This window comes from Pleurodeles waltl, chromosome 1_2 (genome assembly GCF_031143425.1).
Source record: "Pleurodeles waltl isolate 20211129_DDA chromosome 1_2, aPleWal1.hap1.20221129, whole genome shotgun sequence".
NCBI classification, from domain to species: Eukaryota; Metazoa; Chordata; class Amphibia; order Caudata; family Salamandridae; genus Pleurodeles; species Pleurodeles waltl.
The window spans coordinates 806,621,003-806,765,181 of record NC_090437.1 but is presented as its reverse complement, the minus strand read 5'-3'; positions in this window follow the sequence as shown (position 1 = coordinate 806,765,181).

Genomic DNA, 144,179 nt, shown 5'->3' with positions numbered 1-144,179 from the left:
TCAACTATAAATATTTAAGTTACATACTGAAAGGTGATCTTACTCTTTTTAATTGACAAAAATATTTTAGTTTTCAACTTATCCGGAAATATCTCATTCTAAGTACGTCATTCATCAAAGGCTAAATTGCCCTTTCTCTAACAAACTCCAGCTCTCTCTCTCTCTCTCTGTCTCAGGGTTGGTTAGTTAGGAGGGTTGGTCGAAGGGCATGGCAGGCAGTCAGGATCTGAGGCCAACCGAAACCACCATGTGCAGCAGGGGTTCAATTAACGTGTAATAATGAAAATTACGAATATATATATATCTATATATAGATATATATATTCAATTAAAAAACAAAGGTTACAGGGAAGTTATAGTTAGGCTTACAATTTAAACATTCAAAACTTTAGAAATTCACCTGTTATAGTTAGTGTTATCTGTACTGTAAGTCATGCCCTAACTAAAACTCGTGCCCCTACCATGCACAGTTACCTGATCAATAATGTTACTGAACATGTTACAGTGACATTATCAATGATGTTATCAAATATGTCATGAGTGCTGTAATTTGTGAGGTAATTAGCAGTGCATGGCTAGGGTAAGTTAAAGTTTCCTTAGGACACGATTTATTGTTACCAGAGATAACTATAACTATAACAGGTGAATTTCTATGATTTAGTACGTTTAAAATGTGAGCCTAACTATAACCTCCTTGTAACCTTTGTTTTTTTAAGTTAATTTCTATGGTTTTCTAAGTTCTACTTCCTTACTATAAAGTTCCTGTAACCTTTGGTTTTTCAGTGTATTTCTATTTTTTTACGTAAAGTAATTTTCATAACTATACTTTAATCCAACCACCAACGCGCATGGCCTTTGGTTGTGTGCAGTGGAGGTTAGTCGCATGGCCTGACCAGTAGCCAGACCCTGCAGCCAACCCCCTAACCACCTATCCCGATACTGTGCATGGCCCTTTGGCAGTGGGAGCCAGGAATTGGCCATGGCCTGTCTCTCTGTGTGTGAGAGGGTGTATCTAGGGGTGAGTGTGGCTGTGACAGTGTCTGTCTGGGTGTGAGAGTGGGTGCATCAGTGTCTTAGTGGGTTCATCAGTTTCTGTGTGGGTCTGTGTGTGGGTGTGTGAGGGTTTCAGTGGGTCTTTGAGTGGGTGTGTGAGAATCTGAGTGGGTCTGTGAGTGGGTGCCTGAGGGTCTGAGTAGGACTGCCAATAGGTGCACAGGGGTCTGATTGGGTCTGTGAGTGGGTGTGTAAGGATCCGAGTGGGTAAAAGAGATTAAAAAAGAGAAATTGAGAGAGAGAACGAGAGTGAGCGGGAGAGAGATAGAGAGTTTTTTAGACTTTGTTGAATTATTTACTTAGAATAAGATATTTCTGGACAAATTGAAAAGAGAAATGTATTTGTCAATTAAAATGAGTGAGATCGCCTTTAGCTATGAACCTTAACCTTTTTAAGTTGAAAACAATCTAAAGTAGGGAAATGACCACGGACACAACTGGACTAGAACCCCCAACTTTGAATGTGAGGGTTTATGACATTAACCATTAACCACAGGTGACTCCTAACAAGACTTTTTAGTCATTGCATGGATAGACCATTGCAATGACTATGGGGGTCATTCGATGGACCGCCAGGGCCGGGGACCGTGGAAGCACCTCCAACAGGCTGGCGGTGCTTCCTGGGCTATTCTGACCGCGGCGGTAAAGCCACGGTCAGAAAAGGGGAACCGGCGGTTTCCCGCCGGTTTTCCCCTGGCCCAGGGAATCCTCCATGGCGGCGCTGCTTGCAACGCCGCCATTGAGATTCCGACCCCCTTCCCGCCACCCTGTTCCTGGCGGTTCTTACCGCCAGAAACAGGATGGCGGGAACGGTTGTCGTGGGGCCCCTGGGGGCCCCTGCACTGCCCATGCCATTGGCATGGGCAGTGCAGGGGCCCCCTAACAGGGCCCCACAAAGATTTTCACTGTCTGCTTAGCAGACAGTGAAAATCGCGACGGGTGTCACTGCACCCGTCGCACCCCTGCAACTCCGCCGGCTCCATTCGGAGCCGGCTTCCTCGTTGCAGGGGCTTTCCCGCTGGGCTGGCGGGTGGCCTTTTGGCAGTCGCCCGCCGGCCCAGCGGGAAAGTTGGAATGGCCGCCGCGGTCTCCTGACCGCTGAGCGGTCATTCGGCGGTGACCGCCTATATCTCTTTCTAGTGACAGGACCATGGGGGGAGCCACAAGGCCCACCGTGGGCCTAGCCAGCTATCCATGTCCTGTGGGAGCTGGCATTGCTCACACAAGCAAGGAGCTGCTTTAAATAGCAGCTCCCTGCATGTGGAAGCAATGTTTTCCTCATCTTTCTTCTCCGCACACATATTTGCATACAAGAAAGACAGATGAAAACTCTGCTTTCTGCAATGGAAAGCTGTTTTACAGTGCTCTCTTGCAGAAAGTGGAGTTTGCTTGCTTTTGCTTGATGGGAGTTTTCAACTGTCAAAAGCAAACAGCTATGTTGGTGCTGTAGGAGGGCTGAGTGGCACACCCACATTTGATTTGATTATTTGCCCTGGGGAGGTGGTGGTCCCTTGGGCTGTGGGGAGCGGCACATGGCCCCCCACATTGAAGTAAAATGTGCCCTGTGGAGGTGGTGGTCGCCGGGGCTGCAGTGGCAGCATGCAGACCCACCATATTTGATTTGAATATGTGGCCGGGGGAGGTGGCATTTGATTTACAATAAGTGGTGGGAGGTGGTGGTCCCCAGAGCTGTGGGGGGCAGATTGTCCCCCTGCGTTCAATTTGTTATAAGTGTCCGATGGGTTTGTGGTCCCCAGGACTGCAGGTAGAACAGACAGCCCCCCCAAATTCAAAATATAATTCCCCCCAAGACATGGTCCACCCGGGGCTGCAGTTAAAGTACGCACGAGAGCACACACTTGTTTTATTTTATTTTTGGCAGATCTACTGTGACTACCACTGAATTTTTTTTTTAATGCTGTTTTGCTCTGGATGGGGTAATTGTTCAATCCATGAGGTGATTTACTGTGTAACTGTATGTTGTCTCTACTTTCAAATCTATGCAGTTTAAGAGTTCTGTCTCCCCCATGTTTGTCCTTGTTCACCAGAGCTACACCAAAGTAACGCATATTTTTCCAATTGTTCTCATGCTGTTTGATACAATATATTGCCACAACATAGCTCTGGTCTTGGTGTGCTCTCGAATTATTTTATTTTCTTTAGTTGGCAGGTGGCATTCCCTATATCATAGGCCATGTTCACACTCAGTTAGGTAGACTACATATTTGCATGTAATTATCTCCATGATGTTAATATCTCTACGTCTATAGTACTTCAAAGTCTTGACATTTGGAAATTTTGTGCCACCTGACATGCTTTACAGTTGTTACGAATATGAAAACCCTTGTTTTCTCTAACCAACTAGTTCTGTGCAGATTGTGCCATGTAGGTTCTAGAAGGTTCTAGGCAACCAGATGCTTGGATGTTACTATATATGAAATGTCTGGAATGCTCCTCAAAATATTCCAATGTTTCTTTAAAGTCTTTTCAACTTCTTTACTTTCCTTGGTATATGTGAGAATTAGCCATAGATTATTGTTTTCTTCCTTAGTGACAGTTAATATTTTGTCTACCAAAGTTTCTTGTCGGGTCATTGACCTTGCCCTTGTGGAACCTAACTCGTATGAGCTTTTGGATACTCTCTACTAATGAACCTCTGATTCATATCAGCAAAGTGTGCTTCCAATTCTTTGCTGGTTGAACAATTGTGCCTGGTACGCAAAAATTCCCCAAAGGGGATGCCTTTATGGAAGGGTATAGAATGAAAACTGGAACCATGTAAAATATTGTTTGCTGCTGTTTCTTTCCTGAACATGGTTGTTTGTATTTGATTATTCTCAATATACACCTGGATATCCAAAAAGTCAAACTACGTGGAAATTATGTTATAGGTGAATTGTAGTCCACAATCATTCTGATTCAATGTATTGAAATATGAAATTAATTCCTCTTACGTTCCATCACAGATCCCAAACAAATCATGTATATATCACAGCCATAAAACAATCTTGGGAAGTCTTTCTCCATACTTTTCTTACCAGGCCATCTCCCTATCCCACCAGCCCATGGTAAGATTTGCATAGCTGGGGGAGAAGGAAATCCCATTGGCAGTCCAGCGGACTTGGTAAAAATCTGATGGTTGAACAGAAAGACTTGGTTTTGAAGGCACAGCTCAATCATTTCCAAAAGCATTTCAGAATGTTTGTTTCTCAGATTTTCCTTTGTTGGAGGAAATATCACACTACATGGAGGACTACTTCAGGGCAAATTGAAGTATAGCGTGATACTACATCAATGGTAACCAAACGGTACCCCTGTTGCCATATGATGCAAGCAATATGTTGCACAAACTTACCAGTGTCCTTAATGTAGGAGACCAAAGAAGTCACCATTGCAGCAATATAAATAATCTACATATCTAGATATAGGCCCTCATTACAACATTGGCGGTATTGACCGAATACCGCCACGGCGACGGCCGCCAACACACCGCCGCTGTGGCTACCAGCCGGCAACGCGTATTATGACCGCCAACGGTATTTCTCCAGAAATCTGGTGGAACACCGCCTCTGGTCATGGCGGCGGACGGCAGTAAGGCGGCGCTGCTGACAGCAGCACCACCACACCAGCAAAACACCGTCGACCGTATCATGAGCAATGATACGGCCTGGCGGTGTTTTGCTGGTGGACGCTGCTGCTGACAGCAGCGCCGTGGACTATCTCCAGCTTTAGGACCCCCTGCAAGCAGGGAAGTTGGGTTCTCCGACCGGAGAGGGGGGTGGGGGTGTTGTGTATATGTGGGGGGGGAGTTTGTATGTTTTGGGATGCGTGCATGCGGGTGTGAGTCACGTTGAATGCATGCATGAATGAGTGATTGTGAGTGTTGTGTGTTGTGGATGCATGTGTGTGACAAGGTATGTTGGTGTGTGTTGTGGTGTGTGGGTATGTATGTGTGCATGCGTGGGTGGAGGTGGATATGCCTGTGTGCATGTGTGTATATGTGCGGGGGCATGAGCGGGTTGGGGAGCGGGGTGGACTCTGGGGATGGGGTTGGGGTTGGGAGAGACCCCTATCAGTGACAGGGAAGGGATTCCCTGGCACTGATTGTGCCTACCGCCATGGCTTTCGTAGTGGTACAAAAACCACAGAAACCATGGTGGTAGGCCGGGCCGTAATCCTGAGGGTGGGAATGTGACAGCCACCAGGCTGGAGACCAAAATCTCCAGCCCAGCAGCTGTTACCACCCTGGCGGGCCGTGTGTTAAAGTGGCGGTGTTGGATGGCGGTTATCCCCAGGGTCCAAATCCCATTTTTTTTACCGCCAGCCTGTTGGCGGTATTACCGCCGCTTTAACACCGACCGCCAGGGTTGTAATGAGAGCCATAGTCTCAAATATGGATTGGCAACCAGAAACAGTAGGCCTCTCAGGAGGATCTTTGAGAGTTTTATGAATTTTGGGAAATAAATATTTGCACAGCATCCTGGGATGGCTGTCTCTCAAATAATGTTATTCATCATCATTAATCAATAACTCCTGGTGCCAGGCTTTTAACTTGATGTTTTCAGTTTGAAGTATCTTATTCACAAGATTACTATCCAATCTTTGGAAACTGTTCTTATCCTGTAACTGATGCATTGCTTCCATCACATAATACTGGCGATTAAGGATCACAATATTACCACCTTTGTCCACTGTCTTAATTATTATGGTATCATTGTTCATGAGTTGTTGTAGCACTTCTCTTTCTCTCAGTGTCAAGTTCTCCTTATGATGTTGATATTTAATCTTTAAGTTTTCCGTTACCAAATGATAGAACAGATCACCTTGGTTTCCTGGTGTTAACATGGGGCAGAATTTGGACTTATGTTTAAAATGGCTATAAGTGTGATAATTTGTTGAAATTTCCAGTTGTTCCATCACTTACGAAGCTGTATACTAATCATCACTTAGATCAAACATTAGATCATGGCATGTTTTTAAATCCTGTATCTTTTTTGATAGTGAGTCTAGTATCCATCCGTGATCTAATGCCATCATGTGGTTTCGAAACCTGCTTGCCAAAATACTTAGCTAGTTTGAGCTTTGTAATACATTTATAAGCGTGTATTTGGTCTCCACTTTGTCAAAATGATGTTCTGGGCAAAATTGAAGCCTTTATTCAAGATTGTACTTTTCTCCTTTATTAGTACATAATCGGATACATTTATCACCAGATTTTTTTCCACTGTCCCCAGGTTGTTCATTTCCGTTGTCACTCTGAAGAGGGTAATTTATTTTTCCCATACCCTCTTCTGATCTTTCTCTGTTTTGTTCTGTGTTTTTCAATTGGCCTCTGGCTTGGCTGCATTCCCGGCCCCTGTGTTTTGAGGTTTGTTTATCAAGGTACATCAGCTGCATTTCTTCTAGCAGCATGTGTTAGGTCTGAGTTCACTCATCTCCTCGTTCTCAATTAATTTAACATCTGATTCATTCACCGATTCAGATACAGCTGGAAGGTTAATTTTTGATTCTGATGAATACTGTTGTTTCTTCACGGCTTCAAATCGTGTGGCACATTTAGGCATAGTGCTATTTTACTAATCCTGTTCTTCCAGTAAACATTTCCAATGTTTTTGTGCCTCAATTTTCGGATTCATGTTTATCTAATCTTTCCTCCATGTTTTTCCTCAGTTTTGCAATTTTGTCCTTATCCTACAGTGTAGTTATCCTTTCCTTCATCTCTTGTACTGACCAAGTTACCCCTTTAGCTTTTTTTTCCGCATATTTAATAGGGATGAGCATCATATTACGCAAACAAATCATGTTGTTTTCTCCCCATTCCACCAATAATTCCAGTATGATATCTGGGTGATTTGGTAGTGTGAAGATACGTAGACCCCTTGGCACTCTCCCTACTTCTATATATTTGTTAATGTCAAAATCTCCCATCTTTTTGTTATCTCTTTGCAATATACTTTTTTCAACTGAAAAATAGAGATTCTGCCTTGTTAATGTTCCCTCTAGTTTTATTAGAAGGCTGCTGTAGTTGCATGGAGAATAAAGCCTCTGCTTTTTGGACTCATTTTGCTGCCCTGGCCTCCATCACTGTTATGTTCAAAACACCCCTTTTGTGAACTGACAAAGGGGTGCTATGTCAAAATATTAATTAACTGGGAACTGAGCCCCAAAAAGGCTGCCAACACTTCTTGGTTGAAGTGTTGGTGGCCAATCAGAGCTGTGCATTTCCCTACACACACACACATTTATATAGATATATATATTTATATATATGTATATATATATATATGTACACACACACACACACACACATATATATATATGTATACATATATATATATATCAATATCACAAAAAAAAACAAAGGTTACAGGGACGTTATAGTAGGGTTCAGATTTTACACACACAATTTTACACACAGAGTTTACAGACACAAAACCATGGAAATTAGGCCTTAGGGCATTCCTGATAGTTACTTGAAATAACCTGAACACTATAACTGCTGCGGTTTTGTGTGTGTAAAATCTGAACCTAACTATAATGTCCCTGTAACCTTTGTTTATTTTGTGAATTTCTAGGGTTGATTTAATTATATTTCCTAACCGTAATGTCCCTTTAACCTTTGTTTTTTCCTGTGATTTTCCATGTTTTTTTAATGAATTTTCCTGCTATAACGTCCCTTTAACCTTTGTACTTTTCAGTGATTTTCTTGGGTTTTTAACATGAAGTAACATTTAACTACCATATGTTAATCCAACTGCCACCTCCCATGGCCCTTGGCCAATCCCCCCCCCCTACATGGAGCCAATCTCTCGCTGTGCACAGCCCCTGGCCGTGCTTGATGGGGTGTTGGCAGAAGGGCCTGCTGCTGAGCCCCCACATGCAGCCAAATTCCTAAAGGCAGCCAACTCCTGGGCCCCCTCCCCAGGCAACTTTTGGCCATGGGGGGACCCCATAGACTAGGGCCAGGTGCATTTTATAGTTGATGGGGCATGGATCCCCTCCCTGGGATGCTTTTGGCCCCAGGCACCCCAACCTCTGGGGCCTGGCAAAATATTTAAAGGGGAGGGAGGAATGCATTCCTCCTCCTCAGGCCAATTTCAGCCCTGGGGACCCAATTCTCTGGGGCTCAACATTATTTGATAGGAAGGGAGTCTGCAGCCCCCTCCCTCAGCCAATTTCAGCCCCAGAAATCCCATCCACCATGGCCCAGAATGTTTTGTGTGGGAGGGGGGAACACATCCCCTTCCCAAGGCCAAGTTCAACCCTAGGGACTCCATCACCATGGCCTGGTGCATTCTTTTAGGGTAGGGGGTACATGGTCCCCTTCCCTGGACTGTTTCTAGCCACAAGGACCTCATCTCCCGGGGCCCAGACATATTCCAAAAGGGGAGGTGGGCAACCAGCCCCCCTCTGTGGTCTGGTTTCAGCCCCAGAGGTGCCATCCTCTTGGGCCCGGCCAATATCCAAAGTGGGAGGGGGGCCACACAGCCCCTCCTTCCTGATTCAATTTTGCCTCATCCCACAGGACCCGGCCAACAAAAGGTGGCTGCCCTGGTACCAAGGCACCAACTATATCTTCAATGGGCGCAATGGGGAAAGACCTCAGGATCTGGCTGTTCCAGCCAGCTTCCTGCATCCAGGGAAAGTCAGCAGTACTCCTGCCTTGCAGGCAGGAGCAATATTCAGATCTGTTTCACTGCCCACATCACTGTGGGTAGCGAAACAGATCTGAAATCTTCTGCCAGCTGGCAGGAACATTTTTAAAGCTCCCACCAGCTGGGAGCGGACTTTTGTTTTTTTCTTGTTTGGTGAGAGCTTTAAAATTACTCCTGCCAAGAAAGAGCAAACAGAGGTTTCCCAGCCTGCTCCAGTGCAGGCATGGAAACTTCTGTGTCCTGAGGGTGGCAAACAGATACATACCTGGAGCCAGCCCTGAGGGATGTGTCCCCAGGGCCATTGATGGCTCCCAGAGCGAGGCTGTGCAGCCACTTCTTTTTTAAATTGAGGCTGGGCTCCTGGGGATGAGGACCCTCTGCCTGAAATTGGTCCAGGGAGGAGGGCTGCATGCCCCTCTCCCTTTTTAAACTACAGCTGGGGCCATGTCGATGGTGTCCCCAGGGCAAAATTCAGCTCGGGGGGGGGGTGACTGACCATTCCTAATTTATTTACAAGGCCAGGGGCTGGGAATTTTGTCCACAGGTCCACAGTCAGCCTGAGGAGGGGGCTAAAGTTGTCACAGTTTCGGGTAGGTCCAGTCAGGACTCTGGTTGGAGAACCCCTTGAGGTCATAGAATATATCCCAATGAGGTAGTGTAACAAAGCAGAAGGTCAGCTAAAGGCATCCACGGAAAGGATGGCTATGGCAAGGCAGAGAAAACAGGAAAGTGAAGGCAGAGCAACCTTAGTGTAAACAAACAAGGACTAAAACGCTGGGGTTATCACTAAGGTTGTACACAGGGTAGGGCTCTGAACCTCCCACAGCAACAGGGAACGTCAATGCCTCTGTGCAGATTACTCTTACAGATAGTCACCCCGCAAGCCCCATAGAAAGGAGGCAGCAGAAGTGATTCTGTCTCTGGACCCTTAGGGCACAAACAAGGATTAAACTTACATACACAAGACTAGCCCTTGTGGGTCCAGCTGGAAATGCAGTTGCCATTCCTGGAAAACAGCAACAGCACACTGTCACTGTTAGGCACTAAAGACTACATACAACACTAAACAAAGGATGGGGGCTGGAAACCAGTAGCCAACCCCAGTACAAAGGAAAATACTTATATACAGGTGAGGACTGATAGTACACTTACCAGACACGATAACCCCAGAGGAAACAGAAACAGAAGGAACAAACTAGGAGGCAAAGGCAGGAACGGGGAACAAACTCAGGCTGAAGCAAAGGCCTGGAAATACAGGGAGCAGGCTCTGGCTGGAAAAAGCAGAAACAAGACTGGGAAACAGATAGCAGGCTCTGGCTGGAACAAGCAAGAACCGGAATGGAATACAGAGAGCTGGAACAAGCAGGAACAGGACTGGAAAACAGAGAGCAGGTTCAGGCTGAAACAAGGCAGGAACATGACTGGAAAATAGGGAGTAGGCTCTGCCTGAAACAAGCAGGAACAGGGCTGAGAAACAGGGAGCAGACTCTGGCTGAGACAAGCAGGAACAGGGGTGACAAACAGAGAGCAGGTTCAGGCTGAAGCAGAACAGGAACAGGAATGGAACACAATCCAACAAGGGGTCTGGTACACAAAGGAATTGAACTCCAATGCACGATGAGGAGCTTCAAGGAATGGCAGCTTATGAGCAGTTCCAGGCTGCAGCAAACCCAGGGTTGAGTAACATGGCTGGGCTGCACAAGATAGGTCACACGTGTGTGCAGTTTCAGTCTATCACAAGTCCTGGAGGAGAGAATCCAGTATAAAGGAACAACTGGACTTTTCCCATAGGAAGCAATGGACAGAAGATTGCAGGTCTTACTGACTACCACACAGTGCATTATGGGACCTGAAGTTCATGGGAGCAAATGTAGTTCTTCTATAGCATGCCATATCGAAAAGGGAAACAAACAGGAGTCAGAAAGGGACTCTGGATGAGTGTTAATGATGATTCCTAGGCTACAGATAACCTGTTTACAGTGCCCCCCTAGAAATGGGACAGCAGAGTAGTAATAAAAGGACCCCTTCCTCATAAATATAGCAGTGGGCCCCTGGGTATATGTCCCTGTTGCCAAAAACGGCGCATGGATGGGGCCCACATACCCACTCCCCTAAATAAATGGCGTCTCTTGGGCCAAAATCAGACTAGGGAGAGGGGCACATGTCCCGCTCCCCACAAAATGTTTTGGGCTCTGGGGGATAGGGTCCTTGGGGCCAAAATTGACCTCAGAGGGGGGATGCATGCCACCCTCCCCATTAAATATAGTGCCAGGCCCTAGGGAATGGGGCCCCCATGGTCTCCATGACCGAAATCAGCCTGTAAAGAGGGGTCATTTGCCCCCTCCCCTGAAATATGTTGCTGTCCCCCTGGGGATGAGGTCCCTGGGGCTGAAATAGGCCAGTGGAGGGGGGCATACCTCACTTTCTCCAAAACTATTATAAATCCATCTGGGACCTAGCCTACCCACAGGACATAACAAAACAAGTAATAGAGATTGCTCTTGTTGTTTTTTTTGAAGTTTTAAGTTTTGCCGCAGATCCTCTGCAAATATGTGACCAGGACATTATAGCTAGGCTGACATATCAAACATACAAAACCATAGAAATTCAGCAGGCATAGTTACCTAACCAAACTATGACTTATGCCCTAGCAATGCACTGATTATGACCTCACATATTGTCACTCTTGACATAGTCAGTGACATCACTGATGATATCTCAAATGACATCACTGATGACATCATCCTCAAAACCACTCATACAGGCTCTCAGATAACCATTTATCTACTCCCGCACCGAGTGAAACTCCTATACAACCAATTATATAGATCCTTATGTTTTAAATAATGGCATAAGGGTGAAAATTTGTGCAAGTATATATATGACACCCTTGATTAGATTTTTTAAGAAGTTTGCCATTTTACAAGTACAGTGATTTCCCAAATCTACTGACCTGATTCATGAATTCACTCGATGACACAGGGAAAATTTGCCTTTTGATTGGGTATATTTATATCACACCCATGTGGATTCAAGCCACACCCAAAAGCAGTTATTTCTTTGCTGAAGTGTCTTAATCTTTAGCCATAGGACAAGCAGTATGTGAAAACATTTAAAGTCCATGGGGTAGATTTATGGAAAGTGGCGCTGCACCAAGAGCAGCACCACTTTCCCTGCACATCTTACCACCCCTTACTGCCCCCCTACTGCCACTATGTGTGCACCGTATTTAAAATACGGTGCACCATGGCACAAGGTAGGGGGCAATAGCATCATTTCTCATGATGCTATTGATGTACTCTGCAGGAAAAGCAGCACAATATTGGAGCTTCTCCTGCAGAGTACAAAGGGCCCCATTTTAAGGAATGTAAGCCCTTTTTTAACACCTGCTCTTGAGCAGGTGTTAAACATGCCAAAAAAAATGGTGCAAAGAAATATCATAGATTTCCTTACACCATTTTTCCGGCTCCCCTAACGGGAGAACGCCTCCTTTGCATACATTATGCTGGCGCAGCAATAAGGTAGCACAAAGGGTTACAGACTAGCGCAATGCACGCATTGCCCTACTCTGTAAACACGCACGTGGATTTCTGCCTTGTTGGCCCACATTAACATAAAACATTATGACATTAATGTGGTGCAAAGTAGCTCTAGGGCATTAGAAATATGCCCCTATGTGTACAACCACATGGTGCAGGAGAGAGAAAGCACATCAGGGGATTTGAGCTGTGCTTCAACTTATGGAGGAAAATCATCTACTCCAGAAGTGACTATACCTGCCATCTGTCCAGAGTTCCAAGGGATACTCACACACTGTGTGAAGTGTCACAGGCTTGTGTCACTAAAGATTTCTGGTGTAGCAGACTTTAGTGATGCAGTGAAAAAGCATTGCAGCGCACAATGAGTGAAAACAGGTGGGGGAAATTAATGGGGAACTGGGTTCACCAACCTCTTTCATTAATCGCAGGCTCCCCTGCAAGGAGCAAATACTAGTAAATGAAAACTTAAGGAAATACAAAACTGGGGAAAAGTGAAAACATAAAAGGAATAAAAAGGGACTAGTCATCTGTTAAGATGGCGCCTGTGTAGGAAGAAGCCAGGCAACTCCAAAACAGCAACATTGTGCCTACAAGAAACCAAAAGTCTGGGCAGGACCAATCTTGTCACAAGCTGTGCAGATGTGCTATGTGATTCCCTAAATAGTTTGTCATACAGAGAGGTGTTTCCGAGGACAAACCTGAGCACAGTGCTTTGCAGCGCACGATGAGTGAAAAAGGAGGGTCCAGCAACCCCTTTCATTATTCGCAGGCTACCCTGCAAAGACCGTTGGAAAGTGGATTGTTGGTAAGGGCAGGTAAGTACCTACACTTAGCAATAGAGCACTACCCTTCACTTAGTTTCATTTAGGTCTCAATAAATTAAACCCTGCTCAATCCTTGGTAGTTTGGCAACAAGCGACAAGGCTAAACTTAGCAGACAAGTGTGTAAAGGATTTAAAAATCACAAAAGAATAAGTGAGTGAAACACAAAATACAATAAAAATCTAACACAACTAATAAAAATAGATTATATATTTTTGTTTTTAAATGACACCAAAATTATAAAAATGGGATAAGGGGAACCGGAGATATTAATTTTTTAAAAGCGCCAATCTGGTTGCACTAGACTGGTGCAAAATCAAATTTTGAGGCCAACCACGATGGAGCCATGCTTGGCTACAGAAAGCGGGAGGCCTCAGTCAAAAGTTTAACTTTGTTACTTTATTATTTTCTTTAAGATTTTCTTCAGCGGGCCAAAGTCACCAAACCGATCTGACCTCCATGGAGCCCCCTTCAGAAACGCGTCACAGGAGACCTCCCTGAAGAATTCTACATTAGGAGTTTGATGATTTTTTTGTACGAAGATGCTCATCTGGGCCAAAGCTGAAGCTTGATCTGACGTCCGTGGAGCCCTCCTCGGATACGATGCGTGGGGAGCGCCGGTCAACTTTTTACCTTCAGACTTAATCACTTTTCTGGAGCTTTTTCTCTCTCACCTTGGACGACCTTCCACAGCAAGCCAATTTTGAGTCAAGGACATCAGATTGCCTTTCCAGAAGCCCCGATAAAATCCTGTCTGAGGCTCCAGTGCTTTTTAGCAGGATGAAAATGCAAGTCAGGCTGGATCGCAGTCGACGTAAGCCAGCTTGACTCTCGACGACGGGTCGGTCCCTTTGTGGAGCTATGGAGCTTTTTGCCAAAAGTTCTCCAATCTTCTCCAAACTTCTGGATCTTCTTCCAGAAGGTCTTTGAAGGTATGTTCGGAGTCCACCACTCACCCCAATGTTCCAGAAGCTCTGAGTTGCTCCTTGAGGGCCAGGACTCCAACTCCCAGAATGCACCTGGCGCAAATCCAAAAATGACCACTAGCTGCTGGTTAGCTGGTCAGTTCCTTCGGGTTTTGATGCAGGGGACTCTGGTTAGCTATGTTTCACCTGTAGCAAGCAGGCACTCCCTTCTTGAACCAGTTGAAGACAGGCAAAGTCCTTTTAGTGGTGAAGCCCAAGTGTGCAGCTAGTGCAGTCCTTCAGAGTGCAGTGTCCAGCGTCAGGTTAGGGGTTCATTACATACAAAAATGCCCTAACGGGGAAAGATCGACAAATTATTTATACATCATAAGGCAACATAGGTGAAAGCAAAAAAACTATTTATTCATATAAATATATATATTCATTTATTTACTTCTACATAAATATCAATTTAATATATTCATCCTATATGGACAGCCCATCCACTTTCTTGGATATTACATTTTCTTGTGGCTCTTTGTATCCTTTGGGATCCAGATTTTTGCCCTGGCTGGCTGTTGTTTTCTTGTGATCCTGCATCTTCCAGTATGCATATATATATATATATATATATAGACATATCTATGTAGATTATATATATCTTTATATATATAGTGATCACTTTTGTCAACGCGTATGTGATTTCTCTGGGGGCTGCGATCAGCCCCCAGGAAAACCACACCCACATATAAACGGGATCTCTTTACATATATATACATGTATATATATATATATATATATATATATGTATATATATATATATATATATAAATTTGCCACCAGTTCTCTTGCAGTTGCAGCTTGAATCTTCAAAGCAATGCACGTACTTCAACTGACGCATTTCAACTGTAGCTTTTAGGCAGCACTAAAAAAGTCAAGTAACTCTTGTGATGATGTTTCTGCTAGAAAAGGATCTGACTTTTGTCTAGTGGCAGTTTTGATGCCATAAAGTAGTGCAGAAGGTTTATATGTCTAATGCAAGGATCAAAACTGTATGATATGTGAATAGCTGAGTGGATAAGTAAAGCCAGCCATTACCTCTGCTATAATACAAATGAAATGTATGTGCGAGGGGGACCAAGGAGAGATGAAGGGCACTTTTGCTGGGTGGTAGTGAAGGAATATGTAGAGGAGGTCATGGGAGTGGGAAAACCAATAATGATTGTTGGACTGGGTGCTTGAGGCGCTAAAGACTGTGACGACTGCTATGTGACAAGGTGAAGTAATAGTCTTTTTTATTTTTTGGAACGTCTTGAGAGTGCATGCTGATTGAGGGATGAACCAAATCTGATGTAGGATCAGAGACTGAGACAGCAGATACTGAGACAGCATCTGAGGGATAGGACAACGGTGCAGACTCTGGGAGTGATTTTTCAGTCATCGGAGTCGCATTAGTTAACACCTCTTCCAGTGATTATGAGGGAGGTGATGAGGACAGTCCTGCTGACCCTTCACAAGCGCAGTCTGTGCAGGTGGACAATAGCGGGTTAGCCGAACCCAGAAAGCAGGTGCATGCGGCGGCAAGCACAGAGAGAGTGCTCTCTTGGGAACTCCACAATTTAGTTCAGCCCCAAATTCCACCGCCCAAATTATATTGTGGAGACATCAAAATTCTCTATGACTGACAACCTTGTTTTGTAAGGCAGGCAACTGCATTTTTGGTCCTGGGCTCGGTGGCCATATTGGGAAACCTACCAAACCCAGACATTTCTAGAAACTAGACATCCGAGAGAGTCGACATATGTGTGACTTGTTTGGATTTCCCAAAGTTTTCTTACCCAGAATATCCTGCAAAGCTGAAATGTTGAATAAAAACTCTATGTTTTCTTGCATTACTGACACACAAAATACAGGAATGTGCTGGGATCGACAAAAATACTCCAACCTAGTGTTCCCACCTATTCTTCTAAAAACACTACACCCCCCTGGAGTGCCTGTTCCTAGTGTATGTGTCAGGAATGGATCATCCCAGGGTCAACAGTAGCCCTCATGTAAGGACCAACATTGACCGTTGTGTGATCTATTCTTGACATGGGCACTAGGCCTACCCACACAAGAGAGGTACCATTTCTATCAGGAGACTTGAAGGAATACTGGGTGGAAGGAATTTCTGTCTCCTCTCAGATTCGAGAACTTTCTATCAACGAAATATGAGGAAAATGTGTTTTTTTGCCAAATATTGAGGTTTGCAAAGGATTCTGGGTAACAGAACCTGGTGAGAGCCCCACAAGTCACCCCATTCTGAATTTCCCTAGATGTCTTGTTTTAAAAAATGTCTAGGTTTGTTAGGTTTCCCTAGGTGCCGGCTGAGATAGAGGCCAATGACCACATCTGGGCACTTTGCAGAAAACAGGTTAGTCTTCTTTCAGAAAATGTGATGTGTCCATGTTGTGTTTTGGGGCATTTCCTGTCACGGGCTCTAGGCCTACCCACACAAGTGAGGTACCATTTTTATCGGGAGACTTGGGGGAATGCTGGGTGGAAGGAAGTTTGTGGCTTCTCTCAGATTCCAGAACTTTGCAGTACCTAAATGTAAGGGAAAAGTGTTTAATTTGACAAATTTTGAGGTTTGCAAAGGATTCTGGGCAACAGAACATGGTGAGAGCCCCACAAGTCACTCCATCCTAGATTCCCCTAGAGGTCTAGTTTTAAAAGATGCACAGGTTTGGTAGGTTTCCCTAGGTACCGGCTGAGCTAAAGGCCAAAATCCACAGCTAGGCACCTTGCAAAAAACACATCAGATTTCAATGTAAAAATGTGATGTGTCCATGTTGCATTTCCTGTAACGGGCAGTAGGTCTACCCACACAAGTGAGGTACCATTTGTATCGTGAGACTTGGGGGAACACAGAATAGCAGTACAAGTGTTATTGCCCCTTGTCTTTCTCTACATTTTCTAATTCCAAATGTAAGACAGTGTGTAAAAAAGAAGTCTATTTGAGGAATGCCCTGTAATTTACATGCTAGTATGAGGACTTCAGAATTCAGAGATGTGTAAATAATCACAGCTTATCAACACCTTATCTTGTGCCCCTTTTGTAAATACAGATTTTCCTTGACACCTAATTTTCAGTCTTTATATTTCACCAAATGAGTTGCTGTATAACCAGTACATAATGAAAACCCATTGCAAGGGGCAGATCATTTACTGGCTCTAGGTACCTAGGGGTCTTGATTAAAATCGCCAAGCCCTATATATCCCCGGAATCAGAAGAGTCCAGTAGATGAAATGGTATATTGCTTTAAAAAAACTGCCATAGATGGAAAAAGTTATAGAAGAAAACATGGCTGGAAAAGCTCTTTGATTCACCTCAATTTCAATATATTTTTATTTTAGATGTTACTTTCTGTAGGAAAACCTTTAAGGATCTACACAAATGACCACTTGCTGGATTCAGAATTTTGTCTACTTTTCAGAAATATTTAGCAGCCTGGGATCCAGCAAAGCTTTCACACCTATTTCTTTCACTAACTGGAAGGAGATTGAAAGAACAAAAAATAGTAAAAATGGGGCATGTCCCCGAAAAATGCCAAAATTGTGTTAAAAAATGTGGTTTTCTGATTCAAGTCTGCCTGTTCCCGAAAGCTGGGAAGATGGTGATTTTAGCACCACAAACCCTTTTGTTGATGCTGTTTTCAGGGGAAAAAAACGCCATGCTTTCTTCACTGGCCCTTTTTTCCCATTTGTCTGAAAAAATGAAATGTAGCTGTATTTTGGCTAATATCTTGCCCTCCTCCAGGGGAATCCACAAACTCTCTGAACCTTTAGAATCTCTAGGATGTTGGGAAAAAAGGACAGAAATTTAGCATGGATAGCTTATGTGGACAAAAAGTTATGAAGGCCTAACCACGAACTACCCCAAATAGCCAAGAAAGGGCTCAGCACTGGGGCAGAAAGGCCCAGCAGCTAAGGGGTTAAAATGACACTGGGCACCTCAGCTGTGCACCTATGGGTGCACCACGTATACTGGGGTCTATAAACCTACATGCCCTACCATATACTAGGGTCTTATAGGCAGGTTAACATAGTCAATTATAATTAGTGTAATTTGCATACTCATTTTATACAGAGCACATGCCCTGGGACTGGTTAGCAGTACTCAGGGTACCATCAGAATCAGGAAAATACCAGCAAAAAGTGAAAAGTGGGGGCAAAAAGCCCTGTTTTCTCACAAAGAGTAAATACTAGTAAACACAAACTTGAGGAAACACAAAATTGCAGAAAAATCAAAACATAAAAGGAATAAAAAAGTGACTAGTCCCCTGTTAACATGGTGTCTGAATAAGAAGAAGCCAGGCAACTCCAAAAAAGCACCAGTGTACCTACAATGAAACAAATGTGTGGGCAACACCTACCTTGTCACAAGCTGAGCGGACACGCTATGTGATTCCCTAAATAGCCTGTCATGAAGAGGGATGTGTCTGGAGGCGTGCCTGAGCACAGCGCTTTGCAGATTAGACAAATGGTTCCAAAGATATAGGCAAAATAAAATAACACTGTTCCTATGGAAAGCAGGTCCTACTATAACCTACTGACCACCACCATGTTACCTAATGGTAGTGGAACAATTAGGGCCTGAGTTATATGTTTTTAGGCCCTAATTGTTCCTACGAATCTTGTTGCACATGGGAAGTTTCATGGTGATCTATCAAGCAGGGGCTAAGAAAAAGAGCATTTCCCATTATAATTTTTATAGGGATTTTGAGGACGACTACAGTCTGAACTGCTAGGCAGAATTACCCTAAATTTGGCAAAAAAATAGCTTTTGGTCCAGAAACAAGCCTTTTTGTTGTTTGGTGTAAATCCATATAGTATTGAGATATTAAAAGAAAAAGAAATATAGATACCTAGAGGCACGAAGGCTTTCAGAATACTCATTATCTTGTACTGATATCTGATTGGCTGCCAGTACTTCAACTATAAAGTGTTGACAGCCATCAAAGACTCAGCTTCAGTCCTTCAAAAGGTAAAAAAAAGAAAATGGGGCAGGGTAGTGAACTCCTGACCCTTTAGCTCTGAACTGGGGTCAGGAAAAAAACAAATTTTCACTGAAAATCATGATGGATCTGCAAATTTTGCAAAAAACCCCACTTGTTTTGAATAGAGCCCCCAGAGGGGCCAGTTCCTGGGGGCATTTTGTAAAAAAAGGAGGAGGATTCACAGGGCCCTCTCCTAAGACTCTTTGTGCCCCAGTGACTACCACCTCCCTGGGGCTTTTAATAAATAAGTATGTGGGGGGCTCTGTGGCCCCCATGCCCTGGGACTACCACCTTCCCACAGCTGAAAAGTTATTTTAATGGGGAGGCCCATACAGCATCCCCCACAGTACTGGGGACCCCCACCTCTCAAGGGCTGAATGTTACATTTAGGCAGAGGGGCCCGCATGGCCCTCCAATGCCCGGGGACTGCCACCTCCCTAGGCTGAAAGAAAATTATGAAGGGGGTCCATTGTGAACCCCAGCCCTGGAGACCACCAGCTCCCCGGGGTAATTTATTACAAATAACGGGGCACATGGCCCCCCTGCAGCTCTGGAGACTGCCACATCACCGGGGCTGAAATAACATGATGTAGGGGGTTCATTGCAGACCCCTGGCCCTGGGGACCTCCACCTCCCTGTGGCAAGTCAGTGCAAATAAGAGGTGGCAGGGCAGCCTCCCTGCAGCCCTGGGGACCGCCACCTCCCCAGGGCTGAAATAAAATGATGTAAGGGGCCATCATGAACTCCTGACCTCAGGGACTACCACCTCCCTGGGCTAAGCTAAAATGCTAGAGGAGAGCTAAGACCATGAGTGGTGGAGTTTGGATTAACATATAGTAATTAGGACTGGGCCAAGGAATGCACTCCTCCAACAGAGTTTGTGGAATTAAGGCACTTTGCACTATGAGAAGTAGCTTGGAGTTCGTGTACTCTGCAATGCGGCATGGAGCGGAGTACATTGGCTCATGCGAGGTTGGGATTTGGTGTTCTCTCATGAGTGCCACAATACTCCGAGGATACTAGTGAGCATGTGCAAGACTTTGGCGGTCATTACAACATTGGCGGTAAAAGCCACTTACCGCCGTGCAGAAGACCGCCAACACACCGCCGCTGCCCGGAATTCCGCCACAGCTATTATGACCCACAGCTCGGAATCTGCCAAAATTCAGACACCCACACAAGTCCGCCACACCAAAGGTCAGTGATAAACTGGTGAAAACAAAACCTCCACCGTCACGCCAACAGATTTACGCCCACACCATCACGACCCACAAATCCACGCGTCGGTCTTTCAACCGCGGTATTCCATTGGCAGTACACACCGCCGCGCTCAAAATACACACACACTTACAAAACACAACCACATTGGACAATTCCAAATACACACACCTGATACACAGACACACACCACTCCCACACACCCAATACAATATAAAACAGACACCCACATCACCCACAAACCCTTACGACCAAAATTCACGAATGAAAGCCAGAGAGAGACACCACCATCAACAACACTAGCATGCACAGGCACACAACACCATCACCCACATAACTTCCATGCACCTCACACTACACCCCACTACATATCAGCACACTTATCACCCCACACACCACCCCACACATCACTTACACCACCCGATGGCACGGCAAAGACACCCCAGGTTCTCGGAGGAGGAGCTCAGGGTCATGGTGGAGGAAATCGTCCGGGTAGAGCCACAGCTATTCGGAGCACAGGTGCAGCACACCTCCATTGCAAGGAAGATGGAGCTATGGCGAAGAATAGTGGACAGGGTCAACGCAGTGGGACAGCACCCAAGAAATCGGGAGGACATCAGGAAGAGGTGGAACTACCTACGGGGGAAGGTGCATTCCGTGCTCTCAAGACACCACCTGGCGGTTCAGCGGACTGGCGGCGGACCCCTACCTCCTCCCCCACAACTAACAACATGGGAGGAGCAGGTCTTGGCGATTCTGCATCCTGAGGGCCTCGCAGGAGTAGGTGAAGGAATGGACTCTGGTAAGTCAAATCTTAACTATTACATCCCCCACCCTACCTGCATGCCACCACATACTCCCCCCTCACCCTCACCCCATCACTCCAACTCCTCACAAATGTCCCAACATCACAAACCACACATCCCAACACCAAGCCCTGCATGCAACAACAAAGCATGGACACCCACCACTAAAGCATGCCCACTGCTCATACCCATACACCCCCCTAAACCATCATCACACAAGGTCCCACACAGGAATGCTAGCACTGGGGTACACGGTCACCCACCCATTGCACACCATGACACACACAAATGCAATAATCATGCTTTTATACCCCTGCAGGACCCCTACCCAATGTCTCCGGACAGGAGGGTCCACACATGTCCACACCACCAACAGAAGAGGCCCACAGTGATGACAGCAGCTCTGTCCAACTGGATCTAGATGACCAGCCCGGCCCATCGGGGACCTCGGGACAGTCGGTTCCCCTCACACAGTCACTGGCCACCACAGAGCTTCCCCCCTCTGGAAACACCAGCACAGCACCCACCCAGCGGGCCCATACCTCCGTCCCCAGGACACGTCAATCAGGTGTGTGTCCACCACTACAGGGAACCCAGGCTAACCCACCACCCCAACAACAACAGGGACCTGGGGGCAGTGGTAGTGGGCACACGGTCCAGGGGACGAAGGCCCAGGAACACAGGGGAACAGGGAGGGCTGCTGTGCGACACGGGGCGGACACGCCCAGGGAACCCACTCTCCACAAGGCCCTTTCCTCCATCATGGGAGCCTACCACCACTCCCAGGAGACGATGGCAACGGTACTGGCCAAGTTTCAGGAGACCCAGCGCCTGCAGGAGGAACAGTATATTGGCTTCAGGGAGGAACTCATCAATTCCACCCTGGGCACCATCATAGGGGTGCTGAAGGAAGTACTCAACACCAGGAGGGACACTGTGGCACTACAAGGGGCCCCTGACACTAGCATGGACGATGAACTGCCCACTACCTCCGCCGGCGCTGGTGGACAGGAGGCACCGCCACAGGGCCACCACACCAGCACCCCATCCCCTGCAGAGGGAGAACCACCTCGCAAACGGTCCCTGAGATCCAGGACAAAGACAGAGAACGATGCCAAGACCCCCGCCAAGAAATGAGACCACCCTGATTGTCATCCTACTGTCCCACTTTGTCACCCTGTCCATCCTTAAACTGCCCCAGCTCCACTTCCTATGCCCATATGGGCAATGCACCCGTGAGACTAATAGACTGGACTCTGCCATGGACATTCCTCCACCATCACCCCTCACCATTTTCCAACCCCCTCCACTAATTTGCACTTAAATAAACAACCTTAAATCACAAAACAATCTGGAGTCTGTCTGTGATTTCGGAATACTGTATTAGCAATAACTGTGTCAAAAAGCATTTTCATTGGTAATGTCAACATACCTATGTCACACAGCTCTAGTCCATGAGGAATTAAAGCAGATGACACACAGTGGGATCCACATCTGTGAAATGGTCAGGGAAAGTGACAGCTCAGTGACCATACACTGGGTGAAAACGACAGACAGTAAAGAGGTAGTAGTGTTTAAGTCCATGTAGTAGGCAGGTTTGTATTCTTACCTGTGTCTCACTGGAAATATTGCTGGATCACTGAGTCCCTGTTGTCCATGTCTTATTCCTCTGCTTCCTCGTCTTCACTGTCCACAGGCTCCACAGCTGCAACAACACCGCCATCTGGACCATCCTCCTGCAGAAAAGGCACCTGTCGTCGCAAGCCAAGCTGTGAAGCATACAGCAGGCCACGATGATCTGGGACACCTTCTTTGGTGAGTAGAATAGGGATCCACCTGTTATATGGAGGCACCGGAACCTAGCCTTCAGGAGGCCGAAGGTCCGCTCGATCACCCTCCTAGTTCGCCCAATGGCCTAATTGTAGCGTTCCTCTGCCCTTGTCCTGGGATTCCTCACTGGGGTCAGTAGCCATGACAGGTTGGGGTAACCAGAGTCACCTGCAAATTGCGAGGGACAACTGTTAGACACACACTAACCTGGAGGGATATCCCTAGACCCAGACAACCATTCCCACTGACTAGCTTCCAGGTGCTCACCTAATAGCCACACACGGTGCCTCTGGAGTTGACCCATCACATAAGGGATGCTGCTATTCCGCAGGATGTAGGCGTCATGCACTGAGCCAGGGAACATGGCATTCACATGGGAGATGTACTGGTCTGCCAAACATACCTGTGGTGGGCTGTATTACGAGCGGATCAAGTAGAGTCAAAAGGTTGGGATATTTTTATAATTGAATTTTATTCTCTGTTCATTCACAGGCTATTTCTTTTAATCGTTGCTTTTAGGGTTTTAAGTCTTTGGAGTTTCTGCTTTCCTTGGCTTCTTTCTTGCTCCTAGGTTTTCCCCTTTTTCCGGTCGCCTTTGGTCTGGGGAGGATGGCCGTCTCTCTCTCGGGTTTCGGCCGAAAATGGAAGAAACAAAAATAAAGGAATCGGTAAGTACTTCTGGGATACTGGGTGGGGTACGGTGCTCGTGAGGTTTAAGGCAGTATGCGGGCAAGTTCGTGAGGGGGTGGTCAGGGTTGGGCTTTAGGGTAGCTGGGGTCCATAGTGCGCTTATATCCCTTCTTGCCCCTTCCCTTGTCTCTCCTTCACCCTCCCCGTCCTTCCTCCCACTTCCCTGGTGCCTTTCCCCGTAACTGAACCTCCCCGTGATACTCCCGTCCCTAGGAGGGACCGTACCTTGTCAAGCCACGACCATCCTGGGTCGTGGCGGCTTTCTCGCTTCTCCGACGTCTCTTCCTTCTCCGGCTCCCGCGTTACGTTGTTTCCTCTGAGGGCTTTTCCCTGGATCCTCGCTGGGATGGCTATCGGGTCTGTCCTCCTCTCTCCGATCGGGGTTTCCTTTCCGCCCGTCTCCTCCCCGTCTCGCGTTCCAGTCGCTCTCCGCTCTTCTCCTCCCTGGTGCTCCGTCGCTCGCTTCCCTTCCGGATCCGCCTCCCTCTTCACTCCGTGTATCCGGAAGTCGTCGACGCTGTAACGACGTGGCGTCTCCCCGTTGCCAGGGGAACGCCGCGCCGATTCCATGTAGCCGGCCGAAAGATGGCGGACTCGAGGTGAGTGAGACGGGGCCCCCTGGACCCGTCTACAATACCATCTGTACATTCATGGAATGATAACTCTTCCGGTTTCTGTACACCTGTTCACTCCTGTGGGGGGGTACCAAAGCCACATGTGTCCCATCAATGGCACCTAGGATGTTGGGGATATGTCCCAGGGCATAGAAATCACCTTTCACTGTAAGCAAATCCTCCACCTGAGGGAAAACGATTTAGCTCCGCATGTGTTTCAGCAGGGCAGACAACACTCTGGACAACACGTTGGAAAACATAGGCTGGGACATCCCTGATGCTATGGCTGCTGTTGTTTGAAATTACCCACTTGCAAGGAAACGGAGCACTGACAGCACCTGCACTTGAGGGGGGATTCCTGTGGGATGACGGGATCCCCGCTGTCCAGGAGGCCACCGCCAGCCCCAGCCCAGCTGCCCAGGAAGCCAGCCCCAGCCCAGCTGCCCAGAAGGCCACCGCCAGCCCCAGCCCAGCTGCCCAGGAGGCCACCGCCAGCACAAGCCCAGCTGCCCGGGAGGGCACCGTCAGCACAAGGCCAGCTGCCCAGGAGGGCACCGCCAGCACAAGCCCAGCTGCCCAGGAGGCCACCGCCAGCAGAAGCCAGCTGCCCAGGAGGCCACCACCAGCACAAGCCCAGCTGCCCAGGAGGCCACCGCCAGCACAAGCCCAGCTGCCCAGGAGGCCACCACCAGCACAAGCCCCACTGGGCCACGAAGGACCGCCAGCACAAGCCCCGCTGGGCCATGAAGGACCGCCAGCAAAAGCCCCACTGGGCCATGAAGGACCGCCAGCAAAATCCCCGCTGGGCCATAAAGGACCGCCAGCAAAAGCCCCGCTGGGCCATGAAGGACCGCCAGCAAAAGCCCCCTGGGCCATGAAGGTCCGCCAGCAGCTGAGTCACTGCAATGGAGACCGAGGTCTCAAGCACCGCTGAACAGGGCACTGCCGTCTCAAGCACCGCTGAACAGGGCACCGCCATCTCAAGCACTGCTGAACAGGGCACCGCCAACTCAAGCACCGCTGAACAGGGCACCGCCAACTCAAGCACCGCTAGCCCATGAGCGGCATGGGCACTGACGCAACTGGGTCCGTCACGGGGTGAGTGATGCACTCTGGGCATCAGTCCCCCTCCAGAACCAGTGGAGACATCCATCCACTACCTCTGTCCTTCAAAGGATGAAGCACTCTGGGCACCAGTCCCCCCCCAGAACCAGTGGAGAGATCCATCCACTACCTCTGTCCTTCACAGGATGAAGCACTCTGGGCACAGTCCCCCTCCAGAACCAGTGGAGACATCCATCCACTACCTTTGTCCTTCACAGGATGAAGCACTCTGGGCACCAGCCCCCCTCCGGAACCAGTGGAGACATCCATCCACTACCTCTGTCCTTCACAGGATGAAGCACTCTGGGCACCAGTCCCCCTCCAGAACCAGTGGAGACTGTTATCCACTTGAGAGACTGTGGCTTTGCACTCCCCAGGATTGAACAGTGGGCAAATCACCCACTGCAGAGACTTGAGAGACTGTGGCTTTGCACTCCCCAGGATTGAACAGTGGCCAAACCACCCACTGTAGAGACTTGAGAGACTGTGGCTTTGCACTCCCCAGGATTGAACAGTGGCCAAACCACCCACTGTATAGACTTGAGAGACTGTGGCTTTGCACTCCCTAGGATTGAACAGTGGGCAAACCACCCACTATAGAGACTTGAGAGTCTGTGGCTTTGCACTCCCCAGGATTGAACAGTGGGCAAACCACCCACTGTATAGACTTGAGAGACTGTGGCTTTGCACTCCCCAGGATACATCAGTGGGCATTGAGCCCCCTCGTGGATCTGGCTTCGTGCACTCATCCGGCTGAGGTACCCCCTTCCCTTCCCCCTGAGGTGCCTGTTGTATTTCTATCTGATGCCCCTGCAGTGTTCTCTCTGTTTTGATCGGGTATCGAGTGTGGGCCTCGCCCATGCATTTTGGGCCCAGTGGTCCACGGACTTTAAATGGTGCAATACCTGGACCTGTATTATTGGTGTACATATTTGTTTATAGTGTATATATATTTTGGAGTACTGGATTTTAATAGATTACAATTGTTACAATCATTTCCTTTTGTCTTTGCATTCTTCCGGGGGGCTTGGGGGTGTAACTGTAATGTATCAACATGTATTAGTATGTGTGTTGTAGTGGGTGAGGGTGGGAGTGGGGGTGTTGCTTGTGTGTGTCCCTGTTTTTTGCCTCCCCCTCCCCTGTGTCGTAGGTGCAGTACTCACCGTTGTCTTCGCTGCCGGCATTCGTGCTCCTGGTAGAGGAGCAGGAAGACTATCGCAGGTAGAATTTGGAGTTCCGGTTCCATGATGTCCTCGTTCCTCGTGGGGTGTGTAGAGGTGAGCGTTTTCCCTTCGTAATTCCTGTTTCCGCCGTGTTTTTATCTGCGGTGAATCCGCCCCGGAAAAGGTGGCGGATTGGCCTGTCATAATAGTGTGGGCGGTACATTGTCTCCCGCCTGTCTGTTACCGGTGACCGCCGCGCTGTTTGTTTGCACTGCAGTGGCGGTCTGAGTGTTAAAGTGGCTGTCTTTGTTGGCGGTTTCCGCCACAGTCGTAATTGCAATATTTTTACTGCCGGCCTGTTGGCGGTCTTACCGCCGCTTTAACACCATCCGCCAGGGTTGTAATGACCACCTTAATGTCCCACTCTGCAGTTCTGGGGTGCTGTCTTCAACTTCCAGTGAGGGCAGTCTTGTCTCAGAGCAGCTAATATCGGCAATCACAGCATCAGAAAAATCAGACCCAACCTGTGCATTGGCTTGGTTTCAAGTGGCAGGTCTTAACTCCAGTGCAGAGATGAAGGCAAAAGAGGTCCAGCAAGTGGCAGCACCAATGACACTTGAAACGGTGTCCCAGGAGTATCTGGAGAACCCACAAACGATGTATGTGAATCAAAACCCATTGGTGTATTGGTATGGGAAGATGTGCCAACGGCCACAGATTAGCAGGCAGGCGATTAAGTACCTGGCTTGTCCTGAAGCCAGTGTGTCTTCTGAACATGTGTTCAGTGGAGCTGGTGCAGTTGTAACAATGAGAAGGGCCAGTATTTCATCCCAAAACATGGATTAACCATGATAAAAATTAATCAGCTTTTTATAACACCTGATTATACTGTTCCTGAAACTCCACAGGAGGAGGAAGAGGGTGATTGCTAAAAAATCTAGTGTGTTTGCTGACCAACTTCTGGATGAACCACCTGAGGGTAAGGATGAATTCTACATCCCAGACTGAGTATGTCAGTGCCACCATCAAACTTTTTAATTCTTTCTCGCAGAACTTCTTTCTTTCTTCCTTTGCAAAAATACAAAAATGCTATTGGAACATTATTTTTGTGTCAGGTTTATGATGCTCCACCATTTTTTAGTAACATATCATGTGGTCAGAATGGACATGGACCTTTGTGCAGTGAAGAAGCGCCCCCATTCCCTTCTGGACTTTGGAGGCAATGTCTGCCTCCCTCACATGTCATTGTCTATCTTTTTTTTACATCACCTATCAGGGCTGTCCAAGAAGTTCATTGTTTGAAAGACTGCCAATGCCAGTGCCAAATTCCTATGTGTTTCTAGTTCAACCTCTGTGCTTGCATTGGAAGAGGTAAATACTAACTATTGTACCAACAAGCGGTGATATGATATTTATTGATGGTGAGTGATGATTGATGATGCATGTGGTGGCTGACAGTGAGAGAGGGAGTTTAACACATTTATAAACTTGATTCTGATGTTTTGCAATGTTTGGGGGTTGATGGGTGATCATTTTTTCCTGAAAGTGATTGGTCTTTCAAACTCAGTGAATTTTACCTCCAGGGTTCACTCCTTTTTTCTAGTTTCTCAGACCAGACTTGTCACTTTAGTTACCAAACACAAATTTACCAAAAATAATCCAGTTCTGTTTCTCTATTTGTGCTTTGAAAGCAGTGCACCCTCACTACACAGATCTACCTTGCTCAGTTTGGGACTGGGGCGGAGTTCCTCAGAATCCGGAGGAGGAGGATGGAAGGACTCAGGGTTCGACTACCTCAACAGCTAGAACAAGAAAGTTATCGACTTCAAGGAGAAACCATGATGATGGCGAAGATTTTGAGGCCTAGTATTCACTGAGCTCCGTGGAATGAAGAGAGGTGTGTTGTTGGGAAATGGTGCTGAGTATGTCTTTGCTGCATTGCTGGCCCAAACGCCAAACTCCTCTTATGTTCTTGCTCTGCCTTTGAGTTTTCTAGGTATACTCCCGACTTCTCAAGAAAGTTTACCTTACTTCCTTTTGTCCTTCTCCTTTAGTCTACATTACAGTTAATGTTTTTTTTCAATATGCATGCCTTCTCCTAGTCCTCTCCTGCATGAAGCTCAAGACTCCATCTTCCCTACTGGACAGGTTTAGTCAGCAGGCACCTAAGAGTGACAGACATTTCAAGAAGAATGGAGATGCACTGCTCAATTTGGCAATACAGTATTGCTTTCCTTCTAAAAATCATAATTTTTAGAACTGGGTGGGTTAATTTCAACCTCCATCATTTGTATTTTTCAAACCTGGAAGACATAATGTTAGACTTGGCATTCTTGGAGTGGTCTCCCCTAATTTTTTGCCTCTGCTTCCCAGGTTGTTGATGTGTGCTGGAGTCTGTTTTTTGCTGTTTTTGATACTCTAGGCACTTTGCCACTGCCAACCAGAGCTAAAGTGCAAGTGATCCTATGCAAAATGTATGTGTAATTGGCTGATCCATGATTGGCATATTTGATGTACTAGTAAGTCCCTAGTAAAGTGCAATAGAGGTGCCCAGGGCCTGTATATCAAATGCTACTAATGGGCCTGCAACACTGGTTGTGCCACCCACATTAGCAGTCCTGTAAACATGGCTCAGACCTGCCACTGTAGTGTCTGTAGGTGAAGTTTTACATTGCCAATTCTACTTGGCATGTTTACCCACTTCCCATCACATCACAGCTGGAGAAACGATGCGCAACACCCGCTTGCAGCTGCTGATTACGATGAAAACCCCACGCAGCACGGTTTTCTAACACCATGCAACTGGATATTTCATGCATCGTCCCTGGGCGTCAAAGTCATCCCAACACTGTGCGGATCAGAGGTGCCCCTTCCGGAAATTGACGCATACCTCTCTTGCCGAGGGAGAAAAACTACGTATCGCCGACCCTACTGGAAAAGAAACAACACACGGCCTCCCTTGCAAGGAAGGAATCAATGCGTCACTGACTTTTTCGATGCACGCTACCCCTGCAGCTTTATTTTTATTGCAAACCAGGTATTGTGTGCAAAATCATCATTTCCATTGTTTTCGATGGAGTAGGACTCTTATCTTTTTGAAGATTCATATTTTAACTTGTGTATGTTGGATTTTTGTTATTTTGTTCTTGTTTGATTTAGATAAATATTGTCTAATTTCCTACACATGTGTGGTGTCCATTTTGTAGTGTTTTCACTGTATTACTGTGTGTGTTGGTACAAATATTGTACTTTGCACATTGCTTCTGAGTTAAGCCTGCCTGCTCATGTCAAGCTACCAAGGGGGTGAGTGGGGGTTAACCAGGTATGTTTCTCCTTTGCACTGACTAGAGTGACTGTTCTTGCTTGGACAGAGGGTAACCTGCCTGCCAACCAAAGACCCCATCTCAAACACATAACATTTAGAGATACACTGGCCCGTATTTATACTTTTTGACGCTAAACTGCGCTAACGCAGTTTAGCATCAAAAAGTTTAGCGCCGGCTAACGCCATTCTGAAGCGCCATGCGGGCGCCGTATTTATTGAATGGCGTTAGCCGGCGCTAGCAGACCGGCGCTGCCTGGTGTGCGTGGAAAAAAACCACGTACACCAGGCAGCGCCGGCGTAGGGAAAAATGGCGTTAGGGCATCTTAAAATGGTGCAAGTCAGGTTGACGCAAAAAAATCGCCTCCACCCGATTTGCGCCATTTTTAACGACGCCCAGATGCCATTTACATGACTCCTGTCTTAATAAAGACAGGAGTCATGCCCCCTTGCCCAAAGGCCATGCCCAGGGGACTTCTGTCCCCTGGGCATGGTCATTGGGCATTGTGGCATGTAGGGGGGCACAAATCAGGCCCCCCTATGCCCAAAAAAATTATTTAAAAAAAAAATTATGTACTTAGCTGAACTTACCTGAATATCCCTGGGATGGGTCCCTCCATCCTTGGGTGTCCTCCTGGGGTGGGCAAGGGTAGCAGCGGGGGTCCCTGGGGGCATGGGAGGGCAGCTGTGGGCTCATTTTGAGCCCACAGGTCCCTTAACGCCTGCCCTGACCCAGGCGTTAAAAAGAGGCGCAAATGCGGGTTTTTTTGCCCCGCCCACTCCCGGGGGTGATTTTTGCCCGGGAGTATAAATACGACGCATTTGCGTCGCAGTCATTTTTTTAGACGGGAACGCCTACCTTGCATCTCATTAACGCAAGGAAGGCGTTCACGCAAGAAAATGACGCTCTTTCCTCCTACTTTGGCGCTAGACGCGTCTAACGCCAAAGTATAAATATGGCGTTAGTTTTGCGCAGATTTTGCATCGAAAAAAACGACGCAAATTTGGCGCAAACAGAGTATAAATATGCCCCACTATCTTTTGTCTTTCCTGGGCAGAAGGACTATTTCCAATGCATTTAAATGAACTGTGTCATACTTATTGCTTCACTGTTTCCTTCCACAACAGATTGATGATAGTGTGCTGCACAGCATCCCAATGAATAGTGTTGTGGTTTCTTTTTGTACAGTGTTTGTCTTTGTTATACCTTTCCAAAAATCCCCTTCCCCATCCATTCATTAAGCCGCTAACCCTCTTCCACCAGACTGTGTGATTTATTGAGGTGTGATTTAATTTTACACCATAATTGGATCACACACTTGCTGGGGCGGATATGGTGACACCAACTCACTGCAAGACCTTTTATTACCTGAGCAATATTCCACACAACATCATAATTCATGCCTTATGTTGTGTGTTGCATTAACGCTTAACTTTGTCCAATCCCTCTTGACTCTGAACTCACTGCTCCTGACTCCATGATTTCATTACCTAAGTTTACTTTTTAAATTCTAGCTCCCCGTCATTGCTCAGAAGAAGTTGATCTTGCTAGTTTTTATTATTGTATCAAGTCTTCTTTGCTGTGTGTCAAATACCACCATTTTGGTAACCTGGCCCCAGTCTTCCTACAGTTATGACTTAATAGGACCCATTAACTCTCTGTTTTCTTTCAATCTAGTTGACAGTGATGGATAACCCTTTGATTAATTATGCAGTTGAAGTTTGCATAGGGGAAAGTGGCACCTTCTGTCTTTCCTGTTAGCATGCTAGCATGCTAGCCTGCTACTTCTACTTCCACCCTATTAAAATGCCACCATGGGGAAAACCCTGCAGTAATAAGCCTCCCTTGCTTCATCTATTCAGGAAAGAGAATAACTATGGATTGAAGTGGACTTGTTAAGTTAGTAATTAACTCCTACTGAAGAAGATGGCTATGTGTATCTAGGTTTTTGTAGCCAAAATAGGCCCTGGCAATCATCCCCTAGTCTCAATATAGGTGCAGATGGCAGTAGTGCAAGGGTATAAGTAAATTACATATACTGCTTTTAGTAGATTTAGAAAACAGGCTAAACTAAAAGACAGCAGTGCAAACTAAAACACACAAAAAAATAATTTGAGGCATAAATGGCGTAAAATAAATTACCCCTTTTTTAATTTTAACAAATACAGGAAGTCACCCTTTCCACCCACAACAGATCCACCCCTTCCCCAACAAATAGCCCATTCCCTGAAAAGTCCATCTAAAGTCCAAAGTGAAGCCCGGTCCCAACTCCCTCTACACCCCCTCTACCTACAACAAGTCCCACCCACCAAAACAATATATTTTTTTTAAAGGGCTCAGAAGAAGGCATTGTTCATATGGGTCTGGAGCTAATCCATGCTCTGCTCTATGCTCGCTAGCAGGCGTTGAATGCAGGACACAAACCTGGAGTTGCCTGTCCAAGCAGGCGGGGGTGGCAGTCATGAACTCTGATAGCTGGTGGCAGCACTGGTGATGTAGTAGCCAGGAGGCTGGAGGCTGGTGCTGGTGTGCTGCTGAGCTGGGTCCTGGGTCCGAGGCAGCTATTTCACCCTCTTCCTCCTGCAGGACCACCAGGTACCTGTATTTGGCCTGGATGTTCTCCAGCCTCTGACGCTGCATACTGGCTGCTCTCTCCTGCCTTGTTAGTGTTCGTCTAGCAGAAGCAACTATATTGAGAAAACAAAAATAAAAAACAAAGATACTGCAGTGCTAACCGAACTATTGCAAACAATGCTCTGAACAATCACTTCAAAAATAGGTAGTGGGTGGCACAGTAGCACTACATTGCTGGTGCCCTAGGAACATTGGAATTTGATGTGATTATGATTAGAAGAATCACAGGGCCAATTTTTTGTTTACCAACATAAAAAGCACTGAGGGTCTGGTGGAAAAGAATTAAGTTAAAATAACCCCCAATTAAAAAAACTGTGATTTTATTTTTTTGCTTAAAGGCTCTTCTAGTTAAACATACACTTTTAGTGGAAAAATAAAAATGAATTACCTCTCAGTTCTGAGTAAGGCATTATGCACTATGGACTACAGGTTGTTGTTTCATATTAATGAAAGCATGCTAGCCAGTGCATTGAGTAGCTAGGCAGCTGTAGTTGACAATCATCTGTCTTTAATTCCAATGGCCCTGCTCTTTCCCAAATGCCTTTCACTTAGTTTCTACCCTGACTCCAAAGAGACAGATGAATATTTAAGATATCACACATGTCATGTATAAAATGCAGATATATTATTTTTCTTATCTTCTGTAAGTAGACGGTGGGGAAAAAGATGCACTGCACTACAGGGAGAGGAACGGGGTACATAGATTGAATTTGGCCACACTTCCCCCTCCCCCCAATAAAACATATTAATGCTTGGCCCTGGGGGATTGGGTCCCCGTGGCTGAAATCAGCCAGGGGAAGGGGGACATGTGGCCCTCTCCCCCCCAGAAAGGACATTATAGATGGCCAGGCATTGGGGAATGAGGTCCTCGGGCCCAAGATCAGCCAGCGAAGAGGGCTGCATGGTCCACATGCCCCGAAAAAATTTAGAAGTCCTGGCCACGGGAATGGGGTCCCTGGGGCTAGAACCAGCCAATTGAGGGGGGGCCATGTGGCCTCCATCTTCAAATAATAAATATATAAATGCCAAGCCCTGGGGGATGGGGTTCCCAAAGATGAAATTAGCTGAAGAAGGGAAGGCTTTGTGGCCTCCCTCCCCCCAAAAGAATTTTGGAAGGCTGGGCCCTGGGGGATGGGGTCCCAGGGGCCGATATCAGCTGGGGGAGGGAGGGCACACAGGCCCATGACCAACTCCTGCTGAGCATGGGCAAAGGCCACATACAGCATGGGGTTGGGTGATTGGAGGGGTGGGCCACAGGGCTTGGCAACCGGCCAGGCACTGTGGCCAACCACCACTGCACACACCTGAAGGCCATGCTCAGAAGTTGTTGGAATAAAATATAGTAATGACAACACAGAAATTCACTGAAAAAAACAAAGGTTAGTGGGACGTTATAGTTGGTAAATAGATCTTGTTTTAAAGCATAGAAATTCACTTAAAAAACAAAGGTTACAGGGATGTTATAGTTAGGCCACATCTTAAACTCTCAAAACCATAGAATTTCACCTGTTAGGGTTGTCTCACGTTACTATAACTTGTGCTTTAAGGTAACTTTAACGAGCGCCCTTTCCATGCACTGCTAATTATCCCAAAAATTATGGCACTCATGCCATTGTTGATAACATCAGTGATAATATTAATGAAATATTTGCAATAACATTTTTGACAAAAAACTGTGCATGGCAGGGTTGGCAGGGTAAATTACAGTTACCTTAGGGCACGAGCTACAGTTACTTGAGATACTAACTATAATAGGCGATCTATGGTTTTGCATGTTTAAAGTATGTGTGTAACAGTAATGTCCATGTAACCTTTGTTTCTTTTTAAGTGACTATAGATAGATAGATAGATAGATAGATAGATAGATAGATAGATAGATAGATAGATAGATAGATAGATAGATAGATAGATAGATAGATAGATAGATAGACAGATAGAACTTACTGGTGGTCGCCAGCAGATAGTTATAGTTAGGAACATGTTGCCATAGAAAAAGTGGTTTTTGACCTGCACAGTTTGACTAATCCTCACGAAATTAAAAAAAATAAAGTGTGCCAATAATTATTGTTGCACATAGAAAGTTTTGGGGTGATCCCTTAAGCGGGGGCTGAGAAAATGCGGGGTGCAAACAAGTGTGTTTCCCATGATAATTCCCATGGGACCTTTGCACACAACTACAGCCCGAACTGCTGGATGGAATGACACAAAATTTGGCGGAAAGGTAGGTTTCAGTATGCAGATTATACTTTTGCATATTTGGTGTAAATCCATTCAGTAATTTATGAGAAATCAAAGAAAATCCAAAGAAAATCCAAATTTGTGTATTTGAGGTTGCAAATAATTTGTGAACATTTGTGAATATTCACAAATGTGCATGAATAGAAGCGCTATAATTAACCAGTTACAATCTGAAATGAAAGTTTTGGCTGCCATTTTAAGGTCTCCGGACACAGTCCCTGGGACTGGAAAGAAAAAGAAAAAGTACTGTAAGTGGTCAGGGTGGAGGTACCCCGACCCCAGGAGTGTGATATAGGGCTATTTAAGTGTCAAATTATGGGTATGAAATTATTTTTGTGCTCCACATGTGATATTCAAGATTAATCAAGATTAATTGTGGATAAGCAAAAAAAAAATTAACAAAATCACACTCATTCTTACAGTAATTAATTCACTCATACATGCATTCAGAGACTCATGCACCCACTTACAGACCAACTCTGACACCGATGCACCCTCTGGCAGACCCACTCAGACTCTCATGCATCCACTCACAGAGTGATTCAGACCCTCACACTCACACTCCCACTTTCACACCCAGACAGATACTCTCACACCAAGGAACACGCTCTCACACTTATTTTCACATGAATAGAGACTAATGGTTTGGCTGTGCATGGTGCGTGGTTCTGTGGTTATGGGTGTTGGCCATCCCCTGCTGTGCACAGCCGAAGACTGTGTGAGGCACAGGCTTGGTTGGTTATAAGATTTTGACCATAGGGCTGTCCGCGGGCCGGGCACTGTGGCCAACTCTTGCTGCACATGGCCAAAGGCTATGCGCAGCGTGAGGTTGTGTTGGTATAGGCCCCGCGCTGCAGTGGTTGGATTAACATATAGTAATGAAAATTACTTTACGTTAAAATAACATAGAAAATCACTGAAAAAACTAAAATTTACAGGGACTTTACAGCTAGAATTAATATCCCAAATAACTATGGGCCACATGTAGGAAGCAGTTTGCACGTCACAAGCAGCGAATTTTGCTGTTTGCGACGTGCAAACTGCACTCTGCAATGCACAAAACCCGTTTTGCGATTCTGTAACCTGGTTTGCGCGTCGCAATTAGGAAGGGGTGTTCCCTTCCTAATTGCGAGTCGCAATGCAGGATTGTTTTGTGACCGCAAACGCGGTTGCAAACCAATTGCAGTTAGCACCCATTTCACCCCATGGGACCCCTTCCCCGTTGTGAATGGCACTGCTAATATTTTTTCAGAGCAGGCCACGTTTTATTTTTTAGTTTTGTAATGCATCACGTTTTCCTTTAAGGAAAACGGGCTGCATTACAAAAAAAAAAACTGCTTTATTTAAAAGCAGTCACAGACATGGTGGTCTGCTGTCTCCAGCAGGCCACCATCCCTGTGAGTGCCGTGATTCTCAAGGGGTCACAGATTGCGACCCACCTCATTAATATTCATGAGTTGGGCATTTGCGACCCCGTTGCGAGTCGCAAACTGTCAGGGACACTGTTGTACATACGGTTTTGCGAGTCGCGAATTGCGAGTCGCTCTGACTCACAATTTGTGAGTCGCAAAACCCAATGTACCTACATCTGGCCCTATATCTCATGCCCTAAGTTAACTATAACTCATGCACTCGCCTTGCCCTACTAATTAACCCACAAATTATGGCACTCATGACATCTTTGACAACATCATTGATAATATCAATGTAGTATTTGCAGCAAATTTTTGACAGAAAAGCTGTTCATGGCTAGTTCGTGAGTAATAGTTGTCTTAGGGCACAGGTTATAGTTACTTGAGATAACTCTAACTATAACAGATACATTTCTATGATTTTTAACGTTTAAAATGTGAGCCTAGCTATAATGTCCCTGTAATCTTAGGTTTTTAAAATGAATATATATATATATATATATATATATATATATATATATATAGATAGAGAGAGAGAGAGAGATACACATAGCATCAAAGTACACAGATGGAGAGACGTAGAATTAAGAATCATAAATCTATTCTTACCAATCAACAGAATATGTAATTTCCTTGACCATACAGTAGAAGATCTACAATGGATGTATCTGTAGGTCAATGGCCCTCCTTACGATCCTTGTGGTCGGTGATAAAGTTTGGTAATACCGCTAACAGGCTGGCGGTAATACTGGTAACAGGCCGGCAGTAATTACTGCCAAATTATGACCATGGCAGAAAGATCTCCAAAAGACAGCCAATGTACCACTCTGACTGCCAGGGCGAAAACAACAGGCACCACGGTGGTAGCCGCTTACAGCCAGGCAGAATACAAAGTTTTGCCCACCATATTAAGACACAGGAAACCGCCACCTCTTCCAGGGCAGTACCAATGAAATCAAAAGCCTGGCGGAAACAGAGCTCAGAAGTGAAAGGACTCACACCATTGGAGACACAAGGAAGAACCATGCCACCAAGGAACCAGAACTGCATGTATTTCCGATGATATTCTACGTTCTGCTCTACCACGAACACAAACGCCAGCAAAGATGATGACGGTGAGTACAGATGCCTCGCACACAAGGGAGGGAAGGAGGAAAACAACAGTGACATACAATCACACCATACACATAGCCCATACACACAACCAGATGCACAAGAAAACAAGTTAATCCCCCTAAATCGGCTGAATAATGTAAGGACAAAACAGATTTACTAAAGTGACTGTAATAATAGCAACACAGTATAAAAATAACTTACCCAATGTTGCAGATATCTACAAATGTACAGAAAAAGGGACAGTGCCCAGTCCTCAGTTTGTGTGGGCCACAAGGCCACAAGGCAAAGTCCAAGGTCCCACTTGTCACCTGCATCAATACAGAGAGAACACTGCAGGGGCATCAGTTGGCAAATAGGCAGGCACCTCAGAGGGAGTGGGGGGGCACCTCAGCTGGGAGCGGAAACAAGACCACTGGTTCTGGAGAGGGCAACATGCCCTGTGCTTGGTCCTGGGGAGTGCAAGGCCACAGTCTCTTGAGTGGGTGTCTTGCCCACTGGTTATGGAGGGGGCAACATGCCCTGTGCTTGGTCCTGGGGAGTACAAGGCCACAGCCTTTCGAGTGGGTGTCTTGCCCACTGATTCTGGAGGGGGCAACATGCCCTGTGCTTGGTTCTGGGGAGTGATAAGCCACAGTCTCTCGAGTGGGTGTCTTCCCCACTGATTCGGGAGCAGACAGGCCGCACAGCAGCCTGTGGAGGCAGGATCACATTGCGCCCACCGGCAGTGACGGCTGCACTGTGGTGGTGCTGGTGGTGGTGGGAGGCTCCTGCACATCCCCTGCACCCTCGGATGGATGCACTGTGCTGGTGCTGGTGGTGGTGGGAGGCTCCTGCACATCCCCTGAAGCCTCAGATGAATGCACAACCATGGTTGGTGGTGGGGGCTCCATGACAACTGCTGGTGCGGGCTCCTGGCCCTTCTTGCCTGCTGGTGCAGGCTCCTTTCCCTTTCAGGTGGCAGATGCAGGCTACTTGCCCTTCTTGCCTGCTGGTGCAGGCACCTTGCCCTTCATGCCTGCTGGTGCAGGCTCCTTGCCCTTTTGGGTGGCAGGTGCAGGCTCCTTGCCCTTCTTGCCTGCTGGTGCAGGCTCCTTCCCCTTTAGGATATGTGTCCTGGAATCCTTTCCACCACGAGTAGGTGTGGATGGAACTGGGCCCGTGGACTGTGTGGCTGAGGTGCTTGGCTGGGTTTGTGATAACCTGGCCATACATGCAGGACAGGGGGTGGTAGGGAAGAGGTCAATGGTGGAAAGGAAAAGCTTTTTAGGGACATTGGGGTGGGTAGAGGGAGAAGTAATGGGAGTGGAGGATGAGGGAGTGGTTGTTGGAGGTGTCTGTCTGCTGGATTTGGGTGCAGGTGCATGGGCTGTATGTTGTTGTGAGGTGGATGGCTGTTGGGTGTCTGAGTGCTTGCGTTTGTGTATTTTCGGATGGGGGCAGACACAGTGGGAGAAGCCACAGGGGACGTGTGCATGGATGTTGTGGAGGTGTCCGCCAGTGAGGTGTGTGTTCTGCTTGGTGTGGGGATGCTGGTAGTGGATGCTGATGTAGTGCATGTAGGTGTGAGTGTGGACGTGACTGGGAGGAAGGTGGTGGAGGAGGATGAGGGGGGGACAGTGGAGGCAGTGGATGGTGTAGTGTCTGCAACTGTATGGTGTTTGCGTGAGTGCTTGTGGGATGAAGTGTGGTGCTTGTGTTTGCCTGTGACACTCTTGGGTGTTGTCCTGTGTGCACGCTCGTCTGCCTGTGTGCTTGGGATGGGTTAGGATAGAGGAGAATGGGACTGAGAAGTGGTAGTTGGAGGGTGGACGGCAGAAACAGGGACAATGGCTGCCATCAGAGAGGAGGCCAGAGCCTGGATCGATCTCTGTTGGGCCGCCAATACAGTGTGAATGCCCTCCAGGAATGCATTAGATTGTTGCATCTGGGCAGCAAGCCCCTGGATGGCATTCACAATGGTTGACTGCCCTAGAGAGATGGATCTCAGGAGGTCAGTAGCCTCCTCACTCAGGGCAGCAGGGCTCACTGGGGCAGGGTCTGAGGTGCCTGAGCCAAAGGAGATGCCCACCCTCCTGAGTGAACGGGCACGGGAAATTTGCTGAGAGGCTGCTGGGAGGGCGGTGCTGGTATGGGGGCTGACAGCTGTACCTGTAGCTGGGGTGGTCACAGAAGTGTCCACTACTACCAGGGAGATTCCATCGGAGGAGGTATCTGTATCCGAATTGTCCCCTCCAGCCTCCGCCATGGTGCTCCCCTCGCCCTCCGCCCCACTGGTGCTATCAGCGTCGGTGGACTCTGCCTCCTGGGTCCTTTGGGATGCAGCTCCCTCTGTCGCTGGTGCCTCTGCTCCTCCGCCAGATGATGCTAATGCACATAAGGACAGGATAACAAAACAAGAAAGGGGGGAGAGAGACAAAGGATACACTGGGTCAATGGCTGCACCAACACCACCATTGGTGTACACAGCACCCTCACAAACAAGGAACAGGCCTACGCATCATGCATTGCACCACCACTGAAATCGCTAGCCACCAAGGCATGAAGAGGGGCACGCACTGCCAATTGCACCATACCTGGGACCCACGCAGCCCTGACCAGTAGTGGATGCTTACAAGCTAGGTAGGCAGGATTATCCCTTCAGAACCCTAGCCACCAGAGGACCAACGCTGCTATGTCAGGCCAGGCCTGGGGCACCCACTGAACACTTCCACCACCCAGATACCACCCCACCAGCCGTAAGTTGTAATGATAGCCACTGTACTCAACCCCTTGTGGCTGCTGTGATGCCCTCAAGCGCCCATCCAGCTCTGGATAGGCCACCGCCACTATGCGGGCCATTGGGGGAGTCAGGGTTCAACGGGCACCCCATCCTCATTGGGAGGCCATCCCCAGCTGGGCCTCTGCTGGCTTGCGTTTCCAACGTCTCAGGTCCTCCCACCTTTTGCGACAGTGGGTGCTCTGCCTGCCATAGACCCCCAGGGTTCACACCTCCTTGTCAATGGCACACGATATATACCCTTCTTTTGATGGGCACTGACCTGCAGAGGCAATACACACAGGAAAACACCATTAGACAGACAGTCCAGCCTGTTTCACATGGGGCCCACCATATCTGTTTCCATCACCATTGGCACACATAGCCCAGCACACAGCATGTACACTGCAAAAAGGACATCCACCCCCCCTTACAAGATGCCTTTACACACACAACTGTATGCATTCATGACACATGCATAGTGCCCCCAGTGTACTCACCTGTTGGTCTGGAAGCCCATACAGCAATCCGTACTGGGGTAGGATCCCATCCACCAGTCTCTCCAACTCTTCTGAAGTGAAGGCTGGGGCCCTTTCCCCAGTCATACGGGCCATGGTAGGTTCCAGACACAGGTCACAGCAGCAAATGCAGTGTAGGTCCTCTCCTATGGAAGGTCAGGTGGCAAAGTGAGGAATCAAATAGAACATGGCGGTCACGTCCGTGGCGGTGCATACCATCACCGCTGGCGTAGATCACCATTGGCCACTGTACCCCATAGGGCCCAATATTAACCAATGAGGAGTTGCACAGCGGTTCCCGGCCGCCTCCTGCCACGGTGCACAACGTCAGCAGAATGACATCACTTCCATCTGTCCTTCCACACAGGACAGGCGGACGACATTTCAGGTGGGGCAGCCCTATGGATTCATGCTGCGTAACAGGAGAAATAGCCACATTTTGGACAAATCACACTGACCCATTACAAGTTTAACGATTGCAAACTCCTATTGTGGCTCCAAAGGTCAGTTTGTGACAGCATCCTCACTCTTGTGTCCCTTAGATATCTACTGCTGCTGACGAATAGAAGATGGAGGCATACCCCCGTGCACAGACTCCTGGTGGACTTGGCAACACTGGAGGTCAGGCACATAATACTCACCAATAGACTTGACACGGCCACAATCACAGAGCTGTGTGCCCAATTGGAGCCTGACCTGATATCAGCTATCCGTCAGCCCACTGGGATCCCCCCTCTTGTGCAAGTGCTATCTGTACTCCATTTCCTGGCAACTGGTTCTTTCCAAGTGACAGTGGGCTTGGCAGTAGGAATGTCACAGCTAATGTTTTCAATAGTGCTGACAAGAGTGTTGTCTGATCTGATAAAACACATGTGCAGCTACATTGTTTTCCCCCAGGTTGAGGATTTGACCACAGTGAAGGCTGGGTGTTATGCAATGGGACATATCCCCAACATTATTGGGGCGATTGATGGTACACATATTGCATTTGTCTCCCCCCCCCGCACGGAATGAACAGGTGTACAGGAATCGCAAGAGTTTCCACTCAATGAAGGTTCACATGGTGTGCTTGGCTAACCAGTACATTTCCCACGTCAATGCTAAGTATCCAGGGTCGGTGAATGATGCCTTTGTCCTGAGGAATACCGCATCCCAAATGGGATGGGCCAACTACAGAGGCACAGGGTGTGGCTAATAGGAGAGCCCTGGTTCCCACCCAGTATATATTGGTGTATGGGTATGGTGTTGACCATACGGTATAGGATAGTGTGTGGCTAAATGTTGTCCCTCAATATTTGCAGGTGACTCTGGTTACCCAAACCTATCGTGGCTGCTGACCCACGTGAGGAATGCCAACACAAGGGCATAAGAACATTAGAATGAGGCACATGGGCAAACCAGAGGGATCATTGAAAGGTCCTTTGCCCTCCTGAAGGCCAGGTTCTGGTGCCTCCATCTAACAAATGGATCCCTGTGCTTCTCACCCAAGAAGGTCTGCCAGATGGTAGTGGCATGCTGCATGTTGCACAACCTGACCCTCAGACGACATGTCCCTTTTCTGCAGGAGGAGGAGACTGGAGATGCCCCTGTGGCAGCAGTAGACCCTGTGGACAGTGAGGATGAGGAGGCAGAGGATGAGGATGAGGACAACAGAACATCAGTTATACGACAATACTTCCAATGACACACAGTTAAGACAGTGTAACTTTACATTTCAATGACTTTGGTTGTAATCTGTGTGGCAATGGCATGCTGATATTTCCCACTTCTACTCCCACTTACTGTTCCCTCTGGCAAATTAGTTTGCAGATGTTGGTGACTTGAGATATACTCTTGGTGTGATCACAACAGCCAACTACAGGTCATTAATCTTTGATCATTCTATGTACAATTAATTTGCAATGTTTGTGCTGTTCCATATAATACATACTTGATATACATGACATACTACAGATGCATTTGTTTGCAAAGGGTGTTTATTGAAGTGCTAACATATAGGGGGAAACGCAATGGGATGGGGTGATGATGGAGGAAAGTCCAGGGTATTGTTCCAGTCAGTTTGTAGCATAGGTGCATTGTCCAAGGGGACATAGGAAGGGGAACAATGGACAAGGTGACTGAGTGGGACACAAGGGGGACAATCAGGAGAGTCTCATTTCCTGGCAGGGGTCTTGGCAAGTGTCTCTGGCTTCTGTCTGGATCGCAGGGAATGGTTGTGGGGTGGTTCACCTTCTGCAGGGGGAGGGGTGCTGGTGGCCTGTGAGACCTGTGGAGGGGCCTCCTGGCCACTAGCGGCAGCAGAAATGGAAGGCTGTTCTGATGTCTGGTTAGTGACAGGTGCCCGCTGTTGTGGGACTGCCTCCCTCATAATGTTGGCCATGTCTGCCAGCATCCATGCTATGGAGATAAGGGTGTTGTTGATGGCCTGCAAGTGCTCCCTGATCACCTGGTACTGTCCGTCCTGCAGCCACCTGTTCTCCTGCACCTTGTCCAGGATCTGGCCCATGTTGTCCTGGGAATGTTGTCAGGCTCCCAGGATCTCGGAGAGTGCCTCCTGGAGAGTCGGTTCCCTGAGCCTGTCCTCCTCCTGGTGCACAGCGCTCCTCCCAGTTTCCCTGTTGGCCTGTGCCTCTGTCCCCTGAACGTGTGCCCACTGCCACTGACTCCAGGTCCCTGATTGTGTTGTGTGCGAGGTGTAGCCTGGGGTTCCTGTAGAGGTGGACACACTTCTGGTTGACGTGTCCTGGGGATAGAGGTGTGGGTATGTTGGGTGGGTGCTGTGGTGTTGGATCCTGATGGGGAGGCTCTGTGGTGGTGTGTGCCTGGGCTTGGGTAACTGGCTGTCCAGTGGTCCCTGATGGGCCAGGTAGGTCATCCAGATCCTGAGGACCAGAGTTACTGTCATCATTGTGGGCCTCTTCTGTTGGGGGACTGGATAGTTGTGGCACCTCCTCTCCGCTGACATTGGCTGGGGTACCTGTGGGGATGTAAATGATGTGTTATGGTTTATGTGTGTGACATATTGTACATCCGTGGCTTCCTCTCCATGTTTGGGTTTGCCCTGCAAGCTTTCACTTGTGTATGTTAGTGTATGGTGGGATTGTTAGTTCTCTATGGTGTGCATGCTTTAGTGAAGAGTGTCCATGCAGGGCTGTGCGGGGTGTCCATGCCTTGGTACAGCATGCAGGGCTTGGCATTGGGATAAGTGAGATGTGATAGTGGAGTGTGTGGGTTGTGGTGGAGTGATGGGAATGAGAGTGAGGGTATGTGATGGCATGCAGGTAGGGGGGTGATAATAGTTTAGAGTTGACTTACCAGAGTGCAGTCCTCCTCTGACTTCGACCAGGCCCTCAGGATGCAGTATTGCCAAGACTTGCTCCTCCCATGCCGTGAGTTGTGGGTGATGAGGTGGGGATCCACCGCCAGTCCTCTGGATAGTGAGCTGGTGTCTTGCTGCTATGGAACGTACCTTCCCCCGTAGGTCGTTCCACCTCTTCCTGATGTCGTCCCTTGTTCTGGGGTGCTGTCCTACGGTGTTGACCCTGTCCACGATTCTCCGCCATAGCTCCATCTTCCTGACTATTGATATCTGCTGCACCTGTGCTCCAAATAGCTGTGGCTCTACCTTGACAATTTCCTACACCATGAGTCTTAGCTCATCTTCTGTGAAACGGGGGTGTCTTTGTGGTGCCATGGGTGTTATGTGATGTGTGTTGGTGAGGGTGTGTTGGGTAATGTTTTGGGGTGTGTGATGTGGAGTGCGTTAGTGGTGTATAGGTGTTTGTAGTGTGTGATTCTAGTTGTGTCAGGGGTCTTGGTGTCTTTTCTGGTGGCAATGCTTTGTAATCGTAAAGGGTTGTGGGTAATGTGGGTATGTGTTTTATAGTAGTGTGGGTGTGTGGTTGTGGTTTGTGTATGGGTGTCAGGTGTGTGTTGTTTGAACTGGCCAATGTTTTTTTTTTTTTTTATTAGGGTGTCCATTGTGAGAGCAGCAGTATGTACCACCAATGGTTTACCGCTGTTGAATGTCCATCGTGGTGATTTGTGGGTCATAATGTGATGGGCGTTGTTCTGTTGGCGTAATGGTGTGGGTTTTGAGACCACCAGTTTATCACTGACCTTTGGTCTGGCGGATTTGTGTCTGTGGCTGAATTCTGTCAGATTAGTGGTTGTGTGTCATAATATGGTGAAAGGTTATCTGTCGCCACGCTGGTAAATTGGCGGCTGTCAGCGTGGCAGTAAATGGGTTTACCGCCAGTGTCATAATGAGGGCCAATGTTTGTGTTCTAATTATTCTAACATACAGCCCTAGCAGTACCTCTTCAGACAAGGAAATGAGGTTCCAGGCAAGTCTCTGAATGAATTAAGGAAACTATGATTCTTGTCAAAGCTCTTGCTTTCTGCTAAATATATGGTGTATTGAGCAATTTTATTTAAACAACGTAGGGAGTTGCTACTACTGCATACATTTACGTGGTCCATATAGTCTTACGTAATAATAATAATTTTAGATCAAAACATGGATGAATATTGAGAAACATGAGTATGCAACACCAGGTTGTTTCTACACTGGCAGCTCGGCGGCGTTAAGGGTCGTTCTACTGCCTTTTTTGCAAGAATTTTTCGGGTTGCAGGCAAGATTAACACCTTGTAATTTGTTCTCCCTGATCCTTACCAATAAAGTCACTATCAGACCATTTGCTGGCTTTTTGTGTATCATGTCATACTGGTGCGGTAAAGCCCGTTTTCTACAATGCCGTTAATATAGCGCTTCCTTGATATATATATATATATATATATCGATATATATATATATATATATATATATATATATAAGGGAGAGTATATACTATTTTTTAACAGGCTTGGGGAACAGCATGCATTTCAGACTACCGAGACGAGAACATAAAATATTCTGCAACAAAGGCCGCATTAATTATTCACACACCTGCTAGGATTTGAGTATGTATATTTAAATAAAAGTTATTTGCCACAGGGAATCTCTAGGAAAATCTACTCATCCGTATCATTAGAAAACAGAAATCGACAGGAGGAAAACCGCATGAGCTCTCATTTTTCTTTAGCCGTCCGGTTACACAAGCTGCAAACGAATCCAAAAGACTTCGCAACCATTAAAAAGGGTACTGTATCTAACTAAAAGATTGTTCTTTTTATTTCAAGCATGTCCCAGTGACTCTGGGTCTGGGTCTGTTCTGCCTGAGACGGCATCATCATTAACCGAATGAAAGTCCACACTGGAAATAGTCTCCCGTGCGATGACTGGGGAAGATGGATTCACTACTTTGGATAGTAGATGACAATAATGAATGATGTGAGCCCAGGCTGTCAAGAAGGATCATATGCTATAGACAGGGCCCTTATTAAGCACGGTAATTCAGGTGCGAATATCCAGCTCCCTGCAGTGAGTCATCATTGAGATGAATGGCCAGCCACCGAGTGTGACAGATGGTGAGTGACAGATTTATAATTGGAAAGTAGCCTCTCTACATGGAAAGTTTCATGCTTTGCCCAGTTTCCCGTTTGCTGTGAAGTTTTCAGCTTGCAACACATTCCTGTTCAGTTGGTGTTCTTAGCAAACCAGGCTTTACCTTGAATATCTATATTTGTGCTCTCTGTAATATTGTTGCATATTTGAACCCAGATTATACATATTGTCCGAGGCGTTTCTATCTGTGGAGCAGCCGGTGAAGGGGCACCCGGGACCAAAGGGGTCCTCCTCGGATTTACTCTTTCACCTGGAGGAGTAGGGAGACTCCCTTTCCCGGAGACAGAGAGAAATTAAAAACTAGAGAGGACAGCTAAAAGGGAGATAAATCCAAGAAGGAGTGGAGAAGAGAGACAATGGAGGGAAAAGAGAGTGAATATTATCAATGAAAGAAAACGCTAGAGCTGGTGGGACGAAAAATGTGAACAGAAAGGAGAGCATGAAAAATTGGATAGGGAAGAAGAAAGAGACAATGTCAAAATAAGCATGTCGGAGAGAAGAGGAAGACGAAGATAAAGATGTGAAAGCGAAAGTAATGAGAGACTGAGAGGACTTTGAGATTTAAGGGAGGTTAAGGAGAGTGTAGGTCACAAATAAATGAGCACTTAAAGAGTGTTGAGGAGAAGTGGGGGCGGAAGAAAGGGGGAAAGGAAAGGAGTAGTGGGTAAAAAGGAACAAGAGTAAAAGAAGGACATGGTAGAAAGTGAAAATGTAGATAGCGACAATTCAGACAGAGTGAAGTCAATGTGGGGAATGAAATGAGGAAGTGATAGGGGAAGGAGCAGTGCAGGGCAGAGACATCCTAAGGATTTGGGGTGCCCTGGGCCAATTGCATTTTGGGGGCCCTGTTCGGAACAGCTTTGAATTCATGATCCAATTGCAGCTCAGGGCAGTAATAAAAGTTGTGGAGCGTTTCTTCTCTCTCCTTGTACTGGTGCACTGTGTATAGCCTAATGCCACCACAGGCACCCCCTGTAGTATGGTGCAAGGGGGCCTGCATTACAGGCAGGATTGTTTTGTGCATGAAGGGACACCATCCTGCACAAAATCAGTCGCTAGCGACATTTTCCTCTTATTATTTGTGGAAAGAGGAAATAGCGAGAAGAAATGAAGATATTCCTCCTTTTTACTCCTCACAGAGGAATGCGTAGCATTTTGATATATTCCCAGGTTTACTAGCTTTAGTAAATCTGGGAATGTGCTCAAATCAATGCGGAGATGCATGTGAACGCCCATTCTCACCCAGGGAGGGTCTCCCAGCTTGACATGTAAAGTAACACATCAGAATAGCTGTATTGCATTACATTTCTTTTCAGAGCTACGCAAGGCGGCGTGAATCACCCTTTGCACAGCTTTGTTAATATTACTGAAGACAGTGCAACGTAACTAAAATGCAAAGGCTTGATAAATCTGGGTCTATGGTTCTTCTCCTGTTATTTAGTAACCAAGTCAATGTGTCATTTTGTGTTCTTAGACCTACTATTTGATGTTATTTGTTGAGACTCTACTCCTATATGGCACATTCTATATGTTACACTTAGAGACTTTGAACTTTATAGAGTAATTTAGTGAAGCAGATATTTGAAGCATACATTTGATTTATTTTTTCAAACGGAGATACATTTCTAGCTGACAAGCTCTCTATCTCCAAAGACTCTTGGAAGAGTGACATCAGGAATGAGATGAAGATGTGGAAAAAAGAACGAAATCAGTCTCCCTGTATCAAAATAGACATCCCCAATATTTTTACAGTTTTGGAAAAAGCTGCAGGCACACCTCTCTATGGAACACTACATCACAACAAAGTCAAATTTCACATTCACTCTTAGAACTCAGCTTGCCCTCCAATCACTTGTTGACCGCAGCTTTATCTTTGACCCAGTACAGGTTTTCACTGACTTTAGGCTAGGTTCACACTCTACAAATACCACATATATATATATATATATATATAAGTACATATTTCCATACCTTAGCAAGAGAGGCAAATAGAGTGAACAACTTGAGGCAGGAGATCTCTGAAACATCTGAGATTTTTGTTTTCAGTCTGGGCTAGAACCATTCTGCTTCTTTGCCAGCCTCATGTAATGAAAATAAAAAAGATAGATAATACATACATTTGTAAACAATTAGAGGGCTATTTAGTAAACCGTCTTCCTCTATTGGTCTGCTGAATTGTCACTCATATTTTTCCCTCCACAATATTCAACAAAGGGCAACATTTCAGCTCACTTTAGCAGTCAGTTCTCTTGCATTGTGATTGCCATTTTCCCTGATGACATATGTCACTTGTCATAAATTTCTTATTATTTTAGTCAATGTTGTGTATTTGTAATAATGTTTTCAGGTTACAGTAATTTTTAACTGAGTGGTACTTTTTATTTGTACCAGTAAGAATTGCATATCTTACTGTGAATTGCATTAAAACTAAAAATGATTTCTACAAATATTCAGAATAAACCTCACTTCTGGCTGTCACACAATGGGCCAGATGTAGGTAACAGTTTGCACGTCTCAAACAGCGATTTTCGCTGTTTGCGATGTGCAAACTGCACTATGCAATGCACAAAATGCCTTTTGCGATTCGGTAACCTGATAACTGAATCGCAAAATGGGTTTGCGAGTCGCAATTAGGAAGGGGAGACCCCTTCCTAATTGCGAGTCGCAGTGCAATGCCAGATTGCTTTGTGACAACGAACCCGGTCGCAAACCAATCGCAGTTAGCACCCATTTCAAATGGGTGCTAACCCATTCGCAAAAGGGAAGAGGTCCCCATGGGACCTCTTTCCCTTTGTGAATGGCATTAAAAACATTTTTCCAGAGCAGGCAGTGGTCCTATGGTCCTATGGACCACTGCCTGCTCTGAAAAAATGAAACGAAGAATTTAAATTTTTTAGTTTTGTAATGCATCTCGTTTTCCTTTAAGGAAAAGGGGCTGCATTCCAAAAAAGAACTGCTTTATTTAAAAACAGTCACAGACATGGTGGTCTGCTGTCTCAGGCCACCATCCCTGTGAGTGCTGCGAGTCTCAAGGGGGTCGCAAATTGCGACCCACCTCATGAATATTCCTGAGGTGGGCATTTGTGACCCCCTTGCGAGTCGCAAACAGTCTCAGGGACACTGTTGTGCATAGGGTTTTGCGACTTGCAAATTGCAAGTCGCTCTGGCTCACAATTTGCGAGTCGCAAAACCCAACTTACCTACATCTGGCCCAATGTACTTTTAAAATTACAAGCTATTTTTTTTATTTAAATTTTTTATTGCAGGCATATGGATGCCATGTTAAGGGCAGTGACATTTTTCTTTTTGCTTCCTTTTAACTATGTGACATGTGACATAAAATGGCAGTAAAAAAGATTTTTTTATAAATTGACCAATACAACAGCTTGCCCTGGACAGGCATTTTGATTTTGGTAGTGAGAAAATCTCTCCTGATACAGCCGGTCAAACCTTTCATTTTATTTAAAAAATAGTAAAGAAAAGCACCCGTCAAAGAGAAGACCCACGGTTCCAGTAGCAGGTCGTTTGCAAGCCAGGAAAGGCCAAGGGTATGTTTGAGGAGTCTCACAAATATAAGACTAAAAAAAAACGTATGGGCATTTTCATTATCACATGTGAAACAGCATATCTGATGGCATGGAGGTGCTTGGAGTGCCCCTTTTTAGAGAACGGAAATTGTTGTTTTTCACAAGGCTCTAAGAGACAACTATTGCAAGATTAGAAGATGCCACCTAGTGCTTTTGGGCAAAATATAGGCTTTATAGTGTGGTAGCTAATTCTAAATGTGTAATTTTTAGTGACAAATTATTTAGAATATTAATGATTTTTATGATGGTTCTCGTCATAAATAATGCATTATTATTGTGGCATTTGGAACAATATTGATCAGACTTTTAGAAATATGTTTATTAATGTAGTTTATTGTGCCACATTTTCGCAGAAACACCATTTTATTAATAGGGATGCTGCTTTGCTTTTATGTTCGTCTTGCTCTCCTCATTACCCCTCCAAATCAGATACCTCCAGCATCTTTTCTTTCCCTGTAGTCCATGCAGCACACAGGACACTGTGACACGATTGGTTATTTTTCTTAGAGAGCGAGAACTGTGAATGAAACATTCTGACAGTATCATTTTACTGCTGTTCCTGCTGAGAATTCTGATGTGGACCCGCTACTATGCACTAGTGTATGGGTCTTTGTTTGAAACATGTTTGGTATTATGTTGTGAATCTCCTGACTGCTGTTTCTGAAAAAGCTGCTGGAGTTTTTCTTTCTTAAGAGATAGGTAAGTGCTACATGATTGTTTGTGACGATCTTAGTTCTGATTTGCCCAATATGTGTTATCACTAGACATGCTTTGTTGAATTTGCAGTTTCTACTCATGGCCTGTTCATAAAATGTGTATAAAAACCCCTTGATGTTGACGGTGAGCCATATGACTTACTTCTCTTTCAGAGGCACTGTCCATACAGTATTTATATACAAACCTTCCCTTTCATTCTAGGGATGATGTCAGTGCTTCTTTTGATTCTGACAGAGAAACTTTTCCTATTCTTCTAGGGATGCTGCTGATTCTTATAATTTTTGCTGCTTATTAAGGCTTAGAATAATTCTGATATCAGACTATGTACTCTGTATCTGAGCCTGTGGTATGTATATATAATATATATATATATATATATATATCTACACACACATTTATATATATATATATATATATATATATGTATATATATATATATATATATATATATATATATATATATATATTATTATATACACACACACACACACACACACACACACACATATATCGAAACTGAAAGAAACACCACACTCCAGGAACTCCAATCCATTGGGTTAATTAAATATACAATGTGTCAAACACCGATGCGTTTCTACTCCGAGGAGTTTTTCTCACAGTTGGCTAGTACGTTTTTCTGTTGTTGATATACAATAGCCCGTCCTACTTGTAATGGAGATTTCTGGGTCATGTAGTCTAGTATTCTCAACAATTACATTTTTGATTAAAACTCAATGTTTAAGCACAGCAGATACTCATTTATCTATGGTAACTGAAATATGTTGATGTTATAATCATATTTTCTCTAAATATTTATACATGATTGTTACACTTCTATTGGCTCAGTCCCCACTTTTTTCACAAGTGAAAGAAAATGTACAAATAATTTCTTTTATAATATGTGTGAATATTTCTGTACCATAAACTTTCAGGTGGTCATTCTGAGTCTGGCGGTCTTGAGACCACCAGACTCGGGGTGGCGGTCGGACCGCTGCAATAGTGGCGGTCCGACTGCCTCGTTCTGACCGTGGCAGAGCCGCTGTGGTCCAACTGCTGACACCACCAGGCTGCAGCCAGCCTGCAGCCTGGTGGTCCCAGCGGTTGTAATACACCAGGGCAGCACCACCAGCAGTGCTGCCCTCTGGAATTTGAGTCCCATCCACCAGCCTTTCCATGGTGGGTTACACCCCCTTGGAAAAGCTGGTGGAATGGGGGAGCTATGGGCCCCCTGGGAGCTCCTGTACCCCCATGCACTTAGCATGGGCAGTGCAGGGGCCCCCATGCACAGCCCGGTCACGCATTTCACTGTCCAAATTACGGGCAGTGAAATGCACGACGGGTGCTGCTGCACCTGCTGTACCACCACATTGGTGCCGGCTGTCAATGTTAAGGCCCTCTTAAACAGTGTTTCCACCCGCCTGCCCTGCTGCGAACTTGAAATAGGGCTGGTGCTGTCCTGCCCGCACTAGCACTCAGGTGGCGGCATGAGTTTGGCGGGCTGCCTCCCGCCAAACTCAGAGTGACCACCTTATTGTTAGTAATTGGACCTCTAGTTTGCAGAGGTCTGCACCCTGTCCAAGTGGGACCAGAATGCTAGTCCGGGTAAGTCAGATACACAACCTAAATTAACCTGTACACATTCTCTGGTTGTTTGGTACAGAGCAGTCAGGCTTAACTTGAGAGGCAATGTGTAAAGTATTTGTGCAACACCTAAATTATAGCAACACAGTGAAAGACACCACAATAAGACTCCACAGTTTATAAAAATAGAAAATGTTCATCTGTGTAAAACAAGACAAAAACAACAAAAATCCAATCAGTAGATGTTGAGATATTATTTTTTAAAGATCACATGTAAATTAGTGCTTGTAAATGACTAGTGCTCAAAAGGTTACTTGAGGTCATGAGGGTACTAATTCAAAATCCAGGCCTATCATGATGAGGGTAGGCTGATGGAGCAAAGCATCAACGTTGAGGGCACGATACGTCAGTATTTTCTATGCAGTCAGGTCAATGCATTGTTGTGAGGCCCCACTGAAGTCAATGCAGTGCGTCAACATTGAACCATGCAGAGCATCATCATAGAGTTACACATGCTGTGAATCCACTGTCATTGAGCAGTATCTGCATCAGTGTCAAGGGAGCAATGTGTCAAAATTTCTCCCAGGAATCAGCTGCAGAACCCACTTCTGAGGACCAGGACTGGAGAGGCACACCTCAGGCAAGGGTAGGACTCACAGATGGCAGAGTCCAACAGCACCAGTAGCGTTGCAAGCAGTCTTTGATGTCCATGAGACTGCAGAAAAACAAGGGCAACCCAGTAAGCCCTTGGAGACACTCAGGGTCAGCAGGAAGAGTCCAGGACAGAGGTCAGCAGGCAGCAGAGCAACTCAGCAATGCAGAGAAGTAGTTCCTTGGAACATTCAGTCCAAGCAGAGTGGCAGTCCTTACAGCACAGAAGCCATTACTCCAGCAGAGTTATTTCCAAATCCAGTGATGCTCTGATTTCAAGGATTCAGACCCCCAGTACTTATACCCAAAAGTGCTGTTGAAGTGGGGGCTTACTTCAAAGCTCTTTGTAGTGCACACATCCCCCTTTCATCACAGTCCTGGCTCCAGACTATCAGTTGTGGGTAATCAGACCTTGTGTGGGGTCAGGCCACCACCCTTTGACGTTTAAGTGTGAACCCTTTCCATCCATCCTGCCCAGGAAGACCATCAGTATGCAGGTGAATGCAGATGCAGTTGAGTGCTGTTTTGTGGCTGTCTGGATGGAATGCACAAATGTAGCAGTCACCTATCCCAGCCCAGAAGTGCATTGGAGACAGGCTGCCAGGCATGCAGAGCAGTGAGAGCAGATAATTGCCTACTTTTTAAAAGTGGCATTTCTAAAATAGTAATAATAAATTTGACTTCACCATTGAAGAGGATTTATCATTACCATTCTAGTTATATGAAACATGATGTAGCTACTCCTTTCTGATCAGGAATTACAGGTTAAAAGTATATTAATTGATTCCCAATGCTGACCTATGAGAGGATTGGGCATCACAGTAATGAAAAATGACTTTGGGTGTTTTTCATTACCAGGACATGTAAAACTTAAAAGTACACGTCCTGCCATTTACTCACATACTTCCCTACCTATAGGGCTACCAAGGGCCTGCCTTAGGGCTGACCTATGTGTAATGAAAGAGGAGTTTAAGGCTTGGCAAGTAGTTCTAAATGCCAAATCGTAGTGGCAGTAAACTGCACACACAGGCACTGCAGTGGCAGGCCTGAGATAGGTTTGAAAGGCTACTTCTGTGGGTGACACAATCAGTTTTGCAAGTCGACTAGTAGCATTTAATTTACAGGCCTTGGCTATACGGTATACCACTTTACTGACCTTCCCTTGTAAGGGACTTACAAGTAAATCAAATATGCCAAATAGGTGTAAACCAATCATACCATGTTAAGAGAAGAGATGGCACATGCACTTTAGCACTGGTTAGCAGTTGTAAAGTGCTCAGAGTTCTAAGGTCAACAAAAAGAATGTCATAAAAATAGGAGGAGAAAGGCAAAAAGTATGGGGTAACCCTTCAAAAAGGGCCATACCCAACATTCATGATCATCAATAACAACAGTGATGAAAGGATTAAATACACAGTACATTGCAGGGCTAAGTGCCATAATCATACTCTTCTCATATAATCATAGGCTTTGTTGTAAGTGCTCATATACTGTATGTACTGTGGCTCACTATCAGTAAATCTATTCACTGATTTCTGTAACACCAGATTTCACTGATTGTTGCTATATTGTTATTAGTGAACATGCATTTCTTTGTCTACATATACGCCAAAAGGAAATTATTATTATGAATTTAGACTCAAGGCAGTGCAGTTTTGGTGTCAGATCGCCTCCTCTCTCGTTCTTAGGGACACTAGCAATGCCAGTTGTTCTCATGATTTTCAATGTAGTACTTCCCACATACTTGAGACCACATTCACATTCAATGACACATACTATGAATTGAGGTTACATGTAATCCTTTTGTTAATGACAATCGCTCTGTTCTTGAAATCAAATTGCTTTGGTGTTTTTTTAATCTTGCAAACCTTGCACTTTCTACATTTTGCAAACCTTTTCTTTCTTCAATTTCGAACTAGGTCTGTGGCTTGCTATTGTGGAAATGAATTCTAACCAATCTGTCTTTAAGCAATGGTGCTTTTCTGTAGGTAACTTGCAGTTGAAAGTCAATTTTACTTTAACTGTCCAATTCAATGCTGATAAGATGCCAACGTTTGTTGAAGATTCTGATGATACTTTGACATTCCTTACTCTATGTATAAGTATGAGCATTTCATTTTTGTCAGCACAGTAAACATTACTTTTTTGCCATGGTTTGTGTGAGTGTCTTTTTGACATGCTTTATATCATCTAAAAGCTTCCCATGCAGTATAGTTTGCTGATGTTGGTTTTCAGGGAAATCAATTTGAGCTGGACTTACATTGTATGTGAATTTGAGATCACATTCATTTACATGATCTGATGGAAAAAGGTAAGGAACTCATCCTAGTGTCATTTCAGATTAGAAATAGATCATCTAAATATCTCAGCCACATTACTTTTTTTAATACTGCTCATAGTTTTCACTCAAAGCGAGTTCCCACTCCCACCAGCCCATTGTAAAATTAACATAAGGCTCCACAGAATAGTTTGCAGTAAGTGCACCTGACAAGTTCTCCCTCTGCAATGAGCCACTAAACCGGATTTTCTGCATTGGAGAAGAACATAGCAGAAGATGCTGCAAATTCAAGCTGATCAGCAATGCACCTTGGGTAAATCAGCGAGCAGGTAGGTCATGATCTAATCTTTGTTCTCAGAACACTTTTTGGCAGAAAATTGTCTAACTCCCAAGTTTTTAGTTTGGGCTATCCTGTTTTTATACCTGATGCCAGCTTTGAAGTGGAAGAAGAGTTTATTTTGCCAAGTTGAACTGGCAGTTTAAAACTGCATACAAACTGCAAATGGCAGACCTTTGACATGTTTATGAGGCTACCTAAGAGAAAGACACAATAAGTGCTGCAGGCCTACTAGTAGCATTTAATGTATTAGCCCTGAATACATGGTATACCACTGTACTGGGGATATGTAAGTAAACTGAATATTCCAGTCAGGTGCCAATTTTGCCATGGTTTAGCGATTGAGCACAAGCAACATAACACTGGTTAGTAGTTGTGAAGAGCAAAGAGTCCTAAGGCCAGCAAAAACAAATTCATCCAAACAGGAGGGGAAAAGGCAAACAGTTTGGAGGTGACCATGCAGAGAGGGTGAAGTCCAACGATCAGCTACAGCCCTGTACAGTGCAATTAGTTTTGTGTGGGCTAATCACTGTAGGAACATACCAACAATAACGTTTTACAAGAACTATTGTTTCATAATAAAAAAAGAACAGACGTTGGATGGAATGAGGAACAAATTAAACATTCACCCCCAGTCCCAGATCTGAGAATAATCCATTATTTCTTTTTACTCGCAATGCCATTCCAGTTGGGACCCAACCATATGCAAATTTTTCTTGACCCTGCTCCCCATGGGAACAGTCCAGCCCAAACCACCAGGCCAGGTCCTCCCTGGACCAGAAACAAGAACACTGGGACGGTTTTCAGAGTATCACCCCAGCTAGCCTGCATCTGGTGGTATAGCGAGCATGGGACCCACGTCTGGCATTCCTCTCCCTTAGGGTGAAAAAATCAAACATTCACCCACAGTCACAGAACTGGGTTTAATCCATAATTTGCTCACTATGCCATTAACGTTTGGACCTAGCCATATGCAAATCAGTCTTGAACCTGCTCCCCATGGGAATAGTCCAGCCCAAACTGCCAGACCAGGTCCTCCCTGGACCAGAAACAAGCACCATGGGCTGTTACTGACTTCTTCTATCTTCTGAGTGTAAAAGTTACTCCATGTCAATTTTATGTTGGTGTGATATTTGCCTAGAGCCTGTTTATACAATACTTCATCATCGTCCTGATACTGTCTTCTCAAGATTCTTTCCAGCATTTTGCAATGCTTTCTTTCTAGGGAGAGTTCAGGGGAGAACAATGGTGCTGATTGAGCGAGCCTTTGTTTACCTTTCACTTTTTCAGGAGCTACAACATCCGCAACGTCAGAAAGCCATTGCTTTACTACCATCTTGTCCTTATTAGCATCTCCCAATAATATGGAAATTGCACAGAACATGGTCAATAAATACTTATATACACAAGATAAAAAAATATAAGGAAATATTCCCTGTAGCTTCCTCCCCAGCCCTGCCAATGATTACGCAACACAGGGAACTGAATATTGCACGTCTTTATTCTTCTGCATTCATTGCACTCTGCTCTAACGCCTACATCACACTTCTACAGAGTCCATTCAGAGCCAAAATGGTTCCGTCATAAAACTCACAAGACACTAAGGCCCTCATTACATCCCTGGCGGACGGCAGTCATTTGGGGAAAGGTACTGCCAACAGGCTGGCGGTACCTTTTCCCAAATTATGACTTTGGCGGTTTGGCTCAAGCCAAACGCCAATGTACCACTCCGTCTTCCAGGGTGGTAACGGCCGCTGGGCTGGAGACTTCGGTCTCAAGGCAGGGGGCCATCACAATCCCACCCTCAGGATTATGACCCCGCCTAACGCCATGGTTTTCGTGGCAAGCATACTGCCACGAAAACCATGGCGGTAGGCACTATCAGCGCCAGGAAATTCCTTCCCTGACACTGGTGGGGTCTCCCCCCCACCACTTCCCTTCCCCAGAGTCCTCCCTCACCCTTCCCCTCCCTCTCCCGCCCCCTCACATTTACACACCCACATGCGCACACACACACACTCATACACACACACATAACCACATCCACCTACGCATGCACACCTACATATCCACACACCGCAACACACACTAACATACATTGTCACACACACACATTCACAACACACAGCATACATATACACTCACATTCAGTCATTCACGCACTCATTCCACGTGATTCACACACGCATGCACGTATCCAAAAACAGACACACAACCCCCCCACACAACACCCGCACACACCACCCCCACCCCCCTCTCATGTCAGAGAACCCGACTTACCTGCTTGCAGGGGGTCCTCCGGCAGGAGACAGGATGCGGCGCTGCTGCCAGCAGCAGCGTCCACCAGCAAAACACTGCCAGGCCGTATCATGGCTCATGAAATGGTAGATGGTATTTTGCTGGCATTTCGGGCAATGAAATGGACAACGGGGCTCTGCCTGGGGGCCCCTGCACTGCCCATGCCAAGTGCATGGGCAGTGCAGGGGCCCCCAGGGGCCCCCTGAGTCCCCTTACCGCCAGCCTCTTCCTGGCGGTGCAAACCGCCAGAAACAGGCTGGCGGTAGGGGAGTCATAATCCCCAGGGCAGCGCTGCTTGCAGCGCTGCCCTGGTGGATTATCACCGCCGGGGCAAAAATGGCGGTATACCGCCGGGGCAAAAATGGCGGTATACCGCCGGCCCCGGCGGTGCCAGCCTGTTGGCGGTGCTCCCATCGTTTTGGCCCTGGCGGTCAAAGACCGCCAGGGTCATAATGACCCACTATATCTCCTCTCTTAAAAGTGATATTCTTTCCATGTCGCTTCTTGTCCGCATAGGCTTTAATTTTCTGCTTTTTAACCATGTCTCCTGTACGAACCATGTTCTCACTTCTTTCTCTCTTGTTGGTCAATTGAGGTAACTTGGTTGTCATTGCTCTCTCGAACATCAAAGTTGCAGGACTTTCACCTGTGGTTGAGTGAGGTGTTGAACGATAAACTTGTAGTGTAGAATTAAATGCAGTTTTCGAATGAGCTTCTCAAGAGTTGCATACTGTACTATTTTCTTTAGCATACTCATAAAATTCTCAATGAGTCCACTGTCCTGCGGCCACAAGGGTGTACTATTTAGATGCTTCATATTCAGATGCTCCAGTAACGCTATGAATTTTTGACTTTTAAAAGGCAAACCATTATCAGACATTAAAATGGCTGGCTCACTCTATGTTGCAAAGATGCCATTTAGTCTTTCAATTATGCATTTCTGTGTTTTGGATGAAAGATTTTTGACTAATGGAAAAAAAGAACATTCATCCACAATAACAATTAGGTGATGTCCATTGTTGAATGGACCAAAAAAGTTGATGCCTATCCTCTCCCATGCATGCTTCGGGAATTCTCACATATTCAGATTATGGTGAGCAGAATTTGTAGAGAGACAGTTGCATAGATGACAGGTTTAACGTTCCTTTTCAACCCTCTCATCTAAATATTGAAACCAAACTTGGCCGGGAAGAGCTCTTTTTGGGGCACCAATACCACATTGTCCTTTGTGACCCACCTCAATTATCTTCTGTCGCAGACTCTCTGTAGTCAGGATTCTCAACCTTCGCAGTCTAACTCCCTCCTGAGTAATGGACATTTCATCTTTGACATTTCTGTATTTTTGATATTCACCATCATTGATGAGAGGTCGAGTGTGTTGGTTCCATGACTGATGTGTAAATATGTCTTTTATCTTCAGCATGTCACTATAATCAATCAATCAATCAATTATTTGTTAAGCACGCTACTCACCCAGTAGGGTCTCAAGGCGCTAGAGGGTGAGGGGGGATGCTACTGCTCGAAAAGCCAGGTCTTGAGATGCCTTCTGAAGGTCAGAAGGTCCTGGGTCAGAAGTAGGTTGACGGGGAGGGAGTTCCAGGTCTTGGCGGCGAGGTGGGAGAAGGATCTGTCACCAGTTGTGGTACAGTGGATGCTGGGGACGGTGGCGAGGGCAAGGTTGGCGAAGCGGAGCGGGCGTGTCGGGATGTGGAAGTTGAAATGCTTATTGAGGTAGGCAGGGCCGGCGCCGTGGAGAGCCTTGTGAGCGTGGACCAGGAGTTTAAAGATGATCCTTTTGTTGAGGGGGAGCAAGTTAAGGTCTCTGAAATGTGTTCGTGGCGCAGGAGGTGAAGGATGAGTCGTGCTGAGGCTTTCTGAATGCGCTGAAGTTTTCTCTGGAGCTTGGTCATTGGTCCCGCGTAGAGTGCGTTGCCATAGTCCAGTCTACTGCTGACGAGGGCGTGGGTGACCGTTCTTCTAGTTTCAATGGGGATCCATTTGAAGGTCTTGCGAAGCATGCGGAGGGTGTTGAAACATGAGGATGGGAGGGTGTTGACTTGCTGGGTCATGGTGAGTGATGAGTCCATTATGAAGCTGAGGTTGCGTGCATGGGTGGTGGGAGTTGGAGCGGCTCCTAGAGTAGCAGGCCACCAGGAGTCGTCCCATGCTGATTTGTTGGAGCCGAGGGTAATGATCTTGGTCTTATCCAAGTTCGGCTTGAGGCGGCTTACCTCTATCCAGTTGGCGATGGTGTGAAGTCCGTTGTGGAGGTTGGTCTTAGCGGTGGCGGGGTCCTTCGTGAGACGATCAGTTGTGTGTTGTCCATGTAGGAGATGATGTTGAAGCCGTGGGACCGGACGATGTTGGCAAGTGCCGCCATGTAGACGTTGAAAAGGGTGGGGCTGAGAGAGGATCCTTGGGGTACTCCACAGATGGTCTTGGTGGCTTTTGACAGGAATGGGGGGAGGTGGACTCTCTGAGTTCTACCAGAGAGGAAGGATGTGATCCAGTTCAGGGCCTTGTGGCAGATTCCAGCATCATGGAGGCCTGTGTGAAGTGTGTGGTGACATATGGTGTCGAAGGCTGCCGAAAGGTCAAGGAGGATGAGGGCCATGGCTTCACCTTTGTCGAGCATGATTCTGATGCCGTCGGTAGCAGCGATGAGAGCAGTCTCGGTGCTGTGGTTCTTGAGGAAGCCGGATTGGGAGATGTCGAGCAGGCTGTTGTCCTCCAGGAAGCGTGATTGTTGGATGTTTACTATCTTCTCGATGACCTTCGCTGGGAAGGGGAGTAGGGAGATGGGTCTGTAATTCTTGAGGTCGTCGGGGTCGGCCTTGGGTTTTTTGAGCAGGGCGTTGACTTCGGCGTGTTTCCAGCTCTCCGGGAAGGTGGCGGTCTCGAAGGAGCTGTTGATGATCGTGCAGAGCTGGGAGGCGATGATTTGGCTGGCTGTATTGAAGACATGGTGATGGCATGGGTCAGGGGGTGATCCGGAGTGGATGGTGCCCATGGTCTTGGTGGATTCCTCGTCGTTGGTCTGGGTCCAGGCACTCACGAGGTTGGTGTGGTTGGGTGCATTGGGGTTGGTGACGGCAACGGTGGTCGTGGGGATCGGGGAGGCGAAACTGCCGTGGATGTCCATGATCTTGTGGTGAAAAAAGGTGGCGAGGGAGTCGCAGAGATCTTGCAAGCGGGGTATCGGCGGAGCAGGACTTGGGGTTTGTGAGTTCTTTGATGATGCTAAAGAGCTCCTTACTGTTGTGTGTGTTTTTGTCGATTTGTTCTTTGAAGAATGATCTTTTGGTGGTCCAGATGAGCTGGTGATGCTTGCGGATGGCAGTCTTGGGGCGGCATGGTTGCTCTCTGTTTGTTCTTGGCGCCCGATCTTCTCGGTTTTCTGGCACTCCCGCTTGGAGGCCTGGAGGTCAGCGGTGAACCAAGGTGCTTTCTTGCTGGTGCGCAGTGGCTTGTGGCAGTGATAATCTGGGCTACCAAGATTACAGTTGGCATATTAGATATTAGAATGAAATTAGTGTAGGCTTTAGTCATCTTAGATGGAGTGCGTTGCCCTTGTATGGACACTCTGGAAAAGTAGTCGGCAGGGTTTTGATCTTTTCCTGGATGATGCACAGAAGTATAATTTAACTCTTGAATTTGTGGTTCCCATTGTTCTGTTGTGGGTTCATTTTAGCATCTAGCCTGGGTACATTTATTTAGGCTTCAGGCCTGTGGCCTGTGCCCTTTTACCCAGAAAAATATTTCATTTAATTAATTCATTATATTATATTTTAGAATGGCTTATTTTTGAATCAGCTCTGTTAGAAATGGGGTCTTTGGTTGGCAGTCAGGTTACACCCATCCAAGCAAGGACCCTCAGTCTAGTAAGAGAAAGTCAAACACAATCCAGATTATCTTGTGCCCTCCCTCTGGAGGCTTGGCACTGAGCAGTAAGGCTTAACTTAGAAGGTAATGTGTAAAGTATTTCTGCAACAAATCATGCAATAACACAGTATAAGCACCACAAAAATACACCACACAGGTTTATAAACATACAGAATATTTTTCCGAGTAGATTAAGGTCAAAACTATCAAGATTTGTTAAATACAAGTTGAAATATCACTTTTGTAATAATAAATAGGCCCTCATTCTGACTCTGGCGGGCGGCGGGAACCGGCATTTGGCCGCCATAAGGCCAAAATACCGCTTCCCGCATTCCGACATTCCTGCTCGGCCGGCGGGCGCTAGCCAAGTTAGCGCCGGACAGCCTAGCGGGAATGGGGGCCGCAACACAGGAGCCGGCTCCGAATGGAGCCGGCGGCGTTGCGGCGGTGCGACGGGTGCAGTTGCACCCATCGCGCTTTTCACTGTCTGCTAGGCAGACAGTGAAAAGCTTCATGGGGCCCCAGGACACCCCTTACCACCAGCCTCTTCCTGGCGGTGTAAACCGCCAGAAACAGGCTGGTGGTAAGGGGGTCAGAATCCCCAGGGCAGCGCTGCTTGCAGCGCTGCCCTGGCGGATTCGCCCAGCCGGGGCAAATACGGCGGGAAACCGCCGGCCCCGGTTTTCTGACCGCGGCTTTACCGCCGCGGTCAGAATGGGCTTGGAAGCACCGCCAGCCTGTTGGCGGTGCTTCCGTCATTCGTGGCCCTGGCGGTCTTGGACCGCCTGGGTCAGAATGACCCCCATAGTCTTTCGTCCTTAAAAACAACAATAGTCTCTTGCGAGCGCAAAGTACCTGGTTTGCATCTAAATTACCCGCATGGGACCACAGAGGAGGCGATGCATGGCAAACATGGAGGTGTGCGTCGGTTTCTTTGGATGCACACATACATTGTGTCAATGCTTTTCCACATAGCAAGGGCTTTGTGTCAATTTCCAGCGAGCAGGCTTGGATCCACTTCGGGTATTTGGACACCCCAGGGACGATGTGGAGAAATCCTGGGCATGCAGGAAGAAGTCACAGGAGCTGCATTTATCGGGTGGGCGATGTGGGGAAATTTCTGTTGCACGGCAGGCGTTGCATTGATTCCTCTCACAGGACGTCGGGTTTCGTCATTCCGGCTCGGTGGTGTGTCAATCCGGTGGGCCGTGCGTCGAAGTTCTGGTCGCAACGCAGGCGCTGTGTCGATCTCCACTTGGGGATCCGGGCTGCGTCATTCCGGTTTGGCAATGCAGTGATTTCCTCACCGCAGGGCAGGCTGTGGGTTGATTCTGGCCGGCTGTGCGTCGATGTTTGACACACAAGGAGTTCTTTGCAGAGATTAAGGGGGTCATTCTGACCCCGGCCAGGGTCGGCGGGAGCACCGCCGACAGGCCGGCGGTGCCCCGCAGGGCATTCTGACCGCAGCGGTTCGGCCGCGGTCAGAAGAGGCAAAACGGCGGTCTCCCGCTGGTTTACCGCTGCCCTTAGAATCCCCCATGGCGGCGCAGCTTGCTGCGCCGCCATGGGGGATTCTGACACCCCCTACCGCCATCCTGTTCCTGGCGGTTCGCCCGCCAGGAACAGGATGGCGGTAGGGGGTGCCGCGGGGCCCCTGGGGGCCCCTGCCGTGCCCATGCCTATGGCATGGGCACGGCAGGGGCCCCCGTAAGAGGGCCCCGAAAAGTATTTCAGTGTCTGCTAAGCAGACACTGAAATACGCGACGGGTGCAACTGCACCCGTCGCACCCCTGCAACTACGCCGGCTCAATTCTGAGCCGGCGTCCTCGTTGCAGGGGCATTTCCTCTGGGCCGGCGGGCGCTCTTTTGGAGAGCGCCCGCCGGCCCAGAGGAAATGTCTGAATGGCCGCCGCGGTCTTTTACCCGCGGTGCAGTCATTCAGCGGCGGTACCCTGGCGGACGGCCTCCGCCGTCCGCCAGGGTCAGAATGAGGCCCTAAGTCTTTTTGGGCCTTACACTCCAGGAAACAGGAGGCAAGCTCAATCCAAGTCCTTGGACTGCACTTCTCAGCAGAGACAGGGAGCAGCAATGCAGCAGGGCAACCGCAAGGCAGCAGTCCTTTACAGCAAAGCAGTCACACAGTCAGGGTAAGTCATACACAATCCAAATGATCCTGTGCCCCCCCCTCTGGTAGCTTGGCACTGAGTAGTCAGGCTTAACATAGAAGTCAATGTGTAAAGTATTTGTGCAATAAATCATACAATAACACAGTACAACACCACAAAAATACACCACACAGTGCTTAGAAAAATATGTATTTATATGATAAGATGCAGGTCAAAATTATTAAAATGCAATATATATATTGAGATAGCACTGTAAAAGGGATATAAAGTGTCTTAGGTCTTTCAAAAGCAATAAACGTCTCTTTCAAGCACAAACTACCTGGTTTGCGCGTAAAATTTCGGCATAGAACCGCAGAGGAGGAGATGCGTGGAAACAAAGGGGTGTGCGTCGATTTCTCGGGACGCACATGCTGATGCGTTGTTTAGTTTTCACGCAGTGACGGCTGTAAGTCAATTTCTGGCGCTCGGTCATGGATCTTCTTCGGGTTGCGGGGTTTTCAGACACCCTGGGGACGATGCATGAATTTTCTGCACTGGCAGGACAAAGTCACAGGAGCTGCATTGATTCAGTGGGCTTTGCGTCCAATTTCTACTGCACAGCAGGCGCTGCATTGATTCCTCTCTGGAAGTCGGGCTGCGTCACTCTGGCTTAGCTGTGTGTCGATCCAGTGGGCTGTGCATTGAATTTCCGGTCACTGCGCTGACGCTGTGTCGATCTTCTTGATGCATAGTCGGGCTGCGCCTTTCCGGTTCGGCGTGCAGTGAATTTTTCACCACGGTGCTGGCAGTGCGTCATTTCTGGCAGGCTGTGCATCAAATTTTGCCGCACAAGGAGTCCTTCTTGTAGAGATGAAGTTTTTTTGGTCCTGCGACTTCAGGCAACAGGATGCAAGCTCTATCCAAGCCCTTGGAGAGCACTTCTCACCACAGCCAGATAGCAGCAAGGCAGCAGGGCAACAGCAAGGCAGCAGTCCTTTACAGAAAGCAAACAGGTGAGTCCTTTTGCCATCCAGGCAGTTCTTCTTGGCAGGATGCAAGTTCTGGTTCAGGTTCTCTTCTCCAGGAAGTGTCTGAGTTGGTAGGGGAAGAGGCCCTGTTTAAATACCCAAATATGCCTTTGAAGTGGGGAAGACATCAAAGAGTGGCTTAGAAGTGCACAAGGTCCCCCTCAGTTCAATCCTGGCTGCCAGGGTCCCAGTAGGGGGTGTGGCAGTCCTTTCTGTGAGGGCAGGCTACTGTCCTTTGACATGTAATTGTCAGGCCCTCCACCCTCCCAGCCCAGGAAGACCCATTCAAAATGCAGATGTATGCAAGTGAGGCTGAGTATCCTGTGTTTGGAGTGTGTCTGAGTGAACGCACAAGGGGCTGTCAACTAAACCCAGCCAGACATGGATTGTAAGGCACATAAGGATTAAAGTGCAGAGAAATGCTCACTTCGGTATTTCTAAAATAGTAATATTAAATCCAACTTCACCAGTCAGCAGAATTTTGTATCACAATTCTGGCCATAGTAAATATGACCTTCCTACTCCTTTCAGATCAGCAGCTAGCACTCAAACAATGTATGAGGGCAGCCCCAATGTGAGCCTATGAGGGGAGCAGGCCTCACAGTAGTGTAAAAATGAATTTAGGAGTTTTACACTACCAGGACATGTAAACTACACAGGTACATGTCCTGCCTTTGCCTACACAGCGCCCTGCCCCAGGGGTTACCTAGGGCATACCTTAGGGGTGACTGACATGTAGAAAAAGGGGAGTTTTAGGCTTGGCAAGTACCTCTAAATGCCAAGTCGAATTGGGAGTGAAACTGCACACACAGGCCTTGCAATGGCAGGCCTGAGACAAGGTTAAGGAGCTACGTAAGTGGGTGGCACAATCAGTGCTGCAGGCCCACTAGTAGCATTTAATCTACATGACCTGGGCACATATAGTGTACTTTACTAGGGACTTACAAGTAAATTAAATAGTCCAATTGGGTATGATCCAATGTTACCATGTTTAAAGGGAGAGAACATTTGCACTTTAGCACTGGTTAGCAGTGGTAAAGTGTGCAGAGTCTTAAAACAAGCAAAAACAGTTTCTAAATAGTGGAGGGAGGCAGGCAAAAAGTTAGAGGTGACCACCCTAAGGCTGTCAGGTCTAACATGTGTCCCCCTCAGCTGAAAGTTGGGAGAGCTACCCAACCTCCTGGGAGCTCTCATCACTAAGGCGGAAGTATCTGGAGAGAACATCAGCGTTGGCGTGGTCATTCCCCGGGCAATGCTCCATCATAAAGTCCATCCCCTATAGGCAAATGGGCCACCTTAAGAGTTTAGGATTCTCACTCCTCAGCTGCATGAGCCGTCTGAGGGGCCTGTGGTCTGTCTGAACCCAGAAGTGAGTCCAAAACAGGTATGGTCTCAGCTTCTTCAGCACCCAGACCACAGCAAATGCTGCTCTCTCAATAGCATCCCACCTCTGTTCCCATGGTAATAGTCTGCTGCTAATAAAAAATACTGGTTGGTCTAGGCCCTCCTCATTTAGCTGTGCTAGAACAGCCCCTCTGCCATGCTCTAAAGCGTCTGTCTGCAGAATAAATTACTGGGAGTAGTCAGAGGCCTGGAGCACGGGGCCATGCACATGGCTTCCTTCAGGGTATCAAAGGCTTTCTGACAAGCCTCTGTCCAATTCACCAACCTAGGTTGCTTTTTGGAAGTAAGTTCTGTCAAGAGTGTCACAATAGAACCATAGCCCTTGACAAACCTACGGTAGTATCCAATGCGGCCTAAGAAGGCTCTCACTTCGGTCTGTGTTCTAGGTGGTTGCCAGGCCTTGATAGTTTCAGTCTTGTCCTGGGGTGGCTGCACCTTGCCACCACCTACTAGGTGTCCTAAGTACACCACTGAACCCTGCCCAATCTGGCACTTACTAGCCTTGATGGACAGGCCTGCCTGTTGCAGAACCTGAAGCACCTCCTTGAGGTGGAGCAGGTGTTCCTCCCAGCTGGAACTATAGACAGCTATGTCATCTAGGTAGGATGTGCAGAAGGCATCTTTGCCAGCTAGGACCCCGTTAACAAACTGTTGGAAGGTAGCGGGGGCATTCTTCAACACATACGGCATCACCCGGAACTGGTAACGACCATCTGGTGTGAAAAATGCAGATCTCTCTGTAGTCCCCTCAGTCAAGGCGATCTGCTAGTACCCTGATGTGAGATCAAAAGTACTGAGGAATTTGGCAGCACCTAGCCTGTCTATGAGATCATCAGCTCCGGGTATGGGGTGAGCGTCAGTCCGTGTGACTGAGTTGAGACCACGGTAGTCCACACAGAACCGGAGTTCTGGCTTTGCACCGGGTGCAGCAGCCTTAGGTACCAGCACCACAGAACTGGCCCAGGGACTGCTGAACTTCTCAGTAACTCCTAGGGCCAACATCTCAGAAACGTCCTCCTTGATGCTGACCTTTACCTTATCTGACAACCTGTAAATGTTGTTCTTTACAGGGGGACTGTCTCCCATGTCAATATCATGGACACACAGGTGGGTGAGTACAGGAGTAAGGGAAAACAGGGAAGAGAACTGCTCAAACAACTCATAGCAGTCTCCGCTCTGATTTAGAGTCAGGGAGGCAGAGAGATTGACACCATCCACTGACCCATCACCTTCTTTGGCAGAGAGGAGGTCGGGGAGAGGTTCACTCTCCTCTTCCATGCCCTCATCTGTCACAAGGAGCATACTGACCTCAGACCTCTCAAAATGAGGCTTGAGTCGGTTATGATGGAGAACCCTTAAGGGGGTGTCTAGGGGTCTTGAGGTCCACTAGATAAGTGGCTTTCCCCTTCTGTTCCTTGATCTCAAATGGGCCAGACCAGTGGTCCTGGAGAGCCCTAGGCTCTACTGGCTCCATTACCCAAACCTTGTCTCCAGGTGAGAACTCGACCAGAGTGACCTTTCCGGTCTTACCACTCCTTCATCACCTCTTGACTGGCCTCAAGGTTACTCCTGGCCTGCTTCCAAAAACATTGGGTTTGGTTCAAAGGGCCAGCATGTAGCTGACCATATCCTGGGGAGGTGACTTGGGAGCTTTCTCCCAGCCCTCTTTAACTATGCTTACCGGTCCCCTGACAGGGTGACCATAGAGAAGCTCAAAGGGGCTGAACTCCACCCCTTCCTGGAGCACCTCCCTATGAGCAAACAGAAGGCATGGCAAAAGGACGTCCCACTTATGCTTCATGGCCTCAGGTAGGCCAATGATTATGCCTTTAAGGGTCTTGTTGAATATCTCAACAAGCCCATTGGATTGTGGATGATAAGGGGGGGTGAACCAGTAAGGTCACCCCACACTCATCCCACATGGACTTCATGTATGCAGACATGAAGTTTGTGCCTCTGTCAGACACAACTTCCTTAGGGAATCCCACATGGGTAAATATTCCCATCAGGGTTCTCGTCACCACCGGTGCAGTCACTGTTCTCAGAGGGATTGCCTCTGGATAGCGGGTGGCATGGTCTACCAAGACCAGGATAAACCTGATGACCAAGGCAGTTTTGGGGTCCAGGGGACCCATGATGTTAATGCCCACCCTTTCAAAGGGGGTGTCAATGATGGGGAGTAGGATCAGGGGGGCTTTAAGCCTTTTCCCTGTCTTCCCACTAGCCAGGCAGGTGAGGCCAGCCCTGCAGAAATTATCTGAGGCTACCATCATTCTAGGCCAATGAAAGTGGGTGACAAGCCTGGCAAAGGTCTTGTCTTGGCCCAATGTCCTGCTAGGGGGATGTCGTGAGCCAGATGCAGTAGGAAGGCTGGTAACACTGGGGGACCACCAGCATATGTGTTGCCCCAATGGCCAGAGATGTAGGCTCACTATAAAGGAGATCATTCTCCCAGTAGATCTGCTGATCGCCAGAGGCTTCACCAGCAGCTTGGGCTGTGGCCTGTTGCCTCAGACCCTCAAGGGTGGGGCATTCCTTGTGCACTTTGCAGATTTCTGCCCTGGTTGGCCCATCATGTACTTGCCAGCCAGCAAATTCAGGCAGGTTGCCGGGTCAGCTATGTCCTCTCTGGTTGGCTCAGGGGCCTCCTTCTCCTCAGGGGCCCCATCCACCACCGTGGGAACATCTGAGACAGGGTTCCCGTGCCTCTTGCCCTTCCTCTTTGCAGCTGTCTGGGCCATTGTTACAGGCTCCAGATGCCCTTGACTCCCTTCCCGGGCAGCCATGCACCTTGTGGTCATGTAGACCCACTCAGGCAAACCTAACATCTCCAGGTGGAATCTGAGCTCTACCTCTTTCCAGGCAGTATGCTCAAGATGTTTGCCTAATAGACAATCTACAGGCATGGCAGGTCTCACAGCTACTTTCAGAGTACCAGAGACCCCCCCACACTCAAAGGGAACCAGGGCCACCGGTAGGTGACTCTCACGATTGTCAGCAACTATGACCTGGTGGGATGTATTAGGGACTATCTGCTCTACGGACACCAGCTGATTCTTGATAGTAGTCATAGTAGCTTCTGTGTCACGCAGAGCCTCCACCCTTTGCCCATCAATGGTGACCCACTGCCTATACTGGGAAGTATTAGCAGGCATGTGGGCTTTAGGCACCATCTCTTTTTCTCCCAGGGATACTAGGGACACCTCTGCCTGTCCCCAAAAGCTAACTAGCATTTTCTCCCACCCGAGCGCTACACTAGCCAACCCAGGTGTCTGTCCTCCAGTGGTGGACTGTGCTCTCTTGGAACATTGGGAGTGGCCCTTAGAGTGTCCATGCTAGTAGCACTCTAAGCATTTGGGGATGAACTTCCCTAACTTATTGTCGAAGTACACTGGTGTCTTCCCAAATTTAGAAGAGGAACGGTTACCACTCCCCCTCCTCCTTGGGAATTGTTTTGGGGACCTTTTGAGAGTTCCTTATCTTTAAGTTTTTCTCCCCTCTCTTTCTTTGTGGGTGTCCCCCCAGATACCTTTTTGGACAATCTGGTGCTAACCCAGAGGTCCGCCTCTTCAGCAAGCTTCCTGGTGTCAGTCAGCGTACTGTCTACTAAGTGCTGGTGTAACTCTGTAAAAAAAATACTGAGCATATGCTCTCGCAGAATCAAATCATGTAACCCTTTGTAATCATTTACTTTGCTGCCCTCACCCATCCATTCATTGCCTTATTGGAGGAATCAAAACAGTCTACTCAAGTTTGTGTGGAAAGCTTGGTGCTGTCCCTAAACCTCTGATGGTATTTTTCAGGGGCCAGCCCAAACTTGGCCAGTAAAGCGGCTTTCATTGGTGCATGGACATTCTGATCATGTGGATCTAGTGTAAGGAGTGTGTCCCTCCCCACTACTGGTACATAAAACTACAAGGCCGCCCCCCATTGCTCCTCGGAAGTCCCATGGGCCCTTAGTGCAACTTCATAGGCAGCCAACCACTTATCAGTGTCATCTCCCACCACATAACTTGGTACCAAATTCTTGGGTATACGAACCTTCTTCTCCCCAACAGGTCCTGCATGTATGCTGCCACCATCACTGCTGGACTCAGACTGTCTTGCCTTGATCGCCAGCTCCTTGAGACTCAGTTTGTGAGCCAAAGAAACGCTTCTTCTCAGCCAAGGCTCTCTCAGCTGCTTTTGCTTCTCTCTCTGCCTTCCTTTCCTCCTGTTGAGCTTCAATTTTCAACCTTGCCATTTGCAATCGAAATTCCCTCTCCTCTCTTCTTTCCTCTGCGGTCAGGCTCTGATCAGAGACACTGCTCCCTGGGTTGGCAGGGGGCACAATTGCAGTGGTAACTTCATCCACTGATAGTAAAAATTCCTCTGGGGGGCTAGCCTCTGGCCCCTCCTCCTCAGCTGTTTGACAGTATATGTCTCCAACAGGGCCAGGTCAAATTCTTCATTTCTACCTTGAGACCCAGTCTGAGACATGTTGAGTGAGGATTTTAGTTAGAAAAATTGTCAGGAAAAAATGTAATTGCAGAAAAAGATTAAAAAATCAAGTTGACCTTCAGCTGTGAGTAGGTAGTGCATACTTACCTACACTATGTTGCTGCACAAATACAAGTCCTATTATGACCTCTGATCACCAATGTTAGAAATGGGGTCTTTGGTTAGCAGTTAGGTTACCCCTGTCCAAGCAAGGACCCTCACTCTAGTCAGTGTAAGTCACACACAATCCTAATTATCCTGTGCCCACCCTTTGGTAGCTTTGCACTGAGCAGTCAGGCTTAACCTAGAAGGCAATGTGTAAAGTATTTGTGCAATAAATCATACAACAACACAGTATAGCACCACAAAAATACACCACACAGTGTTTAGAAAAATATCTAACATTTATCTGGTAAGATGCTGGTCAAAACTATTAAAATTCAATAGTTAAATGTTGAGATATCACTATGAAAAGTATATAAAGGCCCTCATTTCAACCTCAGCGGTCTTTGGTTCCGCCAGGCCAAAGACCGCCAGTGTTGGCGGTCTTCCGCCAACCATATTATGACTGCTGGTGACCCTCTGCCCTTTTTTGGACAGAGAGCCGGTGTTGTGGAGGCTGCTCCACCGTCACTTCCACGTCATCAGAACACCGGCCACTGAATTACGTCCCAGTATTCGGCTTGGCGGTGTTCTGGTGACGGGGTGCTGGCAGCAGAGCAGCCCCCATTGATCCCGTTCCCATTCAAAATGCAGATGTGTGCAAGTAAGGCTGAGTATCTTGTGTTTGGGGTGTGGCTGAGTGAATGCACAAGGGAGCTGTCAACTAAACCCAGCCAGACGAGGATTGTAAGGCACAGAAGGATTTAAGTGCAGATAAATGCTCACTTCCTAAAAGTGGCATTTCTAAAATAGTAATATTAAATCCAACTTCACCAGTCAGCAGGATCTTGTATCACCATTCTGGTCATACTAAATATGACCTTCCTACTCCTTTCAGATCAGCAGCTACCACTTGTAGGAAAGTACCATCTTGCCTGGCATGTTACCCCCATTTTTCACTGTATATATGTTGTTTTAGTTGTATGTGTCACTGGGACCCTGCTAGTCAGGGCCCCAGTGCTCATAAGTGTGCCTGAATGTGTTACCTGTGTTATGACTAACTGTCTCACTGAGGCTCTGCTAATCAGAACCTCAGTGGTTATGCTCTCTCATTTCTTTCAAATTGTCACTAACAGGCTAGTGACCAATTTTACCAATTTACATTGGCTTACTGGAACACCCTTATAATTCCCTAGTATATGGTACTGAGGTACCCATGGTATTGGGGTTCCAGGAGATCCCTATGGGCTGCAGCATTTCTTTTGCCACCCATAGGGAGCTCTGACAATTCTTACACAGGCCTGCCACTGCAGCCTGAATGAAATAACGTCCACGTTATTTCACAGCCATTTTACACTGCACTTAAGTAACTTATAAGTCACCTATATGTCTAACCTTTACCTGGTAAAGGTTGGGTGCTAAGTTACTTAGTGTGTGGGCACCCTGGCACTAGCCAAGGTGCCCCCACATTGTTCAGGGCCATTTCCCCGGACTTTGTGAGTGCGGGGACACCATTACACGCGTGCACTACATGTAGGTCACTACCTATATGTAGCTTCACAATGGTAACTCCGAATATGGCCATGTAATATGTCTATGATCATGGAATTGCCCCCTCTATACCATCCTGGCATAGTTGGCACAATCCCATGATCCCAGTGGTCTGTAGCACAGACCCTGGTACTGCCAAACTGCCTTTCCTGGGGTTTCACTGCAGCTGCTGCTGCTGCCAACCCCTCAGACAGGCATCTGCCCTCCTGGGGTCCAGCCAGGCCTGGCCCAGGGTGGCAGAACAAAGGACTTCCTCTGAGAGAGGGTGTTACACCCTCTCCCTTTGGAAAATGGTGTGAAGGCAGGGGAGGAGTAGCCTCCCCCAGCCTCTGGAAATGCTTTCATGGGCACACATGGTGCCCATTTCTGCATAAGCCAGTCTACACCGGTTCAGGGACCCCTTAGCCCTGCTCTGGCACGAAACTGGACAAAGGGAAGGGGAGTGACCACTCCCCTGACCTGTACCTCCCCTGGGAGGTGCCCAGAGCTCCTCCAGTGTGCTCCAGACCTCTGCCATCTTGGAAACAGAGGTGCTGCTGGCACACTGGACTGCTCTGAGTGGCCAGTGCCATCAGGTGATGTCAGAGACTCCTTCTGATAGGCTCCTTCAGGTGTTGCTAGCCTATCCTCTCTCCTAGGTAGCCAAACCCTCCTTTCTGGCTATTTAGGGTCTCTGTCTCTTGGGATTCCTTAGATAACGAATGCAAGAGCTCATCCGAGTTCCTCTGCATCTCTCTCTTCACCTTCTGCCAAGGAATCGACTGCTGACCGCGCTGGAAGCCTGCAAAACTGCAACATAGTAGCAAAGACGACTACTGCAACTCTGTAACGCTGATCCTGCCGCCTTCTCGACTGTTTTCCTGGTGGTGCATGCTGTGGAGGTAGTCTGCCTCCTCTCTGCACTAGAAGCTCCGAAGAAATCTCCCGCGGGTCGACGGAATCATCCCCCTGCAACCGCAGGCACCAAAGAACTGCATCACCGGTACCTTGGGTCTCCTCTCAGCACGACGAGCGAGGTCCCTTGAATCCAGCAACTCTGTCCAAGTGACTCCCACAGTCCAGTGACTCTTCAGTCCAAGTTTAGTGGAGGTAAGTCCTTGCCTCCCCACGCCAGACTGCATTGCTGGGAACTGTGACTTTTGCAGCTACTCCGGCCTCCGTGCACTTCCGGCAGAAATCCTTTGTGCACAGTCCAGCCTGGGTCCAAGGCACTCTAACCTGCATTGCACGACCTCCTAAGTTGTTCTCCGGCGACGTGGGACTCCTTTGTGCGACTTCGGGTGAGCACCGTTTCATGCATCCTCGTAGTGCCTGTTTCTGGCACTTCTACGGGTGCTGCCTGCTGCTGAGAGGATTCCTTGTCTTGCTCGAAGCCCCCTCTGTCCCGTGACGCAATTTGCGACATCCTGGTCTCTCCTGGGCCACAACAGCATCCAAAAACACTAACTGCATGATTTGCAGCTAGCAAGGCTTGTTGGCAGTCTTTCGGCGGAAAAACACTTCTGCATGACTCTCCATGGCGTGCGGGATCCGTCCTCCAAAGGAGAAGTCTCTAGCCCTTGTCGTTCCTGCAGAAACCTCAGCTTCTACTGTCCAGTAGCAGCTTCTTTGCACCCACAGCTGGCATTTCCTGGGCATCTGCCCATCTCCGACTTGCTTGTGACTTTTGGACTTGGTCCCCTTGTTCCACAGGTACCCTCGACTGGAAATCCATTGTTGTTGCATTGCTGGTTTGTGTCTTTCCTGCAGAATTCCCCTATCACGACTTCTATGTCCTTTGGGGAACTTTAGTGCACTTTGCACTCACTTTTCAGGGTCTTGGGGTGGGCTATTTTTCTAACCCTTACTATTTTCTAATAGTCCCAGCGACCCTCTACAAGGTCACATAGGTTTGGGGTCCATTCGTGGTTCGCATTCCACTTTTGGAGTATATGGTTTGTATTGCCCCTATCCCTATGTGTCTCCATTGCATCCTATTGTAACTATACATTGTTTGCACTGTTTTCTAATACTATTACTGCATATTTTGGTATTGTGTACATATATCTTGTGTATATTTGCTATCCTCATACTGAGGGTACTCAGTGAGATACTTTTGGCATATTGTCATAAAAATAAAGTACCTTTATTTTTAGTATATCTGTGTATTGTGTTTTCTTATGATATTGTGCATATGACACTAAGTGGTACTGTAGGAGCTTCACTCGTCTCCAAGTTCAGCCTAAGCTGCTCTGCTAAGCTACCATTATCTATCAGCCTATGCTGCTAGACACCCTATACACTAATAAGGGATAACTGGGCCTGGTGCAAGGTGCAAGTACCCCTAGGTACTCACCACAAGCCAGTCCAGCCTCCTACATTGGTTGTGCAGCGGTGGGATAAGTGCTTTGAGACTACTTACCACTCTTGTCATTGTACTTTTCATAAGAGAAAAATATACAAAACAAGTTCAGTGTATGTACACATAACTAAAAAGTTTTGCATTTCCTCTTTTCACTCTTTTCTAAAGTGCTGAAAAGTACTTCTAAACTTTCTAAAAGTTCTTAAAAGTTTTTTTTTTTTAAATTCTGTCTTTCTAAAAAGCTCTAAAAACTTTTTTATCACTTTTTCTCTCACTTAAACTCTTTCTAAAAATGTCTGGCACAGGCCAAAATGTTGATCTGTCCAAACTTGCATATGACCACCTTAGCTGGAAAGGAGCAAGGAGTCTCTGTGTAGAAAGAGGTTTGAGTGTAGGGAAGAATCCTTCCTTGGAATTATTGCTTAACATGCTTAGAGAACAAGATAAGACCACAAGGGCCCCATCTGTTGAAAAAGTAGCTAATGGTTCCCAATCTGATCCAGGGACTCCCCTAGAGAAAGATTCAGGAAATAAACTTTCTAGCCTGCCCATTACTAGACAGTCTAGCATAGTTGGTACTGATGTTGAGTCACACCATACAGATAGTGTTGTCTCACATCATAGCAAGAGCATTCATTCTCACCACAGTAGAACTGATTTTTCTGTTAACCAAGCTGTTAGGATGCCTTCTGTAAGGGACAGGTCTCCTTCTGTCCATTCTCACCATACTTCTGTTTCAAGACATGTCCCTCCCACCCACCCTGATGACAGATTGTTAGAAAGGGAGCTCAATAGATTGAGAGTGGAACAAACCAGACTGAAGCTCAAGAAGCAACAGCTGGATTTGGATAGACAGTCCTTAAAAGTAGAGAAGGAGAGACAGAAACTGGGTTTAGAAACCCATGGTGGCAGCAGCAGTATTCCCAATAGTCATCCTGCAAAAGAGCATGATTCTAGGAATCTGCACAAGATAGTTCCCCCTTATAAGGAGGGGGATGACATTAACAAGTGGTTTGCTGCACTTGAGAGGGCCTGTGTTGTACAGGATGTCCCTCAAAGGCAGTGGGCTGCTATCCTATGGCTATCATTTCGTGGAAAGGGTAGGGATAGGCTCCTTACTGTGAAAGAAAGTGATGCCAATAATTTTACAGTTCTTAAGAATGCACTCCTGGATGGTTATGGCTTAACCACTGAACAATACAGGATAAAGTTCAGAGAGACCAAAAAGGAGTCTTCACAAGACTGGGTTGATTTAATTGACCATTCAGTGAAGGCCTTGGAGGGGTGGTTACATGGCAGTAAAGTTACTGATTATGACAGCCTGTATAACTTGATCCTGAGAGAGCATATTCTTAATAAGTGTGTGTCTGATTTGTTGCACCAGTACTTGGTGGACTCTGATCTGACCTCTTCCCAAGAATTGGGAAAGAAGGCAGACAAATGGGTCAGAACAAGGGTGAACAGAAAAGTTCATACAGGGGGTGACAAAGATGGCAACAAGAAGAAGGATGGTAAGTCTTCTGACAAGGGTGGGGACAAATCTAAAAATGAGTCTTCATCAGGCCCACAAAAACACTCTGGTGGGGGTGGTGGGCCCAAATCCTCTTCTAATCAAAACAAAGAAAAGAAACCATGGTGCTATTTATGTAAAATAATAGGCCATTGGACAACAGATCCCAGTTGTCCAAAGAAAAGCACCAAGCCTCCTACCACTACAACCCCTACTGCTACACCTAGTGTCCCTACTAATAGCAGTGGTGGTGGGAGCAAACCTACTAATAGCCAATCCAAGGGAGTACCTGGGCTCACTTTTGGTAACTTAGTTGGGGTTGGTCTGATTAGGGAGACCACAGAGGCTGTGTTAGTCTCTGAGGGGGCTATTGATTTAGCCACCTTGGTTGCTTGTCCCCTTAACATGGATAAGTACAAGCAACTACCCCTAATAAATGGTGTTGAGGTTCAGGCCTACAGGGACACTGGAGCCAGTGTGACTATGGTCATAGAGAAACTGGTCCACCCTGAACAACACCTACTTGGTCACCAGTACCAAGTAACCGATGCTCACAACAACACACTTAGCCACCCCATGGCTGTTGTAAATCTCAACTGGGGGGGGTTACTGGTCCAAAGAAAGTTGTGGTAGATTCAGATTTACCTGTAGACTGTCTATTAGGGAATGATTCGGAGACATCAGCTTGGTCAGATGTGGAGTTGGAGGCCCATGCAGCAATGCTGGGCATCCCAGGGCATATTTTTGCTTTAACAAGGGCTCAGGCCAAAAAGCCAAAAAGGACAGGGAAGCTTGGATCCTGGAACAATGGACCAAGTGCTCCCTAAAGCTAGGGCATTTAGAAGTAAAACACTTCCTACTATCCGTCCCTCTACAGTGGATTCTACTTCTGAGGAAGAAGAATTTCCACCCTGTGCAGAACCTACACCAGAGGAGCTTGAAGCAGACATTGCTGAGCTTTTGGGTGAAGGGGGGCCTGCCAGGGAGGAGCTGAGTGTGGCACAGCATACCTGTCCCACACTAGAGGGTCTAAGACAGCAAGCTGTCAAACAGGCTAATGGGGATGTCAGTGACTCTCACAGAGTTTACTGGGAGGACAACCTCTTGTACACTGAAGCAAGGGATCCTAAACCTGGAACTGCCAGGAGGTTAGTGATTCCTCAGGAGTACAGAAAGTTCCTCCTAACTCTAGCCCACGACATTCCCCTAGCTGGACATCTGGGACAAATGAAAACTTGGGACAGGCTTGTTCCCTTGTTTCATTGGCCTAGAATGTCTGAGGACACAAAAGAGTTTTGTAAGTCCTGTGAAACCTGTCAAGCCAGTGGCAAGACAGGTGGCACCCCAAAGGCACCCCTTATTCCACTGCCTGTGGTTGGGGTTCCCTTTGAAAGGGTAGGGGTTTACATAGTTGGCCCCCTTGACCCTCCTACTGCTTCAGGCAATAGGTTTATCTTGGTGGTAGTGGACCATGCCACAAGATATCCTGAAGCAATTCCTTTAAGGACCACTACAGCACCTGCAGTGGCAAAGGCCCTCCTGGGAATATTTTCCAGGGTGGGCTTCCCAAAGGAAGTAGCATCAGACAGGGGAAGCAATTTCATGTCTGCTTACTTAAAGGCCATGTGGAAGGAGTGTGGTGTAACTTACAAGTTCACTACACCCTATCATCCACAAACAAATGGACTGGTGGAGAGATTTAACAAAACTCTCAAAGGCATGATTATGGGACTCCCTGAAAAACTCCGCAGGAGATGGGATATCCTTTTACCATGCCTCCTTTTTGCCTACAGGGAGGTACCCCAGAAAGGAGTGGGCTTCAGCCCCTTTTAACTCCTCTTTGGACACCCTGTTAGGGGTCCACTAACACTTGTCAAGGAGGGTTGGGAACAACCTTTAAAAGCTCCAAAACAAGATATTGTGGATTATGTACTTGGCCTCAGATCTAGGATGGCTGAGTATATGAAAAAGGCCAGTAAAAACCTTCAGGCCAGCCAAGAGCTCCAGAAGCAATGGCATGATCAGAAGGCTGTTTTGGTTCAGTACCAACCAGGGCAGAAAGTGTGGGTCTTGGAGCCTGTGGCCCCAAGAGCACTCCAAGATAAATGGAGTGGACCCCACATAATTGTTGAAAAGAAGGGGGAAGTCACCTACTTAGTTGACTTAGGCACTGCCAGGAGTCCCCTTAGGGTGCTCCATGTCAATCGCCTGAAACCCTACTATGACAGGGCTGATCTCACCCTGCTCATGGCAACTGATGAGGGACAGGAAGAAGACAGTGATCCTCTACCTGATCTCTTCTCTTCCACAGAACAAGATGCTCTAGTGGAAGGTGTAGTTTTGGCTGATTGTCTTACTGCTGAGCAGAAAGACCATTGCATAAATCTCCTGGGTCAGTTTTCTGAACTCTTCTCTACTGTGCCAGGTACCACTTCTTGGTGTGAGCACACTATAGATACTGGAGACAGCTTGCCTGTCAAAAGTAAGATCTATAGGCAGCCTGACCATGTCAGAGACTGCATAAAGCAAGAGGTGTAGAAAATGTTAGAACTGGGAGTGGTTGAGCACTCTGAAAGTCCATGGGCTTCTCCTGTGGTACTTGTACCAAAACCTCATTCCAAGGATGGAAAGAAAGAAATGCGGTTTTGTGTCGATTATAGAGGTCTCAACCAGGTAACCAAAACTGAGGCTCACCCTATACCCAGGGCAGATGAGCTCATAGATACACTGGCATGTGCCAAGTATCTAAGAACTTTTGATTTGACTGCAGGGTATTGGCAGATCAAATTATCAGAAGATGCTAAACCTAAAACTGCATTTTCAACCATTGGAGGACATTACCAATTCACAGTAATGCCTTTTGGGTTGACAAATGCACCTGCCACTTTTCAGAGGTTGGTGAACACAGTCCTGCAAGGGCTGGAAGCTTTTAGTGCAGCATATTTGGACGATATAGCTGTCTTTAGCTCCAGTTGGGATGATCACCTGGTCCACCTATGGAAAGTTTTAGAGGCCCTGCAAAAGGCAGGCCTCACTATCAAGGCTTCAAAGTGCCAGATAGGGCAGGGGAAGGTGGTTTATCTGGGACACCTTGTTGGTGGGGAACAGATTGCACCACTTCAGGGGAAAATCCAAACTATTGTAGATTGGGTTCCCCCTACTACTCAGACTCAGGTGAGAGCCTTCCTAGGCCTCACTGGGTATTACAGGAGGTTCATTAAGAACTATGGCTCCATTGCAGCCTCTCTTAATGACCTCACATCCAAAAAGATGCCTAAAAAGGTATTGTGGACAGCTAGCTGTCAGAAAGCTTTTGAGGAGCTGAAGCAGGCCATGTGCTCTGCACCTGTCCTGAAAAGCCCTTGTTACTCTAAAAAATTCTATGTCCAAACTGATGCATCTGAATTAGGAGTAGGGGCAGTCCTATAACAACTTAATTCTGAGGGCCAGGATCAACTTGTTGCTTTTATTAGTAGGAGGTTGACCCCTAGAGAAAAGCGTTGGTCTGCCATTGAGAGGGAGGCCTTTGCTGTGGTCTGGGCACTGAAGAAGTTGAGGCCATACCTGTTTGGCACTCACTTCATTGTTCAGACAGACCACAAACCTCTACTTTGGCTAAAACAAATGAAAGGTGAAAATCCTAAATTATTGAGGTGGTCCATATCCCTACAGGGAATGGACTATACAGTGGAACATAGACCTGGGAGTAGCCACTCCAATGCAGATGGACTCTCCAGATATTTCCACTTAGACAATGAAGACTCATCAGGTCATGGCTAGTCTTATTGTCCTTCGTTTGGGGGGGGGGTTGTGTAGGAAAGTACCATCTTGCCTGGCATGTTACCCCCATTTTTCACTGTATATATGTTGTTTTAGTTGTATGTGTCACTGGGACCCTGCTAGTCAGGGCCCCAGTGCTCATAAGTGTGCCTGAATGTGTTACCTGTGTTATGACTAACTGTCTCACTGAGGCTCTGCTAATCAGAACCTCAGTGGTTATGCTCTCTCATTTCTTTCAAATTGTCACTAACAGGCTAGTGACCAATTTTACCAATTTACATTGGCTTACTGGAACACCCTTATAATGCCCTAGTATATGGTACTGAGGTACCCAGGGTATTGGGGTTCCAGGAGATCCCTATGGGCTGCAGCATTTCTTTTGCCACCCATAGGGAGCTCTGACAATTCTTACACAGGCCTGCCACTGCAGCCTGAGTGAAATAACGTCCACGTTATTTCACAGCCATTTTACACTGCACTTAAGTAACTTATAAGTCACCTATATGTCTAACCTTTACCTGGTAAAGGTTGGGTGCTAAGTTACTTAGTGTGTGGGCACCCTGGCACTAGCCAAGGTGCCCCCACATTATTCAGGGCTAATTCCCCGGACTTTGTGAGTGCGGGGACACCATTACACGCGTGCACTACATATAGGTCACTACCTATATGTAGCTTCACAATGGTAAATCCGAATATGGCCATGTAATATGTCTATGATCATGGAATTGCCCCCTCTATACCATCCTGGCATAGTTGGCACAATCCCATGATCCCAGTGGTCTGTAGCACAGACCTTGGTACTGCCAAACTGCCTTTCCCGGGGTTTCACTGCAGCTGCTGCCAACCCCTCAGACAGGCATCTGCCCTCCTGGGGTCCAGCCAGGCCTGGCCCAGGATGGCAGAACAAAGGACTTCCTCTGAGAGAGGGTGTTACACCCTCTCCCTTTGGAAAATGGTGTGAAGGCAGGGGAGGAGTAGCCTCCCCCAGCCTCTGGAAATGCTTTCATGGGCACACATGGTGCCCATTTCTGCATAAGCCAGTTTACACCGGTTCAGGGACCCCTTAGCCCTGCTCTGGCGCGAAACTGGACAAAGGGAAGGGGAGTAACCACTCCCCTGACCTGTACCTCCCCTGGGAGGTGCCCAGAGCTCCTCCATTGTGCTCCAGACCTCTGCCATCTTGGAAACAGAGGTGCTGCTGGCACACTGGACTGCTCTGAGTGGCCAGTGCCATCAGGTGACGTCAGAGACTCCTTCTGATAGGCTCCTTCAGGTGTTGCTAGCCTATCCTCTCTCCTAGGTAGCCAAACCCTCCTTTCTGGCTATATAGGGTCTCTGTCTCTTGGGGTTCCTTAGATTACGAATGCAAGAGCTCATCCGAGTTCCTCTGCATCTCTCTCTTCACCTTCTGCCAAGGAATCGACTGCTGACCGCGCTGGAAGCCTGCAAAACTGCAACATAGTAGCAAAGACGACTACTGCAACTCTGTAACGCTGATCCTGCCGCCTTCTCGACTGTTTTCCTGGTGGTGCATGCTGTGGAGGTAGTCTGCCTCCTCTCTGCACTAGAAGCTCCGAAGAAATCTCCCGTGGGTCGACGGAATCGTCCCCCTGCAACCACAGGCACCAAAGAAATGCATCACCGGTACCTTGGGTCTCCTCTCAGCACGACGAGTGAGGTCCCTTGAATCCAGCAACTCTGTCCAAGTGACTGCCACAGTCCAGTGACTCTTCAGTCCAAGTTTGGTGGAGGTAAGTCCTTGCCTCCCCACGCCAGACTGCATTGCTGGGAACTGCGACTTTTGCAGCTACTCCGGCCTCCGTGCACTTCCGGCGGAAATCCTTTGTGCACAGTCCAGCCTGGGTCCACAGCACTCTAACCTGCATTGCACGACCTCCTAAGTTGTTCTCCGGCGACGTGGGACTCCTTTGTGCGACTTCGGGTGAGCACCGTTTCACGCATCCTTGTAGTGCCTGTTTCTGGCACTTCTGTGGGTGCTGCCTGCTGCTGAGAGGGCTCCTTGTCTTGCGCGATGACTCCTCTGTCCCCTGACGCAAATGGCGAGATCCTGGTCCCTCCTGGGCCACAGCAGCATCCAAAAACACTAACTGCATGATTTGCAGCTAGCAAGGCTTGTTGGCGGTCTTTCAGCGGGTAAATACTTCTGCACGACTTTCCACGGCGTGATGGATCTGTCCTCCAAAGGGGAAGTCTCTAGCCCTTGTCGTTCCTGCAGAAACCTCAGCTTCTACTGTCTAGTAGCAGCTTCTTTGCACCCACAGCTGGCATTTCCTGGGCATCTGCCCATCTCCGACTTGCTTGTGACTTTTGGACTTGGTCCCCTTGTTCCACAGGTACCCTCGACTGGAAATCCATTGTTGTTGCATTGCTGGTTTGTGTCTTTCCTACAGAATTCCCCTATCACAACTTCTATGTCCTTTGGGGAACTTTAGTGCACTTTGCACTCACTTTTCAGGGTCTTGGTGTGGGCTATTTTTCTAACCCTTACTATTTTCCAATAGTCCCAGCGACACTCTATAAGGTCACATAGGTTTAGGGTCCATTCGTGGTTCGCATTCCTTTTTTGGAGTATATGGTTTGTGTTGCCCCTATCCCTATGTGTCTCCATTGCATCCTATTGTAACTATACATTGTTTGCACTGTTTTCTAATACTATTACTGCATATTTTGGTATTGTGTACATATATCTTGTGTATATTTGCTATCCTCATACTGAGGGTACTCACTGAGATACTTTTGGCATATTGTCATAAAAATAAAGTAACTTTATTTTTAGTATATCTGTGTATTGTGTTTTCTTATGATATTGTGCATATGACACTAAGGGCCTCATTCTGACTTTGGCGGGCGGCGGAGGCCGCCCGCCAAAGTACCGCCGTCAGAATACCGCCGCGCGGTCAAAAGACCGCTGCGGTAATTCTGAGTTTCCCGCTGGGCTGGCGGGCGACCGCCAGAAGGCCGCCCGCCAGCCCAGCGGGAAACCCCCTTCCATGAGGATGCCGGCTGCGAATGGAGCCGGCGGAGTGGAAGGGGTGCGACGGGTGCAGTTGCACCCGTCGCGATTTTCAGTGTCTGCTTGGCAGACACTGAAAATCTTGGTGGGGCCCTGTTAGGGGGCCCCTGCAGTGCCCATGCAGGGGCCCTGTTAGGGGGCCCCGCGACACCCGTTACCGCCAGCCAGGTTCTGGCGGTCAAAACCGCCAGAGCCAGGCTGGCGGTAAGGGGGTCGGAATCCCCATGGCGGCGCTGCCTGCAGCGCCGCCATGGAGGATTCCCCAGGGCAGCGGGAAACCGGCGGGACACCGCCGGTTTTCCGTTTCTGACCGCGGCGGTACCGCCGCGGTCAGAATGCCCATGGATGCACCGCCAGCCTGTTGGCGGTGCATCTGTGGTCGTTGGCCTGGCGGTAGGCTACCGCCAGGGTCAGAATGACCCCCTTAATGGTACTGTAGGAGCTTCACTCGTCTCCTAGTTCAGCCTAAGCTGCTCTGCTAAGCTACCATTATCTATCAGCCTATGCTGCTAGACACCCTATACACTAATAAGGGATAACTGGGCCTGGTGCAAGGTGCAAGTACCCCTAGGTACTCACTACAAGCCAGTCCAGCCTCCTACACCACTCAAACAATGTATGAGGGCAGCCCCAATTTTAGCCTAAGAAGGGAGCAGGCCTCACAGCAGTGAAAAAACAAATGTAGGAGTTTTACACTACCAGGACATGTAAACTACAGAGGTACATGTCTTGCCTTTTGCCTACACAGTACCCTCTCCTATGGGTTACCTAGGGCATACCTTAGGGGTGGCTTACATGTAGAAAAAGGGGAGTTTTAGGCTTGGTACTTTTAAATGCCACGTTGAATTGGCAGTGAAACTGCACACACAGGCCTTGCAATGGCAGGCCTGAGACAAGGTTAAGGAGCTACTTAAGTGGGTGGCACAATCAGTGCTGCAGGCCCACTAGTAGCATCTACAGGCCCTGGGCAAATATAGTGTACTTTACCAGAGACTTATACGTAAATTAAATAGTCCAATTGGGTATGATCCAATGTTGCCATTTTTAAAGGGAGAGAGCATATGCACTTTAGCACTGGTTAGCAGTGGTAAAGTGCGCAGAGTCTTAAAACCAGCAAAAAAAGTATCAATAAAGTGTAGGGAAGCAGGCAAAATGTTAGGGGGGACCGCCCTAAGGCTGTCAGGTCTAACAGGCAGCTTCTCATAGCAGGTTGCACATTCTGCTTTCTCAGTAGGTATCTTGTTAAAGTGTCTGAGTTGGTAGGGTCAGAGACCCGGTTTAAATACCCAAGTGTGCCTTTGAAGTGGGGGAGACTCACAGAGTGGCTTAGAAGTGCACAAGGTTCCCTTTCAGTTCCATCCTCTCTGCCAGGGTCCCATTAGGGGGTTTGGCAGTCCATTGTGTGAGGGCAGGCCACTTTCCTTTGACATGTAAGTGTCAGGCCCTCCTCCCTCCCAGCCCAGGAAGACCCATTCAATATGCAGATGTGTACAGGTGTGACTGAGCATCCTGTGTTTGGGGTTGTCTGAGTGAAATTCACAAGGGAGCAGTCAACTAACCTAACCAAATGTGGATTGTAAGGCACAGAAGGATTTAAGCGCAGAGAAATGCTCACTTTCTAAAAGTGGCATTTCTAAAATAGTAATATTAAATCCAACTTCACCAGTCAGCAGGATTTTGTATTACCATTCTGGCCATACTACATATGACCGTGATACTCCTTTCAGATCAGAATCTACCGCTCAAACTGTATATGAGGGTAGACCTAATGCTAGCCTATGAAAGGAGTCTTAATACCAGCAAAAGCAGTGTCAAAAAGTGGAGGGAGGAAGGCAAAAAGTTAGGGGTGACCACCGTAACGCTGTCAGGTCTAACAAGCTCCTTTTCTGTGAAAGCATTGTTATTTGTTCTTTTGCACAACATTTCATTTTGTGTCTCTGCTCAAGGCTGTACATAACAGTTTACTTAGTATTGCTACCCAAAAGTACAGAGTCAATTTTCCCAACCTAGACATATTATCAACATGTTTTGTTCTAAAAATACCACAACAGGCCAAAATAAGTTAGAGGGGATATTTCAGTCAGCCTTCTTACGCTGTGTGCCATTTCATTGCAGCTTTGCTGATCTTGGCCCTGTCTCTCTAGCCAACCGAGGAGACTGTCAGCAGACCGACAGGCAGACCTCTGTATTCAGGTAGAGGGGTGAGGGCTTTTTCCATGGACTAGTAGAGGCAGAAAGGGCTATCACGGCTATGCTCTCATGTTAGATGCTAGAAGTGTAGGTAGAAATTCTTAGACTTATGATTACACCAGGTTGTTGGGACTGTTTATTTGTTTCATTCTAATGGTCACTATCATAACCACTGTTTCATTTTCTTATAATTGCAGCTCATGCCTTTTACATAAAATGCAGTTGCTTCAAAAAATTACTTTGAAACTTGCCTTATATTTCTCTGTCTGTCTTTGCATGTATGAGACTTGTGCAAATGAGAGAAAGGGGTAAAATCTATTCCACCACAACTTCCCTGAGGAGTCAGAGTGTCATGCTTAGGGCTGCCACAAATCATCTTCGCTTTCTAGTTTGGTTGAGGTGCTGCCACCCAAAACCATGCAGTCTTATCCCCATGGTAAGAGTCTCTACGACAGTTCAACTCGAGGAGGCATCTTGGCTTTTGGATTGCCAAAGATAGTCAGTAAAGCTTGATGATCACTTACCATCACAAAAGGCTTTTTATACAGGAATACATGGAAATGTTCATAAGCCCATACTACATCTAAACTTTCTTTCTCAGGTTGTAGGTCAGCATGCTCTGTTTGGGACAAGCTTCTACTAGCATATGCCACAATATGTCTTTGAGCATTTGGGTGTCCACTGTGCTGTACAAAGATACCACCTAAACCGACGTGCCTAGAGCCAGCAACAACCTCTGTATGAAGCTTCAGATTGATGTATGCCCTTTCAGCAGCATTTGCAATGACCTGTTTGATTCTCTTGACACTTCCCTCACAATCTTGTGACCATTGACATGAAACATTTTTCTTTGTCAACTCTCATGATGGAGCACTTACAGTGGCAAAGTCTTGTATGTATCTTGAACAGTAAATGACCATGCCAAGAAATGAACGGGCCAAAGAAAGATTATGTAGGGGACCAGCATTAGACAGTGCTTGTACTTTCACAGGATTGGGTGTCACTCATACCCCCATCAGAAAAGATATGGCCAAAGAATGTTAGGTTTGTCTTGTGGAACTCACACTTATTTGCATTCAAAGTCAAACCTACATCAGTAAGTAATTGACATACTAGGTGAGAGCCCTAGCATGTTCCTTCTGTGTAGCTCCAAAAACAAACATGTCATTGCTATATTTGGAAGCATTCACAGGATGGATGATACGTCGAATGACATCTTGGAAAAGTTCTGCAGCCAGTGACACACCAAAAGTAAGAGCCAGATTTATGAAAAGTGGCGCTGCACCAAGTGCTGCGCCACTATTCTTGCGCCCCTTACTGACCCCCTAATGCCACCATGTGTGCACGGTGTCTAAGATATGGCACACCATGGCTGTAGTTAGGACACTAGTGTCAGAATTTTTGACATTAGTTTGGAGCTTTGCAGGATCCTGCAAAGCCCATTGAGGCCCTTTGTAAACAATGGTGTGCCTCCTTTTAATGCTTGCTCTGAACAAGCGTTAAACGTGCTGAAAAAAATGACATACGCCATTTTTTCGGCCACCCCAAACCAGGGAACCCCCCCTTTGCATACTTTATGCCCGGCGCAGGCATAATATAGGGCAAAGGGTTGCAAAGTGGCAAAATGCATGCATTGTACCACTTTGTAAATATGGGGTGGGCAAAAGGCCACCTTAGCATCAAACAAAATGACGCTAAGGCAGCACTAAAGTGGCGCTAGGCCCTCTCAAATCTGAGCCTAAGTTTTTTCTGTCAAAATAGACCCACATGTGTATGAAAGATTGTAATGAACCTGCAATTTTCTTTAAGTATCAGCTGATGATAACCTTTATTTAAATCAAGGTGAGAGATGACCTTTGCACCACTTAATTGCATTTTGATGCCAGCAATGTGTGGACCTAGGTGAAGAAAGTTTGGTGCTTTGGCTTGTTGACTTTTCTTTGACTGACATTTTTTATTCGCATGCGTCCAGTCCAACATGTGTACATTTCACTGAGGTAAACATCAAAATGGCACACTTATCTTCCTTACTTTCACTTGAAATTGAGGTGGAAGAACTGCTTGACGATGATTTAGTTGATGATCGACTTTGTTCAGTATAATTTTGCCTCAACTGAAGTCAGTGCTTAGCCGTGTGGATGTGTGTCTTGTGTTACTTCTGGGAAATTCTGGTGGCCAATTTGTCTTCTCGCAATGACACACCTGCTTTTTACTTTGCTTTACAAATCATCACAAAATGGTTCTCTTTCCCACAGCCTTTTCATATTTGTACAAAGGCGGGACATTTACCTTCGTGTGGAAACGCAAAACCATATCTAAAACTTAACTTCTTTTTACGTGTAGACATCACTTTGTGCGCCTTAGTATTTTGTTTTTTCTTACTTTTCACACTCATTGACTGATTCACTCTAGGGACCTCCATCCACAGTTGCAAGGGTGAGGTCGGCAGAGCCGAGATGCTTGGTGGGGGTGTAAAAGGAGAGTCATCTGTTGAGGTATTCTGGTCCGGTGTTGTACAGTGCTTTGTGAGCATGGGTGAGGAGTTTGAAGGTGATTCTCTTGTTGACTGGGAGCCAGTGTAGGTTTTTCAGGTGGTCTGGGATGTGGCAGTGGCAAGGGGATGTCCAGGATGAGGCGTGCAGAGGCATTCTGGATGCGTTGCAGCTTCTTCTGGGGTTTGGCTATGGTCCAGGTTGCTGCTTAAAAGGGCTTGGGTGACTGTTCTTCTGGTTTCGGTGGGTATCCATTTGTAGATCTTTTGGAGCATGCAGAGGGTGTTGAAGCAGGAGGAGGAGATGGCATTGACTTGCTGGGTCATGGATAGTGAGGGGCCCAAGATGAATCCTAGGTTGCGTGCATGGTCAGTGGGAGTCGGAGTGGTTCCAAGAGTGGCAGGCCACCAGGAGTCATCCCACGTGGAGGGGTGGAGCCGAAGATGAGCACTTCCGTCTTATCGGAATTGAGTTTGAGGCAGCTGCTCTTCATCCATTCGGTGATGGCCTTCATTCCTTCGTGGAGGTAGGTCTTGATGGAGTCCTTAGTGAGAGAGAGGATCAGCTGGGTGTCGTCGTCGTATAAGATGATGTTTAGGTTGTGGGATCGGGCGATGTTAGCGAACGGGACCATGTAGACGATGAAGAGGGCCGGGCTGAGGGTCGAACCCTGGGGTACACTGCAGATGATTTCGGTGGCCTCCGAGCCTAATGGGCGGAGGTGGACTCTCTGCGTTCTGCCTGTGAGAAAGGATGTGACCAATGTCCGGGGCTCTGTCGCGGATTCCAGCATTGCTGAGGTGTGAGCGTAGGGTGTGGTAGCAGATGGTGTCGAACGCGGCCGAGAGGTCCAGGAGGATGAGGGCTGCGGTTTTGCAGCTGTCCAGTATGGTTCTGATGTCATAGGTGGCGGCGATGAGGGTGGTTTCCGTGTTGTGGTTGCTGCAGAATATAGATTGGGAAGGGTCCGAGGTGCGGTTCTCCTCTAGGAAGTGGTTAGTTGTCTGTTGACGGCCTTCTCAATGACTTTTGCCGGGAAGGGGAACAGGGAGATAGGCAAGAAGTTCTTGAGGTCCTTTGGGACCGCCTTGGGTTTTTTGTGGAGGGCGTTGATCTTGGCATGTTTCCAGCTCTCTGGGAAGGTGGCGGACTCAAAGGAGCTGTTGATGATCTTCCGTAGTTGGGGTGCGATGACCGAGCTTGCTTTGTTGAGGACGTGGTGAGGGCAGGGGTCAGATGTAGATGGTGTTTACGATTTAGATGGTGGTGTTGTCATTGACGGGGGTCCAGGAGAGCAGGAGGTTGGTCGGAGGTGAATCTGTGGTGTTGGTGGTTGCTGGGGGAGTCTGGGTGCTGAAGCTGTTGTGGATGTCTGCAATCTTACGGTGGAAGTAGGAGGCCAGGGAGTCTCAGAGGTCTTGGGATGGCGGGATGTCATTGGCGTTGGAGCTGTGGTTGGAGAGTTCCTTCACGACGTTGAAGAGCTTCTTGTGGCTGTGTGCATTGTTGCTGATTTGGTCTTTGAAGGCAGTACTTGTGGCGGTTCAGATGAGTTGGTGATGTCTGCGGATGGCATTTTTGAAGGCTGTGTGGTTGTCCAGAGTCTATGGATGGCTCTGTAAGCACACTCCTGGCCACTTCTCCTTGGGCCACTTCACCAAGTGCTGTGGTACGATGACCATCTCGACTGGATTCAGTGAGTCATTTATTTCTTCTTTTTTTAAATGCCAGTTTGCACTTCATGACACCTAGGCCCATATTTATACTTTTTGACGCAAAACTGCGCCAACGCAGTTTTGCGTCCAAAAAATTAGCGCCGGCTAACGCCATGCTGAAGCGCCATGCGGGCGCCATATTTATTGAATAACGTTAGCCGGCGTTAGCCGGCGTTAGCCGCCGGCGCCGTCTGGTGTGCGTTAAAAAAAACAACGTACACCAGGCAGCGCCGGCGTAGGGGAAAATGGAGCTTGGGCGTCAAGAAATGGGGCAAGTCAGGTTGAGGCAATTTTTGCGCCTCAACCCGATTTGCGCCATTTTTTTTTCACTCCTAACCCCCATAGAAATGAGTCCTGTCTTAGCAAAGACAGGAGTCATGCCCCCTTGCCCAATGACCATGCCCAGGGGACTTATGTCCCCTGGGCATGGTCATTGGGCATAGTGGCATGTAGGGGGGCACAAATCAGGACCCCTATGCCACAAAAAAAAAAAAAAAAAATACTTAGCTGAACTTACCTTAATGTCCCTGGGATGGGTCCCTCCAGCCTTGGGTGTCCTCCTGGGGTGGGCAAGGGTGACAGGGGGGGTCCCTGGGGGCATGGGAGGGCACCTCTGGGCTCCTTCCGAGCCCACAGGTCCCTTAACGCCTGCCTTTTGCAGGCGCTAAAAAACGGCGCAAAAGCGGCCGTACGTCATTTTTTTGGACCCGCCCACTCCCGGGCGTGATTTTTGCCCGGGAGTATAAATCCCACGCACATGCCTCGGAGTCGATTTTTTAGACGGGAACGCCTACCTTGCATATAATTAACGCAAAGTAGGTGTCCACGCTAAAAAATGACGCTAACTCCATGGACTTTGGCGCTAGACGCATCTAACGCCAAAGTATAAATATGGAGTTAGTTTTGCGTCGAAATTGGGTAAAAAAAAACGACGCAACTTCGGCGCAAACGGAGTATAAATATGCCCCCTAGTTTATCTCTCCCTTGCAGTGCTGTTTGTGGCATTATTTAAAAAGTTATGATTATCTTTGGCTGCATTTTGTGAACCTGGTTGTATCAGTCTTCAGCGTTAATGCTCAGTGTAATGTACAATTTTATCTTGCATGGCACCATGGTACCTTCATGTATGGCCTAACCAGCAGGTTCTCAGCCAGTGATAGCTATATTCCTTGCAATGCTTTCTCGCTTTGACTCGACATGTATGAATCGTTCATTCAGTACTTCGACAGCTACACACAAGACACACACAAGCAGTTTGCTTGAACCTCAGCAAACTCTCTGGGAGAGCAGAAACGTTCTTTGGGTTACTTAACCCCTATCTCATTGACAGTTATAGCATCCCCCCCAACCTGGGTACTGGCCAATGACTATGCCACAAAGGAACTGAATATAGTATCTCTTTATTCTTTCATGTAGCTTCAAACTGAGCATTCTAAAAAGCTTTCATTGCATTCCGCTCTAACACCTACATCACACTTCTACAGAGTCTGCTATTCAGAGCCAAAAGGGTTCAATCAAAAATTTGCAAGACACTGCATTCCCCACAGGCTTTTTTGTTGCGGAAGCTGGGAAGTCTAATGATTGATAGTATTCTATATAAGCAGAAACATCATCTAAAATTGAACTTTTTTTAACTTAACACATTTCAACTATATTTTTGAAGTCATTTGTACAATCATACACCTTTATAAATAAATAAGGACACAGCTGAACACATCAATAAACTAACTAGAATAAACTGTGTAAGCCCTAGTTATTTATCTTGTTAATCTGCCAAGATGTTCTTCAGTGCAATTATAGTTCAATCACATTACAAGTTGTCATTAAATATACAGTTTATCATATTTGAATCATGCATTCACTCCTAGATTTCCTTTTTTGTTTCACACTATGCAAATAAGCTTAGAATTTACTAAATGCATTCATAATAGCATCTGTTGTTCATGTTAACATCAGTTTTTGAGAGTCTACAGTATGGAAAACTGCTATTAATATCTATATAAATTATGTTATTTTATGAAAGTGATAAAAGTATTATACTATTATTTGTTCAGTAGTAGTAATAGTAGTAGCAGTAGGGGAAGTAGCATAACTAGACAAATCGTTTCAATATTTATTACTGAATTACATTAATATAGTAACTCCCATTTCTGAGTTTGCACTGATGCAGGTGAAATCACATTTATTGACGTATATTCCATGAAGGCTAATGCACTTCCTAAAATGGAGGAGACTGGCGACAATTGACTGCTTAAGTGGAGCCATGGCATTCTGCAGCACACATAGAAAGAGAAAAACACCATTAACAATTGTTTATGTGCAGGAAGAGGCACCTTCCTGCACATAAACAATCCTTAAATAATGACGAAGTTCTACTTGTATGTGAGCTGCATTCTGCAGCACACATAGAAGTAACACATCCGCCATTATTAGATGTTTATATGCAGGAGGGCACACCTTCCTAAACATAAACAATCACTTCCTGCAACACAGGCACCCTTGCACTGCTGTGCAAGGGTGCCTGTTATGGCACTAGACAGCTAAATTTAGCACCAGTGCTAGGGAAAACACATGGGTGCACAGTATTGCCACAAATACAGTGCATCCCTGTGTTTCTGTAGTGACGCAGCATGGTGCTGCCAAATTTGGTGCAGCACCACTTTGAGGTAAATGAGGACCATAGTTTCTTACAGGTATCACACAAGCAGGTTTCAGGTATGTACTGATCTGCTCAATTTTATAGTCAAAATTTCTGTTTTAACATGTGTGCATCATTTTCACAACAAACAATAGACACCTAGACTCATCAAATATATTTATTTTATGTTCTAAGGTTATTTTATGTATGCATTATTGTGTCTGTATGTTTACTCAATGTGATAATTGATACGATTTTCCCCATTTCTGTGGCGAATGCTTGTTGAAAGGAGTAAAAATGAAATTGTATGAAATTGGGTTATTGGTTGAGTGGATGAAACCCTTCTCAAGCAGCAATCAAAATTCTTCTCAGGGTGAAGCCACAAGCAATCCCTAATTAACCTGTGCTCAACCTTCAGTTAGCATGACACACAACAGTCAGGCTTAATTTAGAGGCACTGTGTCAAGTATGTGTGCAACACTTCAAACAATATCACAGTGAAATCACACTACGAATGGATCCCACACCAGTTTAGAAAAGTAGAGTCATTCATTTTTAACAACTAAAACAAGAGCTAAACAGTAAAATCCAGTGGAAACATAGATATTCAGTTTTAAAGGTTTTGGTAAAAATAGCGTCAAAAACCACAAAGCACCAGCTGTAGATATCTAGATGCAGCGGACCAAGACAAAGACTCATGATCATGCCGACTGCAATGGAGTGTGGGCTGGCTACAGCGACCCAGTTAGGCCCGCTGAACAAAGTGCTTTAAACTTCTGGTTTGCAGATCATTGCAAGGGTCTGCGCAATAGATGTGTCACACAGCCGAAGCAATGGATTGATCCTGAGAGGTTGCAGTTCAAGATCCTGCACTGTAATTGAGGATCTTGTCAATGAAGTTTTGTGATGTGAAATCCGGTTTTGAGGATCCATCATGCATTCGGGGTGATGTGCTGATTCTGTGGCATTTCAAGGATGTGATGCGGAGCCCAACATCATTGTTGAGGCTGCTATCAATGAGGAATGTGAGGGCCTGATCCAAGGATGAGTCAGACAGCAGTTATGATGAAGCGATAGGCTGTGATGCTATGCGTGTCTTTGAGAGTTTACTGATCCACACAGCATCGGCAATGCATCATTGCAGCTTGGAGTTGCTCTATGCAGTAGAGGACATGCTTCTGTTCCATTGGATCAACAGAGGCAGGGAGAGTATCTTAGACTGACTTCCATGGGTCCAGGACTGTGATAGCATCATTTGATAGGGTAGATTCAAAGATGACAGAGTTCAGGTGCTGGGTTCAAGTATTTTGGAGCCTCCTGTCTCCGAGGCTGCAGTCAGGAGGCCAGCCAACTAACCCTTGGGGACACTTTGGGGCCCTGGTCTCAACAGATGCAGGTCCTGTCCTTCACACCCAGGTAAGAAGGCAGCAGGAAGCAGGTCAGTACAGTGGGACAGCATTCAATCAATGAAGAATTCCAGCTGAGTGACAGTCCTTTAAGCAGCACAACAGAGTGTGGAGAATTTATAAATTACTCCACACTCATCCGACATGGACTTCATGTATGCTGGCATGAACTTAGTGCCTCTGTTGGACGCTATCCCTTTGGAGAACCCCACATGTGTAAAACTCCTCATTAGGGCCTTGGCCACAGTATGTTCAGTCACCAACCTCAGAGGGATGGCCTCTGGGTAGAAAGTGTCATGGTCCACCAAGACCAGGATGAACTGGTTGCCTAAAGCGGTCTCATGGTCCAAGAGACCAGCAGTTTTGATGCCCGCCTTCTCAAAGAGAGTGGCAATAAAAAGTAATGGGGTTAGAGGAGTCTTGAACTTTTCCCATGATTTTCTACTAGTCTGGCAGGTGGAATAGGACCTACAGAAAGCAACTGAAGCTGCCTTCATCTAGGGGCAACAGAAGCCTGGCAAAGTGTGTGTCTTGCCCCAGATGTCCTGCCAGAGGAATATCATGAGTCATCCCCAATAGGAAGGCCCTGTAACATTGTTGGACCACCAACACACAGGCTGCTCCCTGTCCAAGAGCCTTAGGTTCATTGCATAGGAGGTCTTTCCCACAATAGGTGAGGTGATCCCCAGAGGTATCAACTGCTGCCTGGACATCAGCTCGCTGCATCTTGCCCTCTGGAGTGGGGCACTCTTTCTGTGCTTTGCAGAATTCATCCCTGATGAGCTTACCCTCATCTTGCATCCAACAAGCTCACACAGGTCACCCAGGGTCACCCAGGGTGGCAATGTCCTCCATGGTTGACTCAGGAACATCCTCCTCAGGTGCACCCTTCAACCTGGGCAGCAGGAACTTCAGTGGCTGGTTTCCTGTACCTCGTGCACTCAGTTTTCTTTGCAGCTATGTTGACTGTTGTTGCAGGCTCCAGGCACCTTTGACCCCTTCCTGGGCAGCCATGGACCTTGTGGTCATACAGACCCTTTCATGCAATCCCATCATCTCCAACTATGACCTGATATCTACCTCTAACAGACAATCTACTGGCATGGAAGAGCTCAAAGCTACTTTTATAGAGCCAGATGACCCCTGTACACTTAAAATGAACCAGAGCTACTGGTAGATTAATCTCTTGGTTGTTTGCGATTATGAGTTGGTGGAATTTGTCAAGGAGGCCCTGCTCTGAAGACACCAGCTGACACCTTACATTAGTCATGCTGACTCCTGTGCCCATCAGAGGCTCCCCTTATTGCCCATTGAGGGTGACCCACTGCTGATATTTGGAGGTATTTACGGGCATATGGGCTTTTGACAACTTCTCCTTATCTCTCAGGGACACTAACATCACCTCTGACTACTCTCCAAAGCTAACTGGGACTATCTCCTCCCTAAGTGCTACACTTACCAACCCAGGTGTCTGCCCATCAGTGGGGGACTGTGCCCTCTCAGGACATTTAGGGGAAAATGTATTACAAAGTCATATGATGCAGCTAGTCATCTTGCTATTCTGCGCTGCATGATAGGGAAAGGGCAGGAATATGCCATACTTGACATTGTATGTTGTGCATTCCTGGCTTTTCTTTGTGCTGGTGCACAATGTGCTGTCTAGCACCAATACAGGCACCCTTGCACCATGGAGCAAGGGTTCCTTCATTGTGAGCAGGATTGTTTTTGTGCCAGAAGTGGAACCGCCTGCACAAAAACAATCCTCTGAGACATTTTCCTCTTTCTATGTGTGCTGCACAGTTCACCATACATAGAAAGAAGAAATAACAAGGAGAAATAAACATAATCTCATTAGGCCCCACCTAGAGAAGCATAGCTGTTTTGGTGCATTCCCAGGTCTACCACTTATGGCAAATCTAGAAATGTGTCAGAATCCATGAGGACACTCACACACCATCCATGGAATGCCTCTCTGGGGCAGAGTAACACAGTGAGGTGATCTGGGTTGTGTTGCAATACTCTAGATTCATCATGCCACTCAGTGCCATGCATGGTGGTTGTGTCTCTTTTGCACCCTATTGCGTGGCCCAAAAGTGATTCAATTTGATGATAAATATGCCGCTTTGTGTCTCCCTTGGAGTGTCCATACTTGTAGCACTCTGTATATTGGTGGGGACAAACCTCCATGTCTATTAACCAAAGAATCCCATCTTCTTCGTTTCATATTGGGACTGGTTACCACTGTTCCCTTGATAATTATTTTGTAACCTTTTTCAGAACTCCTTACTTTTACATTTTGATTCATCTCTTTGTTTTGCTCTTTATTTACACTTGACTGTGAATGAGCAGGCCTCACCTTGGTCCCTTTCAAGTTAATTAAGTTCCTAAAACCTCCTCAGCTGCTCTTCTTGAGCTAATAGAAGCCAGATACCTCACAGCCAGTTCCTCTTGCCAAAAGTCCTTAGCCATTGTTTCTGTCCTTGGAGCAGTTTTCACATCTCATTAAGGGGAAGAACTGACAGGGGTGAGCTGCTGCACACTAATTCTAACTAACCTACTGAAGATTCAGGCAGACAAAGTCTTACTTAGTACAACTCACATTTATTAAAATGTAAATTCACCAGGGAATTTAATTGTTAATAAACAATAAAAATAGTAGTTGAATTATTAGGAAAGTTGGCACTAACCAACAATAGCAACACTATTATTTTATTCCAAACTAGTTTTTCTGACACAACAACCTTTTTACAGTCAGTGGAACAATATGTTGGGGTCTAGTCACTATAAGTACATGCCAACACTAAATTGTTTTACGTTCAGTTTTAAGTACTAAGGCCCATATTTATACTTTTTTTAGTGCTGCATGAGTCATTTTTTGACACAAAAGCGCCGCAAACTTACCAAATACAATTATATTTAATTATATTTTTTAATTAATTATATTTTTTAAGTTTGTGCAGCTTTTGTGTCAAAAAATGACGCGAATGTGGCGCTAAAAATGTATAAATATGGGCCTCAGTACTGTACCTTATAGGCCTAAAAGTCTACATAGGAGTGTTGAATTTAATATGTAAAAGTCTGGATATTTCCTGTTAAAAAGGATTATTTTGACAGGTTAGGTTACACATATAGCTGGTAGAAAAATATGCTGCAGACCACAGGTGACATTTAACTTTTCCATGCCATTGGAGAATTTTCCTGCACTATATATTATGGCCTTCTTGCAAAGTTAAATGTGCTGAAATGAGATTACCGAATTTCACCATGTTTTAAGGGCACATACACTGGGACTGCAGAGCAGTACCCCAGTGTGTATAGTTCAAAAGAGAGAGAATCTGACCTGCTGAGTCCTCAAGAGTTCTTCGCTCAGCCTAACCTTGTTCAACATCTACATGACACTGCTTGCCAACATCGTCAAATCACATGGCATCTCCATCATATCCTACGGAGATGACACCCAAGTTATCCTATATCTGACTGGCAACTCTACCACCATCAGAACCATCTTCTCTGATTGCATTATGAGCATAGCAGAGTGGATGAGAGACAACTGCCTGAAACTCAGCTCCAACAAGACAAGTGTTGATCTTCAGAAACAAGAACTCTCAGAAACAAGAGTCTACCTGGTGGCCACTAGAGTTTGGAACCACAACAAACTATGCAAGAAACCTGGGAATCATTATTGATTACAAGCTCAACATGAGAGCCCAGGCCAACGCTGTCAATTCCCCCTATTTCCATATCCTTGCAAATACTGTGTTTCCATATACTTTGCATGTTCAGGAAGATATTCAAATCGTTACCTCAGAACACCAGACATGCCCTCATCACAAGCAGATTAGACTACAGCAATGCACTCTATCTATACAAAATACCATAATATAACATAACATAATATAACACCAGTCAGCAAAAAATGGGAGTGATGATCATCCAAAAAGAGGGATTTTCTCACAAAAAGCATATGCACCTATGATTTTTAATTTTCTTCTCAGGTAAATTATACCTAAGAATATGCCATTTTGCCACAGTTGCCCCATTGCAAGTTTTTAGGCTGGCAGTACTCAGAGCTTCCTTCTTATAGCAATTCTAAGTTTTCAAGTTTCAACCTCAAAAAATGTAACTCACTTGGTGGAGAAGAATAAGGAATTACCCGTAAAATTGGTTATGGTATTCACTATTCCCCTCCATAATTCCTTATTTCACTGTGCAACTCATGGTTTTGCTTCAGATGCCAGGTCTCTCTACACCTCCGGAATTACCAATACCTAAAGTATCTGCAATTCCAGAGGTTAGAGTTATTAGGGGACACTCAGAATGAGTGTTTAAAGTTTTGTTTTTGTGTTAGAGGGTACCATCAAAAACATATGAGGGGCTGCTATTACTAGGTAAACCACAAAGGTATTCACATAATTCATGAGTGGCATTTCAAAATGTGCCTGAATAGACTGGCTTTAAAGCAAGATTATTAAAAGTTTTACAATATAATGCAATGTTAGGGCCCAATTTTGTGCTTATGAGGAAAAGGCAAGGCAATGACACTCACTTTTTTCACTCATGTGTTAATTCAGGGCTATTATGTCACAACACTTTCAAAGATTACCAGCAGCTACTGGTTATGTGCATCCTGAATTTAGACGACTTTGTAATAGCTGTAATTGGCATGAATTACTAAGGTTTTCAGGTAAATGTGTCTTAACCTTTAAATTAGTGTGAAGTACTCCTGAATGTACGGGCCTGATTTGCAAACATTATCATTAACTTCTTCACCTTTTCCAGTACCTTTGAAGGAATGTATAATTCACTTCAACTTCAGGGAGCTGGAACTCCCAGTGGCACTAGTTGCCTTTGCAGCACCACTGTGTTGCAACAAGGCAGGCAAGCAGTTCTACAAAGCTGCCTAGCCGTCTTCATAAGCGACACCTTCATCTAGTATATGTCTTTTTAGTCAGCAATGCGTTGCTTTGTGGGACTTGCAGTTTTGCCCTTTAGCATTAACATATAGGCTGTTAGCTTAAAAGACAGAATTGGTTGAAGGAAATGACACACATGACAGTTGCCTGGATACATTATTATTTCCTGAATTTTAAGGGTAGCATTGGGAGTAGGAGTGTGGTGACTGATGGAACATGTTTACTGATAGGTAATTGATTCACCAGAACTGCTAAATGCTAGCAAAATTAGACAATCTAGTGTTGGCAACCACTGTTGCAACACATGTCCACTGACCAAAAATTAGATACCCTTCTGGTGTACATGTGAATTTTTCAACGCAATACGCAAATTGCAGTTTTAGAGTATCGTGTTTCACTTCTAAATGCATTTATAAAGTCAGAGCTGTAAAATTTAAGTTTCCAACTTATCGGACTGGTTCTGTGCTCAGTCATGGAATGTCACCACTTTCTGTGCCGTCAAGCATTTAAGATGAAGGGCTGGCCATGTTTCAGTCCTCTCCATACATAAATAACATGCAGAGGATTCCTTGAGTGTACAAGTGAGCTCCAGTCTATTCGGATTCAGACACATGGACAGATAATTTTAACAATGATCCAGAGGTGATCGAATATACAATACAGCAGATGACAAGGAGCCCTGTCTTTAGGTTTTGCCTTCACAGCACATGTGCTTTCCTTGCAAAGTGTTTTGTTTTAAAAAAATCTTATAAGGGGCTTAACAGCCACCACCTTTCTTACCTGAACTTACCATTCGTCAATTCCAACGGCACTCTAATTTGCATGCTTCTCATTGGCCCAACATCCTTTGCTTTCACTTCTTGTTCTTCTTGGTCTGCTTTTGCTGTCACTGGAGCTTGGACCAAGTACACCTTCTGGTCACTGACCACTGGCAACTGGCCAGTGTCCTTCCACTGACTACTTCACTCTGCAGATACTTTTTTTTTGTTTACAATCAAGAACGCCTTTGGAGCATTGCTTCCGTGATATCCAGTTGTTCCCTTTACTGTTCCAACTGTATGACATGCTTTACTGCTCCCTTGACTTGCTCGCCCTCCTTGATAACAGCTGCACATGTGAGGGGGCTATGACAGCGCTGCGCCTCCCCATCACAAGATGATGCCGCTCCAGCAAGCCATGTAAATATCTACTCGCAGGTAAGCCCGTTTTGCACTGTGTGTCCTTGAGGTCATGGTTACTTCCAATAAACAATAGTGACATGCCCTTATGTGTTTAACTGGAACATTTTTTGCAGTATCTGTGTGACTTACATTCATTTCTGGGAGCCTGAATGATAAGGCTTCTGTGGCAGGCGAGCTATGTCCTTTGGGTTAATTCTGTTATCGTATGTAAGAGATGACACCTCATGTACAATTAATTTATGGATTTAATTTCACTATTGCAGAAAACGAGTGGTCGGTGGTGTTGGAAGCCAAGAAAATATATACATGTTTTGTGTGAGCACAGTGAGGTCATGTCAACTGCCTGAAAAATACTTTTTAAATGTGATATTTATGCAGTGGCGGACAAGGGGGTGCACAATAAACTTTACAACTCTTGTTTGGTGACAAGAATAATGTGCAATGCAGGTGAAGGACTGGCAAGCCTTGCCAGATGCACCCTGTCAGTTACCTAGATTCCATATATAACTAAGCCACTAACTTTTTATTTTATCTGCCTTTCATAAACCAAAAGACATATTTTTGGTGAGTGTTTCTTTTCAGGTGTTTAGACCAGTAAGATGGCAGCTAGTGCAAGGCTGTGTGTGTGGACACATCAGGAGGAGTAAACAATTGTCAATGGATTAAGTAACACCACACCATTAGACAGACATAGATGAATTGCATCACCTCACATGTACATCATCAAAGAACATTTTCTATTTTTTCAAAAGCACTCTGATGTATCCTTGGTGTTTCTGTTAACATGAAATACAATAGAATATTCCAACATCTGGCCATGTGCAGTGCAGCATGCTACGTTCTTGACTCAGCTATCAATAGAAATACAGTTTAAGACTGCAATGCATTATGCTTGGCACGATTCACCTTTTAACATCCTACTTACAGCCACAGCACACTTATAATTCTGGCACATGCTTATGAAGCCTTTGACCACGGACTAGAGTAGATAGGTGTGGCTTGGGAGAGATTGGAAAGGGATATGTTTCCCCTTCTACTCCATAAAAGGTGATACTTTGGATGAAGCTGAGACCTAAGGGCTTAATTATTTCAACTTCTAACAGGGACACAACCTAATGAAATCTATTGTATACTATATTTTTTCAGTCTATGCCAAATTATTGAGGCTGGTAGTTGAAGCCCTGAGAGACAGGGGTGGGTCCATAACTGTTTACTTAGATGATTTGTTATTCATAGTGCAGGATGAATTCAGTCTGAGGGAACAGGTCTTAATGTCTATCACTTGGTTACAGGATCTGTGTTTCCAACTTCTGGGGGATGTTGAGGAGGCAGTAGGTCTACACACTGAGCATTTTTGCACTATACAAACTCACGGACAGAAATCGCAGCTTTGCAAAATTTATAATAAAAAAATAATGTATAGCTCAATGGGTTAATTACAATATAGCATTTATTTTTGTATGCAAACTGCAGAAGGCAGATTGAAAAACTCCCCACCTCACCATGCGGCTAGTTCATATTTTTCTTTTCCAAGGTCAGTACTAAATACTTACCTTCTTGTTACTCCTTTTATTTATTGCACTTGGATATCCCTTTAAGTAGTGATGTATGTGTCGGCCGGATTGCACTTAAGAACAGTGTGTTGTTTTTCACCCACCCCCTGCCCTTCCCCAGCTGTCCAATAAGTATGTTGCGCAATATATAAAAAAAAGACAAAGCAATAGATTTAGCAGAAGCAAAACGTATTGGCTCTGCCAATGCGTGTTGTTATTTTGTCATACATTGAAAACATGGACATACTTACTGAAGCTCTCTGCACTTTGGGCCCAGAGCTGAGTTCATTCACATCTATGTGGCCCTATGATTGCAGAAAGAGTGAAGAAAGGGCTGCCTAGGGCCAAGGCAGCAACATGATACAACAGCCATGCTGTATCTGAGACGATCTGACTTTTGACCTAGATCAATATGTGAAGCAGCTGTAGGCAGAGCCAAGAGGAGCTAATTTGCATTGTGATGTATTCAGAGAAGTGATGCAGGAACAGGCCTGAAATTTTGCAAGTCTAACCTAGAATACTGTATGTCTTGCCCCAAGATGAAAGGGATCCAGGGCTAGCTGTACAAGCATAAGAATATGAGATTTCCTACTTGCTAATCTCAGCGAAATGCAAATAGGAAATTGCAATTCTTTATGTACGTACAATTTGAGCTCACAATTTGCGAGTCACTACTAAGTCACATCGCAATTTTGGAAATAGCTCTTGCAATTGCAAAGCAACGCAAATACAGAACAACACCGCCTAGTCAATGATAATCACCTCTCAAGCATGAACTGCCTCACAGTACCTGCCTGGATACCAGTCTGAGTAGATGTGGAGGGGAGATGGTGTGCACCTGTCATTTCCAGCACAGATATCCAAATCCAAAAAGAATATCTATCTGCACCAATAGCCAGACAAAGTGGAGAAAAGAATACAGGAGGGAGGAAAGAAAACTGAAATTTTCTGGAAAAAAGTTTGAGATCCTGAATGAAGAGTGCTATGAGAACTGTGTGGTATTGATTAGAAGTTTATACATTTTTAGTCCCAGTCAGGCAGGAAATGAAAACAAAAATTAATGCTGCTTTAGTCATCCAACACTCCATGGATGAGATCCGTAAGAGGTGGTATGACCTCAGGTTGCGTACTAAAGAAAAGGTGGCAATGCAACTGTTGGAATCTCGGGCAACAGGGGGTGGGCCACAGCTGTACCCCCACCCACTTCACTGGAAATCATGGTTGAGACCGCCCTGGAGTCTGAGGCTGTTGTGGGGATTAGGAATATTGACAGCTCCTCACCTGTAACTTGACAAGATAAGTGTGACTTCTTTACTACTGTCACCTCTCAGACCTCACATACATGTCCATGTCCACATAGAACTGTAGCATACATGAGATGATTGTTCCCTAGGGTTAGTCAAAAAAGCACCATAATAGTGCATTATGGAGCATGTAGTCAAAACTTTAGCAAATTAGTCATATGTATACATTTTTAGATACTGCTATCAAAACATATTTCATCATATCAGTGAATAAACAGAAAATCATTATTTTCCACAGATCTACCTAAGGTACATAATAGTGATGACACAATGTGGAGGGAGTGGAGGACACAAACATGGCAGCTACGGAACCCATCCATATTGCCAATTAGTCAAGCAAAACATTAGCCTAATGTAGTTTTGCCTCACTTTCACCTTAGGCAGCATTTATGGAGGACTAGAAAGTCAATCTGCAAACCAGCCCTATCCAGCACTCATGTGTGAGTCACTGACACCAGAGTGTTTCAGGGCGTAGGTGCAGTCAGTGCCAGGAGGCACATCATGCTGTAGATCTTGTAACCAACTCACAATTGTTTGGAGGCCTTGAGTCATCCACAATCCAAATTCTACATCTGTAAATTAAGCAAATAAAATTAATGAACAGGAAGATGCAGAACATGAAGCAATGCATTTCATTTGGATTTGAGAACAATGGGACGCGATTGACAGCTATGAACACTGATGTGATCAGCCTCACCACCGCAATACAGAAATTATGCCACCACATAGGGGCTGACTCTGACTATCAAAGGCATCAAGATGGTAGTGCTGTGGCTAGGATGGATGGCCAGACCTATTGAATTGGTTGTTTGGCAATGTCTCTTTCAACCTATCAAGAAGAAAAGCTACCCTGCAGGTGGAAATAGGACACTTTAGTGGTGACGTTGCCAGGGGCCTAAGGCAGATCACATCTGCAGTTGAAGTGCTACAAAATGCAGAGATAGCAGGTGGTGTTGGAGATGCCCCTTGGGATAATGAGGGCATCTCAAGTGTTAGCCGTGTCTGTGTCGGTGATGCATGTACCCAGCAGAAGTACTCCTGTTGGAGAACAAGTATGGGAAGGCCATGTTGGATGTAGCCGCAGAAAGCTATGATAGACACATTATATTGTTGATTCATACTGGCATGGTTGCAGTTATTTTCGTGATGTAACCAGCATTTGTTTGTGCTCGACTCACCACTTGGTTATAATACAGTTTACAACGTAAACTATGGATATAGTAGCTTCACATTAAAGATTGCTTTAGTGTGCTGCCTCAACTCTGCTTTCATCATTTCAGTGAGCGTAGTGTCACATAGAACTTACCTTGATAAGTAATTTGTTGCAATGTGATCCTCTTGGCATCTCCCCTCCACTGCTGTGCTCTGGTCTCCAGGCTGCTGAAGGTGTGGTTCTGGACCCTCATCTGCAGAATCAGTGTCCTCCAAAGTGATTGGTAGTCCGCACCTCCTTGCTATGTTGTGCAGCATGGCACATGTCACAGTTTTGTAGGCTGTGTCAGCAGCACACTGTTGTGCAAGTCTGCTCTTGTGAAGCCACCAAAATCTTGGTTTGCTGGTGCTAAATATGGGATCAATATCCAAGGCCTTATCATATATGTACTGACAAAAAATATGTGTAAGCATGGCAGGACCTGAGATTTGATAGTCACATTCATATGTGTTATTATGCAGCATCACATTACCTACCAGATAACCATCCTCAACCTCCCCTCTTTCCAGGCATTGGTGTATGAGTCATGGGTGCTCCCTGAGTATTTTGCCAATATATCTGTAATTACATTGTGTGCATCACATACAAATTATATATTGATTCTGTATATTGACTCGCAAATATCAGTCACAAAAAATAGCCATTTGCAAATTGGTTGCAGCACTATTTATGATTGTAGAATGGCATTTGTACATAAGAAAACACCACTTGTTTCAGTCGCTACCTTATTTGCAACGAACTTGAGAATCACAAATCATTCATACCTTCAGGCCTCAGTCTCTGCAACTGAAAAATATAATTGTAACTATTCTTTCTCATATTCCTTCTTCTGAACAAGGTCAAAGGAAATATTTAGGGTCAAGGTAAATATTTGCACCTCGATTTGTACCACTTGACCCAGGTCACTGGCTATCTGTTACCAAACGCTTCCTCTTCTCCTATTATAAAAGCTCTTTTTGCTTCTAAACCTGCCAGAAACCCCTTTTTATTCCCAGCTCTTAATTTGTCAAGAATATGTTTGCCTCTTATCAACAGGCATATTGTCTTAGGTTTTCCTCAATTAACATACATAAAATTCCTAAAATTTGATGTTGTGAATGCACGTATTCCTCATTCATCACCAAAACTAGAATTCTCTTCCTTCCCATTACACATAAGTACTAATCCTTTCTCTTTCAGAAAACTTCTTAAAACCTGGCTATCTACATAGTTTTGTTACCTTAATAACACCTTTGCTTTGATGCCTCCAGCACCAAGATATCCTAACAGGCAACAGTGCGGTTCATAAGCACCTTAACCCATTCTCTGCTAGCCCCCCCACCCCAGTACTAAGCCTATTTTCGCTATTTTGGGAAGTTTGTGCTTCGGCCTCCATACTGCTTTATCCATATAAGATATCCACACCAAATGTGTGTCCTTTTGTCCAACCTTCCTGGAGATTCTAAATGTATTCAGCGTTTGCAATAGAGGGAGCCAAGAAATTAACTAAAATATAACTACATTTTGTGTTTTTTGGAGGAAAAATTGGGAAATTCCTGCAGAAGAAAGGGTCTATTTTTTCCTGCAAATGCCATAAGTGAAAGGTTTCTGGTCCTTAATTCACCACCTTCCGATCTATCAGGAACAGGCAACTCAGAAACACATTTTTTACCACCGTTTTGGCATTTTACTGGGAGATAGCCAATTTTTCCTATTTTTTATACTTTTACCTTCCTTCCAATTTGCAGTAGAAATGGATATGAAGCCCATGGTAGATCCTGAAAAGTTATATATTTCTAAAAAACTAGACAAAAATTCTGAATTAAACAGTGGGTCCATTGTGTAGAGCCTTTAAGATTTTCCCAAACCGCTAACTTTAACTTAAAAAACACATTTCCCCCATATTTCTATGATGGAAAGTTCTGGAATCCATTTGGATATACAAACCTCCTTCCACCCAGCACTCCCCAAGTCTTCTGATACAAATGGTACCTCACTTGTGTAGGTAGACTTAGTGTCTGCAACAAGAAAGGACCCAAAATGCAATGTTGACACATCCCATTTTTCCACTGAAAAATGACCCTTTTTTACAGTGTACCTAGCTGTAGATTTTGGGCCCTAGCTCAGCTGGCACATAGGAACACCAAGCAAACCTGTACATTTTGAAAACTAGACATCTAGGGTAATCCAGGATGCAGTGATTTTGTGGCTCGCACCAGGTGGTGTTACTCAGAATCCCTTGCAAACCTCAAAATTTAAGTAAAAAACACATTTTCCCCACATTTCTGTGATGAAAAGTTCTGTAATCTGTGTGTAGCCACAAACTTCCTTCTACCCTACATTCCTCCAATTCTTGTGATACAAATAATACCTCACTTGTGTAGCTGGGCCTAGTGCCTGCAACAGAACAAATCAAACAAAGGTCAATGAGGGCCCCTTTATGAGGACTCCCATTGATGATAGTCTGAACTGTTCCTGTCACGGGCAGTAGGCCCAGCCACACAAGTAGGGTAGCAAGTGGGGAATGGCTGGGTGGTAGGAATTGTGCGTTTTCCTTCTGATTCTTGAAGAATGTGACACAGAAATGTAAGGAAAATGTATGGTTTTAGCTTGCAGGGCATGGTTGAGGCTTGCAGAGCATTGTGGGTAAGAAAACATGATGGGATCCATGAGAGGCACACCACTCTGTACTCCCATGGGTGTCTAGTTTAAAAATATATTTATAGTTGATAGATTTTCCCTAGAGACAATCTACACCCTGTCAGAGAAAGGGAGAAAAGACAACAACTACTGTACAAACATCTATTTGTGAACTACACAAACATGATAACTGGATTTGGCAGGAGGGTGAGTGAAAGATTCAAAATGTAAATTTTACTAACAAGAGTTCACAAAATGAAATACACTGTCAATAATAGAAATGTCAAAAAACAGAACCCATGACTTACAATTTGTGAGCTGTAAAGCCACAATAGGACACCAACCGCTTTACAGGCCACTCAAATACATTTCATGCCTGACACACACAGAACCATTCACACCGCCAACAGCGGGCTGAGCACATTACAACACTCATATCAACAGAGAGCGCCATTGAATTTATTACGCTCACTTTAATACGCTCACATGACTGACACAGCAATCATACAGGCTGGTGGTTGACCAAGTGTGTGGACTGGCGTTTGGCTGGCAATGTGTAGTTGTGACCAGCAGCAAATCACTACACACACACACACACTGCCAACCAAAGGCCAGGTCACACGCACACCACCAGCCAAGCACAAGTCCATGTACACTGCCAGCCCACTCTGCCAGCCAAGTGCTAGCCATGCACACTGCCAGCCAAGCATCAGTCCACGTACACCATCTGCTAAGTGCCAGTCCATATCCACTGCCAGCCAAGTGGAAGTCTACACACACCGCCATCACATTTTCTTAACAAAAAAACACAAAGCAATATCAAGGAGATGAAAAAGCAGCTATGACTGCAAATACAATAGGTATAACTCAATACATCAAACTACTGCCAATTATGAAACTGAATAGAAAACCTAAAATCAGACAGATCATTTAGTTCACTTTTATGCTCACAGTTGCTCCCAATAATTCCTGTGCTACAGTTGAGGCAGTATGTATGACTCTCCTTCTGCATGCCTCTTGGACACAGACTCTGCATCTCATACATGGTGTGGGAGGAACGTAGTCAGGAAAGTGGTGATCTTTTAATCTAGCAATGTCCTCCACCACTCCAATTCCATGAACACTTGCCAGCTCCACTACAACAAGGCTGATTATCAGGGACTGCTGAAACTGAACAACAGTCATCTTTGAATCTAGAAGACAATTCTTTAATACAACAAAAGATTGAAGGTTGCTAAATGAAACAAATGGATAGCCAACTTCTTATACGAAATGTAGGCCTTACAAATAGCAGTGTAAGGCTGCAATCTCTGATCTACTCCATCCACACCACCTACGTGCTTATTGTAGTCTAAAATGCACACATATTTGGATGCTTTAGCAACCGGACCCTAAACAGTCACAGATGAAATATTTTCATCATGAATGGTTGTCAGCATGTACACATCTTTCCTGTCTGAAAATTCACAGCCAGACATTCAGCACTACACATGACACTGCACTGTCTCCTCCGAAGCTTTTTACATAAGGGTAATGTTTACAATTAGGGGGGATTGTGCCACAAACAATAGTGTTCACTTTGAACAATTCCATGAAGAATTGTACATAGGTGTAGAAGGTATCTACATATACATTGTAAAAAAAGTCCACTACTAATTTGCCACACAAGTTTCTTACTCACGCCAAAAGCAGACGGGCAACCGGGGGGGGGGGGGGGCAATAGAACAATCCCAACCAATGTACACCTTGAAATTATAGACATATCCAGTACTACTTTCAGACAGCATATACATCTTATTTCCATAATGTGCCCTCTTCATAGGAATGTACTGCCTAAAAACCAAACTGTCCATGTAGAGGACTAAAGATTCATCCATATCTATTTCTTGCCCTGGAACATAGACATACAAAATGATCAAAGACAGACTGAATCTTAAAGAGACAGTCACAATCAGAGTGATCTTGTGGCAATGCTGAAGCATTATCAACAAAATGCAGCATCCGAAGCAGAAGCAAATACCAATCATGACTCATGGTTGCAGGAAATATAGCTGTTGGCTAGTAGACCAAAGTAAAGACAGAAACTCCTTCCTCATCAAGCCCATCGAAAAAGTTAACCTCAAGAGCTTCTTTAACCCATCCAGATTTGTTGGAGTCCACTGGCTAGCTGTAAATTAAGACTGTAGTCTGTCACTGTTATCCCTCAATTACTGTTCAGCATACAAATTAGTCAATTTATCAAATAGAAAGTAAAACTACTGGCAAATAATAGTATGGAATTAAAAGTCAATCAATACAAAGCACACAAAGACCTATATACTCAGAAATGATACCACTCACTTGTCAGAGACAGCTAGACTGAGGATCACCTGCACAGACACAGCAAGTACCAAAAATATCCTACAAGCAAGGAAAAATCATTTAAAAAGAAAAAATACACATCAGACAACACAAAACACATCTTGCACAAAGCTAAAGAGAATTTGACACACAATAAAACAGAAGCTAAATATGCTGCAATTATTACACCATTCCAGGACAAAAAACGTTTTCTTACCAAGCACATGCAACTACACAAATTCCAGATCTACCAGCAGCGAAACCACAAGCAGGAGCCGCCACCAAGGAAATCAAATGTTTGTACTAGAATTTAAAAAAAGAAATAAAACATTAACATCACAAAGGCAAATGATGCCAAGAAATAAAACAATTAACGTTATAAGCATCATGAAGTCTCCTCTAGAGTCAGATCAGCATCTCAAATGTCTGATCTGCCCCCAAGTCATGCACAAAGCAAAGGCAATAATTTAACTCCCTACAGGGCAGTGAGCCCTACCCCAGCCAAACACCGCTTCACAACCACCACCATCCAAATGCCAGCCACACATACCACCAGCCAGAGGCCAGTCAACACATACCACCAGCAAAATCCCCAGTTGAAAACACCATCAGCCAAATGCCAGTCCACACACACACTGTCAGCCACATGCCAGTGCACACACAGCCAGCCAAATGCCAGTATGCTGACTATTAGCTGAACTCCAGTTCATACACACACAGAAATGTTCCCTGATATCTAGTGGGTAACTGTCCCCCTTGGGAACAGATGGGCCAACAATTATGATGCCTCTGCCCACAGAGTGCAGAAAACAGCCAGACAATTGTCCCAATGAAGAGCAGTGACTTTGCCAAGGGGCTTCTCCCTGATATATACATATACAACTCCCTGGTGTCTAATGGCTTTCTGCCCCCTTTGTGGCACATGTACCTACAAATGTGGCTGACCTGACCTCAGGTGAGGCAGAAAACAGCTAAAGCATAGCCCCATTAAAGGGGAGTGACCCTTGCCCGAAGGGGCATTCACCGACATACAAACAGAGTTATCTCTGGTGTTTAGAATTATCTCTGGTGTTTAGTGGCTTTCAGCCCCAGTTGGGGGCAGGTCAGCCTAAAACTATGGGGGGCAGAAACAGCCAAAATATGTGCTCCAATAAAGGGGAGCAACCCTTGCCCAAGGGTCCGCGCCCGACCTCAACATAAAATTAACCCTGATATCTACTGGCTTTCTGCCCCCTATTGGGGCAGATGAGCCTACAAATATGGCCTATCTGCCCCAAAGGGGGCAGAAAGGGCCAAATATGGTCACCCTAAAGGGAAGAGACCCTTGCCCAAGGGGCCACTCCGCAAAAGAGAAGAAAATCCCTGGTGGCCTAGTGGGTGCATTCCTGCTGCGCAATCGTAGCACCACCCATGGATACACAACAGGTATGCACTGAAAAGCAACATCGGGGAAAAGGAAAAACTATTTACTTTCAACCAGTGGCTATTTACCCTCCCCAAACCCACCCTGGAATAAAAACACCCAATTCCTCCAATGCACTGGAAGTAAATGGCTTCCAGCCTGTCCCGGTGTCTTTTGATGATTTTGGCGTGCAGTGTGCGCGATGTCATCAGATCGCTGAGGTCAGAGAGTAGGGGGTGGCAGCGGAAATGCTTCTGCTGCCACCCTCAATAGAGGCATGTTGCAGGGCGGCCCACGGGGGAGCGATAGTGCTTCTGCTGTGGTTGTGTGCTAGGATGGCCTGGTGCCATTGTAGTGCATGCCCACAGGTGCTGACAATGGCTCCAAGCTGTCTTCAGCACTGAAGGGGTTAATATCACATAATATAACATCCCATGACATGGCATCACATGCATGACATAGCATGACAAAGCAGAATATAACAAACATTCCATCATAACAATGTGTGCAGGTAGTGAAAGGTTCTGTCCGAGACAGGTGATTTCTGACTTATTCTGGATACATTGCGGTTGAAGATGGAAATACTGCAACATATAAGGCCTATAATTGCTCTTGGAAATTATCTGGCATAATTTAATCTCAGGGATACATATTTTTACATTCCAATATACCAATCCAAACTTATGTTCCAGTTCGCAAGCCTATAATTTGGATTAAAAAAGTGCTAGCCAACAGTTTGCTAATAGCTTGAGTCTAGTAGTAGTTTTTCTGTGAGCTCTTTCAGTTTCTTGATAACTGTTTGGTTCAGCCAACCTTAAATGATAAGGCAGCTTCCAGAAAGAACTTGTTATACTGAATCCCTAGATTAATGTAATGCATTTTTAAACACAACTCTTCAAATCAGTTTTGAAAATAAAACTTCTACTATTGCAGTTTTTTTAAATGTACTAAGGCCCGTATTTATACTTTTTGACGCTAAACTGCGCTAACGCAGTTTAGCGTCAAAAAGTTTTGCGCCGGCTAACGCCATTCTGAAGCGCCATGCGGGCGCCGTATTTATTGAATGGCGTTAGCCGGCACTAGCAGACCGGCGCTGCCTGGTGTGCGTGGAAAAAAAACACGTACACCAGGCAGCGCCGGCGTTGGGGAAAATGGCGTAAGGGCGTCTTAAAATGGTGGAAGTCAGGTTGACGCCAAAAAATCGCCTCCACCCGATTTGCGCCATTTTTAACAACGCCCAGACGCCATTTACATGACTCCTGTCTTAGTAAAGACAGGAGTCATGCCCCCTTGCCCAATGGCCATGCCCAGGGGACTTATGTCCCCTGGGCATGGTCATTGGCCATTGAGGCATGTAGGGGGGCACAAATCAGGCCCCCCTATGCCCAAAAAAAATATTAAAAAAAAAAAAATTATACTTACCTGAACTTACCTGAATGTCCCTGGGATGGGTCCCTCCATCCTTGGGTGTCCTCCTGGGGTGGGCAAGGGTGGCAGGGGGGGTCCCTGGGGGCATGGGAGGGCAGCTGTGGGCTCATTTTGAGCTCACAGGTCCCTTAACGCCTGCCCTGACCCAGGCGCTAAAATCCTGCGCAAATGCGGGGTTTTTGCCCCGCCCACTCCCGGGCGTGATTTTTGCCCGGGAGTATAAATACGACGCATTTACGTCGCAGTCATTTTTTTAGACGGGAACGCCTACCTTGCATCTCATTAACGCAAGGAAGGCGTTCACGCAAAAAAATGACGCTCTTTCCTCATACTTTGGCGCTAGACGCGTCTAACGCCAAAGTATAAATATGGCGTTAGTTTTGCGACGAATTTGCGTCGAAAAAAACGACGCAAATTCGGCGCAAACGGAGTATAAATATGCCCCTAAATGTTTCAACCTTGGAAGGATGGAAGTGAATTGACATTGCTTGGTTTCAAGCATGTAATCTCTAGGTCTCATTAAATACCAACATTAACATTTTAATTCACTGAGACTTCTTGCTGGATCATGGGATTTTCACCAATTAGAAAATCCTGCAGGAATTCTGAACATGCCAGTTACCTTAATTAATGTCCAATTCAGCACAGATATCAGTCTAGTCTTTCTGTCAAGAAATGACAATCTCATGAGCCAATGAAAAAACGTGTTGATGGAGCAAGAGAAGGTCGGATCGTCTTGGACAACCAACAGATTTGCCTTTATGCTTCTTTGTATTGGTATGGGTCACATCTGTATCTTGCAGGAGCCCATCTTCACTCACATTGAACTCCATTATCCTTCTCATTTGAGGACTTGAAAACAATATCACAAAACCCTAAGGTAGCTCTACAGAGTTGATTGGCATAATCCGACATAGTGAGAGGTGCAATCTTCGATTCCCCCTCCTCAAATGAACATCACCATTGATGTTAGTAGTTTCAACAGGAGAGTGACAATGGCAGAAATGGAGGTGATGAGTTACAGATATTTATGTGAGAAAAAAGAAACCCTACAAGTGGAAGAATAGAAAACGGTCATTCATTTAGTCAGAATCCATTGGAAACTTGCACTCACTAAAATGTACAACATGATGATAGTACAATAAGTCAGCTGGTATCTTCTTTTGATGCAGGGAGCAACCAACAAGGAACTAGGAAATAGAAAAGTGGGGAAAATGTGTAAAAAACGCAAGAATTGCCCTTGTATACTTGAGGACTTCAGGAAAAAGATAGAAGATGCAAAACAGCATTTCACAGAACCCACTGTATATTTAATTTGGTGTGATGCTTCTGCAGCAGCATGGTATAACATGTTACTTTGCTAAAAAAAAGAAATGAGCTTTACCAGTAAGTGGAAAGAAAAACAAGGGTTAATGTCTACTCTTTCCTTTTTTAAATAATGCCCTAACCCCAGCTTCCCAGGAACTGGAGTCTGCTTTCCAGGGTTTAGTTGATGTGTGTTAACTGAGAAACAGTCCTATCTACCTCATTACCCCTCCCAATGTCACATTGTTTTTTTTTTTTTAAATCTGTTTATTGATTTATTTCAAATAACAGTCTGGATATGCGTCCAGGTACAACATTACTGTGCACATAAATGTACCAACATAATTTAATACTACCAATAGCAAGCAAAATACGTGTATTCAAATAACTAAAAGTGAAAGAAAAGGAGATGTAGAAACATACAGAAATGTAGTATAGAAACTGCTTGTGAGAGATCTTGCGTGGGAGGGCACGGACATCCCAAATGGGGGGGGGGGGGGGTGGTTAGGAAGGAGTGGGAGAGAGACCGGAGGTGGGCGACACATCAGGGTAGTAGAGCGGGCAACACGTCTTGAATGCTCATGGTAAGGTTTTAAACTGCTTCATGGTCTGGGCAGGGGAATGTATATATATCTTTTTCCACCTTTTATGTATATGTTTACATATATGGACAGTTGCAATGGTTCCCAGCGTGTGAAATGTAAGGCAGTATCTGTGTGGTACTTAGGTAACATCTTGGGCGTTTGCAATGTATACTTCATGTTCTCCGTGCTACACCATCTTGTGACCATGTGTACCACATGAAGACAGAGCTGCTGGATCCCCCAGGTGGCTGAGTGTCATCCTTATTTTCCAGTTGGATAATGAGAGAATCCCATGTGTCCACCTCTTTAATCAACACCCCCCTATCTTGGAAAGAGTGCAGCACCTGCGCCTCCGCTCTAGTCCAATGCAACAGCTCACTCACCCACTGGTACGTGTCAGGCGCACTCGGCACCTTCCACTTCATCGCCAGGAGGTGCTTAAATAACACGAATGCTAACATCAATGCACCTGTTTCCCACCTTTGGGTCTTGGGCGGATCCCCAGTAAGCAAGATTCAGGCTTGGGAGATAGCGGATGCCCCAGCCATTCGGCAGTCATTGAAGTTATGTTTTGCCATGAGAGCAGCACCGGGGAGCATTCCCATGTCATATAAAAAAAACTGCATCTGGATCACCAGATCTTGGGCATTCCTGGCTAGTTTAAGGGAACATACGTCGGAGCCTGTGCGGAGATAACTAAGTTTGGTGTAAATAATTAAATTGCGTGTATCTGAATCGAGGATTACACAAAACTTGATTCATCGAAACAAGTGCTGTGTTCCATGCTTGCTGTGCCAGTGGGGTGGCTAGAACCTCGTCCCACCTGGCCTTCGCCTGTACCTGTGCCTCCTGCGGGCATGCCATCAAAGTTCTATATACCCCTGATATATTAAATTTTGTGCCCAAACCAGCTAGTAATTCATGTAGAATAGGGGCCGTCAGGGTTCACGTTCCCCGCATTTCCATGTGGAGTGTACTAGCTGGTGTAGAGCGCCGTATGGTATGAACCATCCTTGTCCTAGATCGTGAGCACGTGTCAGTGCCGCACAGGACAGGAAATTACCCTCCTCGAAAAAGTCCCCTATTGTTTGTATGCCTTTTGTGGGCCAGGCAAACAGTCTGTGCTGTCCGGCCACCTTCCCGATGTTCGGGATGGCCATCAGGGGGATCCTAGGTGAATATAGCGTCGTCCGGTTCCCCAGTGACACATATCGACGCCAAGTCCACCGAGCTGTGTTCAATAGGATATTATTTAAATGCGGTGATCCGTCATGGTCCAGTAACAATCGCAGCACATTAGTGTGACCCAGGGAAGTATGCACCATCTGAACCTCGGAACCTAGGGGGTCTTGTGTCCAGCGCATAATCCAATGTAACTGTGCAGCTGCATAGTACAGCTCATAATGCAGGGCACCTAGTCCTCCCTGCGTCAGTGGTAAGTATATTTTGTCTAGGGCTACCCGCCGACGTCCATTACCCCACACTAAATCGGTCAACAGGCTAGCTAGGATTCCAAAAAAAGCCCAAGGAAGTATCAGAGGCAGTGCAGAAAAATGATACAGTAGCCGTGAGAGTATGATCATCTTTGCGATCGCCACTCTGCCCAACGGGGACAGCGGGAGTGAGCACCAAAAGGGTAAAGAGCCTCTTATGGATCTGATCGCTCACCCCAGATTGTCCTCTTTAAGGTCTGTCACACCATGATATATATTTATCCTGAGGTATTTGAAAGTGGTATAACACCACGACAAAGCACAGGTCAAGGCGGTAGGTCGCTGAGACTCCGGGATCAATCTCATTGGAAATAGACACAACTTTTTCCAGTTCACACGCAGCCCAGATAGGTCCTTGAATAAGTCCAGCAAGTACTTGTGCAAGTATATCAGTGTATCGTCAGCATATAGGGAGCCAATGCGATATGTATTCCCATCTAGTATGCCCCATTCTGTAACCATACTTCGTAGCCACGCAGCCAGTGGTTTGATCGCCAGTGCAAACAATATCGGCAAGAGGGGACAACCCTGTCTCGTGCCTCTTCCGACATTAAACCCGTCCGATATGTCCCACCTGTTTTTACCCTTGCTTTCAGATTGGAATACAAGACATTTATCCAAAGCATAAATATTTTGCCAAAACCCATGCGATTCAGTGCCTCCATTAAGAAGGGCCAGCCTAGAGTATCAAATGCTTTTTCTGTGTCTAACGATACTGCTACTCGTCTGTATTCTAGCTCTGGGGTTTCCGCCATGAGCCTCAATAGGCATCGTATGTTAATGAAGGTGTTGTGGCCAGGTATAAAGCCTGATTGGTCCGAGTGAACCAGAGATGGCACCAACGGCAGTAGGCAGTTAGCCTGCACCTTCCCCAATAACTTACAATCTAAATTCAACAGTGATAAGGGGCGATACGACCGGACGTCTAGTGGATCACGACCCGGTTTAGGGAGAACCACTATTATTGCTTTCCGTTGTGATTCTGGGAGTCGACCTTCACTGAAACCCTCTTTTAACATGCCCAGGTATGGTGTGAGTATCTGTACGGAGAATGTAGGGTAGTACTCCGCAGGCAAGCCATCGCTGCCCGGAGCTTTATTGTGGGCTAATTGGCGTAAAGCTTGTTGAATCTCTTCTAGGTCTATGGGTTTCTCCAAGTCCTGCACCTGTAATGCAGTGAGGCAAGTCAAATGGAGCGCCTTAAAAAAATCCTCCAATTGTCCTGATGGAGGGGTGGCGTGCCATGTACAAAGCACTATAGTGTTGTTTGAAAACTTCGTTAATTTTGGATTGTGTATTGACTATGGCCCCAGTGTCTAGTCGAATGGCACCTATGGGAGTGCCCTGCTGTTCGTCCCTTAGTAACTAGGCTAGTAGCCTGATAGAGCGTTACCCCTAAGAATGCGTACGAGCTACATAGTGGCGGTAGTCAAACTGCCGCCGACATGAATCAACCTCAATCCATTTCTCACGTAGCACATCGAGATCTTCCCGCTTCACTGAGCCTGATGCCATCCCACATCCCACCTCACATAGCTCCTTCTCAGTCTTCTGCTGTTCTCGTGCCAATGTACGCTGCACCCCCCTGCCATTGACACACACAGCCCCCTCACCACCACCTTATGTGCGTCCCACTCAGTGGCCCATGAAGACGCTGTCCCCCCATTAAGTGTAAAGTAAGAAATAATATGCTCCGCTAGTTCTGTGCGAAACGGGGGATCCAACAGCAGGCTTGGTTGTAGGCACCAGGAGGGGACGTGTGTGAGCGTTCTACCCTATTGGATGGAAGCCATCAAAGGGCAGTGATCTTTTTGCCACGTATGTAGCACTGGGGAAAGTGTGTGTCAGCCCGTGAGAACTGAGCAGCAAATCTATTTGGGTGTAAAGGCAATGAACTGGGAAAAAAAGGAATATTCCCTATCTAATGGATGTAATGCCTCCCCACATCATTGATTCTCCACACCAGCATCCAAGACTGCAGCATTTGAGAGGTTCTCCTACTAAGGGCACCTGTGAGCTGGGGGTGAGATCTATCCATGTCTATGTGTGGTACACAGTTTAGGTCTCCGCCCCATATACTGGGCAGCGACGGGTCCCTTAGTAATTGTGAGGTGGTAGATAAGAAACATTTCCCTTGGTTTGCATTTGGGGCGTTTAGTCCCACTATAACTAGTGGTCTCCCATCCAGGGCCCCCTCTAGTTGGACATATCAGCCCTCATCATCTATTGTATTGTGCACCAGAGTGTAGGGAACTCCTGGAGCAATCCACACTAAAACCCCCTTTGCATATGCCGATGCCCTGGTGTCATATGCCAATCTAGACCATTTCCTACTAAGACTGCTCAGGTCTTCTGAGGTGAGGTGTGGCTCCTGCAATATGGCTATATGTATTTTGAGGCATTTAAGATATGCATGTATCCTGCCATGCTTAGTGACACTAGCCATGCCCCGCACGTTCCATGTAAAAATATTATATGTAGTCATACCAGTTTGTTTGAAGGAGAGCGCGGCACATCATGCACCGCTGTATAATGATTCTGGATTGGAAGCATCCCAAACCTCTTTAACCTCCATCTCTCCACCCCAGCACCACCCACCCCTGCCCAACCCACCCACTGAGCAAGAAAAATAACTTTAAGTATAGAAGGAGTGTGAGAGAAAGGAAAACCTAAAGAGCTAAGCCCAACTTGAAACGCTTTGGCACAACCGGTGCCATTAGAAACAACTGTTCGAACTTGTTCCATTCGGAGACCTGTGTGGGTGTGGGGAGGTGCAGACAGGGAAGATGTGTGGACCGCAGGTCACGGTCCGCTCTGGATAGTCTGTACTCCTGTGAAGTGCCAGGCACTCCAGCGCCCACGAGGATCAAAACGACCAGGTCGCCCCAGATGACGCGATCATGCATGCCAGAAGACATGTCTCATAACACACGCATAGTAAAGCTGACCTATTCCACCCAAAGTCATGAGGGGGCAAGCATGTGTCAATCTTTGTGCTCTACCATGATGCTCTGTCTAATTAAATTACACCCTAGCCACACCAGTAGGCAGCTTCAAATATCATCAGCTGTGCACGGGGTGAGGTCCGGGCCACACATCAACGGAGAAGTAGGCAGGCTGAAGCAGCTCTGCGGTGAGCCCGAGTCAGTGACTCTGATCTCTCGGCGACTCGAGGATTGTGCCCCCGCGAACAAACTAGCCTCTTTTAAGACTTGTGCCTGATTGTCCGCCGCTTGTGATCTTGATGGGCGTGTCTCTGTCCCAGATGTTTTCTTTCTTCGGGGACAGGGGGTGGTCCAACCCTCCTGTCTAGTGTCCTCGTTAGTTGGGTCCACTAGACCTTTGGCATGCAGCCAGGTCCAAGCATCCTCCGGGGTCGGGAAGATGAGGATCCTCTCCCCATCTATCACCCAGAGGCGAGCCTGGAACAGAAGTGAGTAAGTGATGTTGCTTTCACGTAGTAGTTGTTAGACTTTCATGAACAAGGCCCGTTTACGTTGTACTTCCCCAGTATAGTCAGGATACGCCGTGATGACACTGTTGCCCATTCGAATGGGGCCTAGAGATCTGAAGCATTGAAGGATCTGGTCCCTATCGCAGTAGTTGAGAAAACGTGCAATTAGTGGTAAGGGTGGCCCCCGGGCGCGGCGGCCTTCCCGGCACCCAGTGAGCCCGTTCCACCACCAGGGATGAGAGTGCATTGTGCAGCAGCACTGTGTCTTTCAGCCAACGTCCCAAAAACACTTCAGCATTAGGTGTCTCTACTCGTTCCAGGAATCCCAGGAATCTGACGTTTTTCCATTGCAAACGGCCCTCTGTATCTTCTGCCCTGCGCTGCAGATGGGTGATCTCCTCCTCCATTCACTGTATTTGAGTTTTCATGTTAACAATGACAGGATGAGCTGTGCCAAGTGCTATCTCAGTGAGGGTGACTCTATCTATTAGTTTATGGTGATCCATGCGAAGTAGGTTTACTTCACTGAGTCAATTTTCCCCTCCACCAAAATTTTAGTGTCCATCACCGCTTGTAGTAAATTGTCGAACTGTGCTGAGTGAGCATGCAATGTATCACTCACTTAAAGCAGGGTGCTGGTCTGGACATCCGCCGCACCTGCGGGGGTGAAATATCCCCTTCAATGTTGTGTTGCACCTTGGTTGGTTTTGGTTTAACCATGTTAGCTTGTGGTGTTGGTCTACAGCGAATCTGTACACTGCACTGGCCCCACACCAAGGTCTGGACCCCGATGCAATCTACAGTGAAATGTGCACTAGCACTCGCTCTTGTGCCAATCTAGACCACTCATCCTCGGGTCAACACAGGATGGTCCCAGGATCTATTCCCTCAGTGTCCCGGGCGGGTCTCCTCGTCACTCGGACCGCCATGCAGCGCAACTTAAGGGAAGGCCCTGCTTATGGCATAACACTTCTTGTGGGCACCGTATGTCTTTTGACAAAGCTATACGATTACTGTAGTCTATGCAGCTTGGTATGCAGGACCTCGCTATCCCTCCTCATAACCACAGTGGTGTGTTTGCTGTAATGGTTGTGCTTAGTACTCACTGTTCTATGGGCATAGTGTCGGAACAGGCCTCGGACCCGCCAAGAGGGGGGGTGGGAGAGGGGAGCCCCGACACTGCCATCCTTCACGTATGCCACTATCAAGGGCCGGTAAGCTCTATCAACTGTATAACAACCCTACTCGGTGCTCCGCGCCGTTCTAGCTCCTCCACTGAATCTGCTGCCTTGGGGTGGGGTACCAGCAAAGTCTTTACTTGCTGCCGGCTCTGCTGTCATCCCGACCAAGCAACCTGGGGTCCAACCAGCCCAGCAGTGTGCTGCACTCCCAAGGGGGATCTTTATAGTCATCTCAGGCCCTCCATCGCTCACCGGAGCAGCAGCGCGACGTTCCGCTCACCATTCACCCTCCTCATGGCCAATCGGTTCTCGCTAGGCCTGCAGCATGCCTGGGCGGAGGTGCACAGCCCCAGCGCGGCCTAGCGCTCACCCGAGGCCCCTGCCGATTCTGCCTTCCGAAGTTGGATACTGTTCTGCCTCTCGCCCTAGCGGGGACTTCCACGTTCCTTCCTGGGCCCACTTCGCCCCAATCGAAGCCTGGCTAGCGTCGCCGACACCACGCGGTGGGCGGCTCCTCCTCCAACTGGCCACGTCTCACTGCCTCGTGGAGGGCCCCAGTGCTCGCGGACCCGATCTCGGGGTCTGCGCCTTTAAGTAGGCAGTGTGCTGCCCTCGAGCATCTACCAGCCCCTTTCCATCCAGGGGAGCACAGCACACCCAAAAACAGGCAACAGGACCGTGCAGGGCCGGATATTTGTTGAATATTTATCGGGCCGGGAGTGGAGCTCTTTACAAAGCGTACGCTCCGGCCGCCATCTTGCCCACGCCCCCAATGTCACATTGTTGGCAGAGGGGATGCTCGCATAAACTCCAGAGGGCAGTGCCAATGAGTTAGGCAGGTAGGCCTCTAGGTGTAATTGTAAATGGCAGTTCAGTTAAGTTTTTGTGGCTTTCTGCACTAGCATATCCAAGTGTATAAGGGTTGTTTCTTTTCAATTTGTCATCATTTCACCAGGCATATATCTCTGCATGTGCACACAGATATACAGAGAAGGCTGTTCTTCCCTGGTAGTCACAGTTTGATATGCTGTAGAGCAGGAGTGCTGAGGCCAGAATGCCATTTGTCAGTTTCCAAAAAACCCGGTAACAATGTTCCTTCCTTTTTGTAGAAGCTTCAAGGACAAGCCAAATAAGGGGTGGTGTTGGTGACATTGGCAACGTTAGGTTTAGCTTTTCTTCTTCATGAAATGGCTATGAAAGTTCCTGCCATTTTGAGAGTCCTTCTCTATGTAGTCTACAGATATATGTCTGGAGAACTAGATGGGAAGTCTACTAAAAGACAAGCAATAAGCATTGGAAATTATTTTTCAGCTGTTTTTATACTTATGGAATACGGCCCAGATTTGACCAGCAATGGCGCAAAACTGAGCTAGCGCAGTTTTACACCAGAAAATTTGAAGCCGTGCAAAGACATTTCCTAGTTCCATGTGTACACTACATTTACAATGTGTGCCACATGGTGGGAAGGAAAACTGAGCACCACAAAAAAATGCCTCTAATCTTTGCGAAGTGTCACAAAAAAAGCACTATAGCCTAAAAAGAGGCGCTAACCTGACTTGCAGCACATTACGTGACTCTTATCATAACGGCATCACTTTTCAGCTAATAGCATCCAGGAAAAGCCTGCTTAAATGCCAAACATAGCTTGGAAATCGAAAAAATGAAGAAATCTGGACAGTGAGCAAGGTTCCAGCCAGGATGCCCAGGCAGAATCCCAGAAGAAGGGGAAAAGAAAGAGGAAGTGTTGCTTCAGTCAGGAGGAAAATAATATCTTGATCACAGAGGTGACAGAGCACCAACACCAGCTCTTTTTCACCTTTAAATTGCCATTAGGTAGGAAGGAGGCCATTTGGCAGTCTATAGCAGATAAAGTCAACAGTGTGGCAGAGGTCAAAAACAGTGGTGGACTGCAAAGAGCTCTGGCACGATTTCAAGTGCAGATCTGAAGAGAAACTGGCCAGCATCCAAAAGGCAGCACTGCAGACCAGAGATGGGAGTTGGCACCCCAGGGGCAGCTGGATGAGCTGAAGGAGATAGGGGCAGTGAGCTTCCCGGATGCGCTGGTGGAGAGAATCCAGGGACAGGACACTGCAGTGGTACAGGAGCAACAATAAACACACGGTAAGTTGAAGTGGAGGGCAATGTTAAAACTCACAAATGACCTAAAGGGGACTCACATTGGAGGCACTGTATGCATGCTAATGGGTTGCATGGGGGCACACTAATGGCTAAACACCAAACACAAGTAACGTCCACCTACCACCCCCCTATATGCACAGACACTTCACTACCCTTACTGTGTCAACCGTACCATCTAGCCATTTCTAATTTACAATGGGCAGCATGTACCAGCCATGTTGCACATGGGGGCAGCACCAAGGCCTGGGAAATGCTTGCTTGTACCACTGTTAATGTGCACCAATGCAATGTACACACAACAAATGGTACTTGACTGTCATCACCATCTTTGCTGCTGCACATTTTGCAGCCACGTGCCTAAACAGGCACATCTGCATCATACTGCTAGGGGGACGGTATTGAGGGGGTGATTGCTGCTGTGCACGAAGGGATACCTTCCTGCATAACAGCAGGTACAATGGCTATGTTTGTTTCACCATGTGTGATGCACATAGCAACACACATGTAAATGTTTAAACACTAGAACCAACAGTACTGTCACAGGCTTCCCTATCACACACACGGCATCTCTGGGGTAGAAGCGATACATGTCGCAATCTCTGCCATACACATGTGAAGGGATTAGTAGTATGCTTGACTTCATATGTGTTTACTTGAAAAGCTCTGAGCAACATACATGGAATGCCACCCACATTCAGTGTCAAGTGTCAAAGATGCACAAACGTACCAGGTCATGAAAAGGCCTGCAAGGTGCTAACTTTGGCGTGGTAAATATGTTGTGGCACACTGTACCACTAGAGTGTAATTTAAACATTATGCTCTGGTGGGGCAGTGTGCTATCAGTGTCTGGGACATGTGGTCTAATGTGGAACATGTATGTTGAAATGATACAGTGCAGTGCAGCAACCGAGCTTGATGTGCTGTGTTGCATCATTTGGAATGTGCAGGCATGTCTACTCCTCACAAATATACATTGCTTTCCTGTATTAAGAATGGTGATGGACTACAAACTGCAGCCCAACAACAAAACAGCCACACAATGGCCATGGTATAGGAGGGACCCACCTTGCAACATCAAGAACCAGGAATGTATTCTGCAATACTCCAATGTCTGTTGCATATTGTAACACACTTTGGAAGTTGCGAAATATGGGACCACTACTATGTCAGTCATGTGTAGCTCCACTGCAATGGCACTCCTAAAGCAGTCTAGCTACCTGATACATTGACATATCATCAGGTTTGGGAATGTGTTAGGTCCATATGCCACCCCTTATGAGTTGTATGAGCAACGCTAGAGGGCAACTGTAAGCGTGCATCCTCCACGTTGTCTCTTGTTTTGTGTACATCATCCTGCACCATCCATAGTAAGATGTGCTCACCTTGTGTGTATGTGTCCATACAAGGAGGTGTACCTTCATGTACAGCAAATGAAAACATTCACTTCCACCATCAGTCAGAGGATTTAATCTATTATTTGCACTTCTTAACCACAGGTGTCCTTATTTCTAGGAGTTCAAGGTTGATCTGCATAGATCATTGTAGTAAAGACATTCTTTTTGCCCTGAATACCCTCCATTTTCGTACTGATGATGGTGGTAACTGACTCTGAAAGTGCCCTGTCCTTTACTAAACAGAACCAGGCCAGTGTTCTATGCTCCAAAGATATATGTTGATTGGTGTGGTTCTAATTAATAAGAACAGCATACCTATAAGTCTGTAGTAAATGGTAGGGAATGTAGGTTTAGCTAACCCAGTAGCCTCACTGCACTTAAGTGTGCATTGCTGTGATGTCTGATGTCATTTTTGAAGCGAGGCCTGCCTTACAGGCTGATTTTAAAAATAAACTATGTCTAAATTCAACTTTAAAATTAAAAACTCTTCCAAAGTCCAAAACTACCTTTGTATTACTTATAAGTCACCTGCAAGGTCTACCCGAGTCACCCCAAGAGTAGGGTTCATATTTCTAAAAAAGCAGGGACAATATAAAAGATGTTTTATATACCCTAGTAGATAAAAACGGCTAATCACCTTTTCACATTGTAGTGCCACTGCAGACAAAAGCAAAATGTAATCAATCCTAGCCATGTATTGGAGGTTGCTAGCCATATCATTCAAAGTATCAAATTATTAGTTACATTAAATCCGATAACATGCCAGGGTCAGATTTAATATAACTATAACTGTAGTTTTAGAACTTACTATCCTGAAGTTACCTAAAGCAGCCCTCTAGGGGCCTCTTCTGATTGGTCAGACTTTGACAGCCTGAGCTTCCCAAGTAGATCTGAAAAGGCCTGGAGCTCCCAGGAATGCAGCTATGTGATGGGACGGGCTCCTATTCTTGGAGAAGCCAGGAAGAAAAAAGGGGCTTGGTAAATAAGCTGGGATTTAAAGGCAGGACCTCTGCAGAAAACAACTGTCACAAGACCCAGGCCACCCCCACTTCCTTGCTCTCTAGTCAGATGGAAGTCTACCCTAATTAGATTAGGAGAGGAGCTGAAAGGGAGTGCAGTCAGTTGTTAGCCACAGCTCTGGGTTGGGTTACACAGACACACTCCAAGGAGAGAGATTCTCCATTTTGATTTTTTTGAGAAAATTCTGGGCTAGAAGTTTGCCACAATTAGGTAATAAGGTGAACCCCTCCCTCAAGACCAGAAATAAAGGATTAATAAGGCAGCTTTGCAGAACTCACCTGATCACTGTCAGGAAAAGAGCAGGACTGTCCTGCTGAACCCCTGCACTGCACCAAAGAAAGGATTGACAGGAAGATGAAGAATCTAAGAGTAATTGTTCATGTACCCACTCCTAATCCTAAATACTCATTGTTTTTCATCTTTGTTACATTCTCAATGCACCATTTTTCCTTTCTATCTGGAGGGTGCATCATTCCTATCATTCCTGAAAATATTCCACTCCCATAATAGTCAGACAAGATGTCAGACCCTTCCAGGAGTGTTAACTCCTTGTTACAAAAATAATTAGGAGGAGTAAAGGTCTGCACAACAATGATAATTACTATTAAATGAAGTCTACCTGCCAGAGAGTCCCCCTGAACAATACCCCCTTCAGGAAAACGTATTTCTGTTTTGGAAGTATACCTATTAATTTATAAACATTGGACCTTTTAAACACTTTAACCCATGACCCAATCTCTTTCACCCAGCTCCATACACTGGCTCTGCAATGCCTGTGTTTTTCAGTAGAGATCCGGCATGGAGCAAGTCTGAATAAACGCAATTAATTTGACTCCCCGGGCACAGAATAAAATATCATCAACACTTTTTACAGTTGTAAAATTAACCTTTCTGAACAGCATATGAGAAGAAAACATGTAATATGAATACCCTCTGGAAAGTTCATGGCTTAGTGCAAAAGAGGATCAAATTAAAAGTTAACTTTTGCTTTTTTAACAGTCCTACCTACATAAAGTATGTCACCTCATCTGTGAAAGCTCTGGGAGCAGGTTTCCTGCTCTAATTAAGTGTTTTATTTCCTGCCTCCTTTGTGTAACAGTTATGAAACAAAGAGATTTGTATGCGGCCTTTGAAAAAAAAATCAAACCAGTGTGTTCACAGGGACCCCTTACAACGAAATTGCATAAGACAAAGGTTAACCGCGATGTTTCATCTCTCAGTGGCTTGACCATCAAATGAACAAATAAACTATTGAAAAGAGATTTATAATGCCACATGCATGAAATAGCAAATGCATGCAATGAAATGTCAGTTGACATTTCATATCAGTAATGGAGATGTGCAATTACAGCAATGATAATAGACATTTCACAAAGTATATGTAATTGTGTTCCAAACTAATTTCAGCATCAAAACAGCACTCATATTCTTTAGGAGGTAATTGAAATGAACACAGCCAGCCAATTCATTCTGCTGAATAGCATCACATTCAATCAGTCATTCCGCTGCTCATATTGTTTCAGAATTGGAGCTATGAACATTAAAATGCAAATTGTCGTCGTATGAATTTTGAGTTGACCTAAAATAAGTATGTGATGGTACATAATGATGTTTAAATCATTTTCATGAAATGTTGTATTTGTTCTTTTCTCTATTTTATCAAGAACAGCTAGCCATATATTTTTTTTTTCTTTCGTTTCTATGCACGCACACTACAAAATAATAACAATAATAATAATAATAATAGAAATGTAAAGTTTTCCTTCAGTTGGGAGAAATGACTTATTTGCAAGGACAATTCCTCGTTCCTGTCCACATTTCATTTACATTAAGACTGCTTAGCCACAAAACCATTGGCAATGCACAGAGCTAACATTAATTTAGCTTTTTAGTGAGTACCCATTGGAAACCTCTGTTGATATTTTCCTCAAGAGCAGGAAGATTAACTTACTATGGTCACTGAAGGTCCTCCTTCTCGCTGATCACAGTCCTTACTTAGAAAACCTTGGCAGCACACCCAAGGAAAACACCCGGCTTAATATCAAAACACAGCTCGGCTAGGCAGATACGTCTGGCGAATTTGTTTGTTCTTTTGTGGGGATTGTGGGGTGAGTGAATTTGTGCATGCGAAATTGTGAGTAAATATATGGACGAATAGTTGGAAGAAGAGATGAGACTATCGATGGAAAATTGCACGAGTACTTGAATGGATAAAGGGGTTAAGGCGAAGAGTCAGCGTGAGGATAACTACGGCCTTTTAGCTGGAGGCAGACTGTTCAGTCATCCATTCATCCACTCATGCCCCCATTCACTCACTCATTCATCGAGCCCTTATTATTCACATTCCCAAACACACATAACCCTGCATTATGTGACTCACATATGACACAAAACACAAACTAGCCATTTACCAAAGACTCTCACTAATGAAACGCCAGACCTATTAGTTCTGCCCGTGCTGTTTTGAAATGAACCATTGCAAGCAGCTAACACTATCTTTAGCCAGCCCTATCAATAAACGAACCTGGGGGTAACATGCAACATGACATAGCTGGTGCCACCACCAACAAGGGCTCCTATAGAACATGGGTGCAGACATCAGTAATAGACTTGAAGTGTTTATGTGGAGGAGCGTGCACATTTGTGTAATTTGTTTCCACAAACTTTCACAGAAATGTCCTGGAATTATAAAAATGTCGAGTGACTTTTTCACCTAAGAAAACACTGTGTAAAATGTTCATACAAGATACCAGCAGAAGACTGATTCAAGCTGAAACCTCTCACAGACCTCTCCCATGGATGAAAATTGTGCAAAATCTCAAATTACTAAGGGGAACATGTATGTACCATTTTTCCTGTCGCAAAAGGCCCGATTCGCAGAAAAAAAAATGCTTTATTTAAAAGCAGTCATAGACATGGTGATCTGCTGTCTCCAGCAGGCCACCATCCCTGTGAGGGTGACCAATCCCAATGGGGTCGCAATTTGTGACCTACCTCATGAATATTCATGAGGTAGGGCATTTGCGACCCCATTGGGAATCGCAAACAGTGTAAAGGACACTGCTGTACATCCGGTTTTGCGACTCACAAATTGTGAGTCGCTAAGACTCGCAGTTTGCGACTCGCAAAACTGGATCATTGTACATGTGGCCCCAAATGTTGGGAAATTTGCAAATGTACGAAAGTTTATTGGTTTCATTTTAAATTTGCCAAGACTTATTTGGCCATTCCTCAGAGTAGCCTCAGGGAAGTGCACACAATTGGGGCCTCATTATGACTTCACTCATCTGAGGACTGCCATGTTGGCGGTCAGATCGCCAACAGGCTGGTGGAGAAGATCGCCAATTTATGAGTGTAGTGGTAATGCCAAAGGAATACAGCCAAAGCACCGCTGGCACCGCCAGTGCTGTCAGACCGCCGCAGATGATTGGAGCCACCAACAGGCCAGCAGAGACCATGTTTTCGACGGACTTATTACGAGGCTGCACACTTCCAACATTTCCACTGCAGTCGTACCACCACGGTAACCCAGGCGGAAACTAACTGGATAAAAGAAGACACTCACCTCAGGAAGCCATACTTGTACGGAGCTGCCATGGAACCACAGCTAGACATCATCCCGCTGATCCTGCTCACTGAAAAGCAACAGAATCATCACTGATGAGGACGGCAACAACCATAAGTACACACACTCACCTGTCACACTTGTAAATTGTTAAATGTTGCAAAGTCACATAACACACCATAGGGAGGGGGCTGCAAGGGTAATGACACGCACACTCCCATACAACAAACACACACACACATACACAGCACGAATACTGCAACCAGCACACACACAACACACGTCAAGAACTCACACTTGCGCATGGTAACGCAGCACAGGTCCAGCCTCACACAATTTCATACAGCATACTGACACAGCACAACAACACCACAACTGCACCATCACAAACACATTGTCAAGCACTTATAACCAACACTGGCCAGCGACTCATCACACATACAAAACAATGTACAACCAACAGAGAACAAACACACACTTACACAATCATACATCTTAGCAAACAACACACAAGTTCCACGCACACCATATCGTACATATCATACCATTCACAATACACGCACACTCACACAGTCAAACCACACGCAGCCACACACCACAACAACAAACATATGTCAACACAAATACTACACAATACCATCACAACAACATGTTAGCAACATACCCATGTCCATCACACAACACACTCCCCATCCCTGGGGGAAACAAACCCTGCATGCAACCCCACATATGCCCAAACAATACAGGAAGCACAACACACACACAAATACTCGCACACAACCAATGTCAGCCAGGAAGAACTCAAACCTAGGAAAGGAAAAGCAGGACAAAGATGTAACCAGAACACCATCAACTAATTGGTTTCAATATATTCTAGTCAAAGAAAATAGAAAATTCAAAGGCCATTGGCCAGTCTATGACACATAATAGATGGGGCGCCAAAGGCACTATATGGTGCCCTAACTTAACTCCTGACTGCCAAGTAACCTCCACAAGTAGGGACATCAAGGGAGCAGGCAGGCACCTCAGGGATGATCTGGTGTGGGGGGGGGGCTTGAACCTAGGCTGGAGAGGGGGTTTTAGGCTTATGCTTGGGAGGAGAGGTTTTTAGTTTAGGCTTGAGGGAGGGTTGGGTTCTCTTGGGAGGGGTTGAGTTATTGGCAGGGAAGGGGCATGGGTAATAGCAGGAGGGCAGGAGAGGCCTTGAAGGCGGAAGGGATGGTCTTGGTGAGGGACACAGCAGGTTTAGGGGTATCACGGGGTGGGAGATGAGTAGGGAAAAGGGCAAACTCATAAAGGAAAGCTTTTTGCACTTACGGGGATGGTCATAGCAAAAGGATTTGGGTGTGGAGGGAGAGGGAGTGGTTGCATGAGATTTTGATGTGGATGTCTTGGGTGTGGATGAGAGGTATGCTTGTGGGTGGTGGGTGTCTGTTGGGTGGGTGAGTGAGGGTGTTTATAGGTCTTGGGCTGATGGGGTGGAGGTGCTGGGGGATGCCGCAGTGGATGTGTGGTTGTCTGTTGGGATGGTGACTGCAGGTATGGTGGATGTGCAGCATGTAGGCATGTCAGTGGTTGTGGTGTCTGTGGGTGTGGTGACTGGGGTGGATGTCTGAGGGTCTGCTGGAGTGGTATCTGTGGGTAGGATAGGTGTGGTGGCTAGATCACTGAATGTTGGTGGGGTGTCTGCAGGTGTGTTAGGTGTTGTGTCTGTAATGCTGGGGGTAGTGGGGGTGTGAGGGCAGGTCATGACTGTTGCTGTGTCTGCAGGTGTATGTTGTTTGCAGGTATGCAGGTGGTGTATCCTGTGGTGCTATGGTTTGTCTGCACTTCCCTTGGATATTGAGGTAGATGCATGCCTTTCTGTTTGTGTGCTTTGGCTGGTCCTGAGAAGGAGGCTTTGGGATTGGAAGATGAAGATGGAGGGGGACGGGAGACAAAGGGTGACTGCCTTTCGTCAATGTGGAAATCAGAGCCCTCCAGAAATCCATTACTCTGCTGTATCTGAGTTGACAGTCCCTGGATCACATTCACAATGGTTGACTGACAGACAGAGATCAACCACAGGAGGTCAATAGCCTCCTCTCTGAGGGCGGTAGGGCTAACAGAGGCTGGGTCAGAGGTGCCTGTGGCAAAAGAGATGCCCACCCTCTTGGATGGGTGGACACTGCCAACTGGGTGGGGAGCTACAAGGAGGGAGGTGATAGTAAGGGGTGATGATGGACAGAGGTGGTGCTGGGGTGGTCCCAGATGGGTCTGCCACTGCCAGGGAGTGTCCATTGGAGGATGATTTCAAAGATGATGAACTGGATCCAGTCTCCCCCGTAGCAGTTCCCTTGTAATCAAGGCCACCAGGTTCCTTGGTGTCAGTGTTCTCGTGACTGGAGGTCCCATGACCTGAAGCTTCCCCACTCTGCTGTGTCCCGTCTCCTTCGCCTGCTGATGCTGAAAAATAGAAAGTAAGGTTGGCCCATCACATTCTTTACATACCACTTCCATCATACTGTACTGATCAGTAACATCACATTTAGTTTTACAACACCCCCATATAGTATCAGTTTAGTGCCAACATCATGTCACAACAAGATACAATGTACCTTCCTCTAAAAAACAGTCACACACCCTCTAAGCTAACCATCTTTTACCTACAATATCATTATACCAGTAGAGCTATCAAACTAACTACTCCATGACAAGGTGACTTGGCCACATGATACTGGGTCCCTATCTACATCAACATAGTCAAACAACAAACAAGCTATAGTAAATAGAGGTAACATAGATTTCAAAATATCACATACACACACTCAACACATACTAACAATTTGGCCTGATGTCATGTACCAGGCAAGGAAACATATTGTATTGTTAACACAAGACAGGCTGTACACAAGCCATAGCCACTTCATGTCACTGAGTTCACAATCTTCATGATGGATATATGCAATCATGCAACTACTCTAATTGGCATAACCAAATATTAGAGGATGAAAGAGTCAGAACACATGTCACCTACACATGTACCAATAGTGATGTTGGAAAGAATTGTACATACTTTGTGGACCAAGGCATCTAAGTCATTGTCCCCCTGAAAACAAAGTATAGCACTCATATAAGGGTCTAATAAGCTCAGAGCATTTACTCACACACAACCACAGGTAGTATATCAACTCTTTGAAGTCAATGGACACCTGTCATGTGCATGAAGGTGACATCCAGTTTACCGAATCATGCAATTATTCCTTCAATAGCCCAATAACTGTGTGGCAACATCACCTTCGACGCATCAGACATGACTAGCCTTACATCTGTCTGGGAATAATATCAGAGAGACAAACCACATCTGAGGCTACCATGACAGGTACACACACCATGATGCAAGCTAAATGCCTGACTACACATACCATACCACTCACATGTGTATGTGAACGACCACACCTGCACCACAATATAGTCAGTGCAAACAATAGATTTCCATACAACAAGGACTCAAAAAATATCCAAAATCTCAAAAAAAGTATGTTTATAATTCATTACAATGTGGATTTGTGACAGAACCTTTCAATGTACACATGATGCTGGCAAACACCAATTAAAATTGTAACTGCAAATAAGATGCCTTGGCCTATACATCATGCCTACAGGCTATGGCTAAGGAAATAGCTCTGTAGCAACTCCCCACCTACAGAACATGAACATGGTACTAACATTCATAGCTCTGGCATGAATGTATGTGATCCAATATGAGTCCAATACGAGTCTAGATACACCTTGAACATCACAGCCTCACATGATGCTGTCACTCATCAGAAACCTTTTGAAAAGTAGGAATTACTTCAAATAGTCAGACTCTATGTTGCACATAGACATGGATCAAGGGACATTGAAATGGACAGAGGACAAAGACCTGAACAACTTATCCATTATTATACTAGGAGTATTGACCTGTAGGTGGGAAGGAACAATCAGCAGGGTATGAAAAACTGTATAGTGGGCCACATATGATGCAGTCACATGTGCATCACTATATGCTTCTGTACAGAGAGGACAATATAGTAGAGTAATATATCCCTATACAAAATAGAATGTGCACACCTGTGTACCATTTTTGGGGGAATATGTGATGGAACAACTAGGTCCTAAACAACTTCTTGCCTAAACCACTAATGCTAAACAACTAAAAAGTCCCTACAAGGAAGTACTGAACAACTTCTAAACAACGATTTTGCCTGAATAACGATTGTCTGAACAACGAATTGTAAGGTAAGTTTTTTTTTTAATGGTTTATTAGTTGTTTAGAATTTATATATATATATATATATATCGATACCCAATTGTGCTGTCCTCGATTGGCGTGCTCCGGCACGCTTGCATTCCTCGGTGGTGCCGGTTTACGGTCGGACAACTGTTATTTCATCTCACCATTTCCCTCGTCTTCCGAAAGGAAAACCGCACTCCAAAGTTGTTAATTTGTCTGTATTCTTTAATGCTGAGCTCAATTCTGTCCACAACAGTTATAACACCCAACGCGTTACAGTCATTCCGACCTTGCTCACAGGTATTTCCTGTCGTGCCCTTCTCAGTGTTTATGTACGTGAGAAAAAACCTCATTAGAAACAAAACCATGCTAAACATCCCATTGTTACCATACTAATTAGTTTTAAATCTTTCATATTTCATCATAAAGATACTATTAAGTCTATTTTATTTACATTTCATAACCTTAGCTGTTTCACGTTTCTGATGGATTATGGGTACTGTAGTCTCATGTATTGCCTAATAATTAGCTTTTTTGAAAACACTTTTCTTTCCTTTGCATCTTACCTATATTCTTGCTTGTTATAATATCTTAAAATGAACTTAGCAGCAATTGAGTCTCTCTTTGTTTAATTAAATATATGCTAACAGAGTGTAAATACCCGTTATAAGCAAGGTTTAAGAAACCTGATTATGCTACAACTATCATTAATGTTAGTATCGTAATCGAATAGTGCACCATTTACCCTTAACATCACATCTCCAAGATCCGTCAGTGATACTTACATTTTGTGCAATATGTAATCTCGCTCATATCAGTTACTCATTCCATGTAATCTGTATAAGGTTATTTTATTCCCCATATTTACACAATTACTAAAACCTTCTTTGCTGCTATTCGCTATACAAACAAGACTAAGGGGGTCATTCTGACCCTGGCGGCCGGTGGCCGCCAGGGCCACCGACCACGGGAGCACCGCCAACAGGCTGGCGGTGCTCCCGAGGGCATTCTGACCGCGGCGGTTCAGCCGCGGTCAGAAAGGGTAAACCGGCGGTCTCCCGCCGGTTTACCACTGCCCGTTGGAATCCTCCAAGGGGATTCTGACACCCCCTACCGCCATCCTGTTCCTGGCGGTTCGCCCGCCAGGAACAGGATGGCGGTAGGGGGTGTCGCGGGGCCCCTGGGGGCCCCTGCAGTGCCCATGCCAATGGCATGGGCACTGCAGGGGCCCCTGTAAGAGGGCCCGCTTGTATTTCACTGTCTGCTTAGCAGACAGTGAAATATGCGACGGGTGCAGTAGCACCCGTCGCACCTTCCTACTCCGCCGGCTCGATTACGAGCCGGCTTCATCGTGGGAAGGACGGCTTCCCCTGGGCTGGCGGGCGGCCTTTTGGAGGCCGCCCGCCAGCCCAGGGGAAACCTCAAAATACCCACCACGGTCTTCTGACCGCGGTACGGTATTTTGGCGGCTCCCGCCGGGCGCGCGGTGGCCGCGCCCGGCGGGAGTCAGAATGACCCCCTAAATATATAATACCTCCCAACTACATCCATATTGTGTTCACAGTTAGGCACCTAAATGTGTCATAAATTCTCAAGTCATTCAAACACTGAAAGGCATTTACAGGATTTTACTAAATATTGCATTTATAAACAAAAAAAGCCATAAGAGTATCCAAAACTGGAAATTATTAAGATACAATCATGTTCATAGCCACTTGTGTTGCATTCACCCAAGTTTGGACCAGTTAATATTCATTATAAATGTACAAATAACTATGGGGGTTATTCTAACTTTGGAGGAGGTGTTAATCCGTCCCAAAAGTGACGGAAAAGTGACGGATTTACCACCAGCTGTATTACGAGTCCATTATATCCTATGGAACTCGTAATACGGCTGGTGGTATATCCGTCACTTTTCCGTCACTTTTGGGACGGATTAACACTCCTCCAAAGTTAGAATAACCCCCTGTATGTCTAACTAAATGATCAGTCTATGTCTTACTAATAATTTATTTCTCTTCAACCAACAATCGTATCTACAAACTAAGGGTACAGCTATGGGTTTTTCCTTTTCTCCCAATTTTGCTAACCTAACAGTGGGTTGGTGTGAACAACGTATTGCTTGGGCTGAAGAAAATGAGAACTATCAGCAAAAAGTAATAAGCTGGTTTAGGTTTATAGATGATCTATTTCTTATTTGGGATGGTACAGAGATGGAATTCTTTAAAATATTGAATAACAACACAGCAAAATTGAATTTTACATGTGAGCCAAGTGGTACATTCTTAGACACGGAAATTTATATCAAAGAAAGTTCAAAACATACAACATTACACAGGAAAGCTACAGCAACAAATTCAATTTTGCATGCAAATAGCTTCCATCCACCCAATACAAAATGGAATATATCCTATGGTGAATTCATTCAAATAAAAATAATTTGTTTGGAACCTGGTGAATGGGAGAAACATCTTAAGGCTTTGGAAGAAAGATTTGTGGCTAGAAAATATCCAAAAAAGTTCCTAGTGATGGCAAAGCAACACAGTAATCAGGTTTCGTGAATGGAATTGATCCCTAAAACGAGGTCCTCATCTACAGTGGATTCAGATAACCAGTTATGGGTTTATCACTAAATATTCCAAAAGTACTACAGAAATTTGAAAAATTCTGATAAAACACTGGCCTATATTACTAATGTATCCAATAGTTGGTGATATCATGGGGGAACAACCAAAAATGACATTTAGGAGAGCACCCAATTTAAGGGACAAATTGACGCAAATAAAAAAGAGAAACTGGTTACAGAGATCAGGGTTTTGGAAGTGTGGAGATTGCAAAGCATTCAAGACTGGGAAAAATACAAAAGAATATTCTACTGGTAATGGATATGTGAAACTGATCTGACAACATATAACTTGCAAAAGTCATTTTACTGTGTATGTCATCAAATGCCCTTGTGGTTTGAAATATGTAGGGAGTACCACATGTGAAACAAAAAAACAGATTTTAGAACATATTCGAGCCACTATAAATTTGGATAAGAAATATGAAAGATTTAAAACGAATTAGTATGGTAACAATGGGATGTTTAGCATGGTTTTGTTTCTAATGAAGTTTTTTCTCACGTACATAAACACTGAGAAGGGCACGACAGGAAATACCTGTGAGCAAGGTCTGAATAGCCAAAACGTGTTGGGTGTTATAATTGTTGTGGGCGGAATTGAGCTCAGCATTGAAGCATAAAGACGAATTGACAACTTTGGAGTGCGGTTTTTCCTTTCAGAAGGCGAGGGAAATAGTGATATATATATATATATATATGAACATATCAGTAACAACAATCATGAAATTCTTCACGAACGACCGCACTCCGGGATCTCTTGTTTCAAAGATTCATTTATTTAGGCTCCATTATCTTCGTTTCCAGCTCAACAATCACCCGCCCTATATGAACATATATATATATATTCTAAACAACTAATAAACCACAAAAAAATAAGAAAAACTGTCCTTAAAATTAGCTGTTCGGGCAATCGTTATTCAAGCAAAATCATTGTGTAGACATGAGTTGTTCAGTACTTTGTTGTAGAGACTTTTTAGTTGTTTAGCAGCAGTGGTTTAGGCAAGTAGTTGTTTAGGACCTAGTTGTTCAGGATGTTTCCCATGTTAGGGACTGTACATTAATGTGCACCTTGGACATCTTTGACCCTTTGCACATTGTCACAGCTTAGAATCTTACACATCATACACTAACTTGGTAAAGGGTTGAAAATGTGTTAAGTCTGTACTTACCCCCTTGTGGCTGCTGTGCTGCCCTCAAACGGCAACTCTGGGTTGGCCACCACCAATATGCAGGCCATTGGGGGGGGTCAAGGTCCAACGGGCCAACGGGCACCCCATCCTCCTTGGGAGGCCATCCCCAACTGGGCCTCTGAGGTCCTCCAGGCCCAGGGTCTCAGGTTGTTTGACTGCTTCGCTCCACCGGCTGTGGACCCCCAGGGTCTGCACATTCTTTGCGATGGCAATCCCCTTTTTCTGATGGGCATTGACAAGCATGGATGACACAGACAAGAAGGGAATGTCATGTCCACATACACAATACCAGAACAAGCAGGGTGGAGATACAAGTTGGGGCAAGTATCCATACACAGATTGCCTTCAATATCTGATTCAATGAGGACTGACCATCTGCAGTAGGGCCATGTGTGATGTTGAGACAGGCATACACCATGCATATCCATCCCCAGGTGTCAGTTTGGAACACATGACCAGACCGCCAGCATATCTCTAAACATGATATTTCTGTCCAAACATTGGTCACACCACCTTCAATTATCATGTTTTACCGTCTGCAGGTGGGTCAGGGTACATACATCACATACTCTCTACTGTCTCAGGCTCAAAATCTATGTATACACATATGCCCATGCCCATCTACCCACCAATATTACCACAACACTTCATTCTACCATATTTCCTGGACATCATCATGCACTTAACCCTTCAAACAGTGCAATTGCATTGCAATTACCTATTCCTCTGGTGCACCACATAGCTCTTCATACAGGGGTAGGACCTCCTCCAACATCTTGTCAAGCTCCTCTGGGGAGAAAGCAGTGGCCTATCACCTGTAGGACGTAGTATGATTACTCCCAGAGGCAGCACACAGCAGCTCCGGTCGTGGAGGTCTTTCTGGCAGCAGTGTCAGGAGTCAAGTGAGAGATGAAGTCTAAGATGTCGGTCACATCTGCCACGTAAATTACTGCCACCGCTCGCAGTCATCGCCAATTCCCTAAGACCGTCAAAGGCAGCAATGTTTTCCAATAGCAATGTCCACTGCGGTTGTATCCGCCTACCGCCATAATGACTTCTGTCGCTGGAGTTAGGTAATTTCCTAATGTCCAGTACAGTAGGTTTAAGGTTCATATATGAATGGTAAAGTGATTTAAAAGTTGCGTCAAAAGCTGTGAAACATATCAACGACATTGTGTTCACTGCTGGCTTTGAACATACATGTAGGAAAATGCATGAATCATGTACAGGTTGTAAAATTGATGTGTTATGAGTAATCCAAATGTGGTAGCATAGTCAGCAGACTAATGTCAATCTGACATATGGCATAGGTGTCTCATAAATGTGGAAATGTTAAGAATGTTATTGTCACATACACTGTCAGTGACATGCTTATCCATTTCTAAATCAGATAGAGGAAGGGGGATGTGAATGCAGTAATAAGCCATTTATTGGTTAGGTATGTTCTGTGTACGTTTCAACACCTTCATTTGGCATTTTGGAGCATTTTATGTGACATAAGTATGATCATATATATGATGTACAGAATGACTGCTACACATACATTCTGGTTGGCTCTCACATAGTTACCCTGGCATGAGGAGAGTGAGATAACCTCTAGTGTACTGACCATTAGCAGACCTGCAGACCATGGAGGAGTGACGTGATTCAGATCTACCGCCTGGATAGGCTTACAATCATGAAACTCTGTCATCAGTTTGAGCAAGATCTAATGCCTGCCATTCATAATCCCAATAGCATACCACCCATTGAAAAAGTCATGTCAGTGCTGCACTTTCTGGCCACGGGATCCTTTCAAAATATGGTGACCCTTACTGCAGAGATTCCTCAGCCTATGTTCAATCTAGTTTTGAAGGCTGTACTGTCTGCATTATTGAAACACCTGGATAGCTACATCCAATTTCTGCAACATCAAGATTTGACCCATGTGAATGGTGATTTTTATGCTTTGGGACACATCCCACATGTGGTGGGAGCCATAGATGGCACCCATGTAGCCTTGGCTCCCCCAAATGCCAATGAACAGGTGTATAGGTACAGGAAAATCCTCCACTCTATTAATGTCTAAGTGGTCTGTTTGGCTGACTGCTACATTTCACAAGTTTCTCAGTCCATGATCCTTTCATCATGCAGAACAGCAATATCCCACTGTGGATGGCACAACAGTACACAGAGAGGGCCCGGCTGGTTGGTAAGTGATGTATGTCATGTGTGTCTGTAACTTTTATCTGCTAACAAATGTGTGGATGTCCATTACTTATGTTTGCCTTTCTAATCTCTTTACAGGGGATGCAGGTTACCCAAAATGTCCCTGGTTGTTGACACCTGTGAGGTACCCAACTACGCCAGGGGAAGTCTGCTTCAATGAGGCACACGACAGGACAAGGCATCTTGTGGAGCGGACATTTGGTCTCCTGAAGACAAGATTACATAACATTGAGAAGTCTGGTGGAGCCCTATTCTACTCACCTGCCAAAGTGTGTCAGCTCAATGTTGCCTGCTGAATGCTCCACAACCTCGCCCTGAGGCATCAAATCACACTTATACCAGATGAGTAAGAGCAAGCAGTTCCAGCGGGTGAGAATGCAGATTTGCCAAGTGAGGATGAGTATGATGAGGATGAAGCTGAAAACACCCGGGCAGATCTCATCAATCAGTACTTTACCTGTTTTCAGGTATGTTATCTTTTGTAATTTAAGTAACTCAGTGCGGCATTGGTGGGGTTAGGGATGCTTGATAAGGGTCCTAGTATGACCATCTGACTGATAATAAGTAGCTTTGAAGCCCATAACTCAGATATACATGTAGAATATTACATGAGTGTTGTGCAGGTTTTTGATCACCAGTCTGTTTATCACAATGCACAGTCAGAGTTACTATTGGACATGGCTGTATGATGTTTTAGGTTCAATGCTGCCTATACCTTATGTTTGACATTAATATTTTGCAGATTACTTCACAAGGTCATCCGCATTTGGCAATATCAGACAGTGTCATAGGAAGGAGGGATTTGCATACTGACAAGTAGGGCAACATGGGTTAAACCAGGTACTTTCAGGCATGAGATTTGTGGAGCGTTAAGTCTATGCCTAGACTGTCAGGGCAGTGGGATGGTAGTGTTCTTTTCAACACTATAGTCCTGTTTGGCATGGGAGGTTGGTTCAAAGGTGCCATGTATGTGTTCATTTGTATTGCACATGTCATCCTGTGCTATCTATTCCCACAACCATCAGAATAATTTGTATTGGTAATGACTAACTATTATGTAGCTGTTACTATGTTTCCTCATTGCAGGCCACTGTGCATGAGTATCTAGAATGACATAGGTGAGTGACATGCCTACTGATACCTGACCATGGTAAGTGAAGGTTCCATGACTAGGGGCATTTGTACTGACCTCTGTCTCTATCAAGGGGTATGGTCATTTGGGAGATATGGTATGGATATGTGATAAGGCTTTAGCTGATGATACATTGAACCAATCTGTTTGCCTATTCGTATAGTGAAAGGCTGGCATGTTGCTAACTTCAGTAGTCTGTGGGGTGGTAGTGATTGACTCCTATGCTGAAACACTGAAGTGAACAGTAGTACTTCACTGTGTAAAAATTGGCTTTCTCCCAACATCTATGTGGGAAAGTTCAATGAAAGTGAACAGAGTTTTGTCTATCATAATTATTCAATACAAAATCTACTGTGATTAAACAGTACACATGTAATGTCATAAATTTGTGGGACACTTTTTTGTGCAGTTTTAGATGACAGTTAAATATTGTTGATAAAAGACTCTCACACATGATCTGTGGTTAAGTAGTTATTATTAACGAGTGCACAGTAAAATAGTAGAATTGGATCAACTATAACACAAAGGAAACAGTGAATAGTTCAGTCATGGTGAATAAAATCATCAGGGTAGCTGCTACAACATTTGGAGAAAAAAGTCCAGTGTCCTTGTACCATAGGAAAATGGAGATAGGTTTACGAAAAGTAAACAAGGTGTATCTGTGACATTCAAGGAGAACCAATCAGTAGAGGTTCACTTCCTGGCAGTGTTTTTGGTCTTGGCATTGGCTCCTCCTGGATGTTTGGAGAGGCGACCACGTTTGTGGGGGGTTTGCCAGCTACAGAAGCTGAGGAGTCTGAGGCATGTCCCTCCCCTGGCAAGGCCTACATTCCACTGGCAGCCACGGATGTAGAAGAGGATGATCTCTCATTGCTAGTAGAAGGGGCCAGTTATTTGGGAAGGGTGGTATTTATGTCTCTCAGCTCCCCTGCAATGGAAGCCATTTTGGACCTTCCACTGCTGCACAACTTCTTGGTTGTCCCTCTGCAGCTACTTGATCTCCCCCATCATGGTAAGTACCTGGCCCATTACGCTTTGTGTTTGCTGGCAAGCTCCCAAAACTTGGGAGATGGTGTTCTAGCCAGTTGTTTCCTAAGTGCCTCCACCCTCTAGCCCATGCCATCCCTCTCACACACCCTACCCCCACGTGTCTGTGCCACTGGCACAGTTTGGCTACTCCCACTAGTGCTAGGTCCATCATTGTCTGGGTTTACAACAGGACACTCAGGTACCTGCACTAGGGGGCACAAGATGGTAGACACTGTCCATGGAATACACATTTGGGGGAAAATGGTTACCTGTGATGTTGAAGCAACACGGCTGGGAGGAGTAGATGTGGGCAGGTTTGCGGCTGACAGTTGTTAACTGACCAGGTCAGCTTCGTCTTCAATGTCCACACATCCAGGGGTGTTTTCCTCACTGAAGGTTTCATCCAGAGAGGAAGTCACAGTTTCTAGTGTCCTTTCCATGGTGACATTGGCTAGGTTACTTGTAAGAGATGTGAAAGACACAGTTTCTGAAAGTGATAAAACAAGTGATAGCAAACTGTGACCAGGAGACTTTCTATGTGACATGCACACAAAGCCAGTACTTGATCCCCTGATATGACAATGACAGCTGCTTCCAAATCCGGGTTAGAGCTTTGTGGGAAAAATATATTTCCAATTGCATACACCTCGCTACATGATGTTGGAGTATCTTTGTGGTTAGATGACTGTTCATTGACTCATTTATTGTCAGTTTGTTGAGTTTAGATTTTAAGGTGATCTCCAAGTTAGGTGTGTATCATCATTGAGTTACCTCACAGCTGCACAATGTACTATGGAAAGAAAGCTGGCAAAAAGTATAGGAGTAACCATTATACCTGGGCCTCTGTACGAGTGTACTGCAAAAACATCCAGCTTCCTATATTGGTGCACCCCTGTAGGAAAGTACCATCTTGCCTGGCATGTTACCCAAATTTTCACTGTATATATGTTTGTTTTTGCCTCTGTCACTGGGATCCTGCTAGCCAGGACCCCAGTGCTCATAAAGTGTGCCCTGTATGTGCTCCCTGTGTGGTGCCTAACTGTATCACTGAGGCTCTGCTAACCAGAACCTCAGTGTTTATGCTCTCTCTGCTTTTAAAATTGTCACTGCAGGCTAGTGACCAATTTTACCAATTCTGATTGGCAAACTGGAACACCCTTATAATTCCCTAGTATATGGTACCTAAGTACCCAGGGTATTGGGATTCCAGGAGATCCCTATGGGCTGCAGCATTTCTTTTGCAACCCATAGGGAGCTCAGACAATTCTTACACAGGACTGCCACTGCAGCCTGAGTGAAATAACATCCACGTTATTTCACAGCCATTTTACACTGCACTTAAGTAACTTATAAGTCACCTATATGTCTAACCTTCACTTAGTGGAGGTTAGGTGCAAAGTTACTTAATGTGTGGGCACCCTGGCACTAGCCAAGGTGCCCCCACATTGTTCAGGGCAAATTCCCCGGACTTTGTGAGTGCGGGGACACCATTACACGCGTGCACTACATATAGGTCAATACTTATATGTAGCGTCACAATGGTAACTCCAAACATGGCCATGTAACATGTCTAGGATCATGGAATTGTCACCCCAATACCATTCTGGTATTGGGGAGAACAATTCCATGCATCCCCGGGTCTCCAGCATAGAGCCCGGGTACTGCCAAACTAACTTTCCGGGGTTTTCTCTGCAGCTGCCGCTGCTGCCAACCCTCGGACAGGTTTCTGCCCCCCTGGGGCCTGGGCAACCCAGCCCCAGGAAGGCAGAACAAAGGATTTCCTCTGGGAGAGGGTGTTACACCCTCTTCCTTTGGAAATAGGTGTAAAGGGCCTGGGAGGAGTAGCCTCTCCTGGCCTCTGGAAATGCTTTGAATGGCACAGATGGTGCCCTCCTTGCATAAGCCAGTCCACACCAGTTCAGGGATTCCCCCAGCCCTACTCTGGTGTGAAACTGGACAAAGGAAAGGGGAGTGACCACTCCCCTGACCAGCACCTCCGGGGGGAGGTGCCCAGAGCTCCTCCAGTGTGTCCCAGACCTCATGCAGAGGTGTGAAGGCACAATGGACAGCTCTGAGTGGCCAGTGCCAGCAGGTGACGTCAGAGACCCCTCCTGATAGGTGCTTACCTTTCTCTGTAACCAATCCTCTGAGGGCTATTTAGGGTCTCTCCTGTGGGTATCTCACCAGATAAAGAATGCAAGAGCTCACCAGAGTTCTTCTGCACTTCCCTCTTCGACTTCTGCCAAGGATCGATCGCTGACTGCTCCAGGACACCTGCAAAACCGCAACAAAGTAGCAAGAAGAATACCAGCAACATTGTAGCGCCTCATCCTGCAAGCTTTCTCGACTGTTTCCTGGTGGTGCATGCTCTGGGGGCTGTCTGCCTTCACCCTGCACTGGAAGCCAAGAATAAATCTCCTGTGGGTCGATGGAATCTTCCCCTGCCAATGCAGGCACCAAACTTCTGCATCACCGGTCCTCTGGGTCCCCACACATCTTGACGAGCGTGGCCCCTGGAACACAGGAGCTGGATCCAAGTATCCCCGACAGTCCAGTAGCCCTTCTGTCGAAATTTGGTGGAGGTAAGTCCTTGCCTCCCCACACCAGATAGTAATCCTGTGTAATGCTTGAACTGCAGCTGCTCGGCCTTCTGTGCACTTTTGCAAGACTTCCTTCATGCACAGCCTAGCCCAGGTCCCCAGCACTCTGACCTGCATTGCCCAACTCGCTGAGTTGGACTCCGACGTCGTGGGACCCTCTTGTTGTGCTGAGTCGACCGTCATGCTCAGATCTTCTGAACGCCTGTTCAGGTGCTTCTGCAGGTGCTGCCTGCTTCTGCGAGGGCTCTCTGTATTGCACTGAGTGCCCCACATCTCCTCCTCCAAGGGGCGACCTCCCGGTCCTTCCTGGGCCCTGGCAGCACCCAAAATCCTCAACCGTGACTCTTGCAGCTAGCAAGGCTTGTTTGTGGTCTTTCTGCGTGGATACAACTCTGCATCCTCCAGCATGCCGTGGAACATCTCCTAACCAAAGGAGAAGTTCCTGGCACCTTCCATTGTTGCAGAATCTTTGGCTTCTTCCACCCGGAGGCAGCCCTTTAGCAACTTCATCCGGGGTTTAGTGGGCTCCTGCCCCCCCTGGACACTTGCGTGACTCTTGGACTTGGTTCCCTTCCTTTGCAGGTCCTCAGATCCAGAAATCCGTCTTCAGTGCTTTGCAGTCAGTTGTTGTCTTTGCAGAATCCCCTATCTCAACTTTACAGTCTTTCTGTGGTAGTAGTTACTCCTACTTTTCAGGGTCTTGGGGTGGGGTGTCTTGGACACCCTTAGTGTTTTCTTACACTCACAGTGACCGTCTACACACTACACTGGCCTGGGGTCCATTTGTGGTTCGCATTCCACTTTTGGAGTATATGGTTTTTGTTGCCCCAGGCCTATTTTTCCCTTTTGCATTCTATTCTTTTCTACAGTGTTTGCACTACTTTTCTAACTGTTTACTTACCTGATTTGGTTTGTGTGTGTATATTTTGTGTATATTACTTACCTCCTAAGGGGATATATCCTCTGAAATACTTTTGGCATATTGTCACTAAAATAAAGTACCTTTATTTTTAGTAACTCTGAGTATTGTGTTTTCTTATGATATAGTACTAAGTGATATAAGTGGTATAGTAGGAGCTTTGCATGTCTCCTAGTTCAGCCTAAGATGCTCTGCTATAGCTACCTCTATCAGCCTAAGCTGCTAGAACACCTCTAATCTACTAATAAGGGATAACTGGACCTGGCACAAGGTGTAAGTACCACAAGGTACCCACTATAAGCCAGGCCAGCGTCCTACAACCCCTAGGTGAGTACATGACATTTTTTGGATGGTGATATAAAGGCCAGTTTAGTTGCGTAGTACTGGCAGATGGCTATAGCATTGATGTCATTGTCATAGACTGTACAATAATGGAGAAGTCAGGTGGGTTCACTTGATTGTTAGTTTGACATGCAAGGATATTTAACTTGTAGTACACTGTTCCAGATTTCTTACACGTGGAATAGTGCCTGCTGGAAGTTGTAGTGCTCTCAGTCCCTGTGCTTCCCATGCCATACACAGACAGTGTGCCCCCAGGTGAGTTTTGTTGACATGTGGTATACCAGAGATTGGTATTTGGACATTTGGACACAGGGGTGGTGAGTGGGTTGGCTGTTAAGGTGGCCAGAGTTGCTCAGTGAGCATGCAGGATATTGCAGTTTGGTACAGTTGTTGCATTGTTACTTACCAGACTCGACTCCCACAGGTATTCCTGTCAATCTCTCAGGATGCTGGATGTCCAAGACCTTCTTCTTCCATGATGTGAAAGTAGAGGTAGGGGTCCACTGTCAGTCTTGAGGGTGCCTGGCAGCCATTGAGAGGACCTTCCCCTGAGGTCATTCCATCTCTTCCTGATGTCCTCCCTTGTGCAGGATAGGTGCCTACAGCATTCAATCTGTCAACAATTCTTTGCCACATCTCCATTTTCCTGGGGATAGATGTTTGCTGGACTTGGGCTCCAAATAGGTGTGGCTCTACCCTGATTATTTCATTCATCATGGCACTTAATTCCTCATCTGTGAAACA